Source organism: Oryza sativa, chromosome 8, assembly GCF_034140825.1.
Source record: "Oryza sativa Japonica Group chromosome 8, ASM3414082v1".
NCBI lineage: Eukaryota > Viridiplantae > Streptophyta > Magnoliopsida > Poales > Poaceae > Oryza > Oryza sativa.
In genome coordinates this window covers 26,366,946-26,503,689 of record NC_089042.1, presented here as the reverse complement: position 1 = coordinate 26,503,689, position 136,744 = coordinate 26,366,946, and the positions used below count along the sequence as shown (strand labels likewise).

At 42.9% G+C, this 136,744-nt stretch overlaps 20 protein-coding genes and 3 pseudogenes across 27 annotated transcripts in view; 19 read left to right on the top strand and 4 right to left on the bottom strand.

Moving 5' to 3' along the window:
• Positions 1-1,351, top strand: part of LOC9268337 (putative F-box/kelch-repeat protein At1g15680) — a 1,978-nt gene extending 627 nt beyond the window's left edge. Inside the window, exon 1 of the mRNA XM_015793865.3 lies at positions 1-1,351. This exon is cut by the window's left edge and continues 627 nt beyond it. Coding sequence (XP_015649351.2) covers positions 1-813 — 813 coding nt within the window. The 3' untranslated portion in view covers positions 814-1,351.
• A 3,193-nt stretch (positions 1,352-4,544) lies between these two features.
• On the bottom strand, positions 4,545-5,954 carry LOC4346119 (putative F-box/kelch-repeat protein At1g15680). Its single transcript, XM_015793949.3, has one exon. It carries the CDS (start codon positions 5,825-5,827, stop codon positions 4,712-4,714), a length of 1,116 nt encoding a protein of 371 aa, XP_015649435.1. The 5' UTR covers positions 5,828-5,954; the 3' UTR covers positions 4,545-4,711.
• Positions 5,955-9,719: 3,765 nt separating this feature from the next.
• LOC136351615 (CBS domain-containing protein CBSX6-like) lies at positions 9,720-12,412 on the top strand. Its single transcript, XM_066303802.1, has 2 exons — positions 9,720-10,128; positions 11,226-12,412. The coding sequence occupies exons 1-2, from the start codon at positions 9,785-9,787 to the stop codon at positions 12,136-12,138; spliced, it is 1,257 nt and encodes a 418-aa protein (XP_066159899.1). The 5' UTR covers positions 9,720-9,784; the 3' UTR covers positions 12,139-12,412.
• Positions 12,413-12,468: 56 nt separating this feature from the next.
• Positions 12,469-14,678, bottom strand: LOC4346117 (proteasome subunit beta type-1-like). Its single transcript, XM_015793453.3, has 6 exons — positions 14,318-14,678; positions 13,660-13,741; positions 13,315-13,444; positions 13,075-13,217; positions 12,853-12,939; positions 12,469-12,752 (listed from the first exon to the last, which is right to left on the bottom strand). The coding sequence occupies exons 1-6, from the start codon at positions 14,458-14,460 to the stop codon at positions 12,678-12,680; spliced, it is 660 nt and encodes a 219-aa protein (XP_015648939.1). The 5' UTR covers positions 14,461-14,678; the 3' UTR covers positions 12,469-12,677.
• Positions 14,679-21,282: 6,604 nt separating this feature from the next.
• LOC4346116 (probable auxin efflux carrier component 5c) lies at positions 21,283-25,071 on the top strand. Its single transcript, NM_001422651.1, has 5 exons — positions 21,283-22,131; positions 22,248-22,333; positions 22,810-22,967; positions 24,375-24,451; positions 24,616-25,071. Exons 1-5 carry the CDS (start codon positions 21,410-21,412, stop codon positions 24,683-24,685), a joined length of 1,113 nt encoding a protein of 370 aa, NP_001409580.1. The 5' UTR covers positions 21,283-21,409; the 3' UTR covers positions 24,686-25,071.
• A 3,347-nt stretch (positions 25,072-28,418) lies between these two features.
• Positions 28,419-32,008, bottom strand: LOC4346115 (FHA domain-containing protein FHA2). Of its 2 annotated transcripts, none has more exons than XM_015795477.3 (3): positions 31,101-32,008; positions 30,223-30,380; positions 28,419-28,923 (listed from the first exon to the last, which is right to left on the bottom strand). In XM_015795477.3, the coding sequence occupies exons 1-3, from the start codon at positions 31,765-31,767 to the stop codon at positions 28,714-28,716; spliced, it is 1,035 nt and encodes a 344-aa protein (XP_015650963.1). In that variant the 5' UTR covers positions 31,768-32,008; the 3' UTR covers positions 28,419-28,713. The 2 variants fall into 2 exon arrangements, with proteins under 2 accessions (XP_015650963.1, XP_015650965.1); XM_015795479.3 differs by having other exon boundaries at positions 31,104-32,008.
• A 2,471-nt stretch (positions 32,009-34,479) lies between these two features.
• Positions 34,480-37,669, top strand: LOC4346114 (uncharacterized). The gene is made up of 2 exons (XM_015793315.3): positions 34,480-34,933; positions 36,153-37,669. The coding sequence occupies exons 1-2, from the start codon at positions 34,656-34,658 to the stop codon at positions 37,489-37,491; spliced, it is 1,617 nt and encodes a 538-aa protein (XP_015648801.1). The 5' UTR covers positions 34,480-34,655; the 3' UTR covers positions 37,492-37,669.
• Positions 37,670-39,127: 1,458 nt separating this feature from the next.
• LOC9272064 (transcription termination factor MTERF8, chloroplastic-like) lies at positions 39,128-42,207 on the top strand (annotated as a pseudogene). The gene is made up of 2 exons (XR_001547976.3): positions 39,128-40,776; positions 41,266-42,207. The product of XR_001547976.3 is annotated as a transcription termination factor MTERF8, chloroplastic-like (transcript).
• Positions 42,208-43,124: 917 nt separating this feature from the next.
• Positions 43,125-44,478, top strand: LOC9269528 (uncharacterized). The gene is made up of 2 exons (XM_015793356.3): positions 43,125-43,546; positions 44,265-44,478. Exons 1-2 carry the CDS (start codon positions 43,394-43,396, stop codon positions 44,337-44,339), a joined length of 228 nt encoding a protein of 75 aa, XP_015648842.1. The 5' UTR covers positions 43,125-43,393; the 3' UTR covers positions 44,340-44,478.
• A 2,150-nt stretch (positions 44,479-46,628) lies between these two features.
• On the top strand, positions 46,629-49,582 carry LOC4346111 (GDT1-like protein 4). The gene is made up of 9 exons (NM_001403665.1): positions 46,629-46,858; positions 46,959-47,015; positions 47,127-47,240; positions 47,381-47,479; positions 47,582-47,654; positions 48,271-48,356; positions 48,833-48,916; positions 49,109-49,168; positions 49,283-49,582. Exons 1-9 carry the CDS (start codon positions 46,772-46,774, stop codon positions 49,469-49,471), a joined length of 849 nt encoding a protein of 282 aa, NP_001390594.1. The 5' UTR covers positions 46,629-46,771; the 3' UTR covers positions 49,472-49,582.
• Positions 49,583-55,126: 5,544 nt separating this feature from the next.
• On the bottom strand, positions 55,127-55,975 carry LOC4346110 (uncharacterized). Its single transcript, XM_015794060.3, has one exon. The coding sequence runs from the start codon at positions 55,917-55,919 to the stop codon at positions 55,254-55,256; it is 666 nt and encodes a 221-aa protein (XP_015649546.1). The 5' UTR covers positions 55,920-55,975; the 3' UTR covers positions 55,127-55,253.
• A 940-nt stretch (positions 55,976-56,915) lies between these two features.
• LOC4346109 (ubiquitin carboxyl-terminal hydrolase 2) lies at positions 56,916-60,948 on the top strand. Of its 4 annotated transcripts, XM_026027320.2 has the most exons (4): positions 57,192-57,671; positions 57,768-58,590; positions 59,003-59,122; positions 59,244-60,948. In XM_026027320.2, the coding sequence occupies exons 3-4, from the start codon at positions 59,008-59,010 to the stop codon at positions 60,944-60,946; spliced, it is 1,818 nt and encodes a 605-aa protein (XP_025883105.1). In that variant the 5' UTR covers positions 57,192-57,671; positions 57,768-58,590; positions 59,003-59,007; the 3' UTR covers positions 60,947-60,948. The 4 variants fall into 4 exon arrangements, with proteins under 4 accessions (XP_015648675.1, XP_025883105.1, XP_066159580.1 ...); XM_015793189.3 differs by having other exon boundaries at positions 56,916-58,590; XM_066303483.1 differs by lacking the exon at positions 57,768-58,590.
• Positions 60,949-61,366: 418 nt separating this feature from the next.
• On the top strand, positions 61,367-63,452 carry LOC107278001 (ubiquitin carboxyl-terminal hydrolase 2-like; annotated as a pseudogene).
• Positions 63,453-65,010: 1,558 nt separating this feature from the next.
• Positions 65,011-69,638, top strand: LOC4346108 (uncharacterized). The gene is made up of 3 exons (XM_015793508.3): positions 65,011-65,138; positions 65,536-68,207; positions 68,980-69,638. Exons 2-3 carry the CDS (start codon positions 67,531-67,533, stop codon positions 69,209-69,211), a joined length of 909 nt encoding a protein of 302 aa, XP_015648994.1. The 5' UTR covers positions 65,011-65,138; positions 65,536-67,530; the 3' UTR covers positions 69,212-69,638.
• Positions 69,639-70,334: 696 nt separating this feature from the next.
• Positions 70,335-75,460, top strand: LOC4346107 (ubiquitin carboxyl-terminal hydrolase 2). 3 transcript variants are annotated; one of them, XM_066303298.1, is made up of 5 exons: positions 70,335-70,544; positions 71,059-71,250; positions 71,398-72,665; positions 72,765-73,793; positions 74,746-75,460. In XM_066303298.1, exons 4-5 carry the CDS (start codon positions 73,138-73,140, stop codon positions 74,975-74,977), a joined length of 888 nt encoding a protein of 295 aa, XP_066159395.1. In that variant the 5' UTR covers positions 70,335-70,544; positions 71,059-71,250; positions 71,398-72,665; positions 72,765-73,137; the 3' UTR covers positions 74,978-75,460. The 3 variants fall into 2 exon arrangements, 2 of the variants coding, with proteins under 2 accessions (XP_066159395.1, XP_015649082.3); XM_015793596.3 differs by lacking the exon at positions 74,746-75,460 and having other exon boundaries at positions 71,398-73,017.
• A 1,031-nt stretch (positions 75,461-76,491) lies between these two features.
• Positions 76,492-81,723, top strand: LOC4346106 (ubiquitin carboxyl-terminal hydrolase 2). Its single transcript, XM_015793495.3, has 4 exons — positions 76,492-76,626; positions 76,833-78,085; positions 78,628-79,552; positions 80,982-81,723. Exons 2-4 carry the CDS (start codon positions 76,858-76,860, stop codon positions 81,211-81,213), a joined length of 2,385 nt encoding a protein of 794 aa, XP_015648981.1. The 5' UTR covers positions 76,492-76,626; positions 76,833-76,857; the 3' UTR covers positions 81,214-81,723.
• A 1,988-nt stretch (positions 81,724-83,711) lies between these two features.
• Positions 83,712-87,644, top strand: LOC4346105 (protein NRT1/ PTR FAMILY 5.10-like; annotated as a pseudogene).
• Positions 87,645-89,008: 1,364 nt separating this feature from the next.
• On the top strand, positions 89,009-93,628 carry LOC9270757 (ubiquitin carboxyl-terminal hydrolase 1). Its single transcript, XM_015793028.3, has 3 exons — positions 89,009-89,183; positions 89,308-91,758; positions 92,864-93,628. Exon 2 carries the CDS (start codon positions 89,321-89,323, stop codon positions 90,614-90,616), a length of 1,296 nt encoding a protein of 431 aa, XP_015648514.1. The 5' UTR covers positions 89,009-89,183; positions 89,308-89,320; the 3' UTR covers positions 90,617-91,758; positions 92,864-93,628.
• A 6,644-nt stretch (positions 93,629-100,272) lies between these two features.
• On the top strand, positions 100,273-105,200 carry LOC4346103 (ubiquitin carboxyl-terminal hydrolase 2). Its single transcript, XM_015793222.3, has 4 exons — positions 100,273-100,397; positions 100,671-101,942; positions 102,489-103,443; positions 104,704-105,200. Exons 1-4 carry the CDS (start codon positions 100,343-100,345, stop codon positions 104,933-104,935), a joined length of 2,514 nt encoding a protein of 837 aa, XP_015648708.1. The 5' UTR covers positions 100,273-100,342; the 3' UTR covers positions 104,936-105,200.
• A 967-nt stretch (positions 105,201-106,167) lies between these two features.
• LOC4346102 (ubiquitin carboxyl-terminal hydrolase 2) lies at positions 106,168-111,747 on the top strand. Its single transcript, XM_015793470.3, has 4 exons — positions 106,168-106,303; positions 107,021-108,597; positions 109,160-110,135; positions 111,126-111,747. Exons 2-4 carry the CDS (start codon positions 107,040-107,042, stop codon positions 111,355-111,357), a joined length of 2,766 nt encoding a protein of 921 aa, XP_015648956.1. The 5' UTR covers positions 106,168-106,303; positions 107,021-107,039; the 3' UTR covers positions 111,358-111,747.
• A 796-nt stretch (positions 111,748-112,543) lies between these two features.
• LOC107276527 (ubiquitin carboxyl-terminal hydrolase 2) lies at positions 112,544-117,068 on the top strand. Its single transcript, XM_015793586.3, has 4 exons — positions 112,544-112,666; positions 113,122-114,645; positions 115,191-116,049; positions 116,551-117,068. The coding sequence occupies exons 2-4, from the start codon at positions 113,127-113,129 to the stop codon at positions 116,780-116,782; spliced, it is 2,610 nt and encodes an 869-aa protein (XP_015649072.1). The 5' UTR covers positions 112,544-112,666; positions 113,122-113,126; the 3' UTR covers positions 116,783-117,068.
• Positions 117,069-118,603: 1,535 nt separating this feature from the next.
• Positions 118,604-123,478, top strand: LOC4346100 (ubiquitin carboxyl-terminal hydrolase 2). Its single transcript, XM_066303832.1, has 4 exons — positions 118,604-118,743; positions 119,172-120,842; positions 121,389-122,370; positions 122,848-123,478. The coding sequence occupies exons 2-4, from the start codon at positions 119,177-119,179 to the stop codon at positions 123,077-123,079; spliced, it is 2,880 nt and encodes a 959-aa protein (XP_066159929.1). The 5' UTR covers positions 118,604-118,743; positions 119,172-119,176; the 3' UTR covers positions 123,080-123,478.
• Positions 123,479-124,372: 894 nt separating this feature from the next.
• On the top strand, positions 124,373-125,742 carry LOC107281862 (uncharacterized). Its single transcript, XM_015793467.3, has one exon. The coding sequence runs from the start codon at positions 124,526-124,528 to the stop codon at positions 125,315-125,317; it is 792 nt and encodes a 263-aa protein (XP_015648953.1). The 5' UTR covers positions 124,373-124,525; the 3' UTR covers positions 125,318-125,742.
• The last annotated feature ends 11,002 nt before the right edge of the window (positions 125,743-136,744 follow it).

The window sequence follows — 136,744 nt, the reverse complement described above, 5'->3', positions numbered from 1 at the left end:
TCGCTCGCCGCGGCGTCGGCGATGTACGTCGCCTGCCCGGCGACGAGGAGGTGGGCGGCGCTGCCGGTGCCGCGGAGGGAGGCGCAGCTCCCGCTGCTGGCGTTCGACCCGGCCGACGGCGGCGGCGGCTCGCCGCGCTACCACGTCGTCTGCTTCGTGGCGTGGCAGGAGCGCGGCGCCACCGTGGACGTCTTCTCGTCGGAGACCGGCGCGTGGGCGGAGCGCGACGCGGCGTTCGGCGGCGTCGAGGCCTCGTCGCTGTCCCCCACCACGCACTACCGCGGCGGCGTCCTCCACGTGCTCGCGTACCCGGACCGCGTCGTGCTCATGGACCTCGCCGCCACGACCACGACGACGACGTCGGTGGCGCCGGGCAGGCTCGCGCCACGGCTGCCCGACGACGTCGACGCCGGCGCGCGCCTCGGCCACTCCCGCGGCCGGCTCCACTACGCCAAGTGCGACGGCGAGCGGCTGAGGGTCTGGGCCCTCGACGTCGACGCCGCCTCGCCGGGCTCATGCCAATGGATCTTGACGAACACCGTCTGTGTCAACGAGATGACCATCAATGGCGGGCTCTGGGCGGCAAGCGAGGTCAAGTTCTTGGCGTTCCACCCGGACATGGCCGACGTGGTGTACCTCTCGTCGCCGGAGGGGAAGGTGGCGAGCTGTGACATGAGGAGGAAGGAGATGGTGAGCTCGTGGAAGCTGGGAGCTGAGCACCATGTCGTCAGGTTTTGGTTGCTTGGTTTCTCCTCGGGTTTGATGAGCTGCCTGGGTGGCGAGCAAGCATGCCAGATTGCCGGTGCTAGCTAGCTATAGTATACTAGTATATTTTTTTTCTGCTATTTCTTTTCCATTTGACCTTCGATTTGATTGCTTCAGAACTCATATATCAAAACGCAGTTTTGAAGAAAAAGTTAAATGGATGGTGGCGGCGTGTGGCAACGATAACATAAGCCCTTTTGAATTGTGCTTTGGTTTGGGTCGGATAGGTGTTGTGTGACTTAGTGTTTCTTGGTGGAGTTGGAGTTGCCGATCACATGGGTGATGGTGTGATGATAATAACGTCGCGTTTTTGCCAGTGTGGGAGTTTTGTTTACTTCTTGCTTGTTGCTTGGCTTTATCGTTCTTGTGTTGAGCAGCATTGTTAAGTGTTGCGCTTGCCTAACCTTGCTTCATTGCGTTGGCAGGTTAAGTTTCTTGGAGTATTTGCTGCTGTAGTTTTCGCTCAATTTTTCTTAATTAATTATCTGTTTTTTTAAATGGGACATCTTCTTCTTCTTATATGTAAAACATCGGCAATGGTCTGTCCGTTCGTAAACAAATAGTCAATTATTTATCAAAGTTCATACATTTCAGCAGTGTTATACTCCCCCTTATAAAATATACTATCTCCATTCTCGTCCACAAGTGAATTGTCTTTGTTTTTAAAAAGGAAAAAGTACGAATTACCCCCCCTCCAAAAAAAACTAGCGCGGTCGTCCGAATTACCCCCTGAACCAAAAAAACCGGACATTCTTCACCCCTATCTATGCAAACCGGACGAATTACCCCCCTCGACCTAATCCACAATGGTTTTGGTCTACGTGGCGTACGCGTGGCAGTCCAGTCAGCATTTTATTTATTAAAAAAAATGTGAGACCCACCTGTCATACTCCTATTCCACTATTCCTATCTGTCACTCTTCCCCTCTCTCTCTCTTCTCTCTCTATGTCTCACTCAGGCGCACGGCAGTAGGCGGGGGATAGGGAGCGGCGGCGGCAGGGTGCGGCGGAGGAGGCGAGCGGCGGCGGGAGCTCACGCTGCTGTTGACAGAAAACACGAGGCCTGGGAGATCTGCTTAACTCCAGTGCAGGTCCAAAGCTCGCCTTCGAATGTATGAGCGTGCCAGTTGATTTGATCCTGTAACCAACAAGAAATAGAGACAAAGAATTCGTGGTTAAATCTATAAATGATAGCCGATCGGCTAGGTGCCGATGACAATCATTTATCTTTGAGCCGATGTCATTTATGAATCGATCGGCGGTTATAAATAGACAGTAAGGAACTAAATCTATTCGATCGGCTGTAGATATTAACGATATATAGTTCTTATATTAATATATACTTAAATCAAGTGATTGGAATAGATCGGTCACCATGCCGAGACAGTATAAATCACTTAGATCGAAATATATATTAATAACAGGATTATATATGTTTATAGCATAGCCGATCAGATAGATCTAGCATGTATCAGCTAATACTCCGATACTACTCTATATAAAGATATCAAAACAGGTATAATATACCAAACAAAAGCTTAATATACTTAAATGCAATAAGATCTTGACATAAAGGGCGGATTTAACATGTCACTGAAGCATATAGATCGAATATGGTTAAATTAGATAAGATCGGCTGAAACTCCGATACTACCCTAATCGGCAACCAGATGACAGGCTAGAGATTGATATTCTAAGCACGACTTAATAGATCAAACTCAACTGATGCAGCATTAAGTATGAAAAGAAGAACAATATCTAGACAATCAAGCCGTTGGGTGTTTCATAAAGTGGCAGATATCTTATATAATCTAGGACAACGTCGCTATTTAACCTAATCGGCTGTCTTCTATTAACAGATGTTAGCCGATTGTAGGTTAGATGACAATATTGCCAAAGATTATGTAAGACATATGATAACTCGACGAATTATATAGACAAGATTAGAGTGTCATAAAGATGGAAGTACTCATCTCGAGAACACAAGTCGTCATAACAAGTTTTACCTCTTGTTGAAGATCGAAACCGATGCAGCTCAACCCGAAAGCAAGAACTCGTCGAAACAAAACTAAAGCAAAAAGGTGGCGATGCGCCGAAATTGTATTGAACATGTGTGTCTTAAAAATTACATAGGGCTCGGGGTCTATTTATACCCGAGAATTACAAGATATGTCCATACCGGACACGACCACTATCTCTAACAAACTCTAAGATACCATAAGTCTTTGCGGCAGACTTTTGCCCAAATATATCTCTAAGGAAGTTACATAAAACATCCTAATTAATAGATACAATTGCCTTCTTAGGACTCTATCCATGTGCGGCAATCATCTTGAAGCACCTCAATTCAACCCGATGTCATACACCAAATTACACTGTCGGAATCGGCTGCATCGGCTTACCTAGTCCGACTCGGACCTAGCCAATCCTAACCGTAGTCGATCTGGACTTCAGCCGATTCTTGCTCTATTCTCGGATCAAGCTCCGCCTTCGACTCCACCTCGATCTAATCTCCTTTTCCGATGCTGATATTACCAAATTTGGTCGTTAACAGCTGCTCAAGGCAAGGCGAGGCGGCGGCGGCGGCGGAGGAGGCAAGGCGACAGCGGTGGCGAGGCGGTTGGCGGCGGGAGGACGACATCGCCGCCTTCTCGTCTCGCGTCGCCTCCTCGTCTCGTGCAGCTGCCTCGCCTCGCACCGCCAGTCGCCACCCAGCCGCACCTGCCCCTGCGCCGCCGCTCACCTCGCCGCCGTGCTTGCCTCTCCACCGCCCCGCCTCCTCCGCCGCCGCCTCGCCGCTGCCTCCTCCGCCGCGCTCGCAGCCTCCGTCGTCGCCTGGAGAAGAGAGAGAGCCCCGCCGCTCGCCTCTTCGCCGCCCCACCTCGTCCACCGCCACCTCGCCTCGCCGCGGCCTCCTCCGCCGCGCTCGCTGTCTCTGCAGTCGTCCGGAGAAGAGAGAGAGAGAGTGTGTGTGTGTGTGTGTGTGTGTGTGTGTGTGAGAGAGAGATAGAAGAGATAGAAGAGAGAGAGAATGATACGTGGGTTCCATATTTTTTTTATAAAATAGAATGCTGACTGGACTGCCACGTGTACGTCACGTAGACCAAAACCATCGCGGATTGGGTCGAGGGGGGTAATTCGTCCGGTTTACATAGTTGGAGTTGAAGAATGTCCGGTTTTGTAGTTCAGGGGAGTAATTCGAACGACCGCGATAGTTCGGGGAGGGTAATTCGTATTTTTTCCTTTTAAAAAAGTTTACTTTTGAGAGTTTCATAAAAATAAAGACGCGTATATTATGGAAGGATATATTATCAAATAATTAGAATGGGTGAGACTTCAAACACAAATCGTCTAACCTAGAAACGCTCAGGGCTCTTCCGGCTAGCTCACAAGCGTTTCTCTTCAGCAGAAATAAAGATTAACGAGAAAATATAAGTTGGGATTGAGATGAGAAAATGAGTGAGAAATTAAATAAGAACTATCCTAGTCAGATTTGTATATATGATTTATATAGAAAAGTGAACTCTCAGAAGGACGGAGGTAATACATATTTTTGAAAGTTTAGTAGAAAACCAAAGTTAACGGAAAAATAATTGTAATTGATTGAGATGAGCCAATGAGGAAGGAAGTAAACAGAAATGCTCGATAGGGTAATAGCAAGTTTATGAGTCTGATCTTAGAATTTGGATCAGATTAGAACATGTCCGTTCCTTCTATCAAGCAGTGATTTTTCTTCAGAAGATTTTAACAACTTGAGTTTGATCCAGTAAAGATATACTATTAACAAAATCTGCACCATTTATTGCATTTACAGTTACCAACAACATGAACACACGCACAATGCATCCAGCTACACGTCGGTGGCGTAAACGATCTCTCTCTTTACACTTCGCAAGCAACAAACTAAAATAAAATAATTGAAACAGATTTACAAATTAATTAAATCATCAACACTTCACGGGACAATGAGCTAAGCAATCCGATAGGTAGCACGACGACGGCACGAGCCACGCCTTGACGACACGATTCCTCTCCCCCTCACCAAACTCCCAAGCTTGGCAATGGCAGGTCGTCGTCTTCCTCCTCAGATCGTGCTCCACCACCTTCCATGGCGACCACGTGTACACCACGTCCTCCTCCTCCGGGTGCATCGCCAAGAACCTCACCTCGCCTCCTCCATGCGCGAGGTGTTCCACCTTGACGGCATGCTTCGGCCGCCATTGGTCGTCGTCGTCGAGCTCCCAGACCTTGAGAAGCTCGCCGTCGCGGAAGATGTAGTGCAGCCGGCCGCCGGAGTGCGCGACGTGGGCGTCGCCGCCGTCCACCGGCTCGGGGAGGTCGATCACCGCCGCCGTGGATGAGAAGTCGGCGAGGTTTAGGGAGACGAGGCAGTCGGGTTCGGAGGCGAGGATGTAGAGGATGCCGTCGTGGTAGTGCATCGAGCCGGAGAGCGAGCTCGCCGGGACGCCGCCGAACTCCGTGTCGCGCGCCGTCCACGCCCACGTCGCCGATGAGAACACCTCCACCGCCGCGCCGCGGTCGCGCCACCCGGTGAAGTTGACCACGCGGTAGTCCGGCGAGGTGGACGGGTCGAACGCCAGCACGGACAGCGTCGCCGCCTTCGCCGGCGCCGGGAGCGCCGCCCACCGCCTCGTCACCGGGTCGACGACGAAGAACTCCGGCGTGCCGGGCGATCGACAGAGCAGCAAGCCATTGCAGCCGTCGCATACCACAACGCCGCCGCGTTCCGGCAAGAACCCGAGGTGGCAGTCCTCGAGGCGGTGACCATCGTTGCCGTCGGACGCCGCGCACGCGAACCGCGGGCCACCTCCACCTCCGCCGCCGGCGGCGACAGCGTCGTCGTCGGGGAAGTACACGGTGGTCATGAGCAGCGGCAGCCTGCGGCGGAGGTAGTCGTCGGAGACGGCGGCGCGCCAATCCTTGGAGACGCAGGCGGAGCGCGCCACGGATTTGAACGGGAGCCTGACGATTATCTCCGACAGAAGATCGTCGCCGATGAGGGCGATCTCACTGTCAATTGAACAACTCTTCAGAATTGCCATCTCTTACTATCTCTCTGTTCGATCTGTGTGTGTTCTGTAACGAATTGAAAGGATTACTTGATCAGCAGCAAGTCTCTCCGAGTAAAATGCAACTGGGCGTGCCAATTTTATACTACTACTTCGTACTTGGTTTTCTAGATTGGGGTATACCGGTGACGTGTCCAGGTCGAAGCGCTGCGTGTCCTGCCAGCAAGCTGCCACGTGTCCCTCAGTAGTAGCCCAGCTAAAAATGAGACTTGCCGGGTGGAGGAGCATACCTGTAAGGCGGTAACCGTCAGATCTCACGTCGCGCCACGCGTATAGCACACATGCATGCCCAAATTTGGCCGGTTTCCACCAGTCAAAAGTTATAAAAAGAATTCCGAGAAAAGAGGGGATAGCGCCCGCAATCCAGTCCCTGCCGTCGGTTGTTATAGGTCGTAGCGGTTTATTAGTAATAAAAAAAGTTTATGATAAGTTAAAAAAAAAGTTTATGATTATTTTTATACCCCCTCCGTTTCTAAATATTTGACACCGTTGACTTTTTAACACATGTTTGACCGTTCGTCTTATTTAAAATCTTTTGTGAAAACTATATGTATATATATAAGTATATTTAATAATAAATCAAATAATATAAAAATAATTAATAATTACTTAATTTCTTTAATAATATGAACGGTCAAACATATTTAAAAAAGTCAACTACGTCAAATATTTAGAAACAGAGGGAGTATATTTTTAGCCGCTTAGAAATCTATATCCATATTTCTATCTCTACTATTATAAAAATTGAAGATGCTTTTACTAAAATTTGGTCCCTCAAGTTTATTAGCTAATAAACCGTTTTCAATTCCTACTCACCTCGTTGTTCGTTTCAAATTCATGTGCGTGTTCATCATCGCCTGCGTGGGAGTCCCGTTCAAATTTTCGGCGTCGTTCGTGTATGACGGGGTCCTCTAGGGAGTAGGGACGCGGCATGCAGGCACATGCAAGCCTTCAACTGCATGCCATCCAGAGATCAAGCCACTCACACGTTCAACTGATTTTGCATGTTCACAAGTTCGACTTGCATGCATGCGGCTTTGCACCTATTCAAAGGTAAAAAAAAAGTTCAAAATTGAAACAGGCCAAAAGCTAAAAATATATGGATATTTCATAGTGTGTGTGAATATTTCAGGATGGATCCAAAATTAAAAATAACTAAATTACTATAAAATCATAAAAAAACAACTATATGAAAAAGAAATATGCAACCTAACAAACACAAATAATTTTGATTACAAATTTAGTACTCGCAGTACGTACAAGATATTATAATTTTGTTTTAAATTCGTTCATTTTTGAAAATATAGTAGCAGTCGTATAAGAAATTTCTTTTAAAAAAGTTAACTTACATGCTAACTTTAGATGATCGGGCTCCTAATTATAGCTTATGATTTCATGGGAAAAAAATATATATCCAAGCGAATTCTTATAATGAATTTCACCTTAACTAAACCATATAACAATAATAAAATTAAAATAACCTTCACCTGTTACAGCGCACGGGTATTTTTTTTCTAAGTCAATGTAAAAGTTTCTTAAAAGCAAATTTAAAATTTGAGATTTTCTTTTCAGCAAACGATGGGGCCCGGAGAGGGTGTCGTGGATGAGCATGCACCGCCGTTGTGATCGGCAATCCAAAAGCTAGTATTGGAATTTGGGGAGAGAGAGACGGCGCCCCTCCAAAAATTCATTTTAGAAAAAAAAAAATTGTAAACGTGTTAAGGATTAAACACGAAACCTTAGAATTATGGGTGGCGGCCGGTGCAAACGTGGGTTTGGATGAAGGCAGCAAGGGATCGAAGCACGGGAATCGTGGGAAGCCATGTGCGTTCCGGTGCCGTGACATGACATGGGTAGTGCTTGCTACAGCGAGCAGAGCACGAGCTGCCGCTGACTTGGAACGCGAATGCGTCCCCAAATATTCAACGGGAAAACCCTGCAATTAAGGGAGAGGGTAATGATCATTACGTGCACCGATCCTAACCCACTTTAATTAATTAATTTCTTCCCGCTCCTGACACTGGATAATACTACTCCCTCCAGGCTGATAATACTTGTCGTTTTGGACAAGGGTGAAATCTGTCTTTTAAATATGGTGACTACATGTGTAGATTAGTCTTAAAAAGTATTTTAATAAGATCATATATTTGTTAACAATTTTATATATATTATAATAAAAAATAATGGTCAAAGTTTTTTTTTTGATACCGTGCCCTTGTCCAAAACACCGATGGTATGGATGGAGTAAGCATGACTCCTGTGATCCCTATCCGGTCAGCTATACTTAATTAGCGCGTTAATCGCATCGTGCAAGCGACATACTCCCCCCTCCCTCCGGTTTCATTTTAATTGACGCTTTGGACAATAACATACTCTACAAGATATTCCTTTGACCTTATTTTTCTATTATAATATATACAATAAATAAATACATGTTTATCTTTATTATAGTGTTTTGAAAGACAAATCTATATATGTTTTTTCTAGTTTTTTTAAACGAAATATTTTTAAAGTTATTGATGGTTAAAGTTATAAAAGTTTAACCTCAACCTTATCCAAAACGTCAATTAATATAGAACCAGAGGGAGTATATAGCTCTTGCCTACAGGTTGATTATATCATTAGGGCATCCACAATGTACTCCAAAAGTGGTCCATAAGCAATATAATATTTGATTCAGCCACCTAGCAACATTGTGGAACTAGTCCATAGGAAAGAAATAACAAAAACTACCCATAAGCATATGGGATGCCCATAGAGAATAAAATATATTATTTGTCTCTATCTCTTCTCTCCTGCTAATACTATTTGTTATCCATATACATTGTGAATGTTATAATAGTTAAAATTCATATATGTGGGTCTCATCTCTATGGACTACTTTTGCCATATACATTGTTGTTGCCCTTATAAGCGTAACAACTTATTAACGATGAAAAATGATTTATAAAGTAAGATTTTTTTTGGTATATTTTGCAGAATAAACTGAATACTGTCATGGGCTTAGATTCTTGGGCCGCTTGTCACCATAGAAATCTCGGGGAAATCTCGGTTTATGACTAGTGAGGGTGTTCGGAGAATAAAATTCCGAACCTCCAGGGATCGGTGCATTGCTTAAAATCTATAGCAAAGAGTAGTACTAGTCCTACTCAATGACGACGTGATTATACGCACCGAATGTCTGAATTCCATTTTGTGGAGCTCCCTTATGAATGTATTTGCTCTCATTGAATCTAGTCACATTCTGAATCTCTTTTCCTTTTTCCAGTGTCTGATCAGTCTTTAGTGCAAGGATCTGAAGCATTCTGCAACAAAGTTGAGAAAATGCATTTGTTCTGATCAATCGTAGAGAGATCTTTGTTCTTGTTTGCTTTCTTCATCTGACGAGTGTTTCTGAACATCTTATGCCGACCATATATTAGAGCTCTTTAATTTGTTTCATGTTCAGTACGTTCTTTGTTCTGAATTTTTTTTCCCCCGGTGTCTGATCAATAGCAGGAGACTAGATAGCTCTTTGTTCTTGTTTGTTTTCTTCTCCTGACCAGTGTTTTCTGCACATTATGGCACAGTATGGTGCTGTATGTTGATTATATACAGGTTGAGTGCAACCTGCATATAGCCGTATGCAGTTATGCCGATTGGGCGATATCCAAGAACGAGCTAATCACCAATATCTTCAGGAGTCAGGACTAGCAAATGGTAAAGCAGCAATTTTAGCCATTAGCCAAACGGAGCCTCAAGCCGTCACCAACCGTTGGATTAAAAACGTGCAGCTGTTGTACATACAGGCCGCGGCCCACCGATCAGCCCAGCTTACTAAAGCCCATCCAGGACTGACAGCCCAAAAAAGCCTCACGGCCTTTGCTTGGTCTGACTTCGTCAGACACGAGATTGGCAAAAACGAGAGGTCGCCATCGCGTCGAACGTAGAATGGCCCACATCGTCTTCCTCCGCGCCTCCGCCGCCGACCTCACCGCCGGCAAGCCGCCGCTGGCGGGCGTCCCGGCGTCCGCGCCGCTCTCCGCGGCGGCCGCGGCCATCCCGGCGTCGTCCGAGGCCGCCGTGGCCGTCTGGCGCGTCGACGGCGCCTCCCACCACCACCACCACCGGGCGCCCACCGCGGCGGCCACCGTCGTCGGCCTGCTCAGCTCCATCGACGTCGTCGCCTTCCTCGCCAACCACCCCGGCGGCGCCGCCGCCGCGTTCATGACCCCCGCCGGCGACGTCGTGCCCCACGAACACGCCCTCGTGCGCCAGGTCCAGCCCGACACGAGGTCACCATCAATTCATGATCTAGATATCCTGCATTGCAATGCATCCATGAGATAATTGCGACTATGGCCTTGTTTAGTTACACGGTTCAAAAGTTTTAGCGTGTCATATCAAATATACGGACATATATTTGGAGTATTAAATATAGACTAATAACAAAACAATAGATTTCGTCTGTAAACTACGAGACAAATTTATTGAGTCTAATTAATCCATCATTAGCAAATATTCCCTCTGTTTCTAAATATTTGACGCCGTTGACTTTTTAAAACATGTTTGACCGTTCGTCTTATTCAAAAATTTTAAGTAATTGTTAATACTTTTTCTATCATTTAATTCATTATTAAATATACTTTTATATATACATATAATTTTACATATTTCACAAAAGTTTTTGAATAAGATGAATGGTCAAACATATGCTAAAAAGTCAACATTGTCAAATATTTAGAAATGGAGGGAGGGGGATGGATTCTAATAGCTCGAGTGGACGTCCACCCATTTATTGCATGTCAACTAAATGGCTACGAAAAATTTTCAAAAAAATTGGCAAGATAGATCAATATGTAATATATCACTCCACAAACATGCAAGTTAAAATTCAACTTCTACAAGTTGTAACAAAAATAACAAATTTAACTGTAAATATACATATAGTAATTTGAGTTTTGTTTGTTATTTTTATTACAATCTGTAGAAGTTGAATTTTAACTTGCATGTTTGTGGATTGATACATTACATATTGATCTATCTTATTCATATTTTTTTAATTTTTTTCATAACCATTTAGATGACATGCAATAAACGGGTGGACATCCACTCGAGCTGTTAAAATAGTTTCCCATGGAGGCGACATCCACTCGAGCTGTTAAAATAGTTTCTCATGGAGGGAGTATTTACTGTAGCAACACACTGTCAAATCATAGAGTAATTGGGCTTAAAAGTTTCGTCTCACAATTTACACACAATCTGTATAATTAGTTTTATTGTCTATATTTAATACTCTATGCATGTGTCCAAACATTCGATATCACAGGGTAAAAAAATTTTACATGGGAACTAAACATGGCCTATATTTTTGTGATTTTTTGTGATGAAGATTGATAGAAATAGTGGAGTTGATGAAGCAGGGAGCGAGGCGAGTGCTGGTTGGCAAGAACATCAAGGAAGGATGCGCCATCAACAAGCAGCCATTCGCGCCCTTCTACAAGGCCGTGCTCAAGATCACCGGGACGCCGCGGCGGAATCCGTCGCCGTCGCCGTCGCCGGCCACCAGGTCGCCGTCGACGACGTTGGGCCGCGACAGATACTGCTGCCTCACGCGGGAGGACATCGTGCGCTTCCTCATCAACTGCCTCGGCGCGCTCGCCCCCATCCCGATGCAATCCATCGCCTCCCTCGGCGCGATCAGCCGCGCCTACTCCCACGTCGAGGACTCCTCCCCCGCCATTGGCGCCGCCTGGGAGCTCCCCTCCGACCCGCGCGCCGTCGCCGTCGTGCGGACTGGCCACGACGGCTCGCGGGTGATTCTTGGCGAGATCTCCGGCCACAAGCTGTGGAAGAAAGACTACGCGGCCGCCGCGGAGGCGATGGCGACCATGTCGGCGATGGACTTCGCCACCGGCGTCGACGAGAGCGGGCCGTCGCCTACCGCCACCGCCGCCGCCGCCGCTGGCAATGTCGGCGGCGGCGGCGCGCGTGCGCGGATGGGGAGCGTCGAGGAGGAGATCGCGCCTGTGCCGAGGCTGACGAGGTTCAGCAGCAGGAAGATCGGGTTCTCGGCGAGCTTGGCGAACATGATCATGGTGAGCCACCGGAAGAACCGGGTGCTGACCTGCAAGGCGACGAGCTCGCTCGCCGCCGTCATGGCGCAGATGCTGTCGCACAGGGCCACGCATCTCTGGGTCGTCGAGGATGGCGACGCCGACAAAGGCGCCGTCTTGGTTGGCATGATTGGGTACATGGAGATCCTCAGGGCGGTCACTAGAGGTGTTGTTGTCCCTCCGGCTTGACTGCTGGCTGCAAATCCAGTTTGGATTAAACAAATTTTGGTAGATTTTATTGTTTGTTGAGATGTTTTTGGAGATGGTATTGTTTTCTTGTTTGAGTTAGTAATTAGAATGTGTTAATTAGCTGTACAGTTATTATAATTGTTTTGCTTAGATGGGTGAGTGATGAACTGACTAAGTGATCTGAATTATAAAAGGGATTGCCCAATGGGCAATGGCAGCTGTTTTTGTAACTGTGAAGTTTCTCCATATTTGAGCAGATATTTCAGTTCTGTTATCTTCTGACTATTTCAGACAGCTTGTTACTCGAGCTTCATTCAGGGGTTCAGGCAATGCAAGAAAAATTCAGTGAGCAATTCAGATACGCATAGTTCAGATAGAAAGACTACAAAATGTCTTACGTAACCACTTCCGTAATAATGGTGAACACTGAATAATACAACGGTAATTTAAATACATCTGGCAAGGAAAAGGCACATTCTGCTAGTAACTGAATGGTATTGTTGTTGCACAGGTACGAGGTGGTTTGATAGTATCCCACGCTAATCCTTCCTTAGCTCAATGAACTCACGGTGAGAGCCGGCGCTGTTGATGACAACAATCTCCAGTTTATCTCCCTGCAAAATTCATGGAACAAAATTAGAATTTGAATCAATACTGTTTAGTTGGCCACTAGTGATTAACTTCGAGCAACCAAAGAGATTTAAATCATCATACAGTGTATATGTCTCGTTCTGTGGCTGATGCAAAAACGTCCTTAACCAGATCGACAGCATCTGATTGAGATAATGGTGTCACTGCATCCTGCATAATAACAGTGAATTATTAGAGCTCTCATTCGTCAGAAGAAACATACTTGTATCTCATAAACGAATTATATTGTTTTGTTTTCACAATTCTTCTAGAGAGTCAAGCACTAGCTGAAATTATATAACTCACCCGAGCTGGAAGTAGTAATGGGCTAGGAGATTTTAGCTGATTGTCCAGAACAGGCATCATCAAAGCTGCACCTGTCCCCTGAGCACTATAACCTGTCCTTTCATAAGACCCAACAGCATCATATGTGAAGACACATCCTTTACCTGCAAAAGAAGAAAAGATATTCTCACAGGTCGTGATCATACGTTCATACTGATGAGCGGCCACTGTAAGAGGTAAAGAAGTAACCCCAAATCATACCTTCGCTGTCAAGTCCACCCAACACATTGAAGGCATAGTATGGGAAGAACCTTTTGTAGTAGAGCGTGTTGGACAGTAATTGCGCCATCGCAGGGCAGCTCATTTTCTTGTTATGGTTGTGTTCATAAAGCTATAAAAGCAGAAATGATCATAAGCTTGTACTGAATAGAAACACTGTTCATGATCAAAACTTTGAATAAACAAAGAACCATGTAAAAGATCAGATAATCTTCAGGGTCAGGGCAGATAGTAGATCAGATTATTGCGATAAAGTTGTCGAAAATGTGGTTAATCATGAAAATTTCTTGCAGTTACAGATGGTTTTAGAGAATTGTTCAGACTTACCAATTCCTTGGCAGTAAGGTTCCTCTGCAAAGCTTTAACATCACCTTGAAATCCAGATGAGGCCAAAACACATTTATCCGCTCTAATTGAAGGTTTAGGGAAACGGCATTAGCACTTTATTCAGAAAAAAAAAGAGAGAGAGCTTTCCAACAAATATGTTATGCGCAGCTGCGTCGTGATTATTTGGTAGCAATATTTTAAGGGATAGTTTGCAGAAGTTACTATAGGAAAGTTTGTGCACTGAAACAGAGGATTTGGGCTGAACCTTCATCCAACGATACATTCAGATTCAATTTACTCCTCACGTATAATTTCGGGTGCAGAAAATCAACATCAGTAATACTACCCAATAAATTCATGCGCACTCCACAAAATTTCAGCTAGGCCTATTTTATTTTTTTCAAATTCACAACATATGCAGTCTCTTCCCTTCCCTTCTAAAAAGAAAACATGTGAAATCTCTGTCTCTCTGGTAATTAAAAACCACAAATTCATCCCTAGCAACGCATCCATGATTGACTAACTGACTAACTAACAAACTAACTATAAGCGGGGGATTAATCAGAATCGCCGAATCCAACCGAGTCCAATTCGCAAATCGGACCACACATCATCAAACGTGAGTAGGTAGGTAGGAAGGAGGGTTTGGAAAACATACAGGTGGGCGATCTTGGAGCTGTCGCGGCTGAGGATGCTGTATCCGACGGAGAGGCGCGTGTCGGCGGCGACCACGCAGTAGTCGGCGCCGGCGACGGCCACGCACGTGCCGCCGTTGTTCTCGTACACCTCGAACCTCGCCATCGATCTCTCTCCCTCGCTCTCGCTCCTCCTCCTTCTCCCGCCGCCTCAGCTCCCTCACCAACCTCAAACCTCGGCGTCTCTCTCTCTCCCTCAGGCTGGCGCGGCGCGGTGGCGCGGTGCGTTGCGGCGAGGCGGACGGGCGGCGAGTGCGGCGGCGATCGGGCGGGGCGGGGCGGCGCGGCGTCGCGGGGAGGCTAGTTTTATTTCGGCTCGGCTTCTTCTTCTTCTTCTTCTTGTGCTGCAAGAAGAGGGAGACCGGCTCGGAGGTTGCTTCGCCAGTGGGCCGAGTCCGAGTCGCGGAAGAAGCTAAGAGAGGCTCGGTCCGGCCCGGAACGGCCCGTCTTGGAGTTGGCTGGAAAACTGGGGGCCGTAAGAGATGTTTGGGCTTAAAAGCCCGGCCTACAATTGGGCCGGTTTATATGCTCTTCATCGGCCTAGGGGAAGCTAGCTTAGCCCATGGCCATAGATGAACGTTTTTGCTTGTTTGTTTTTACTCTTTTAACATTAACCGATTTTGCTATCGATCACTAGCGTGATTTTTTTTTGCTGACATTTCACGTTTTTTTTGCAGCCTCGTCAGCTGGCGTGTCGGACACCAGCACGTCAGCCTTCGTGTCTGTGTCTAGCTAGCCCAAGCGCACACGATAATGGAGATTGGAGAAGCACGGTAACACAGTGGCCTCTGACCGGCGAGCCAGCCGCCGGTAGCACGGCCAATACTGATCAGCGAGAGACACCGTTCCTCTCGTCATAGTCATGAAATATAAAATTACAGTCCTATATAACTAAAATTACATTTGTAAATTTAGTTGATTTGATAGGTAAGTGTACTGTAATTTTGATAAAAAATAATGTGTAAGTAAATATGTACTTATTATTTTCTTTAAAATATAAAATTACAGTCCTATATAACTAAAATTACATTTGTAAATTTAGTTGATTTAACATGTAAGTGCATTGTAATTTTGATAATAATAATATGTAAGTAAATATGTACTTATTATTTTCTTTAAAATATAAAATTACAGTCTTATATAACTAAAATTACATTTGTAAATTTAGTTGCACTGTAATTTTGATAATAATATTGTGTAAATAAATTTGCATTAGTTATTTTATTTCAAATATAAAATTACAGTCCTATATAACTAAAATTACATATGTAAATTTCGTTGATATGACATATAAGTGCACTGTAATTTTGAAAAAAATGTTGTGTAAGTAAATTTGTATTAGTTATTTTATTTTGTAATTCGTTGGATGCAAATCCAAGGAAAGAAAAAATCTGGGTGATTTTATCTCAAAAATCACCCGAGTGATGCATAGGCGGTCCCAACATTAACATTTTATTATCTCGGTTTTCATTAGCATACTCTTTAAACTGCTAAACGATGTATTTCATGCGAAAATTTTCTATACATAAGATACTTTAAAATATTAGATAATTCAATTTCATGTTTAAAATAATTAAAACTCAACTAACTATACGGTAATGACTTTCCCTTATGTGCCCATAGTTCATCTTTATCTGACATGAATTCGAATGGGGCTAAGTTACTAAAGTTTAATAGTAGTAGTAGCTTATTGATACCATTCGTGTAAGTTGCAAGATTAATATAGTCCCACTTTCCTAGGGCAAAGACAATATAAGGTCCCTTATTAGTTGTATCGTTTTGGGACAATTAAATTTTGCAAGAATTTCACATGAAAACCTTGATTTTTTTTTGGTATGTACGATATGAAGTTTAGATTGGATAACCCAGATTAATCTGAGAGCCTCATCGGTTGCCTGTATTACCTAATAAGCCAAAACAGTTTACTAGGAAATAAAAATTAATTTATAGGTAATTTTTTTAATATATTTGTTCATAACGATTTAAAAGTCAATGCTAAAAATAGTTTGCATTGAAAACATCTTAAAATCAACTTCAGAATTAAGTTTGAAAATTCAAATTTTAATTTTTGCTTTGGCTTATTATGCCAACCGATGAGGCTCTGAAATAGGGGCTTTTAACTATTTGCCACTTTTAGATTTGGCAAAAAACTACTTGTCACCCCTATCTCAATGACATGTGGGTCCACATGTGTCTATGACATGTGGGCACAGTGGCAAAAAGTTAATTGCTGCATCTAAATGTGGCAAAAAGTTAATTGCTGCATCTAAATGTGGCAAATGGTTAAATATCTCCTGAAATACGTGCAACTCAGTGAATTTTATGTAAACCAGCTGGGATGTTTTCATTTGATCAGCCAAGGCGTCCACCTTGGTACGCACACAGCGATCATTTTCTTTTCTAAAGTGTATATGACTCTATGAGCAACTGGGTTGAGGTCCGCGTCACATCGAGTGGGCAGAACGGTGGAACAGCTCAGCTCCCCTGCAGCCAAAAACAAATTCAGTTCACCAGCAAAAGAACACCTGGGTTTAAACAACTCCGTTCTTTAACGTCAAAGGAGATTTACTAGTCTATTTCTCGAGCCATGACGCCAACTGCTTTCTTTTGCTTTAGTTGCCAGGTTTTAATCTTGTCCGTGAATGGAAAGATCAAAGTTTGTGCTAAATTTGGTTTAGAGGAGCCACCACTGTTAAGTTAGTGCGCTGACCTACCTGCAGGCTAGCTCCTCTTTAAAATTCTCTCCCTTTTTCATTGCCATCCAACATGTTTTGATCAGACTTCTCTTGTTTCAGGATGAAAAGATTGTTTGCCAAAGCAGTAGCCGTCTATATATGTGCTAGCTTACTTGTTTCCGTTCATCTTTTCATTCTTTTCGCTTCACAGAATCTCTGAGTTGAGTCTCATTGTAAAGTCACCATGCTTCATACTAGTTTATAGCCCTCATTTTAAAAAAAATCTCTTGGTATGGTAAAAAACAGCTAGAGCCGTTGTTTGCATCTTGTCTTTCTCTCTCTGTTCTTTTTTTAAATCTCCCATGGCGGCCTAGTTGCAATTTCCTTTTTTCTTTCACTTTTCACAGCTTATGTCAAAACCATTAGCAACAGAGGTAGTAGGAGCTTGCAAATGGCAGATGAACTAAATGATCAGAATTCAGAGCATAAATTCTTGCGTGTGGGATCAAATTTTTCTTCAGGTGGATGCTCGGATATGTTGGGGTAGTAGTACTAGTTTCTTTGGAGTTTGTAGGACAAGTTGATCGAAGCCACTCATCAATGGTAAGCATGTGCTGATCTGCTCTCGGATAGTGGAGTTCTGACGCAGGAAAACATATTCGTAGGGCTATTTTGAAACGTAGGAAAAAAACATATAAGAATAGGAAAATTGTAGAAATAAAATAATTCACGGCTCATTTAATACTACTGGAGGTGAATTCACAAGTATTTGTAAAAAATGTTGTTACCTAGCACTACATGAAAACATAGGAATTTTAAGAGAAAACATGTGGTCATGTCTCTTTCTAATTTTTTTTTAAAGATAAGCCTCGAAAGAGCACAGAGAGCACATGTTTTTATTCAAGAATAAAATGTTTTGTCTAGTTTTTAGGGAAAATTGGGCCCAAAAATCTCACGTCTGACGTCTCTTTCTAATTTTCCTTTAAAATACTTATGAAATTAGCTATCCCATAGAAATTTCAAAATATTTTGTGGAGGTCATTTCTTCGTTTTAAAGGGGCATGTAGAAATTATTTCCAATGGATTTCAATCCTCCAAAATCCCTCCATTTTTTCCCATGTTCCCAAGCAGCCAACATTCTCTCAAATGCTACAATGAAATCAACATCGCAGTTCTGAACATCAATGCGTCCGTGCGTGCGTCTCTGTCGTTCACGTTTCCCAGGTTAACTATTACCAACCTCCCGACTTCGATTCGATCACTCCCTGTCTCTGTAGCACTAATGCGAAAATGCTAAGCTTAGCTTTGTCAGATCAGAATCAAATTCGCATGTAAATATGTGAGTTCAATCCGATCGCTCACCGTGTCTCTACCACAAGTGCGAAATGCTTTGCTAGCTTGTCAGATCAGAATCAAATTCGCACGTAATATATTCAGGTCTACGTCGAGCGTAATCAATCGAACTATCGGTCTAGCGCAGCGCTTGTTTGTCGTTCCCTGGGTTGAAGGTGTCGTTTCAAGCTTTTTGAATGAAAAATCTAGCTCTGGCTGCATTACATTCACCGGATCTTCATAAATGTGTTGTTTAAGAGTAGTCTTAGACTTGGTGTACTCGTCCTGGATGTACGAGAGTGAGCTGCCGCGAGTGATTTGCATCTTTGTGTTAGCTTCTTTTTCTCTCTCTTTTTGCGCATGATAGATGCAGAGCAGCAGAGGCACGGTGTAAATTTATCTTTTAATTGAAATATATCCTACGATTAAAAAATCTATTAATTGATTTGTACTTGCATCATCCCCTTCTTGCATCCATTCATTTCACCTAAATAATTATATATTTTTATAAAAAAATAACAAGATAAATTTATATGATATATATCACTTCACAGATACTCTTGAACAAATTCTTTAAGTTATAACAAATATAACTGTGGATATGTATACTAGTTTCAGTTTATTTTATTCCTTTTATTACAACTTACATATTTTAAACTTACATATTTATGGAGCGGTATGTATAATATTAATCTATTTTATCAATTTATTTTTTATGACCATGGCATAAAAAAATAAGTGGATGTCCTGTTGAGGATGAAATTCCATCTCCAACGCATTGCTTATATATATGAGATGTTTTACGGTGTTTGCGAGGTACATAGAGGTACTTGGAGGGGGAACAACGTGCACCGTTGATCAAGAGAGGGGCAAGGTACGGAACAAATTTTGTAACATGATGGCAGTTGAGTAATTAACTTGTAAAACATGGGCATTATACTTTAATTGAATACTAAAATCCATCGATCGGTATGCCATCAGAAAAAAGAGTAAATCTAACATCCATCGATCGGTATGCCATAAAAAAAGAGTAAATCACGGATATCCGATCGATCTATACCAGATCGCATCGTCTTCTTTCCCTGCTTTGTTCTTGTTCTAGGGTTTGAACGTTTCACCGAAAGGAGACAGGGTTCACCAAAAGGAGACAAGAGGGAAAAATGTAGGCATGGTTGAGGGTTGAATAGGAGACTAGATCGCCTGGTCGACGACTAGCTAGGCTCAAACTAGCGCAATATAACAATATAACACAATATAAATCTCTTGCTGGAAATAAAATATAATTTTCAACAGAATTAAGGTAGGAGTTTTTACGTATTCATTGGAATAAAATGTAAATGTAGAAAAAATCACATAATTAGGCCAATAATGTGTTATAAGAACACAATATAAATCTAGACTTCAATACAACGTAAATTTACAAAAAAACCATGCAAAATGGAAAATTAAATCCTAGTGCCGCGGTAAACGACTTAACTCCAATACAACGTAAATCTACAAGAAACCACGCAAAACAAAAAATTAAATCATGCAGATAGAGGTTTTACGGTGTTAACGCGTACCGTTATACCTATGCGGTACCTTTTATAATTTGAGAGACGATTCTACCCTTTTCTCTCTACTAGTAAAATTATGTTTTTATCCTTAGTACCTAAGTACCTATATCAATACTTAAATATCTTTAACATGGTACCTGTGATTGAGGAGCGTTGGATCTTTACCTCTTTTGGAATGCAAACACCATAAAACCTCTCTATATATATTCAGCTAGAAATCTGTACCAGTGTGCACCACCATTCATTCGAGTAGAGGTGGAAAAAAAAACTCGAAGCTTGTGACTTGGATCAATTCAAACTCATAGTCTTAATGAGTCGATCCGAGCTCCGTTTAGCTCGTGAGCTTAATGAGCTAGCTTGAACTACTCAAGCTTGAGTTTAGCTCGTTTGTAAATGATATCATCATATCTTTGTATACTTAGTGCTTGTTAACTAGTCCTTCATTTTTTTAATTACATCAAAACTATTTGTATTTAGTGAGTTTAATGTTTATTATGTTAATATATTACAAAATCATAATTTTGAAATTATTAACATGATATAAATGAGATAGAGCTCGTTAACCAGGCTAACGAGCTTAACGAGCCATCTCGCAAGTCAAGCCGAGCTAGCCTCTTAGCTCCGAGGAATTTTGCGATTCCTCGAGGTACTTAAATTTTACACTATTACTTTTAGTATCTTAAGGTACTTACTATCTATACTATCTAGAGGTATCGAATTTTACACGTATCTCTGTAAAAATTACCTTTCAGCTCATCAAAATTAACAAACTGAGACGAACTAGCTCATTAAAATAACTGAGTTCAAACGAGCCAAGCTGGCCTAAATTCCATGGTAAAAGCTATTAGCTAGCAATGTCTCCACCACGTCGATATCGATCGAGTGCACCCTCCATTTACTAATTACTTCCATATTAAAGCTATCATCAATCCATCCAATATCCATCGTGCACTGACGAAACCAGCTGCATTCTGCTCCCAGTAAGAATCAGAACTCAATTCCTCCACATATATGCTCTGCAAACTGCAACTCTGCAACTGCATCCATCGATTGATAGATACATGCACATAGCTGCATCTGCATTTGTTTGTTCCTGTCACCTTTGTACCATCCAATTCCAACCCCACATTTCATCCTCGATCTTTCTGGTTTGCCGAGCCAAACAGAGCAAGCACAGCTAGTAGCTAGCCAATATTCAGATAAGAGAGTGGAGTCAGGAACTCATTAGAAGAGACATCTTTAATTTGCTCATGGCCATTGGGACCCAATCACCCAACACATTTGATAATTGATACTCCATTTTGATTCCTCTTCTTCCCCAGCTCTAGCTATATATAAACCACTCCAATGGCAGCACACAAATTCATGAATTCCCAGTTCAGAGTTTCAGGTACTCTCAATCTGAAACATATAGAGGAGCTAGTAGCAAAGAGAAGTAATTAGAGTGAGCTTAAGTAGTAATTAATTAGAGGAGGTTAATTAATTAGGGAAGATGATAGGATGGGGAGATGTGTACAAGGTGGTGGGGGCAATGGCGCCGCTGTACTTCGCGCTGGGGCTAGGGTACGGGTCGGTGAGGTGGTGGAGGTTCTTCACGGCGGAGCAGTGCGCCGCCATCAACACCATGGTGGTCTACTTCTCCATGCCCTTCTTCACCTTCGACTTCGTCGTCCGCACCGACCCGTTCGCCATGAACTACCGCGTCATCGCCGCCGACGCGGTGTCCAAGGCGATCGCCATCGCCGCCATGGCGGCGTGGGCGCGCACGCGCTGCGGCTGCGCCGCCGCCAAGGCCGGGGCGCAGTCGTGGTCCATCACCGGGTTCTCCCTCGCCGCGCTCAACAACACGCTCGTCGTCGGCGTGCCGCTGCTCGACGCCATGTACGGGAGGTGGGCGCAGGACCTCGTGGTGCAGATCGCCGTCGTGCAGTCCATGGTGTGGTTCCCGCTCCTGCTCATGGCGTTCGAGCTCCGCAAGGCCTGGGTCGTCGGCGGCGGCGGCGGCGTCGGGCCGGCGGTGATGTCGTCGTCGTCGCCGCCGGAGAAGCAGAGCGACGTCGAGATGAACGGCGCCGTCGTCGCGGCGCCGGGCGGCGGCGGCGGCGTCCGGCTACCGTTCTGGGCGACGGCGAGGACGGTGGGGCTGAAGCTGGCGAGGAACCCGAACGTGTACGCCAGCGTTCTCGGCGTCGTGTGGGCGTGCATCGCGTACAGGTATATACGCGTCAGCCATGCATTGCATGCGCCATCGCCATCGCCATCGCCGTGAAGTGAAACTCAAGTTTCTACTAGCTTCTTGACGTCGCCGTCGCCGGTGAACATGCATGCAGGTGGCACCTGAGCTTGCCGGGGATCGTGACGGGGTCGCTGCAGGTGATGTCCAGGACTGGCACGGGGATGTCCATGTTCAGCATGGGTAAGCTAGCATCGGCATAAAGTTTTTCTTTTTCTGAATAGCCGAATAATTTTGCGTTATAAAGTTGGAAAATAGGTTTAAAGCTGTTGCAAAAATCGCACCATTTAGGAGGCCAGTTGCAGGGTTCAAAATCCCGATACCAGATCGAAGTCCACTCACGGGCGGTTTCTTTGGATTTCACATAATCCATAAAAAGGGATAAAAACTGATGAAATCCGAATAAATTTTACCAAAAGAATTAAAACTTAGTTTAATTTTTTTAAAACTTAGATCGAAAAACCGAGCGGTATGTGTTTTCGACCCAGTTCGAAAAGTTCAGATTTCACGTAATTCGAACTAGATTCTACTGGATTTATGTTTGATGATTCAAGTTGTTAGAGAAATGTTGTTGCAATAATGGTTGTTGTTGCATATGCTGAATAATTGCTGATGGATATCATATGTAGTGATTGGATATGATATATGATGAGATGCAGGGTTGTTCATGGGGCAGCAGGAGAGGGTGATAGCGTGCGGGGCGGGGCTGACGGCGCTGGGGATGGCGCTGCGGTTCGTCGCCGGTCCGCTCGCCACGCTCGTCGGCGCCGCCGCCCTCGGCCTCCGCGGCGACGTCCTGCACCTCGCCATCATACAGGTACACCTCCTTAATTTTGCCTTGTCGGGAACACAAACTGTTCACGTCACATCGCCGGCGCTTTTCGCCGTGTACTTAGATACATGCAGGGGAAAGTGATTTCGTGTACACAATTTAGCTTGATAGACTAATATAAAATATACCACTCCACAAATATACAAATTGAATTTTTTTTATTTACAAGTTGTAAAAAAACAAATATAGATGCGGATGTACGATAAATATTTTAAGTTTAATTTGTTTTTTTTCTAATTTGTAAAAGTCGAATTTAGTCTTGTTTGTCTTGAAATGATATATTTTATATTAATCTATATTATTAATTTTTTTATAACTATTTAGATGATATGAAAAAACAACGAGATATTTTCTCGACAGTGGTAATTTAGTTTCGCCTTTTGCTTTCACTAGTTTATCTCTTCTCCGATCTCAATTAAATAAACTATATATATCCGGCTTCCTAGAGAAAACAAATGAGCTCGAGAGGTCGGCAGCTAGTGCATGCTAACTGCAGATCACTTCGATTTGTCGCTTTTCTGAAACTCTTGTTTCGTGCTAACCAGTGAGCAACTAAGCAACTTGGTGAGTGGTATATACGTACCCAACTTTTCACATTGGGGATGTGTATGTGTAGTGCATCAGCAGCAGTAAACGAACTAGCTAGTGTGCCATGCATGCATGGATACACCAGATAAGTCACAAGTATATATCGTGGCTTGCATTTCAGGAGTTTGGAAATTTTCAAAAATCAGTCATCACTCTCTTCTTGTCCATATATTGGATGATATTTTCAATGGTTCTCATCTCCCCTGTATTACTAATTTAAACAAAGTTAATCCCTTCTTTAGATAAAATGATAAAAGGTTGAACAATAAATTATTCTAACTGATAAAAATAATACAAAATTACATTTTCTTTTACTGTAATGCAAAATTACATTTATAATTCAATATAACACCGAGATTCCAGATAAATTAAACTAAAATTGCACATCGCATAACAATGCAATTTTAGGCTTTAGCAATGTGTAATTGCAAGCGACAAATTTTAACGCCCCTGAAATCTAACAAATATGTAAGGTGCTTAAAGTTTTAAAATTTCAGCCACCTTTTTCATCTCTTAAATGATAATCCTCATCACTCCTAAGTCACTACTCCTTAAAAGAGGTTTAATACTCCTACTTCTTTGAACTTTTTTAAAATGATGTAAACTATTTTTTTCTTTTTCGAAATGGCTTGTGGGTTCATGACTTCATTCTACTCCATATATATGGTGAAATTTAACTGCTAGTGCTAAAAAGAGAGGTATTTAGAGGTTCTATGCATACACACGCATGTATAAGACATTAGCATGCATTCCGATCTTAATTAATACTGATCATGTAATCAATTTTCATGTACATATATGCAGGCCGCACTGCCTCAATCGATTGCTTCCTTCGTTTTCGCAAAGGAGTATGGGCTTCATGCCGATGTACTCAGCACGGCGTAAGTTAATTAATTTTCATTAATTTAGTATCAACCTGATGATTAATTATGCCGTACGAGTTTTCCTTAACTGCGTTGGATTATAGATTAATTACAGTATCAGTCTGCCGTTGAAGTACTAATAACTTGATTAATCACTAACGAAAATCTAATTTTGAATGCAGGGTTATATTCGGAACATTGATCTCTCTGCCGATTCTGATTGCATATTACGCGGTTCTGGGCTTTGTCTAACATGCATTTACAGCACGGCATGCTTACTTATATTAGATTTGCTTCGGTCCAACAAAAATTATCTCGAGATACCGATACCTCACGGTACCGATAACTCATCTGCTCAGCTAGATCCAACGATCGAAAATAATTTGGTACCGTGAGGTACCGGTATTTCGAGATACTTTTTGTTGGACGATAACAAACCTCTAATTACATTGGATGCTGAGATCTAAACCAATGTGGAGCGTCAATGACGCAACAGAAGGATGTTAATTAATCAGAGTACTTCAGCAATAGAGAGTTTCAGTGTTGCAAGCTCTGATTAATGATCTAATATTCCAATTAGTCGATATTGTATTTCGAGCAAAGTAAATAATAAAGTTTTCAACAGTTTTGCTACCTAATATTACTGTACGTTGGAGCACCAGGGAAATTACCATACACGTCGAGATCGCTTTGTGAGCATGTGTGCAAAATTCGTGTGTTTAAGGTCTCCCCAATTTAAAATGAAAGAATTTCATGGGATTTTCATTGGAAACGAACTAAAATCCTGTATTCAGAAAGCCTTATTTTTCTATTATAGGAAATTCGGTATTTGCTTCAAAAGAAGCTGTTTACAAAGTCACCAGCTCATCAAATGACTACAAATAACAGTACACGTGATGACAAAAGAAAAAAAAAGGTTAATTATGTCTCTAGCCTTTTTTTTATTTTTGAAGAAAAATTCTCTAGCTTTCATTAGGAAGAAGGACGATGGAAAAAGCTCAATTTATTGGTACAAAGTTCCCATTGCCTCCAAAGCAGAGGCGGATTACGTAGACAACTAGCCATGCACACTCTTTTTTTTTAGGGAAAGTCATTCAGCGAGCTTTATTCATTAGACAAAATGGTTACATTGTTCACTAACAAATTCAGGATAAAGCTAGGTGATTCATCAACCCAAATATCAGAATACTAGCTATGCACACTTGGTTTAACACTATCAAGCTACATTTGGTAAAACAGGTTTTTAGCTCTATCCAACAAACCGGTTTCATGGTTGCCTATCGACCACTCCATCAAAGATTACACAGTTACACTCCTTTTTTCCAAAATAAATAATTTTTTATATACAAATCTAGACATATACTCCATATTCAGATTCATATACAAAAGTTAACTTATTTTAAAACAGAGGAGTGAGTCATTCCACAACGCAAGTTCACCATTTCCCCGTCAAGAGGAAAAATAAATGCAGTCACATCAATCGCTCCACCAAAAATCAAGCTCAAAATTAGTCTGTACATAAAAGAAAAAAACAAATTCAGACGTGAATAATACCGGCCTCGTTTACATATACGCTAGGTTTGTTTTTCTTATCTTTATGTGTGAATTGAGTTTAAATGAAATAATTTTGTGGAGTGGTATATACATATTGTTAAATTTTTTAAAGATTTTTTATATATACTGGAAAAAAATGCCCGTGCGTTATATTGGATGAAGGCTATTTTAGTTTTATTATTAATGTTATCCAGTTTAACTAGGGTGAAAATTATTGTAGGAATTGGCTTGGATATTTTTTAAAAAAAAATCATGAGTTGTAATTAGGAGTTCAACTCTTTCAAGTTAGCATGTGAGTTTTTTTAAATGATTCCTTATACGACTATTTTTGTATTTCCAAAAGCGTCCCAAGTTGGCATGCGAGTTTTTTTTAAAGAGATTTCACGTCTTTTTTATTTCCTAAAGCAAACGAATCTGCAAACCGACTCAAACACATATATGTATTTTCAAAAGCGAATGAGCATTAAAAACCAAGTCAAACACGAATGACCTATCAAATTATCGGTAAAAATATCTTCAATTTTTATAATAGTAGAGATTTAGATGGTAAGGATGATCCACTCGAGCGATTAAAATAGTTTACCATACATTCTCAAATAAAAAAATCACATAAAGAAACTGAATTTGCTCAAAGTGATTCACATTTGTTCCGACCGATCTGCAGGAGGCACACAGCTCACCGATAGATATATGATCCTATTGGCTACTATCTGAAAATGCGGCAGATTAAAGTAGGCATGTTCTTCAGTGGTGCGATGCGTACAGCTTAGTACGTACCAACTCGATCGATCGATCAGCTTCAGACCGGCCATTGGTGCCACTCCCGTCGACGGTGACTCACTCATTATCCATCCATCCATATCTCGTCGATCGGTCGACCATCTTGATCCGTAGCGTACTTGTGTTTCTACTGGGAAATCATCACGGCGCGCACTACACGTACTTCCTCTATCTCACTTAAAACAAATCTAGAACTGAGCTTATCTCATGTTCGTTGTAATATATCATACCTAATCATAGATTTTTTTTTATGACGAAGGGGTACGTATCAGTAGTATCACACGACGGCAAACTGAAGAGGTGGATACGTTCTAAGAGTTTTGTGGTTGGTTACTTGCTCGATTTTCATCATCACGCTTTTCGAACGGTTAAACAGGCTGGGTGTTTCGGATGAAACCTTTTCTAGAAATTATTTTAGAAAATTAAATAAATCCATTTTTAGGTTTATAATAATCAATGCTTAATTAATAATATACTAATCTTTTTTTTTGTTTTGCGTGCATCTGCTAAACATCCGTTTTAGAACGCACTTTAGACACGCGGCCGTAGTGTAGTGCGTTCCTGGCGTGAAATGCACAACGTACGTACGCGAGCGCGTACGACGCTGGCTGATCATGGCCTTTGCACTTTGCAGGCACAAGTGCACCACCTCATCCATACACGAAACACGGTACAACATCTATACGGGCTGTTTTTTTTTTTCTAAAACTGTTTGGTGATCAACACCGTCGTGTCGTGGGCTCGTGGCCTGGTCCATCAACTTGGCTAGCTTGACGAGAACAGTAGACCGAACGAGAACAGTAGCTCCTGATGCTACAGACCGATCAGTCCAGACTCCAGAGCCGACCACAGCTGGTGCAGCGTGCTTCCGAATTCAGATGATCGGTATACCTTGCTTCCGAATGTTTGATTCCTCGAGAAATCCAAGTGGATTATCCACCCATCGATCGAGTACAGTACAGACAGATTCCAGAAGAATTTGGCGCCGACGGGCCAGCTTTCCCTCAACTCATCACTCGCCGGCTCCCATCGGTTGCCCATTTGACCTAAAATGGCTTATTAGAAAATTAAAATTAATTTATAAGTAAAACTTTTGTAGATTTGTTCGTAGCGACTTAAAAGTCAACATTAACCAAAAAAAAAGTTACGTTAAAAGCATTTCAAAATCAACCTCAAAATCAAGTTTAAAAATTGAAATTTTGACTCATTCTTTGGCTATTTAGCCCAAACGATGGGGCTAGCCGAGTCGCCGTGCCAGGTCAGCGAGCGAGCTAGCGAGAGATCAATCTCCACTAGGGTTCCCCAAACAGTTTTGGATGAGATTACCGTCACCCCACAATTTAGTGGTTATCGCGGTAACCGCTCGGTTACCACGAAAACTATGCGATTACCACAAGGTATACTGTAATTTCAAAAACTGAGAAAATTACCTCACGTGATAACTACACAGTTTTATAAACCCTGATCCCCACCCAGGCCGCGCGCCAGACCACCAGTGCATCGACGAGCATCAACTTGTCGGAGCTAGGGAGCATCCATGACCAAACATTTGCAGAGCACTCATTCAGTTTTCTTCTGTCCAAGGTTTCACCCTGCAGCATGTAGATTTCAGAACATATATATGAAGGATGAACAACTACACTTCTTCGAGTACGGCAAAGTTTCAAAATCTTCCAATCAGCAAAATGCTGTGAACTTTCGCGCTTCCAGTCTCAACAACACTAGACATACATTCTCACCCCACACAACAGTGAGACATGAACCCAGCTACTAACATAAGTTAAAATCCTGTTTCCCTATGTATTTCTCCGGATTACATAGCTAAGGGTAAACACAGGCCAGTAAAGTACAACAGGCTTCAATTCAGTTCAGCGATTGAAGATGCGAATCATTCTTCAGCAGGGCCAGAACGGTGAGAACAGATTATGCCACGGTCCAGGTTACCTCTAGGAGAGCAAAGAGACCAGCGAGACGAACTCCGATGTTACCCTGCCTTTCGATCTTGTGTTGATGACAAAATGTTCCGGATACTTCCTCAGCAATGCAAGGAGACCGTACCATGGCCTACCTTTTGTTTCAGTTGGCGACCAGTCCTCTGGTGAAAGGTACTTCCGGACCCTGCTGTGGTGCCACACATTGCCAAACTGTTCAAGAAGCTGCAAGTAACCAAACGAGTTAGTTACTTAGTTTGCATACCAAGAAAGAGGAAACATGCTTGAGTGTAAAGGTAGCAAGAAAAAAGAGATGGCTAGGTGAAACGAAGATCTCTCCACAAGTGCACATATGCTAATGAAAATACATACACCAACTGTGCCAGTTGAACAAATAAGATTGCCATCGTAGCATTACTGTACTCATGATTTATGCTAATTTTTTAGATCACTGGTTGAAGGCAAAGAGGAGAATCAGAAAAGATGACACTATATGAGAGTTCTGACATTTATAGGTACAACAACAAATGGTTAACGACAAGCACAAGAGCCAAACATTTCAATCTCTCCGGGTGCTGGTGCAATCCAAGAAATGCCCACTGTGGCAAATCGAAAAATCTGAGCTTTTCCAAGTAACAGAAAACTTTTATCTTTTATTTCTTTTCCATATATTTGGACTTTGGATGCAAGCTACTACTAATAATAACTTAGCAGAAGTAAACACATTTTAACACTAGTTTTCCTCATGCATCTGTCCTTGTTTGTTTTGTTAGAATAACAAAGCCTAACTACTGTGTTTACATTTAGGCATCCCATCACTAGCAGAAGCAACTCTCTGAGTATCAGTACAAGGTTAAGTGCAAAACATGTTCAAAGTGATAAGTTGTATGTAATCATACTATTGTCTAGAGTATGTCTCTGGTGCTTGTATTGGCAAACACATGCATTTGAAATCCTAACAGTCCTGTAGCTGAGAGGACCAAAGTTACATGTCTATATAATTGTTTTGTCTCCTGACTATCAACTTATACACACCGGCAGAACAAGATGCACTATAACCCGTGTTTTAGACAAGACACCAGATTTTACATGGATATTTGGGATGCTGTGTGTTGATGACCTGAATCATCTGGTTCAGATTGCAGGATCAGCTACTATGATGATTGACACGGCAGGGATGCTGTCATCCAATTTTTATCCCCAGACGACATCAGCCAACAAGTCCCCTTACTGATCAAGTTTTCTCATTGACTGTGACGGCTCCATTTAATCTTTCGAATATATGTTCATTTTATCATGCATTTCAATAAAATACCATTTTCTTCTTGTTTTAGCTTGTTTTAGTTCACAAGGCCCATTCCTCAATTTTCGAAATTATCTACCCCAAAACTTGCTTTTTCCAAGCCAAAAGGCAGTGAAGTTTCACAGAAGACAGGGACTAAAAAGACATGCCAGAGTATAATCTAGCCTCTACCTATACTGTATAGAAATTGGATGAAATATTTAAGTTCATCCGTGACAAACCTCTGTGTGGAGTTTTGCCATAGGCATCCATTCTCCAGGACCACAGAGGTCAGATAACACTGTTGCAACAGATGACACTACATCCTTTTCTTCTGCTTGCAGGATGTGCTGGTTATCCATATCCCTGTCACCCCTTGATCTTATTTCTGATCTGCTGTCTGCACAAACAATTAACAAAGGAAGGTGGTTAAGATCAGATCAAACTATAAGATGTTTCTTCAATGGCACAGCTATGAATAACCAGAACACACACTAACAGTCCCCAAAGTTGAATATTCGGAGTTGGAAACTGGAAAGGGATAGCAGGGGTGATCCAAACTTATTCCACACCATCTAGTAATTCTTAGAGTGAAATAGAATATCTCATTCTCTCCGGCTGATAGGAGTAGCACAGGTAATGCATTTAACTTATTGCTGAACATTCACATTCATTTACAAAAAATGAGAGATGTATTACATTTGCTAATTGAAAGACGCACACCATAAAATAGTCTTGTTATACTCAACTTAGACAACTTAGAGAAAATACTTATTGGCACAGGCTATGCAATTGCATCTAAAATTGGTATAGTCTTGTTATACTCTATCTTGCTTATAGTGTAAACTGTACAATCTTCATTCTGCCCAGTACAGAAGGTTGAAATAACCTTATCTTACATTGATGACCCTGAGTTTCATTTTCACAATGTAAATGAACTGAGCAAAAAGTACAGCTATATTTAGTGATCGTCTGATTGATCAAGCAAAATCGCATATAATTTATATCGAAACAGCAACGCCATCAATGCAGAATCAACATGTACTATCTTTTACAAGAAAACAATGACACCAGGATAAAATGGAAAGGATATCTAGTAAGAGTGGAGAGCAACGATTACCACCTTCACCGAGTGTCCCGATTGCTTCAACATTGATCCGGTGCCCGCCATACATCTCCGACTCCGCGGACAGCTTCTTGTTCCTCTTAATCAACTTCCCCCTCATCCCACCACTCTCACTGATACCATTCCCAATCTCATCACCCTCCCGGCCATAGTCACCCTCAAAGGACCTGTCATGAAATTCAGACAGACGAGGGCGGCCTGTCCGCACATAGGATGGTGGAGGCATCTGCTGCGGGATGATAGGCGGATGCCGAGCAGCGGCGGCGGACGCGAAGATGGACCGGGTGGGCAGCAAGAAGTAGAACTTCTTGTCCCCAATCTGGAGCAGATCCTGGGAATCCAGCTTCACGGGGTGGTTCCCGGGGAGGTGGAGGACGCCCTCGACGAGGCACCCGTTCTTGCCGATCACGTCGAGCGCGAAGCGGCGGCGCTGGAAGTCGTAGAAGATCCGGGCGTGGTGGCGCGAGATGTTCATCCCGCCGCCGAGGCTGGAGAGGTCCACGTCCACCGTCGACTTCTTGCTGTTGCGCCCCAGCATGATCGAGTAGGTCTGCATGTAGTACTCGAAATCCTCCCCCTGGAGCTTCGCGAACCCGGCCTCCACCTCGCCGTCGCCGCCCGAGGATCCCGCCGGCATCGCGCCACCGCCAAGGTTGGCCATCCAATCCACGAAATCGACGAAATGATCCTGAGCTTGGCGTGGCGTTCGGGCGCGGGCAAGGCGGCCGGCGGAGGAGGGGAGGCTCACCGGGGTCTGGAGTGTCCGGCGGAGGGGGCGCGGCTGCGTGGCGGCGGAGGGAGGCGGCCGGCCGCCGGCGGCGGCGGCGGAGGATCGCCTGGGTTGGGGAAGTGGGGAATTGGGGGACAGACAGGTAGATGGAGAAGGGGAACACTCACAGGACAATCGGATTATGTTTTACTACCTCTGTCTTAAAAAAAAATCTCCAACCCTAATTTTTCGAGGTGAATATAAAAGAACCAAAATACCCCTAATTAATAGCAAAGTTATATTATGAGTGGGTAGGTGAGGGTTACTGAAGATAATTTTCCAAGGTGAATATAAAAGAACCAAAATACCCCTAATTAATAGCAAAGTTATATTATGGGGTGGGTAGGTGAGGGGTATTAAAGATTATTTTCCAAGGTGAATATAAAAGGACCAAAATACCCCTAATTAATAGCAAAGTTATATTATAGGTGGGTAGGTGAGAGATATTGAAAAGATAAAATTCTCGATTTACAGATCGATGATAGGCAAAAAGGTAGAAATTGGTTTATTTGAAAATGTTATAAAATATTTATTTAAAACAGACGGCAATCTTGCTTAACAGACGACAATCTTGCTTAATCACTTAATCATTTAATCATTTTGTAATACAACGAATCTGAATAAAAAGTATCTCATACTTCATCCGTTTCATATTATAAGACTTTCTAGCATTGCCCACATTCATATAGATGTTAATGAACCTAGACATATACATCTATATGAATGTGAGTAATGCTAGAAAGTTTTATGATATGAAACCGAGGGAGTATATCTCTAAGGTTTTTTTTTCTGAGATTGAGGGAAGTGTCTCATCAATTTCTAAGTTGATTTTGTTAGACCAAGGGAATAATTAGCACGATATCCTATGCAATCTATTATATACTAGTATAATTTTTGCATGTCAAATATAATCTTGAATATCCTATGTAATCTATTAGGCTCTATTTGAGACTGCTGAAATTGAAATGATCTAATTTTTCTAGTTGTCTGAGGAGTCGAAATGTTGTTTTAGAATACCATATAGTTTCTTTTACATGAGGCATAAGCTTAGAAGCGTGTAAACGAAAATTCAAAGTCGAGAACACAAAAAACACGACCATAATTGAATACATTGTATATTTATCCCGCTGAAGTCAAAGCAACGAATTGTCCCCTATAAAATGAAACAAAAAATAATTATAAGTGGTAAAATTGCTTGCAACCGCACACCCTAACACCATATTCGCACACATGTGAGTGCGCTCTAATAAGAACATGTAGTTATAATGACGAAGACCAATGATAACTCTCTTATCTCAGTAAAATCTTATTAGCAAAAAGGCATATATTTTCTTAAAAAACATTGGACAAACACATGTATTCACAACACACACGTACTCATCCATACGAACGTATATATGCACACTTTACCTCCCAAGCACAACAACTATACTGATATATATTAAGATTTAAGATTGACGAACTCATTGCATATATCTCTGTATTGACGGGTACATCGTTTACCGCTAAAAATTAATTAGCCATAAATACAAACAACCGTGGGCAGGTTTCACCGCCATAACTACTCCCTTCGTCACATAATATGAGGGATTTTAGAGGGATGTGATACATCCAGTACATGTTTAGATTTTTAGTAATATGATGTGTTACATCTCTTCAAAATCTTTTATATTTTGGGACGGAGGAAGTAATAAGTATCTTCTGAATGGATTTATTTTAAGTGTATTTTTAAGGAAATGATGCGTTGAAAAATGCCAAGCATTTCATACAGAGTAACACCCCTATTGGGAAAAAAACGTTTTTCGCCAAACATCCCCTCTCTCTCTCTAATGTAATCCAAGAGAAAAATTGGATAAACAAAACGACGATAAAATACCATAATGGGATTGAGAGGGAACATGCAGCCCTATCATATCGAAGGAAAAAAGAGAAACAATATACTATTTGCAAATGAAAAAAAAAAATCTGTGTATAAAACTTATATACATGTTCTTGGCGATATAAAATTAAGGCCCCTTTGATTCAAAGGAAATTCATAGGAATTTTAGAGGATTTCATTCTTATAGGAATTTTTCCTACAAAGTCCTTTGAATCAAAGGAATGAACCCTATGAAATCCTATGAAATTCCTATGAAATGCCTCTTCCCATATAAGTTTTGGAGGAATTTTAACAAGAGGTAGAACCTCAGGGAAAAAATCCTTTGAGTCTTTATCTCTCCTAAAATTCCTGTGTTTTTTCTGTGGTACAATCAAACGGTCATTCCTACGTTTTTCCTGTGTTTTGCAATCCTCTGTTTTACAATTACATTCCTGTCAAAACCCTATGTTTTTCCTATTCCTCCGTTTTTTCATTCTTGTGATTTAAAGATGCCCTAAAGGTTAAAAAATAAACTACGATGAGAAAATTTCTTAAATTAACTTCAAATTTAACATTAATAATTTAAATTTTAACCGACAAGTATAAGTATAAATGAAAAAAAAGTGAGTCCGGTAAAATGTGGTTATCAAATCATAATTGGAAGCGCAACGCGAAGGAGAGACCCGTTGCCATCGGTGTGTATCCCACGAAGGAACAAGACGAACGCCAAGGCTCACATGCGACGCGACATTGCCTACACTGTGTCACGTTCGTTGCTACTCCTCCTTGCTAGTGCTTACCACCCCTCTCCCTCCTCCTCCTCCTCCTCCTCCTCTCCCCTTCTCTCCTCTCCTCCCTCTCCGCCGCGCGCCGGTCGCCGGAGTAGCAGGGTGACTGGGAGGGATTCAGCGAGGCAAAACCAATGGGGGTGCTGGGGGACGGGTCGGGGTGGTGCTTCTGCTCCGGCGGGGCGAAGCTGGAGCGGATCAAGAACTCCGTCCTCGCCGCCAAGGGCGCCGCCGTCGCCGCCGTCTCCTTCCCCGCCGGAGGTGGAGGAGGGGGCAGAGGTGGGAGTGGGTTCCTCATCCACCGCGCCCTCCTGCTCACCACGCACGGCACCATCCCCTCCGCCGCCGCCGCCGCCGCCGCCGAGGTCCGCCTCAGCCACGGCCGCCTCCCGGCTCGCCTCGTGCCGCAGAGGTATTGAACCCCCTCTCCGCCATTTCTTGGATTTCTTCCTCCGCTTCCTATAATAATCCTATTGGGTTGTTCAAATGCGGTGCCCAAATGATTTTACATTTTTTTTGTGGTGGGTTTGCGGGTTTCGAATGGAATCGATTGGTGCTGCATTGCGCCATGAGAGGATTCGGTTTTGAAACCTAATGCGACGCCTTTAGCATTTTTTCTTTTCCCTTTTGGGTTGCACGCCCGCAAGGATTGCTAGATGTTTGTTTGCACTATGGTGTAGAGAGATCTAATTTTCATCATTCGATGTAAAGCTGCTGCAATTTTGTTCAAAATCAAATGAATCTAGTCTTTAGGGGAGTTCATGAGATAGTCATTTTGGGCTTCTGAATTACAAGAAAAAGAAAACTTTTGCTTGCTCGAAAGTTCAGGACTTGGGGACATTGTGGTGGGGTGGGGTTGACTTCCATATGGTTCATGATACTATCATTTGGGGCTTGTTACCATGGGACCTAGACAATCTTGATGTTATTAATGCATTCTGTTATTGTAGCATCCGTACTTTTGTAGTGGGGATAATATATTTCCTTTGTTTGGTCGTTCAGGATCAAATGCAACTATGTACAAATAAATTTATTTATCTTCTTCATACGATTTTGGTGGATCACCGAACAGATTTATGAGCCAGCAGATGTATGTCAGGAAGCATTATTGCCATTGGCTGAGTAAAGTCAATTTTGTGCAATAGCTGCGAGAAGCAGATATAGCATCGAGGATTACTTCACATCTTTGTACAAGTAGACATAAACTCTATTGAATTCTGGATGCCTGACTAGAAAATTTAAAATGGGAGGCAATATTTGCTGAAAGTGGTCCATGGTTCAATTTATTCACTTGATTGCTGGGCATAGGACATGTTTTAAATGCATTCTTTGTTTCTTTACACAAAATCAATGTAGGGTCAATCTGGATTTCTTTTTGAACACTTTATTTATTGGGCAACCACCCAACATTCGAAACTTAATTGTAATAACAAGAAATGAAAAGGTGACCGTATAGAACTGGAATATAAATAAATGTGCTGTGCATCTCTATTGCTTTTAGAGCGGGAAACTTAGCAAGTTTTTACTCTGAAATTTTGGAGTACTGAAACATTTATTTGCCCAAGTGGGCCTTTTATTTCCATCTTTTACTATGAAAATTTACAGTTATTTGTTTTGTTTCATTATTCCAGATTCTTTATCACTAGCCCCATTTTGGACCTTACAATAGTGGGTCTTGATGTGGTGAACGATGAATTAAATTCACACGGGCAACAGCCTCATTTCCTAAAGACCTGCCTGAACCCCAGCTTGGACCTTGGCAGTACAGTTTTGCTCCTGGGCCACACAAAGAGAAAAGACCTGACAATAGGCGAGGGGAAGGTTATAATTACAACAGACAACCTTATAAAGTTCTCAACTGATGAAGTCGCATGGTATCCTGGATCTGCTGGTTTTGATATGCACGGAAATTTAGCTTTCATGGTTTGTGATCCAATGAAGCTTGCACCTTCTACACCTACTGGATACGCTTCTGCATCTTCAGCCGCACTCCTTTCAGCAAAGAAGGATGTGCCAACACAGTTTGGGATGCCCATTCCTGCAGTCTGTGGTTGGTTGAAGCAGCATTGGAATGGTAACTTAGAAGATGTTAGCAAGCCAATGATGCCTCCTGCACGATTAATATCCACTGGGCAACGAAGTGAGTGTTCTTCTGTTGGTCGTCTTAACTACATCAAGACCATGGAGCGAGAGGGTGGTGATGGGATGTCATCATCACAAATACCACCTAGGCTGACACAGCATCATGGATCATGCAGTTCAGCTTCTGCGAAGATTTCATGCGGTGAAAATGATTCTGTTGACTCGCACTCTATTCATGAACAACAAGATCTGACCTCACAAATGCATGAATCTAAGATTGAGCAATCTGCTTCACTTATGGATAATAACTTTCCTCCAGGGCATCCAAGATCAATTCGCCTGCCACTTCCTCTAAAGCACATGATGTCCCATGAGAATAAGATAAAACCGAACCCATCATTTTCACATGAAGCACAGCTAGCTAATGTGAGGATCAATTGTGGCACTCTTCACAATGTTGCTTACCAGGAAAATTGCTGGAGTGAGGCTCAGTCCAGTTCCTCTCCACCAGATATATCAGAGTTGGGGGATGAGAGGGGCGGTTTTAGCAGTGGAGAGGAGACAATGTACTCTGCTGAAACTAGGGAAAGCAGAAACATCCCTAGCCCAAAGGAAAAGAATCCCAAGATGGTTGGGAGATCACAGAGTTTTGTGAATCATAGCAAGTGGGATTCCCCAAAAAGTGTTGAATCTTCGAAAGGGGCCCCCTCAAAGTCACACACCTTCATTCCTTTGAGAAAACCACATTTGCAGGCTGCAGCCATTTCGCAGAAAAGCCAAGATTTTTTCAGTCCTACTGTCTCCTCAAGCATGAAAAAGAGGAATTTATCACAAATTCCCATGAAACCTCGGCAAAGTGCTCAAGTTACCTCCAAGTGGATCATCTGATCTCACCAACTTTCCTCAAACCATACAAAGATAGCAACATCTTTTGGTTCAACCGGTTCCACAAAATACTTCCTTTTTAGTTCTGTAACTGTATGGTGTAAATGTATTCTAGTCAAACTATATTCTCTAGTGATTCTTTTCAGTGTAACATAATCTAGCTTATATTCTTTTCTCTCTACCGTGCATTTGCCCAATGAAGGGTAAAACCAATCATCATACAAAATGTAGTTTTTTGTCCGACAGGTAGCCATGGAGGATGGACTGAGCATTCTTTATTTTTCCCAACAATGAACTGGGATTCATTGGCACAAGAAGCAGGACTGGGCTACTCATGAAGCTGCATAATTGGATAAGTAGTGTTCCATTTCTGTGAGGAGAATAATTGGATAAGCCAATGCCTCTGCAGCAGTGCAGCTTTCTCTTCATATACAGAAGCACAGAACTCCTTGAAAATTGACTTTTTTCTACATCTATTCAGAAAAATCAAATGCAAGGACATTCCAGTGCTATAGGAGTTCCTTTTTTTTTTGCCCTGTTTCTTCTGCACTCATTTTTTGTCCAGTTTTGGCAGGAACACCATTTGAAACTGTTTGGTATGGTTCACTTTTTGAAATGTCAAGTGCCAAAGCAATCAGCAGTTCTCTCGATGACAGTGAGTATTTGATGCACATGCAACAATATGCTCATCATGACATGGCAGATCATAATTGTATGCACATATTCAGGAAAAAAATACTACCAGGATGAGAACAAATGTCATATGATTTAAAATTTTCTTCAAGAGTTAAGGTACAACCGATCCCTAAACTTGTTCGATTGGTAACATATTCTCGAAACACACAAATTACCCACATTAGCGTCTGTGTGACATACCACGTAAAATTTTGGAAGATCGTGGTAATTCAGGATTTGAATGAAACATTTTAATGAGTTTATGAGATATAGATATGTGTTTTGAGAGTACGATGAGCGAACAAATTTAGGGATCAATCGTGCACTTTATTTATTTTTTTTATAAAATTTCATAATACGAGTAGACAACACTACTTTCTCCATCCCACTACTAAATGAGAGAATGAAAATAAGATGGAGAGAAAATCACCCAAACATCCCCTATTAAATGAGCGATGATATGAAGTGAGAGGGTAGTTGAGAGTAAGACGGAGAGAAATTTGAATGGGATCTGATTGATGTGATAGTAAATAGTATAGTAGGATTGTATTATTTTGGGAAAAAAATAAATCTAGAATTGTATTATAGTGGGATGAAGTGAGTATTGTTTTGGCACTTTACTCTTAACACATTGGCATTGCCAGAAATTTAAGGCCTATTTAGTTTAGTGTTTAAATAAACGCTTCCAAAAATTAGCAATGACCAAATTTTGATAAATTGATAACATTATCAAGTTTTATAGAATAGGTTAAATGTGCTATTGTTAAAATTCTCTAGGATTGGTAACAAATAGGCTGACTTCTTTCTGTAACTTTTCCAACTCACCTTCCTCGCTTCCCACGCGCACGTTTTTTAAATTGTTAAAGGACGTGTTTTTTTGGTAAGAAAATGTGTCGCGCGCCAACCATACCTCCCGACACAGCCTTAATCCATCTACATATTTATCAATTTTTTTTAAAAAAATAAGATAGTTTGAAATATGATATCAATCCGAACAGGGCTTAAAACCTAGCTCATAGCCTAGCCGACGGCGGCCTCGCACTCGCCGGCGCCGGCGCCGGCGCCGCCATGCTCCGCCTCCAGAACCACCTCCTCCCACTTCTCCGCGCTTCCTCCTCCTCCTCCCCTGTACACCTCCGCCGCCTAATCCCATCCACCGCCGCCGCATCCTCTTCCTCCTCTGTGCACCCCAACCGCCGCCTCCACTCCACCGCCGCCGCCAGGTCCACCACCACCGCGACACCCTTCTCCATGGAGGACTACCTCGTCGACACCTGCGGCCTCACCGCCGCCCAGGCGCTCAAAGCCTCCAAGAACGTCTCCCACCTCAAGTCCGCCACCAAGCCGGACGCGGTGCTCGCCATCCTCTCCGGGGTCGGCCTCTCCGGCGCGGACCTCGCCGCGGTCTTCGCCGCCGAGCCACGGCTCCTCTGCACCAAGGCGCCCAGCGTCGCCCTCCGCGTCGCCTCCCTCCGCCACCGCGTCGGCTTGTCCGACCCCCAGATCGCCAGCCTCCTCCTCCTGCCCGGCGGCGCCAAGGGCTTCCACACATGCGACATGGCCCCGAGGCTCGAGTTCTGGATCCCCTTCTTGGGATCCTTCGAGATGCTCGATCTTGAAGAGGAACAACGCGATCGTCAGCTCGAGCCTCGAGAAGGTTATCAAGCCCAACATCGCGCTGCTCCGGGAGTGCGGGCTAAAGTGTTTGTGATATTGTCCAGATGTCCCAGACGTCCGCGCGGGTCCTCACGTTCAGCCCAGAGAGATTGAAGGTTATCGTGCAGCAAGCTGAGAAACTCCGCATGCCGGGTTGCTCATGGGCATTCAAGAACGCTGTGGGCGCCGTTGCCCGTAGCAATGAAGGCATTGTCAATGCGAGGATGGAGTTCTTGAGCAGTTCTCTTGGTTGCTCCATGGAAAAGCTCCGCTCTGCGGTCTGCAAGTGTCCACAAATTCTGGGATTATCTGAGAGCAAACTTCACAGTAAAATAGAGTTCTTGGTTGGCAAAGTCGGATTGGAGCCTGACTACATTTTGCAGAGGCCTGTACTGCTTACGTACAGCCTGGAGAAGCGGTTGCTGCCGAGGCATTATGTTGTAGAAGTCCTTCTGGTGAAGGGATTGATAAAAAAAACTGTTGATTTTTACGGTTGTGTATGTGTGAGCAACGAAGATTTTGTAGCAAGGTACATTGATCACCATGAGAATGCTGTTCCAGGGCTCGCAGATGCCTATGCTGCAGTTTGTTCTGGGAAATTGCCTGCGTTGGTCTAACTCTACATCTTCAGACAGAGATATTGGAGGTTCATCAGTGGAAGTGCCTTCAAAGTATAACTATTAGCCTATTTTGATGGGCATATTGGAGATCAATTATCTTTCAAGCCTAGAGCTATTGCACCAATTTGTTCTCTGAGGCTCATTAGTTGATGTTAATTCCTGGTAATGTCTGTTTTGAAATTCTGGTTTCAACAGTACCACTACCAATAATTTGATCGCTCATAATGGTAGGCAAGTTTCAATCATCGATATTATGCAGCAACTGGACTGTTTTAATGTTGCGGCCCTTACTTCTCATTTCATGGATCGGTACTTCAACAGCTATTTCCCTGTTCAGGTACTTTGAGCAAACATGATTTTGGTCTCATTACCTGCATGTTGAGGTTTACATTGCTCGGTAGGATTATTGGAAAGTATAACGCAGACATCAAACTGCATATGCTATGATATAGTGTACAGTTGTTGTCCAAGTTCAGTCTAAACCATTCTTGAATGGTGAAATACCATGATGGATTGAACTGTAGTAATTATAGACGAGAAATATCATGACATGCTGGCAAAATGAAGGGTGTGGGGATATGATAATTGATAAGGGTGATTTTTCAAGTGTCTTTTTCAGTCTCTGGTTCATTTTTCATTGGCTATCACTGAAAAAGCATCTATGCATGTCATATTGTCTCTAATCGTACTGTCATTTATTTACCACTAATAAGCCTTCTAATTATCTACTTCAAAATTACAATATGTTAAATTTGATGCTTACAAGGTTCGCTGAACGCTAAAGCTAACTAAGTGTTCATTGGATGCCTACCACAATTACACCTAGACAATTGATCAGGAACAGGTGTGGAAGATGGAACAAGGTGATATTGCCTTGGTTGCTGCAACAGATGGCTGCCACTCCTTGTGTTGAAGCCTGAAGGCAAGCCAAAAAATAGGCCAGGCCTTCTGCGGAGATGCCTGAAGCATCGAACTGCAGTGTCTCACACTGGTTTTGCAGTACTAGCAGGTTAAAACAAATCTTCCATCCTGCAGCCGGTAGGATTGAAAAGGTCTCATAAGTAATGATGAGAAGTTTTGAAATAGCGTAAACATATTAAGGGGTGGCGATTATGTGATGTTGTCAGACTCTAGGAAATCAGTAGAACATCAAGGCTTTATGGTTGATTTGAAGTCGATGTGGTTCAACTTCTATCCAGATCAAGTGAAGGGCTTTCTGCAGCATTCTGAGAAACAACCACAGATTCTACTCTCTCTTTTTTTTTTCCTGATGAGAAACTCCACAGAAAGATAAAGAGTTCTTGGTTACCGAAGTTGGGCTGCATGGTGAGGCCTGCAATGCTCTTGTTCAGCCTGGAGATGATGCTCTTGTTCAGCCTAGAGAAGTGGTTGGTGCCAAGGCATAATGTTGTGGAGTTGTTGATGGAAAAGATGTTGACTTGAACTATAATCTCTTCTGGTGAGAACGATTTCTTAGCAAGATACATTGACCATCGCAAGGGTAGTACTGTTCATGGACTAGCAGATGGTCATGCTGCAGTTTGTGCTGGGAAAGTGCCTACAAAAGCCCTAGCTTAGCATATCTGGACCTAGATACTGGAGGTTCATTCCATCTTTCTGGCTCATAGGCTCATAGCTAAGACCTCGCTGTAAACCTGGTTGAGTTAATGTAATTCCTTGTAATGTCTTCCAAATCTTGATTTAGTATTATAGTAACAACTAACTATCTTATCCTTCTTAGTGCTATGCAAGTTCAATTCGTGGAGTATGCAGCAACTTTATTATCTTAATTTTGATGCTCTGCTGCTCCTGTGAATATGTGAGGTCTTATTGCTTCTGCCATTTTGTTCTTGTTCTGATAATTTTCCAAATGTCATTTTCGCTTCATTTCCCTGTTCTCTCTAGATTATTTACTGGATTGTTTGCTCTGTGCTTTGAAAAACTATGTTTTATCTAAAAAAATTCTACTATATTGCTTAGCTCATTTCTTTTAAGCTAGTACTTATTAAGTTTGTTTCTCAAAATATTTAATTTATCCTTACGATCGTTCACTGGAAAGGGATTATGTGTGTGTAAGATATTTGTGACTAGTTTATTGAATATATTTTGATAATATGTTTGTTTGATGAAAAAATATTACATATTTTTCTATAAACTTGGTCAAACTTAAAGAAGTTCGACTAGGAAAAAGTCAAATGAGTCCACGTATCCTAATTGAGCCAGGCCAACACAACATGACCAAACATCTCACTAGACCGTGTATGGGCTCTGGTATTAGCACGTGGGCCAACACGGCATAGTCCGTTCGGTGAGTCGTGCCTAATCGGGCAGCGCACAAACGTACCTATTATTTATCCCTATACTATATATAGAAAAAAAGATAAAAATTCACCGTCTCAAAATTCCAGCCACATGAGCTCTATTTGAAAAATGGGATTAGGACAAATATTAGAAACGCCCAGTAGTGTTCCGGTTAGCTCTATATGATGGTGGGCTAGCTAGCCTAGATTCGAAGCCTCACAACTTCAATTCATTTTATATTGGGCCATTCTATAGTATATTCGCGTTTTTTAAAGTTATTATTTTCATTTTTCAGATTTTCACCAAACATGTTTGGGACCTTTGGGTAGGGGTGGGGATGGGGCGAAATTACTAAAGTACCCTCGATTTTTTGACGCCTCTGTCGTCTCGTCAGTTTGCCCCTGCCCAGTTGCCCACCGCCTCCGGCTCCGGCGATCCCCATCCATCCGGCGAGCGAGCAGGGCGCCGTCGTTCATCCTGCTGCTTCCGCCGCATCCATCCTGGTGAGCACATCCTCCGCCACCGCCGCCTGCGCCGATCCCCATCCATCGCGCGAGCGATCGAGCAGGGTCGCCGTCGTTCGTCCTGCTGCTGCTGCTGGTGGTGGTGGTAGAGGAGGAGTTGACGGCGAGGGGATCGAGAGGGAGGGAGGGATGCGGCAGCAGCGGGGCAGGGGCGTGGGGCGTGGGGATCCCGGGCTGCTGACGAGGGCGGTGGAGAAGGTGTTCCGCCTCGTCCGCCTCGCCGAGTTCGAGATCCTCTTCGTCCTCTTCTTCCTCATCGCCTTCGTCCTCTTCAAGGATCTCGTAAGTGCGCACCCCCCCTCGTCTCTCTTCTCGCTTACACATTTCACCTCTAGTAACAACAGGTTATGTTTAGTTATAGAGATAGGTTGGTTCGTGACCGATTTGCATGGCTTTGATCAATTTGGTACAGCATGGCCTTGATGAACTGAAAATATTAGAAGATTTGGGTATTTTAGTTGAAGGTGAACTGAAAATATAGAAGATTGGGTATTTTAGTAGATGCAAAACACTACTGTTCGATACATAATTTTAAATCTTGTTTGATGTTGCCGACTACTGTTCGACACATAACTTTTGTTTTATGTTGCTGTATGACAAGTAGATTAATGGTGTTTTTGTCGTTGGTAGATGATTTCTCTATAAAAATGTAAAGATAACCTTTCATGTGTATCAGCGCAGGGGCGGAATCAGGCATGGGGCAGCTAGGGCTTGGGCCCCATGCCTAGCTCCATAATCCCTATTATAATCTTGAAAAATGCTATGTAATTTATGAAAATATTTGAGATCCCATTAGCTCAGCCCTAGGCGTGGAAATTTTCTGGCAACGCCACTGTATCAGCGTGATATTTTAGTTGTTGCCTTGATATGCCCGAATAGCAAATCATGTCCATTTTGTTAAACCTTGACATCAAGTGTACTTTGGATCATAGTCTTTTAGGTCTTTTTTGGGCTGGAGTTATGTCTTCTTTAACTATTGAATGAATGAATTTACCTGCAGATGTCACGACCAGAGTACAACTCGATCTTTGTCAAGAAGCCTGATCTAGATGGGAGATGGCCAGGACTCATGTAATGTTTGTGTAGTGTGATCAATGTTGTTCTTTTTCCTCTTGCCCAAAGTACACTTTTGAGGTGCTTCTTTGACTTCAGTTCTTATGACTACTAATGTTATCTTTCAAGATGATGAATATAGTTTTTGATGAATTGCCTTCTTTGGTTTTCTGAAAGAATCATTTGCTTAATGCTATTGGCATGGTTTCTTGGTATGGGTCTTGATTCTTCTTGTTTGCAAGCTTACCGCTGGAATTTTGTTAAGTGTCATGCTGAAGTTACTGCCAACAGCCCTTGTTTGCACCATGTTGCTGTCCAATTTTATGGGTGAATTGTGATAGCCATACCCATCAGTCCTGAGAGAAGCTTGGTGTTTGATGTTTTGATAACCTTGCTTCTTTTGTTAAGGCCCTGTTTAAATCCCACCCCAAAATTTTTCACCCTTTCACATCGAATGTTTGAAGACATGCATGGAGTATTAAATGTGGACAGAAAAAAAAACCAATTACACTGTTTGCGTGTAAATTGCGAGACGAATCTTTTAAGGCTAATTGCGCCATGATTTGACAATGTGTTGCTACAGTAAACATTTGCTAATGACGGATTAATTAGGCTTAATAAATTTGTCTCGCAGTTTACAGGCGGATTATGTAATTTGTTTTGTTATTAGACTATGTTTAATACTTCAAATGTGTCTCCGTATATCCGATGTGACACGCCAAAACTTTACACCCTGAATCTAAACACCCCCTAAGTCAGTCATTTTGGTTCTGAGACTAATTTTGTCATGAAACCTGTCCTGTTAGGCTTATAGTTGTTGGGTCAGCTATTCAATGTTGCCTATTTCAATCTTTGCACCTCCTCTCAAGTTATAACTGTACTGTAAGTTTATATGGTTCACTGTAAATCTTGCCTTCTCGACCACCTCTTAAGAATGGTAAATTTCTATATGTATGTAATTCCTGTGAAAAGAACAGAAATTTTCATCTTAGTCATAGGCTCATATTGTCATTGTAGTGTGGTACTGGATGGTTATTCAAGTCCCAATACTTGTATTGGAAGTTTGATATCCATTTCTATACATAATTAAATAGACATACAAGTGAAACTGGGTCATCTTAATATTATGCAGTTCCTTGACTGTCAAATTCTTCAGTTTTGCTCAAAACTCTGAAATGCATTGGCTAAATGAGATGGCTCATGCAGACCTGCACCATGTCAGGCTTCAAGTTCTATACCTGAATCAATTCCGTTTATGAGGGACAGCTATTTATAAATAAGGATGGCGAAATGGCAACTGATCCTCTAGTAAATGAACCATTCAAATTCGTATGAATTCATGTAAAATCCCTACATTGGTTTCAAACCCAGCTTTGCCTTCATGGATATATGGACAGCAGATGGATTAATTTGTTTAGGTGAAGTGGGATTCCATCACCTTGCAGTTGTTGTCTTCGAAATTCGTATGGTCTTTGCGTCAAACTGCGTGTATGTTAAAGAGGTCTTCTAATACAGATTCTAGTTGACGGTGCACTATCATTGAAGAAAACACATGATCAAACCATCGCATGTGCGGACGCGTTAATGTCGTTATTACGTGAGATCCAACCTAATGGAACTGGAAAGTGGCAAATAGAAACAAATAAATTACTATTAGAGTAGGATGTTCGGCAAAGTTGGGCTCAATCCAACTCACATGCAGCGAGTGCTCGACTTGCGACAGCTAAAGAAAACGAGCTAAGATTTTAGTCACTTTAATCCAGTCAACTCAATGGTGGGAGTATAAAACTATTCATATCAAAAGTATAAAAGAAGTTCTAAATTTTTCATATTAACGCAGAAATTCGCAAGGTTTTCCCTACAAACTGGAGAAATTCATTTTTGGTAGGAATTCCAAGAATTTCTCTTGTAGCCATGTTTTTTTTTCTAATTAAGATGCAGATGATTTTATCTCGATTTTTGTTAACACATTTTTCAAACTACTGTTTCTGGTAAAAACTTTATATTTAGAAGTGACTTTAAAATATCAAATAAATCTAACTTTTAAAATATATAATAGTAAAATTTAATAAATTATGCGATAATAAGGGGGTGTTCGGCACAACTCCAACTCGAATATTTTTTTCTAGTGCCGAGCATTTCTAGCTCCATAAATTCATAGAGCTGGATCTATAATTATATATATAACATTTGAATCAATCGTTTTGTTTTCATTTTAGGTGAAATATAAAATTTTGAATCACTATAATTTAACATAGGAATTTCAAATACAGTGTATAAACATGTGGCTGACTTTCTTTTTTAAAATTTTAATCCATCTCAAACACTGGCGCGTCGGCGGTCAGTGGCCCGTCCACTCGGCCCCTCCTCTTTTTAACTCTCTCTCTCTCTCTCTCCGGCCGCCACCCCCTCGCCGCGCCGACGTCTCGCCTCCGCCGCCTCGTTCTCGTTCCGATGGCTAGACGCGTCAGCACCACCCGCCTCCTCCTCCTCCTCCTCCTCGTCGCCGCCGCGGCGGCGGCGGCGGCGGCCGGAGACCAGGTCAGCATTCCACCCTCGCCTCTCCTCGCGCCCCGCGCACCACCTCTTGTCTCTCGCACTCTATCTAAACCCTGCGTCGTGGTTCATCTCCTTTCTCCAGGAGGACCCGCGTGGCGGCGGCGACAACGGCACCGCCCGCTTGGATCGCCGCACCAAGGTGAGGAGCTAGGACCCGCGCGTGTGCGTCTGTTTCGATGTCCGGATTCTGTTCTTGGAGCTGTGGGGGTTGGTGGTAATCTCATCGAGGCACTGGCGATCCCCGTCACAGATGTTCCTGCACGCGGCGCGGGCGAGCGACGGCGGCGCCACGGGGATGGAGAAGGCCGGGCTGGGTCTCTTCGACGCCTTCTTCGCTAGCTTGTCCATGATTCTGGTCAGCGAGGTAGTAGGTGACATTTCGGGATGGAAATTAATTAGTCTTACTACTCTAGCTGCTCTGAATTTGCTTTTTTCTTTTTGTATCTGTATCTGTGGAGTGATCACTTAACTTAGTGTTGCTTGTTTATGCATTGCTTGGTGAAGATTGGGGATGAGACCTTCATCATCGCCGCGCTGATGGCGATGCGCCACCCCAAATCCACCGTGCTCTCAGGCGCTCTGTCGGCGCTGGTCGTTATGACCGTAGGTGAAACTGCAGCTTGCAGATGCAGCGGTTGTCTGTCAAGGCAAGATTGGGCTGCAGTGTAGAGTCTAACTAATCCTTACTTGGCTCTACTGTTGTAGATCTTGTCCACCGGGCTTGGCAGAATCGTTCCAAATTTGATATCCAGGAAGCACACTAACAGCGCAGCAACTGGTATGACTGATCTGATTGCTACATTATTGCGCCGTGATAAAGCCTAGTATGAAGTGATGTGTTAGATTTTTCTATTGAATTATGTATCACGAGCCTGGAAGTCGGAGAAAAGTGATCGAATCATCATAATAAATTAAGTGGTATGGTTAATTGCTCCAAAAGCATCTACAGACATACAAACATTATTAAGACTGTAGTACTGGATTTATTGTTTCAAGTTTTCGTACTATACTGCTGTGCACTAGATAGTCAGCATTGCCATAGTTATCAAGGGACCATTGTCAGAAAATCAGATGTTACAGTTTCACAGTACATCACATGAAAGTTCAGACATTTAGGCATGCACCCGCATTGGCTACTAGTTGCTTCAAAAACAGTGTCCCTTAGATATAGAAACAAATAGAAGCTGTTTGAAATCTCATGCTACGGTAATTAAAGATATATGCTTTTCTACCGACTTAAAAGGAGTCCAAGGGCCTCCACATTGGTATAGAAAAGTTCCCTAAGAAACCAACTCCTCTTTGGCATCCCAACTGTTTGCATGCCATCCAGTTAATTTTAACAATTCACCGTGCTCACCTAATATTTTGTATCCTCTTTGGTATTTTGTACTCAGTCCTTTATGCGTTCTTTGGGCTACGGCTGCTGTACATTGCTTGGAGGTCAGATTCTAAGGCATCACAAAAGAAGGAAATTGAAGAAGTACGCACATTTTATTACATTTACTCTTTGCCTCTACAGATTTGCATTAGCATTTTTCTTTTGACAGAAAACTGCATTAGCTTAATATTGTTAGTTTATATTTTGTTGCGTTAATTTTATCCTTTTTTGTGCATATTCAGTATACTAGAATCTCTAATTTGCAGCATCTATTGTTGTTGTATCCAGTGTAACTGAATATCTCTTGGAGCTTTCTGACTTTGGATTACTCTCTGCTGGACCAATTTCAGCATTTCTTTGCCCTGTTGTGCTTAAAAAATAGAACTAGACTGCTGAAGATATTTAGTTATTTGGGAAGATACATGTTTACTGTATTGAACTATTGGTAGTCCTTTTAATTACTATTATTTGGTTGTTTATATTATGCATTATAATTGGCTCTGACCTTTGATATCGTCCAATTGTTTGGTATGCTACTTGAACCATCTTATATATTTTGAATCCCTTGACATACACAGGTAGAGGAAAAGCTGGAAGCAGGACAAGGGAAATCAACATTTAGACGCATCTTCTCAAGGTTCTGTACTCCTATTTTTTTGGAGGTACATTCCGCTCTTATCGTTATAAATTTTGGTGCTTCTTGGCAAAAGTGCATTTGCTGCCATCTGATTTCAGATGGATACTGAATTATCAAACACTCACTTTTTACCAACAAATGGTTGATAAACACGTGATCCAATTTGTGTCTTTTTAAATGAATTCATCCAATGTGTATGAACGACTTGAAAATGCAGTCGTTTGTGTTGACCTTCCTGGCGGAGTGGGGCGACCGAAGTCAGATTGCCACAATTGCGGTAAGGCCTACCCCCTTTTCAGCAATTTTCCAACACTTCTCTTCTTGCTCAATTCCCCAGCACTTCTTTTCTTGTTCACAAACCGTAAACTTGTTGCATTTCTTGCCAATGCAGTTGGCCACTCACAAAAATGCGGTAGGGGTCGCTGTGGGAGCAACCTTGGGGCACACCATCTGCACATCGTTCGCTGTGGTGGGTGGCAGCATGCTGGCATCCAAGATATCTCAGGGCACAGTGGCCACCATTGGAGGCCTCCTCTTCCTTGGCTTCTCTCTGTCATCATATTTCTACCCACCATTGTGAATTTTGTGATGAACTGATGACATCCTACCAAGGGGGTGTATATTCCGTTGCAGCCAAGCATGCTGGCTTGAAATATAAACGCAGGCGCTACATATGTGCAGCAGTGTGCAACCTTTGTATTGTTTGTTTGAAATCACAAATCTATTCTACGTAGGTTTCCGATTGAATTAGTTTGCGACAACCGGTGTACATTTACGATATACTCTCTCTCCGTTTTAAAATGTTTGACACCGTTGACTTTTTAACATATGTTTGACCATTTGTCTTATTTAAAAAATTTTATGAAATATGTAAAGCTATATGTATACATAGAAGTATATTTAACAATGAATCAAATGATATGAAAAGAATAAATAATTACTTAAATTTTTTGAATAAGACGAATGGTCAAACACGTACTAAAAAGTCAATGTCAATAGTGTCGTTTTGGAACGGAGGGAGTAAATTTTAGAGATGGGGTGGGGGTGCATCTTACCTCCCTCGACTATAGGTCAAATTCGATTCGTATCCGTGAACTGTAAAGCTATGTATAGAGGCTGCCACAACAATTAAAATCGGATCAAGTTACCTATTTCATGCTGGATGGTTTTGATGATATTTTCCTCCTACGTGGTAGTCCCGTTTCAATAGTCGTGAATCGAACTCGGTGAATAAGCTGAGGGATAAAATATGGACTTATTCCAATTTCGGGCCACCTACGTGGATGGGCCGGGTCTGTGGCCCATCCATCCAAACAAGGCCTAGTGAAGTTGGAGGCCTCCAAACAAGGCGCTCACATCGACCTGTTCGGTCCGGAGTCGGATACATCAAACAGGTCAGCCAATTTTGGACCGAATCCAATTATAATCGGACCTTTATATTTATTGAGAATCACAAATTCACGATCCAGACGAAAGGGCTCCTCCGTCTCCTTCATCAGGTGTGGGCCTTCTGCTCTCGTTTGTTGGCTTTTGGAGGCTTAGGTGTCGCTCATTTTTATTGTCGAATCTCGATCTGGATTTGTAGAATTTTTGTGCGAACGTAGAGTAGATCGATGTGTTGAGATGATCTTCCGTAGTTGATAGTTGACAGATGATAAAAAAAAATCGTCTCCTTTCTCGTTTCTGAATTCTGATCGATATTGTATTATACTGATGCTTCCACAGGAATTCCGGCGCTGGCGATGGAAATAATATTTTTTAATATTATTTTCATATAATATGTTATAAAGAATAGTAGCTATAGTAGTATGGTAATTGCCTACAGAGACATACAGGACCACCAATATAGGAGAATAAATGAGGAAACAATAGCCGTGTAAAAGATGAAAAAAATCGATGGATCCTATCTAACCTAAGCGTCCATCAATTCTTAAAAAAAAGGCCCAAACAAGATTGATCTTAGTTACAGATGTCAGAACATTGGACCAAAGCTTCGAAAAAAACCAAACGGACATGGGAGATGATGGACGATAGAAATGTTATGAATCTTTTTAATGGAATCGGATGTTTTTTCTTTCTAAATTCGGACAGTTTTTTTTCACATTGCACGGTGCCAAACCAGATTTTTTTTTTTTTTACAAACGGTGGCGTTTTTCTCGCGTTGAGTCGGACAGTTTTTTCAAAGCGGTTCTTTTATAAATGGCGATGTTTTTTCGCGTTGAATCGTACGGTTTCTCAATGGGTTTTTTTTCTCGCATTGAGTCGGACGTTTTTTCTAAACGGCGTATTATTCTAACAGTTAATTCGGAGCGTTTATTCTAACAGTTTCTTCGGAGTGTTTTTTATAAGGGATTTTTTTCTCGTGCGGTTTATATTAACGTTGACATTTTAGGCCGATTTTAATATATGACAATTTGAATGAATAAAAAAAGTAATTCGAAAGGGGATTTTTTTTTTCAGCCAACCTTTTTTTTCTTGAGGTAATTTTGGAAAATCAGCCGGTTTTTTTAGTGGAATCGGATTTATTTTTAACATTGCGTGGAACTTTTTTTTTTCCACTAACCTTTTTTTGGGAGGGCCGATTTATACAGACTCTTTTTTTAGAATCGGACCGAAACCTTTTTTCTTCGCACTATTTTTTTCCTTTTTTAGAAAAGCGTATTTTTTTCTTTTCCGGTACGGTAGGGATGACATAACTTTTTTTTCTCCAGTAACGTTTTTTTTGACCGGTTTATACGGACGTCTTTTTTTAATCGGACAGAAAAAAAATTTCACATTTTTTGTTTGCTTTTTTTTTAACGGAAGAGTGGAGACGGAACTTTTTTTTCGCGCGTTTTTTTTTACGTTTTTACAGACGATGGAAATTTCTTTTATTTTCAAGTAGTATATATAAGAGATAGAGATAGAGATGTGCTAATCTTTCCTATTAATAATTGAATAATACAAAAGCTTCAGTTTGCCTTTGTCCGGCGTGGAATCTTGCTGATGGGATTCGACTATTCCAGTCGTTGTCGAAGCCGCACCTGAGGCCTGCGCCCACAGCAACCTGTTCGGCTTGGAGTCGGATACTACACTATTTATTATCACAAATTCACGATCCAGACGAGAGGGGGGGGGGGGGGGCGTCTCCTTCATCAGGTGCGCGCCTTCTGCTCTCGTCTGTTGGCTTTTGGAGGTTTAAGAGGGGCTTAGGTGTCGCTCCTTTTCATTGTCTAATCTCGTTCTGGATTTGTAGAATTTCTGTGCGAACGTAGAGTAGATCGATGTGTTGAGATGATCTTCCGTAGTTGACAGTTGATTAAAAAAAATCATCTCCTTTCTCGTTTCTGAATTCTTTTTCATTAAGCATGGAAGAAAATAATGTTTAAACAAATAACAGGAATTCTGGCGCTGGCGATGGATCCATCTGAGGAAACAAGTGCAGGGAAAGATGATCTTCTGGCGATTGATGACTCTAACCAGGATAAGGCTAAACAGGCTACGGTTGTATCAGATGAAAGTAAGGCGCCAATCATAGAAAAGAAGAAGAAAAAAAAGATGGTTCGCTATACTCAAGAGCAGATCGAATACTGCATTGCTAACCCAGAGGAGTTGTGGGACATCAAAGTCATTAAGCTGACTGAGTTGTTGAGCAAGGAGTGCCTGGCCCGAATGGGGCAGGAGCAAGTAGACAAGTTGTACGCTATGGAACGTACTGAGGAGGAGCAGATTGTTAGACGGAAGAAGCTACAGGAAGTCCTCCGCAATGAACGGGAGAACATCTACAAAATCCCCGATAAACCGCAGGACGTCCTCAAGCAGTACTACGCCAAAGGCTATGCCGAGTACGAGGTTGTTGTTGACGATGGAGATGTCGATGTCGATGAAGACGATGAAGTTCCTGCACGAGTTGCTCACCCTGGCCGGAGAAGATTCCGCAACGGGATTGTCGTGAAGAAGAATCAGTCAGGAGGAGGAAGTATTAGGAAGATAAACTGAATAATCGTCGTTAGTATTTGGCATGGATCCATCTTAGTTGTAGGGGAAATTATATTTTTCCCCTCTATTTATCAGCATAATAATAATAGTACTAGTAGTAGTAATAACGCTGTGCGACTCTGTGGTTTGACTTAATTTTATATTCCTGCTATGGTTTGATTCTAATCGTGCTAATTGTATTATCGTTCAGCATTGATCCATCATCTTGTTCAGGGAATTTTAAACTACCCTAGACTGAAGTCAGAGAACAGAGTTTGTTTCGACTGGAGTAGTTTTTACTGCTCTGTGCTCTCCCAGAGGCATTTTCAGGAGTAGTTTTGTTGATTGCATTTTCAGGAGAAATTTGGAATCCCTTGAAAGCTCCTCGCCTGAAAAAGATGTACAATTTGGAACCTCTTGCAAAAACTAAGCTGGTCTCTATTGACATGTTTTCTCCTACATTATTCAGAGTTTCATGATAAGGATTACAATGGACAAAACTTTTTGACATGGTCATATGAGAATGGCACTCTGCTACCATCTGTTACTCCAAATGCCAATGCAAGTTGGATCAACACTTGAAATGAAAAACGAGTCAGTCAGGCAGTTGTGCTTGAGACAATCAGACATAATTTCGGTTTAGCTTGCAAAGTTAGTGTAGCTATCAGGTCTGTTTGATTTATAATCTGTGCTCACCTCTGCCATCTCTTCTTGATCGTGGCGGATTGTCCCCACCTTGTCAAACATTAATGCTTATCAAAGTATTTTACCAATTTAAAATCCCCAATTCCCCACCATTTTTATTCAGCACAGAATTGAAAAAAAAAAAGAGATTTGGAGGAAGAGAGGCCCCCTCTAAACATTTTTTAAGAAAAAAATGTGAGTGTGTTGAAAATTGAACACGGAATCTCGGGTGAAACTACACAGCCCTTACCACTTCACTATCAAGTGCATCTCTTCAGCACAATATAACGGGAAGCTTTGTGGCATGTTCTGTAACATACATCACACACATCTTTTGTTACTTTTTGTTATGCAAAGCAACAGGAATGCTCTTTGATCTTCAGTTTGGGCAGCGGTTGGCTGTTGTGGGAGAGGATCTGCACGACCTCGGCCCGCCGGCGCCGACTCCTCCTGCTGCGCCGCGGACGGTGGTGATGGCTGGCTGGATCCTCTCCTTCTCGTCATCCCCCTCGTCCCCATCCCTGCGCCACCGCCGCTTCCGTGGGCTCTGGGTGCAGTGACAGAGGACACCGCGGAAAAGGAGAAGAGGCAACGGCGACACGCGTCGCGGAGGACCAAGCGGGCCACTCCCTCCTCTCCCAAATCGCCAAGAAGGAGAGGAGTTGGCGGTGGTGGGGCCGAGGTTGTGCAGCTCCATTCCTGCCAGCCGCCGCGCGCCGCTGCCTCCTCGTTGCGCCTGGAGTGAGGAGAGGGGAGAGAGATGAAGAGAGGTGGAGCTCGTTGAGGCATTCAGGCCCTTTGACCGCGACGACAATGGCTTCATCTCCGCCGCCGAGCTCGCGCGCTCCATGGCCGACACCGACACCGACCTCCGCGCGATGGGTCTCACCGGCGACCTCTTCCTCTCCGCCAGCGCGATGTTCCTGCCGGCCACCCTTCTCTCTTCCGCCCGCGGCTGACCGCCAGATGCTAGCGACCTTTCCTTCTCGGTTGGCGTGGTGCTCCCGCTAGCCACCTTTTTCTCTGTCGCCCATGACCGACCGTCGGTGAAGTCGTGGAGAAGGGAGAAGGAGAAGGGGAGGAGATAGAGAAAAGATGGGATGAGGTGGAGGAAGTGGGTCCACTGACATGTGGGTCCCACTATTTTTAATTTTATTATTTTACTGACATGTATTTTATTTTTAAAAAAAAATTGTTAAATTTTGCTTCAGACGTTACGTCAGATGAAGACCGAATCAAATTAGCCACATAGGCGCCACGTCAGCTAAAACCTCCGTCCAAACCGCCATGAAATCTATATTGCATCAGTTTTGATAGTTGAGGGACCTACCTATTGCATCTGGTTTTCCGGTTGAAGGACGAAAATCGGATTTGTTGACAAGTTAAGGGACCTCAGATGAACTTATTCCTAATAGTGATGTTTGCAGGTGATGGATAAGTTGTCATGGGCTGACGTGCAGGGCACATATGTAATTGAGCCTGCGTTCTAGTTGGGCCGGAATCTGGCCCATGTCGAATCCAGCTAACTCATTGTTAATCCAGCTAGCCCATATGTATATACACACATTTTGTTTGAAGAGATCACATCGCCAAATGCCAGAAAATCAACAGTTAAATTAACCGGCTATAATAGGCTAGTAAAACAATAGCTAGTTAATCTAGTAGTAATTAATCATCTAATTAACAATGCTATCAATAATCATCATCATAATAACAGTTAATTAGTAGTTGAACCACCATCGCCAGCGTCCGATGATCTTGCCGACGTAGTTGTGTTCATGGGGCTTGTACCTGCACACGGTGGGGAACACGCCGAGCACGTGGGCGCACTCCCTGAGCACCACGTCGCCGACGAGCCTCTTCTCCCTCCGCCGCGCCGGCGCCGCCCTGGTGGCGCGCCGCCCGGTGACGAGGAACATCTTCCCGTCCTCGAACAGGTAGTGGCACCCGCCTTCCTCGACGCGGCACCGCAGCGCGTAGGCGGCGCTGCTGTTGAAGACGACGACGTCCTGGAGGAAGTTGCCCATGTACCCCCACTTGCAGAGGATGGCGTACGGCACGGCGGCGGCGGAGTTCGGCGGCGGCGGCGGTGGCTGGAAGAAGGCGCGCTGGGGCTTGTAGGGGTCGAGGATGAAGTAGTGGAAGTACTCCCAGTTGCCGGAGAAGGCGGTGCGGCAGCTGAGGATCATCTGGCCGCCGGTCATGGTGCTCAGCATGGACACCGAGTGGTTCCGCCCCGGCGCCGCCGGCGACGACTGGTCGCGGGGCTCCGCCGCGTGCGGCGACAGCATCCCGACGATGATCACGATCGACGGGATGGCGATGAACACGAACGGGATCGAGATGATGGTCAGCCGCCGGAGCAGGTCCTTCTTCTTCTCCTCCATATTTATTATGTACTTTTAATTTCTTGTAGAAAATGCTTCAGTTTTGCTCTTCTTCTTCCTCCTCTCTCTCCTCGAAGCCTCTAATTTATCGTGTGGTTGACGAGGTGGCGTGTCAAAATTAGGAAGTGACCACACCTGAATGCAGATGAGAAATATGAGATATTTTGACCAAATGTATCAACGATTTAAACTTGCTCGTAGCTACTCCCTCCATTCCATAATATAAGAGACAGCCACTTTTCTTAGATGTTCTATAATATAAGGTTTTAAACTATAACATATTTTTTATTAAATTACTACTTTTTTTAAAATCCTTCACTGTCACATTCTTTAACTTTATTGGATGCATGCATTATATTTATTAGGATGATCCAAACTACAAGATAATAATAACTATTTCTTGGTCTTTGGGTTAAGAGTGGTTGTGGCTTATATTTTGGAAGGGACCACCTATACATTTGTCGACAAATTTTCTCCTAAAAAAATAACAGATGTAATTATAGTATAATTGTAGTGTAATTACATTGTAACTTGTATGTAACTACAGCATAACTTGTATATAAGTTTCACGTAATTTTGAATCGTTAAATCTATTACAAGATTTGTTTAGGTGAGGAAGAAAAAAATCACAGCACACACATATGTATAAGGATTTGTTCTCACAACCTCCATTTTACCGAAATAACATATTACAGAGAGATTTTTGAAAGTTACATACAAGTTACACTTTATTTACAGTGTAATTACACTACGATTGTAGTGTAATTATATTTGTCAAATTTTTAGGAGAAAATTTGTCGTTAAATATATAGCAAAATCGTTTTCGAATGGAGGGAATAGTAATTTGGAATGAACCGATTGGTCGTTTCCTTGAATATCAGGCTCTCGATCAGGACGCCGCCTCTCGACAGATCAAATGAAGCCCATCCAGAAAATGGGCCCATCAGGCCTGATACCGACATTATCAGGTTAGAATAAGTTCACTTTACGTCCCTCTATTTTGTTGCTTAGTCCGATTTACGTCCCTGAACCGCAAACCGGGTATGACCCGTCCCCCAACCCCCAACTTACGAAAACCGGACAAGCGAGATCCCTCGGCAGTATGAAGGGCGGTTTTGGCCGACGTGGCGCCTATGTGGCTAATTTGACTCAGTCTTCATCTGACGTGGTATTGACATGGCGCTGACATGGCAATTCGATCTAGAAAAATATTAATCCATGTGGGACCCACATGTCACTTTAACGCACAAATTAATAAAATGATGGGCCCCATGTGGATCCCACATGTCATTATCACCCTTCTCTTCTTCCTCTCCTCCCTCCCTCTTCACGGCGTCACGAGGAGGTCCGGTGGTGGTGGCCGACGACGCGACAACGACGAAACGGGAGAAGGCTGGGTGTCGGCGGCGAGAGCGTTGGGGGGAGGGGCTCCGCGTGGGGGGCGCCGCCCGCCCCGAGAAGCTACTCCTCGTCTTCGTCCGCGGCGCCGGCGCAGAGCCCGCGCGGGGGCTCGAGGAGTTCAGGGCCGTGCACGTGGGCGGAGGGATGCAGCAGCAGTTCGGCGCCACGCGGTGGCGCCGGAGATGTCGCCACTCGCCGGCGGGAGGCAGCGGCGGGCGGATCTCCATGGCAGAAGCGGCATCGCCCATCAACAACCGGCTCGCCGCGGGCCGTCAGCGGCGGCGCCGCCATGGCTGAATTCTCGTCAGCGAAATGCTGCATGAAATCTCGGCGGACACCAGAAGCAACCTGGTGTGATTTTGGTTAGCTCTGTTAATTAATTACCGGCTAAATAAACACATCCTTTTCACTTTTTTCCTTAACCATCGTTCACGAGCACGGTGACAGCCGGGCCACCTCGGCCTACCACCAGCGGCCTCGGCGGAGGAGCGCACCTCGCCTCCGCACGCCGGCTGCCGGGCTCTTCGCACCGGCGCGGACTCCAGCGTCATCGGAGCAGCTCACTGAATGGCCGCGGAGCTGCGCGAAGGGGGAGCAGGCAGGCGGTGAGGTCGTGGCGGTGGTGGAGGGCCGCTCCGCCCCGCTCGTCGCCCGCTCCGCCGGCCGCCGCCCGCCACGGAGGAAGACGGAGAGGAGAGCAACAATGGCGATGGGGAGCAGTGGGGGATAGAGAGAAGGAGAGAGAGGATAGAGAGGGGATAGAGATAAGGGGTAGTGAAGATGACAGGTGGGTCCACGTGGGCCCCACCAATTATCTATTATTGTGTGTGTGAAACTGACATGTGGGTCCCATAGGATTTATTATTTTTTTATTGAATTGCCACGTAATCGCTAAGTCAATGCCACGGCAGATAAAGATCGAGTCAAATTAGCCACATATGCGCTACCTCAGCCAAAACCGGGATCCCGAGGGACCTTATTTAAACGGTTTCATAAGTTGGACGACCTGTCGTACCCGTTTTGCGATCAAGGACGAAAATCGGACTGGCCGGCAAATAAAGGTACCCAAAGTGAACTTATTCCCATCAGGTTCGACATTATCAGGTTGGGCCTTGGTTAATTAGCACAAATCGACCAAGCCCAAGACGGCAAAGCACCATCACCTTCCTTCCGCTCTCGCTCTCCTCAAACTTTCGAGCTCGTCGCGGATTCTCCAGCATACAGCTCGAGCGCGGGGTGGGTCGATCCGAGGCGCTCCTCGCGTACTCCGGTAGGTTCGTTCTCCTCCCACATTTTGCTTCCCTCGTCCCGCTGTTCGTCGCCGACGCGGGGGTTGGTTGATCGCGCGCTTGGTGGGTTTCTTGGTTCCTGAATCCGCGGCGGCGCAGTTCTTGGTCCTCGCCGACCTTTTTTTTTTTTCTTGTTGGAGCCTCTCCATATGGTTCTCTCCTCTTCGTTCGCTTTCTTGATCCATTCCTAGTCCGTAGGGTTCCTCTTGCGATTATTGACGGGTTCGAGTTGGCCCAAATGTTGATTTCTCTTGGCGATTTTTTCTTTCTTGTTCTCCTCCTCTTTTCCTCTCTCGATTCACTTTGTACGATTTCATCCCCTAGTCCGTACTGGTTCTTTGGATTTATGGATTTACGCGAGTTTTTTTTCTCTTGTGGTTGTTGCAATTCCAGGTGTGATGAACGAGGAGAAGAGGGCGAGGGTGGGGGATACTGCCGAGACCCCGCGGAAATCCCCTCGCCTGGATCGGCCAGCTGCGGCGGCGGCGGCGGCGGCGCCGTTAACCAGCAACGGTAGTATTCTGCGGTGCCAACACGTCTTTCGCTTTCTTCATCAGTTCTTGGTTCATCACGTTCATCAGTTATTTGGGGTTTATGGATTTACGCGAGATTTTTTGGGTTCCTGCAATTTCAGGCGTGATGGGCGAGAAGAAGAAGAAGAATGCGACGCGGGATGTGAGCGATTGGTGTTGGTGGGGGAAAGCGGCGGCATTACTATCCGGCGGCGACCGCCGTACTCGACGGTGCCGCCATGTCTTGTGTGAGCAGGCTGACATTGATGTGGCCATAACACTGATCAAGACCCGCGTTGACACCCCGGTGTGTTGTGTTAACAAGTGTGATGATACTGAGGGGAGGGAAATCTCGGTGTGTTTGGATTGCCAGTTGAGTTTCTGCACGGCACACGGGAAGCCGCACGTCTTTATGAACGACCATTGGATTGCTCTGGTGTACAAGAGGCCCAATGTGGCGCATTGCTTCGCGTGTGAAGAGTGCTATTTCATCAGAACCGACAGTCTCGGGGAGGGAATGGCGGTCGGTGAGAATGGCTTCTCCATCGGTACCCATAAGAAGGATGAGAAGGGAATGACGACGGTCAACAATGAGGCAGGTGTTCATGCATCTATGGTGTCTGATTATGAAAGCGCCCTCATGGTGGCTTTACTCAGTGATGTCGGTACTCCACGGTGCAGGCATGACATGTATAACAAGGATGAGGTTGATTTGGTCCAAAGACGGATCATGTTCTGCGATATCACCAGAATGTGTAGTGATTGTGACAACATCAGTGTGCTTATGATCTTTGTGTGCTTGGGATGTGAAAAGCCTTTCTGCACTGTACACTCCAGTTTACATGCTGAGAGCACCAAGCATTTGGTTGGTCTGGTGTACCATAACCCGTATGTGGCGTGCTGCTTCCTGTGTAGTGAAACCTTTGTCCTCATTGGTGAGGGGGATAAGAGGATGCCAGTTGACAAAGCGGCAGGTGGTTATGCATCTGAGTCAGTTATTGGGCATGCCCATGCTATCAAAGGGATACCGAATCTTGGAAACACTTGCTACTTGAATTCATTGATGCAGTGCCTCCTTGTGCTTGGAAAACTGCGGGCAAGGATGTTAGGACCGGACGCTCCATCAGGGACCCTTGGTACTGCATTGCATGACCTCTTTGAGCAAACATACAGTGTGAATAATGCAACAGGCCTGCTGGAGACGTCATTGCTCTTGGATTGTGTATGCAATTTGGACCCACAGTTCGTAGGAGGTTTTATGCATGATAACCATGAATTGCTTTGCTGTTTACGTAAAAATTTGGATGAGGAGGAGAGGATGAGGACGCCTCCTAACATGCAAGACAGTTCTGCTGGTGCAGTGCCTCCTACGGTTTTTAATTCCATTTTCGGTGGTCAGCTATTTGTTACCAGATCGTGCAAATGTTGCTCGTTTTGTTCAGTTTCCCACGCTGTATTCTATGATCTCTCAGTACCAGTACCACCGAAGAAGCCTCCAGCCAAAAGTGTTGAATCAACACCATGGATTGAAGGTCACAGATCTCAACCGAAGATTTGTATCAACCAGTTTGAAGCAATACATAAGAGGAACACAGAAAAGACTCATAGAATTGTTGAAGATGCCGATTCTGATCCTGCTTCAGAATTGAAAGATATGGTCATGGTGAAAACATCAGAGCCATTGGAAGTTGGTAAGTTCATGCGCTCCGCTCATGTACTGAGTAAAGGAATGGAAGGCAATATTAAACAGTCCTGCAAACGTGCATGGTGTATCAGAAGTCAGAACATAAAACTTTTCATGATTGAAAGCACCAAACTATGGTAGTACCACAAATATTTGTTACTAGCTTTTGTTCTAGAGAAGACAAATGTCACTTTGCAAAATGGTGCTCTTGTACTAGATAAATGAAGAAACTTGTTCAAGGACTTGATTATACATGGACTGCAGAAATACCAGAACCTTCAGGATGTCTACATTAGACAAGCAGGATGTTTCAGCAAATTTAACATGGCATGGCTTTTTGTTGCAGTGTAACAGTAACACTTATTATTCACCCGGGGAAGATAGCTATGGGTGTTGAATGCTCAATGCTTCAACTCTTCATATAATAAATTTTGCTCGAAGTTGTTGGTTGACAAGTACATGCAGAGATCTTGAAGAAAAGAAACTTCAAATAATCAAATGTAGAGGACAAAGATTCTCAAACCATGTAGAGAATGGAGGTTGCTCCTTTCATGAAGGCTGATGAGGACAAAACTAAAAACCTATTTTCTTGATTCTGCAGATTATACTGAAGTGGAACAGATCTCACAAAGCAAGGACTATGTACAAGATCCTCAAAATGTGTTGGCTGATGTCAAAACTGCAGGAATGGATGCGACAACAACAGATACCCGCATTCCAGAATATATAGGGCCACATCCACCTGTCTCTCAATTAAGGGAAGAGAATGCACAGTTAGAATCATGCAATGATGTGGGGAAAGATGGCAATGCTATTCTCGAAGTTAGTTCAGAACACAAGATAGACACTTTCTCAGCAGAAGTTACTACAGAAGACAAGGGGAAAACTTGCAGTAGTGACGTTGTTTGTGGAAAGGCACAGGATATCGACTCTCTTCCATCGATTACGAGTGCTTGGAACTGCACTTTAAAGCAGAGATGATAGAATGGACCTGTGAGAACTGCTCCAAAGGTGCTCGGAAGTCAGATGTCACTGAAGGTACATACAGTGAACAGATGCTGTCAAGTACTAATGAGGACACAGCAGTTGGTGGATACCAGAGGGAACAGTCAGAGAAGATAACATGCCAAAGTGAGCAATCCAACAAAAAACCTGAATGCCCTGAAGGTGTTCAAGACGCTGTACCTCATTGTGTCCCAGCTGAGAGACAGGACAACCTGTTGAGCAGTCAGGATCAAAATGCCACCACACTAGATGAAGGAAGGGGTAAGCAAAAGCTTCATCATAGTGCACACCAAGTCGAAGAATGCCAAAATGAGCAGAAAGATAGGAATAAAGGTGCTACTCAAACACGGATTAGCAAGTTGCCACTTGTGTTAACCATTCATCTGATGAGATCTTTGTTGGGGCCTGATAAGGTGATGGGACATGTGAGCTTTAAGGAAATCCTTGATATGGGACTGTTCATGGACCCCAGGTACTGACTACTGCATTTTTTTTAACAAAATTGTAACTGTTAGCATTTCTATACAGCAACTTCTAATGATTCTATTCCAGTTTAATCATTTTACTTATTTGCAGTAAGCTAATAGATATTATTTTTCCTAATTTGTTCCTTTGCTTTAAGAATGCATCTCTTCTACAATGAGTTGCTTTCAGATGACACAAGCATTGCTGGTCAATGAATAATCTGTATGCCCATTTTTCATGTTCTCTTGCTATGAGTATGTCGATGATTTTATTGTGCATGACAAGATGTTGTCCAGATGCCTCGTGTAATATTGACCATAACTAAATAAGACAAGATGTACTTATTGATGGCTATGTGGCTCCATCTGCTAGTAATTTTCACAGATTATGATGTTTTGTGACAATTTGATTGTTTCAACTTTATTTAGGAAATTAGGTGTGATTTGGATTTTATAATAATTTGAATTTGTGTGATTTTAAGAACTAGATTTGATTGTAGTATTGTACTCTACTCTTGTTTTTTCCTATCCTTTAAAGTCAGATTATACATCCTTAGACTAAATCTAGGTTTGTCGATAATATCCATCATGCTGACCAAAGTTAATTCACTGCAGCAGAACATCATTTACTTTTATTTGGATACCTACCTCCTTTTGTTTTGAAAAATCACAATCTCCTTAAGAAACCATCCATTACGATTTCTCGATAACAATATTCATTTACAATGATATTTAACCTAGAAAGATGTGCTGTTGTTTACATCGAGCTATATGAGTTAAAGCCACATCTGCTTTATTTTTATTTTTTTAGCTCTGAAGACAAAGATAATTCCATTTATCGTCTAGCTGGTGTTATTGAGCACCATGGCCGCGGCAAAGATTCAGGGCACTTTGTTGCTTATGTGAGACCAAGTCCTCGGCAGCAGACCAATGGTTCTTCCTCATGGTTTTGTGCAAGTGATACCGACATCAGAGAAGTCTCTTTAGAAGAAGTTCTCAAGTGCGAGGCTTACCTTCTTTTCTACGAGAGGATGGAAGGCTGAGATGTCTGGAATCTATATCCACAAGCTGCTAATCAGAATAGCAATCAAAAGGATTCTTTGGATGTCCAAATATCCAATTTTTGATTTGTTCGTACTCACGTTGGATCAAAATCAAGAAGAGTTTTGTTTCTTTCAGTTGTTCTTAAATAGCTGGTCTGATTTGTGCATATCCAATTCTCTCCTCTCTTTTTTTTTGGATAAGTGAGGAATGCAGTAGGGTTTCATTTGGAAAAATATCAGCATAGTAGGACATATAGGCCTTGGTACAGTTTTGTAGGACGGTACTGTTATTTACGATTGCTTTGCAGTACTGGGGAAATTTTGGAACACATTGGAGTATTTGATTTGATACGTTGTGCTTTTCCTCAATGTTTTTGTTATGGCAAGCTACATTGTATGCAAGATGATTCAAATACACCTTGAACTTGAAGTATCAGTAACAGGAGCAGCGTTACCAAACCCGTTTAGAGTGGGGTTACCGCTGCTCTACGGTTTGACGGTTACCGCGAAATATACCATGGTTTTAAAAATTGAAAATGTTATCACACATGATAACCGCACGGTTTTATAAACCCTGAACATGATGGCATTAATTTTGCCTTCTTTTTTCCTTTCTTCATTACTCCAAAAAAAAAATAGCCTGTTTGTTGTCGGCCTTGTGGGCTTATGGATAAACCCATACCTAGATTGGGCCCATAACTCCATGAGTCAGAACGATATTGGCCCATTAGCCCACGATTAAAATAAGCAGGCTTTTTACTCACGAGGTCACGCATCCCGGCTGATTAACAGAAAGAAATAAGTCCACTTGCCATCCTCAACTTACGTCGGGTTTAATTGACATCCTTTATCCTCAATACGAGAAATATTTTCCCCTAAACTATACATAACTGTACAACTTGAGTCCTATAGCAGTAGCAATACGCGCGTGGCCTGGCATCCCTGCTCATCGGGGCAGGAGCCAGCCGCGTCGGCAGCCACCATGAGTTAAGACCGTAGCTAGACGGTGAGAATGGCCATTGCTTTCATTTGAGGAGTGGTGTGGATATGGGCATGATAAATGGCATCGTCACGGAGATGCCTCTCCTCCTCCATGGTGGTCGCCCTCCAGGACGGAGCAGGGCTCACGGGGCCACCTCCGCCTTAGAGTTTATGTCCATCTTCTTCGGCACCGTAAGGAGCGGCGTGCCATAGTGGAGGAAGCTCGCTGGCCCCCTTGTCTCCCTCCTCTTCTCGAAAAAGCTCGTTGGCCACCTCCACCTCACTCGCATGAAGGCTAAGTGAGCTCAAGCTCGGACGAGCTTGCCGACCACCTCCCCCTCCCTATCCTGCCTCCGCCTTTCTCGCACGCAGGCCGCTTGAGCTCAAGCTTGGATAGGTTCGCTCGCTGCCTTCCTCACCGCCACCCCATAAACGCGCATGCGTGGTTTGGGGAAAAAAAAAGAGGGTGAAGAAAGAAGTTGTGGCTGACATGTGAGTCCAATGTTTTTTTTTACTTCTTTTGCTGATTAGGATGCCAGTGCTCATTCTACCTAAATTAGACGGTTTTGCGAAAATGAAGGGTGGTGATTGGTGAAGATTCCTAGTATTTATAGGGATTTCAATTAAACTTGATGTAAAGAAGAGGGATGACAAGTGGACTTATTTCTAACAGAAATCGTCCAAGCCCACCATCCTCATCACCACCACCACCACCGCCGCCGCCCTTCCGCTCTCGCCTCTCGCTTCCTCCTCCCTCCAACTCCAACTTCTCCTCGCCTCATCGCGACCTCTCCATCTCGCTCTCTGCTCGATTCCGAGCGGCTCCTCGCGTGCTCTGGGGTGAGTCTTCGCCCCCGCATTTCCTCCCCTGGTCCTGCTGCTCGTCGCCGAGTGGTGGTTGGTTGGTTGATCGCGCATGTTGGGTTTTCTTGGCTCCCGAATCCGCGGCGGCGCTGTTCTTGGTGCTCTCCGGGATGTCCGGTTTCGCCCTGTATTGTTGGCGGGGTTCTCTCTGCATCTCTTCTTCGTTCGATTTCTTGGTCCATTCCTTGTCCGTAGTGTTCTTCCCGAAGTTCTTGATTGATGCGAGCTTGATGGCCCAAATGCTGTTTTTTTTTCTTTTGTTTCTCCTCATTTGCTTTCTTGGTTTCATGAGTCCATCCCCTAATCCGTACTGGTTCTTTGGATTTATGGATTTAAGCGAAGTTTTTTTGTCCTGTGGTTCTTGCAATTGCAGGCCTGATGGACGAGAAAGCGAGGGCCGGCAAATCCCCACGCCTGAAGCGGCGCTCTTCTGGAAGCGATCCGTTGGAGGAAGCGGCGGGGTTAACCAGCGACAGTAGTAGTATTCGGCGGTGCCGGCACGTCTCGTGTGACCAGGCTACCATTGATCTGGGCATAGCACTGATCAAGGCCTCCATTGATGGCCCAGCGTGTGATTCTTTCAAGTGTGGCACCACTGAGGAGAGGGGAATCTTGGTTTGCTTGGATTGCGGTTCGAGTCTCTGCGCTCTACACGCGAGATGGCACGCCCGGATGAACCGGCATTGGGTTGCTTTGATGCACAAGAGACCCAATGTGGCGTATTGCTTCTCATGCGAAGACGCCTATTTCATCAGCCGTGTGAGGTTTGGGGGGACGGCCGATGAGGATTTCTTCCCAATCAGTACCCCTAAGAAGGATGAGAAGGGAAATAAGGTTGACAATGAGGCAGGTTGTCATGCATCTGCGGCGACAGGGGCTGGTTCTGGAGGCGGCACAATGGCGGTGTTAACCAGCAATGTCAGTCCCCAGCGGTGCTGTCATGTGTATAAGAAGGGTGATGTTGCTCGGGTCATAAAAAGGATCATGTTAAGCGATATCGCCGCGGCGTGTAGTGATTCCATGTGTGATACCACTGGGAGGAGCCTGATCTTGGTGTGCTTGGGATGTGAAAACCCGTTCTGCAGTGGACATGCCGATGTGCATGCCAAGAGCACCAAGCACTGGAATTATTTGATTTACCAAAGCCCATATATAGTGTGCTGCTTTGTGTGTAAAGGCATCGTTTTCCTCGGTGGTCAGGATAAGGAGGAGATGCCAGTTGACAATGCAACAGCTGGTGATGCATCTGGGTCAGTTATTGAGCATGCCCATGCTATCAGAGGGATAACAAATCTTGGAAACACTTGTTACTTGAATTCATTGGTACAGTGCCTCCTTGCACTTGGAAGGCTGCGGGCAAGGATGTTAAGACCTGAAGATACAACGGGGAGGCTTGGTACAGTACTGAGATATCTCTTTCAGGATACGGACAGTGTGAATAACTCAGGAGGCCTGCTGAATCCAAGTGGCCTCTTGCGTAGAGTACGGATGTTTGTCCCAGAGTCTCAAGTCACTTCTATGCATGACAGCCATGAAGCGCTTTGCCGTTTGCGCACTAATTTGGATGAAGAGGAAAGGTTGATGAAGTATGGTGCTCTCAGTGTAGAGGCTCCTACCGTCATTGATTCCATTTTTGGCGGTCAGCTGTCTGTTACCAAGACATGCAAATGCTGCTCACTTAGTTCAGTTTCACATGGTATAGTATTCCATGATCTCTCAATGCCAATAACACCGAAGAAACCTCTAGCCAAACGTGTTGAACCACTATGGATCACTAAAGGTCGCAGATCTCAACGGAAGAGGAACACAGAAAAGACTCATACAATTGCTGAAGACGGTGATTCTCAGAATGTCATGGTGAAAACATCAGAACCTTTGGGAGTTGGTAAGTTATGTGTTCATGTACCTAAATAAAGGAACAGAAGGGAATGTTGAACAGGCCTGCAAAAACGTGCATGGTGTCTCAGAAGTCAGAACGTAAAACTATGACCGAACACACCAAACTGTGATAGTACCACTATTATTTTTGATTTTTTGCTCCAGACAAGAAAAAGGGCATTTTGTAGAATGGCACTGTTTTACTAGATAAATGAAGAAACATGTTCAAGGACTTGATTATACATGGACTGCAGAAATACCAGAACTTTCAGGACGTCTACATTAGACAAGCAGGATGTTTCAGCAAATTTAGCATGGCAATGTTTTTCGTTACAGTGTAGCAGTTATTGGCACTGGGAAGATAGCTAAGGGAGTTGAGTCCTCCTTGTATAATAAATATTGCTCCAATTTGTTGGTTAACTTAAGTACGTGCGGAGATCGTTGAAAAAAAAAGAAGCTTCAAATAATCAAAAGGAAGTTTGCTGGTTTCATGAAGCAGCTGATGAGGACAAAACTAAAATTTTATTTGCTTCATTCTACAGATTCTACTAAAGTGGAACAGATCTCACAAAGCAAGGATGCTGTACAAGGCCCTTTGCAGATTCAGAAGGATAAGGTCCAAGGAAAGGCTGTTGATTTCCTTCCTCAAAACGTGTTGTCGGATGCCAAAGTTGAGGGAATGGATGCAACACGAGCAGATTCCCACATTCCAGAATATCTTGCTCCAGCTCCAACCTTTTCTCCACTAAGGGAAGATGATGCACAGGTAGCATTAGGTATTGATGTGGAGAAAAATGGCAGTGCTGTTCGGCCAGAAGTTAGTACTGAGGCCAAGGTGACCACTTCCTCAGCAAAAGTTACTGCAAAAGACAAGGGGAAAACTCGGAGTAGCAATATTATTTGTAACAAGGCACAGGATATAAACTCTCTTGCGTCGATTGAGGAGTGCTTGGAACTGCATTTTGAAGCAGAGACGGTAGAACTGACCTGTGAGAACTGCTCCAAGTTTGCTCAGAAGCTGAATAAAAGTGTAATTCAAACACGTCTTAGCCTGCTGCCACCTGTACTAGTCATTCATCTGAAAAGATCATTGTTGCAGTCTGATAAGGTGAAAGGACATGTGAGCTTTAAGGAAATCCTTGATGTGGGACTGTTCATGGACCCCAGGTACTGATTACTGCATTTATTTCTTTTTTCGACAAAAAATGTAACCGTTCTAATGATTCTCTGCCAGTTTAAATAAGTTTCTAATTTGTAGTAAGCTAATAAATATTATTTTTCCTAATTTGTTCGTTTTGCTTTAAGAATACATCTCTCCTGCAATAGGTTGCTTTTGGGTGACATATTTTTCATGCTTTCTTTCTATGAGTATGTGGAATTGTGGATTATTTGTACTGTGCATTTCAGTGTGTCATCTAGATGCCTCGTGTAACATTAACCATAACTAAATAAGACATGGATTGCTTGTTGACGGTTTTGTGGCCCCCCTTGCTAGTAATTTTCAACAGTACGCTGTTTTCCTGCGAAATGAAAACAAGGTGACAATGTAAATGTTTCAACTGTATTTGGGGAATTATGTGCGATTTGGATTTTAGAGTAATTTGAATTTATGTTATTTTAAGGACCCAATTTTGATTGCTCTCTACTCTCTTGTTCTTTCCTATCCTTTAGAGTCAGGTTATACATCCTCAGAGTAACTCTAGGCTTGTTGATAATATCCATCATGTTGGCCAAAGTAAATTCACTGTAGCAGAGTATCGTTCACTGTTCTTTAGATCCTTGTCTTTTAAAATAACAGCCTACATAAAAAAACCATCCACAATGGTTTCTCGCTAACACTATATTCATTTACAAAGATATTTTAGCCAAGAAAGACGTGCTGTTGTTTACATTAGAAAAGTCTTACGCCTGGTCTGATTTTCCCCCCTCTAATTTTCAGCTCAGTGGACAAAGATAATTCAATTTATCGTCTAGCTAGTGTTATTGAGCACCATGGCCACGGCAAAGATTCAGGGCACTTTGTTGCTTATGTGAGACAAAGTCGTCCGCAGCAGACCAATGGCTCTTCCTCATGGTTTTGGGCAAGTGACACCGACATCAGAGAAGTCCCTTTAGAAGAAGTTCTCAAGTGCGAGGCTTACCTTCTTTTCTATGAGAGGATGGAAGGCTGAGATGTGTGGAATTCTATATCTACCAGCTGCTAATTAGAATAGCAATCACACAGGATTCTTTGGATGGCCAAGAATCCAGTTCAAATTTGTACATACTGACTGTTGGCTTGCGATCAAGATGATTTCTGTTGCTTTGGCTGAGTCATTGCAGGACTTCAATTTGGCCGCAACATATACGTTCCAGATTTCGGTTGTTCTTTGACTAGCTGATCTAGTTACAGGCATTCTTATCTACCTTTTTGTCCGAGAAGAATGCATTAGGCCTTTGGTACAGTTTTGTCGGATTGTACTGTTGTTAGCAATTTCTGTACAGTACTATGGAAAATTTGTAACATATCATTTGATTTGTTGAGCTACACTGTATGCATGGTGATTCAGATACTCGTTGAAGTAGCAATAACAAGAGCATTCTTTCTTTCTTCCATTGCTTTCTGGAATCTGGATGAACATGACATAACATGCCAACATGGGAGGGTGAGAACATGCTGTTCCAATGGTCACCGTTGATTCTGAGATATCGTGCGTTCTGTTTAGCATCACCGTTCTCCCAAAGGAATAATGAGGGGAGGGATTATTTTTCTTTTCATTTTTAATTACATGGAGGCATGTGGAAAGTGCAAACACACCACCACAGACGCATACCACACCACACACTTTATTTTTCTTCAGATCAAAAAATCAGACTAGATATGAAAAACATATAAAAAAAAAGAACAAGTTTTACAGAATGAGACAACACTCGGCGTGAGTTTGTTTCTTCGTATTCCTGACCTCCACTTACTCCTTTTCCATGCACACGCTTCCTAAACTGCTAAACGGTATGTTTTTTGCAAAAAAAATTCTGTAAAAAAATTATTTAAAAAAATCATACTAATCTATTTCTAAAGTATTTTTAATAATAATAATTTTTAAAAATATTTTTAATAATATTAATTAATTAATCATAGAAGGTTTCCAATCCTAGCAATTAAACACAGCCTCAATATCGTTACGGCAGTAGAGCAAGACGAAAGCCCATCTCATCGTTGGGCCCGGCCCATCATGCCGCGAGGCCAGGACGACCTCGGCCCATTAGGCCCACGATCGATGAATAAAACGCAGGGCTCACGCGGTCACGAATCCCGGAGGTGATTAACACAAACCGGCCAAAAAGCCCAACGCGCCGCACGCCACCGCCACCCTCTTCTTCCTCCTCTCGCTCCCTCCCTCCTCCGTCTCCGCCTTCTCCTCCAAGCTTCCTCCTCGGCCTCGCCGCGCGCGAGCCCTCGTCGCCGGATTCCCCAGCTCGAGCGCGCGCTGGGTTCGAGATTCCGAGCACGCGCGCGGTGCTCCGGTGAGTTCTCGCACCCGCATTTCCTCCCCCCCTCTCTCTGTGATGCTTTGCTGCTCGTCGCCGACGCGGGGGGTTTGATTTGATCGCGCGCTTTTGGGTGGGGGTTTATTGGTTCGCGAATCCGCGGCGGGGCGCGGGTGGTTGCTGGTCGTCCTCGCCGGAATGGTTCGATTATTGGTGGAGTTCTCTCTCGGTTTCTCCGATTATTTCGGTTTCTAGTCCCTAGAATCTCCTCGCGTTGTTCTTCCCTTGCTTAATTAATGGCCCAAATGCTGCTCGCCCCTTGCTCTCCTATGGTGGAGTTCTCTCGGAATTTTTTTCCCGATTTCTTTCGGTTTTTTCTTGGTTTGGTTGCTCCTCGCGCTGTTATTGGTTGCTCCTCGCGGTCTCCTTTTTTGGTGAACTCATGCGGCGTGCTTTGAGGTTTATGGATTTTTCCCTAATTCGTTCTGGTTTTCTTCGGGGTTTATTGATTCACGCGAGATTTTTTGGCTTGTGGTTGTTGCAATTGCAGACGTGATGGACGACGAGAAGAGGCCGAGGGTGGGGGATACTGCCGAGAGCCCGCGGAAATCCCCGCGCCTGGTGCACCGAATTCCGACGACGACAGATCAGGCCGAATCTGGAGTCGGTCTCAAGTCCTTGCTTGGGTTGATCAAAAACAATCCGAGCAAGGAGCTCGATGACCCAAATGCTGCCTCTCTCGGTGAACTTCTATGATCTTGTTCTCCTCCTCCTCCTATTTTCGCTTTCTTCAGTTCTTGGTTCATGTTCTCATCCCTAGTCCTTACCGATAATTTGGGGTTTCTGGATTCACGCGAGTTTTTTTGGCTTTTGATTCTTGCAATTTCAGGCGTGATAGACGTGGAGAAGAAGGCAGCAAGGCCAGGGGATACTGCGGCAACGGCGCTGGATGTGAACGATTGGTGGGAGAAAGTCGTGGCGTTACAATGGATGGCATCGGTCGGCGGCGACTGCCGTGCTCGGCGGTGCCGGCACGTCTTGTATGGGGAGGATGACATTAATTTGGCCATAGCACTGATCAAGACCTGCGATGACACCCCAATGTGTAATGCTGACAATTGTGGCAATACTGAGGGGAGGGAAATCTCGGCGTGCTTGGATTGCGAATCGCGTTTCTGCACTACACACGGGAAATGGCACGCCTCGGTCAACAAGCATTGGGTTGCTTTGGTGTACAAAAAGCCACATGTGGCGTATTGCTTCGCGTGTGAAGAGTGCTATTTCATCAGAACTGAGCATTTTGGGGTGGTAATGGACAACGAGGATGACTATTTCATCAGTTTACGTGAGGAGGATGAGAAGGGAATGAGAGTTGACAATGTGGCAGGTGATCATGCATCTGGGTCAGTTATTGGGCATGCCTGTCCTATTAAAGGGATACCGAATCTTGGAAATACATGCTACTTGAATTCATTGCTGCAGTGCCTCCTTGTGCTTGGAAGACTGCGGGCAGGGATATTAGGACTAGATGCTCCATTGGGGCTCCTTGGTAGCTCACTGCGATCTCTCTTTGATGATGCAGACAGTGTAAATAATGCAGGAGGCCTGCTGGACCCAGAGAAGCTCTTGGCTTGTGTACGCATGCTGAACCCAGAGTTTAAAGGCAATGGTATGCATGATAGCCAGGAAGCACTTTGCATTTTGCGCACTGGTTTGGACAAGGAGGAGAGGGCAATGAAGCTGTCTAACATGCAAGCCGGTGCTCCCAGTGCAGTGGCTCCTACAGTTATTGATTCCATTTTTGGCGGTCAGCTGTCTGTTACCAGTTCATGCAAACATTGCTCAGTTAGATCACTTTCCCATGATGTATTCCATGATCTCTCAGTGCCACTACCACAGGAGTCTCCAGCCAAAAGTGATGAATTATCACCATGGACTAAAGGTCGCAGATCTCCACGGAAGATTCGTATCAACCTGCTTTCAGCAATAGACAAACACAAAAGTGACAATGAAAAGACTCAGAGTCCTGCTTCAGAATTGGAAGATGTGTTCTTGGTGAAAAGATCAAAGCCTTTAAAAGTTGGTAAGCTTATATGCTTGTGTGCTTAATTAAAGGAAGGGAAAACAATGCTGAACAATCCTACAAATGTGCATGCTGTCTCAGAAGTCAGAACATAGAACTTTTCATGAATGAGCACAGCAACCTTTGATAGTACCAGTATTGTTTGTTAGTTTTTGCTCAAGATAAGAAAAAAGGGCATTTTCTGGAACGGCGCTATCGTACTAGCTACATGAAGAAAAATGTTTAAAGACTTGATTCATACATGGACTGCACAACAGGATGTTTACATTAGCAGGATGTTTCGGCAGTTTTAACATGGCATAGATTTTTGTTACAAGTGTGGCAATAATTATCACCAAGGGGAGATAGCTCGGGGTTTTGAGTCCTTGTTTTCGTATAATAATTTTTTTTCTCCAAATTGTTGGTTAACTTAAGTACATGTGGAGATCTTTGAAGAAAAGAAGCTTCAAATAATCAAATGTAGAGGATAAAGGTTCTCAAACCATGTAGAGAATGAAGATTGCTGGTTTCAGGAAGTAGCTGTTGAGGACAAAACTAAAAACTTATATGCTTGATTCTGCAGATTCTACCAAAGTGGAACAGATATCTCATAGCATGGATGCAGGTGGTCCTTTGCAGACTAGAAAGGATAAGGTCCAAGGAAAGGTTGTTGATGTCCTTCCCCGCATTCCAGAAGATCCTGCTTCACCATCATTTGTTTCTCCACTAAGCGAAGAGAAAAATGACAGTGCTGTTCAACCAGAGGTTAGTACAGAAGCCAAGATGACCGCTTCCTCAGCAAAAGTTACTACAAAAGACAAGGGGAAAACTCAGATTAGCGATGTTGTTTATGACAAGGCACATGATATCAACTCTCTTGCATCGATTGAGAAATGCTTGGAATTGTATCTTGAAACAGAGATAGAATGGACCTGTGAGAACTGCTCCAAAGTTCTTAAGAAGCCAGGCATCATGTCAAGTACTAAGGAGGACACAACAGCTGGAGACCAGAGTGAACAGTTAGAGAAGAGTGCACACCAAGTGGAAGAAAACCAAAATGAGCAGAAAGATAAGAATGAATGTCCCATTCAAACACGTCTTATTCGCAAGTTGCCACCTGTATTGACCATTCATCTGATGAGATATTTGGAGGATTTAACGAAGGTGATAGGACATGTGAGCTTTAAGGAAATCCTTGATGTGGGGCAGTTCATGGATCCCAGGTAGTGACAAGTGACAACTGCATCTGTTTTTTTCCGAAAACATATGACTGATGATGTTTATTAGATTTCTGTTTGTTCTATGCCCGTGTAATTAAGTTTCTTATTTGTAGTAAGCTGATAAATGTTATTTTTCTCAATTTGTTCCCATTTGTTTTACACTTCTCCCCTAAAAGAATGCTTTCAGATGACACTAGCATTGCAGGTCAAAGTAATTTAGTCCATTTCTCATGTTTTCTTGCTATGAGTATGTGGATTATTGTATGGTGTGTCAAGTTGTAATCTAGATTCTAGATGTCTCCTGTAAAATTAACCATAGTTAAATAAGAAATGGTGTGCTTCTTGATGGCTGTCTAGCTCCCTTTGCAAGTAAATTTCAATTGTTACGCTGATATTATGAAATGATTACAACGAAACAAGGTGACAACGTGAATGATTCTGCTACATTTGGGGAATTTAATTGTGATTTGGGTAATCAAATAATTTGAATTTTGGGTGATTTTAACATCCCGATCTGATTGTACTCTCTTGCTCTTGCCTACCCTTTACAGTCAGATCAGATCATACATCCTTAGATTAACTCTAGGCTAGAAGCTTTTAGCTCTTTTTCTTTAGGGGTGTGCCTTCAAATGGCTAACCTGGAAACCTTTTTATTTTGTTAGAAGTCCGGGCTGTTCGATATAGTTCTGTTCTTGTTTCAGTATTTTAGTGTATGATGGATATAAACAAACCTAACATTTTCCATTGGATTGTTGAAATTATGACTGTTTATTTGTTGATTTTCATAACATCATGGTTATTTGCTTAAGATGATTTAGACCAGTCTTTTTAACTGACAGATATCTCGCTAACAATATTCAGTTACAAGGACAGGCGTTCTGTTATTTACATCGAGCTATAATGAGTTAAAAGCCTTAGATCTGCTCTGATCATCTTTATTTTCTCTAATCTTCAGCTCTGAGGACAGAGATAATTCCCGCTATCGTCTAGTTGGTTTTGTTGAGCACCTGGGCCCTAGCATGTATGCAGGGCATTATGTTGCTTATGTGAGACCAAGTCCTCCGCAGCAGACCAATGGCTCTTCCTCATGGTTTCGTGCAAGTGATACCGATATCACAGAAGTCTCTTTAGAAGAAGTTCTCAAGCGCGAGGCTTACCTTCTTTTCTATGAGAGGATTGAAGGCTAAGGTGTCTGGAATCCTGTATCCACCAGCTGCTAATCAGAATAGCAATCACAAAGGAAGCAGATGTTTTCAGATTATCAAGCATTATTTGGGCACGAAGGATTCAATTTTAATCAGTGTACATACTGTACTGACGTAGGCTCGTGATCAAGTTGAATTTCGTTGCTTTTGTCTGAGTCATTGCATGAGCGCAACACGTACATACCAGTTGAGAGATTTGGGTTGTTCTTGAACAACTGATTATTTCCACTTCTCTTTTGTCCATGAGGACGATATTAGGAATTCATTTGAAAAGAAAACATCAAAGTTGGACATTTTGCATTAGAGGATTGAGCAAGATGAATATATAGGCACTGGTACAATTTTGTCGGATGTTACTGTTACTTGTAGTTACTTTACAGTACTGTAAAATCAGGAACACATTTTCTTTTATACCTTGAGCTTTGCCTCAATAATTTTTGTGATGGCAAGATACATTGTATGCAAGATGATTCAGATACAATCATATATCTTGAGAAGTAGTAGAGATAACAAGAGCAATTCTTTGGACCTATCTTTTCTGAACGGATACAATGTTTTTTTTTTGAAAGGAAAGAATGGATACAATGTGACATGCAATTAGAGTATGAGACCCTACTGCTCCGCTGATGTCTTGATGATGAGATGGACATTTGCTTTGTTTGCATCACTGCTGTTCTTCTGAAGCAATCAAGAGGAGGATTTGTTTTTAACTAACTCTCTTGGAGGTGTCAATTTATAGCGTTGGTGTTGCCCAAGTGTTGTGCAATCGAGTTGGCCTGACATCACGAATGAAAAAACTGAACCTCATTTGGAAAAGAAAAGCATAAAAAGGAGAACATGGAATTCTGGAAAGAGGGTTCTTTTAAGTAAATTTAAGATAACTTAAAGTTGCATAATCCAACCTTAGTATAACTTGTGGCATGCAACCCTGAATTTCTGATATTATAGTCCCAGGATTCCAGAAAATCCACACCCATATAATCCAGATAATATATTTAATTAAATTTTCATGCCATAAGGTGTCTACAGAATTTTAAATTATTTGTTTTTTAAAATTCAGATGATTGGGTTAACTCTCTATTACTTTGAAATATTATTTCACATATCATAAACTCTGCGGTTATATGCCATGAGTATATACATGCTTTCTATTAAAAAGATACTAAATGCTATTTCTAGCATAGTAGTTTTTCCAAAAATGAAGCTATTTATCTACCCACCTGTCATCATCTTTACCAATCACACACATTATCCACTAATTTTCTCATCTACTTTCTCTACTTAACTAATCACAACTTTCCTTCATTATTTTCACCTACTTTTTTAATATCCGTGGTCAAACCATTTTAGGACGAAGGTAGTATACGTGACATTTCGAAATTTACTTTCATTTTTTACAGGAGGAAATATATACTTTCCATGGGCTCCGTTGAACTCACGACGGCCACCTAGGCCCATTTAGCCCAATATACACCCACCCGAGCGCCGCCGTCCCCGACCAGCGACGCCGCCTTCGCCGCTCTCCCCCCCTCCTCTCCTCCTCCAACTTCTCGCCGTCGTCGTCGCCGTCGCCGTCGCGGACGCCTCACCCCGCGGCGCTAGTCGACTCCGGGTCCTCCTCGCTTCTTCCGGTAAGTTTCCTCCCACATTTCCACACACCCCCTAAACCCCGCTGTTCGTCGCCGATGGGCGGTTTGATCGGTGGGTGTTGGTGTTTTTTTTTCTATTTTTTTTGGTGTGCGGATTCGCCGCGGCGCTGTTCATGTTCGATTTCCGATCCTGTTGGTGGATTCTCACTTTTTTTTTGGCTATGTTGATTGATCTCGCTAATCTGTAGGGTTTGAATTGGGGTTTAAGACGCGATGGAAGAGGGGAAGAGGGCAAGGGCGGCGGATACTGCCGGGAGCCCGTGGAAATCCCCGCGCCTGGAGCCGCCGGCTGCGTCGGCGTCGGCGGCGGCGGACGATTCTGAGTGGTTCCAGGCGATGTTGCTGGAGGCCAGCGGCACCGGCGTTGAGCGGTGCGAGCACTTCATGTCTGACCAGGATCACGTCGATTACATCGTGTCGGGGCTCAGGTTCTCCGAGGACGTCCCGGTGTGCGGTGATTACACCTGCGACGTCACCGCGGCGAACGATATCATGGTGTGCTTGGAATGCGAGTTGCGCCTCTGCGCCAACCACGCCTGTATCCACGCCATGCACGAAGAAGAGCATTCGATTGCTTTGTACTATGAGAGATTGAATCGGGTGTACTGCTTCAAGTGTGAAGAAGCCTATGACATCGGTGTTAAGGATGATGATGGGGGGATGACTGACAACAATGGGGTGCCGCGCGAAGAGAGCCCAGCGAAATCAGCGTTAAGGATGATGATGGGGGAAAGCCTACGACAGAGGTCACATGTGTCTGGGTTAGCTGATGGGCATGCCCATGCTATCAAAGGGATACTGAATCTTGGAAACACCTGCTACTTGAATTCATTGGTGCAGTGCCTCCTTGTGCTTGGAAAGCTGCGGGCAAGGATGTTAGGACCGGACACTCCACTGGGGACCCTTGGTACAATACTGTACGATCTTTTTGATCAGACATACGGTGTGAACAATACAGGAGGCCTGCTGGACATGACTTGGCTCTTGGCTTATGTACGCAAGTCGGACTCACGGTTCATAGGAGCTTTTATGCAAGATAACCATGAATTGCTTTGCTGTTTGCGAAAAAAATTGGATGAGGAGGACAGGGGGACAAATCCTCCTAACATGCAAGATGATGCAGTGACTCCTACAGTTACTGATTCCATTTTTGGTGGTCAGCTGTCTTCTCACATATCGTGTAAATGTTGCTCATTTAGTTCAGTTTCACATGTTGCATTCCATGATCTCTCGGTGCCCCTTCCACCAACTCAATCCAAAAGTATTGCATCTCCACCGAGGACTAAAGGATATAAATCTCAACAGAAGATCCATGCTGAACTAGAAGTTGACAAGCGTAACCCAGAAAAGATTCATACTATTGCTGAAGACAGTGATTCTCAAAGTCCTTCAGAATTGGAAGATGTGGTATTGGTGAAAACTTCTGAGCCTTTGAAAGTTGGTAAGTTTATGTGCTCCTGTGCCTAATGAAAGGAAAGGAAAACAATGTTCAACATTCCTGCAACATTTTTTTTAACAGTGCCTGCAACATGTTGGGTGTCTCAGAACATGGAATTTTTCTTGAGTGAATGCAGAAAACTCTGATATTACCACAATTATTTGTTAGTTTTTGCTCAATATAAGAAAAAGGGCATTTTTCGGAAAGAGTTAATGGCTTGACTGTTAAATATACTACAGAAATATTAGAACCTGCAGGATGTTTCTGCAATTATAGCATGTCATAGCTGTATGTTACAGTGCAGTAGTTATTCTTGCCACTGGAAGATAGCTCTAGGTTTTTGAGTTCTCCTTGTCTTCATATAATAAATTTTGCTCCAAATTGTTGGTTAACTTAAAGTACACAGAAATCCTTGAAGAAAAGAAGTTTCAAATAATCAAATATAGAGGATAAAGACTGTATTTCAGACCATGTAGAGAATGATGGTTGCTGATTTCATGAAGATACTGATGAGGACAAAAAAAATTATATGCTTGATTCTGCAGATTCTACTAAAGTTGAACAGATCTTTCATAGCAAGGATGCTGTATGTCGCCCTTTGCAGACTCAGAAGGATAAGGTCCAAGGGGAGACTGTTGATTTCCTTCCTCAAAACATGTTACCTGATGTCAAAGTTGAGGAAATGGATTTGACAAAAACAGATGCCCATGTTCCAGAAGATATAGGGCCTTCACTAAGGAAAGAGAATGCATGGATAGAATCAGGAAGTGATGTAGGGAAAAATGTCAGTGCTGTTCTTGATGATGTGTTCAGTGAGCCAGAAGTTAGTTCAGAAGCCAAGACTGACACTTTCTCAGTAGAAGTTAGGAAAAGTCGGAGTAGTGACATTTCTTGCGATAACGCGCAGGGTATCAACTCTCTTGCATCAATAGACAAGTATTTGGAATTGCATTTTGAAGCAGAGATGGTAGAATGGACTTGTGAGAGTTGCTCCAAGGTTGCTCAGAAGCCAGGCATCAATCTAGGTAAATACAGTAATCCTATGATGTCAAGTACCAATGAGGACATAACAGTTGATGGAGACCAGAGTGAACTGTCAGAGAAGATAACATGCCGAAGCGAGCAATCCAACGGAAGACCTGAATGCCATGAAGGTGTTCAAGAAGCTGAACCTAGTTGCATTCCAGCTGAGAAACAGGCCAACCTGTTGAGCGGCCAGGATCAAAATGCCAGCATACTAAGTGAGGAAAGGGGGGAGCAAGTAAAGCTTCATCATGGTGCACACCAAGTGGAAGAAAACCAAAATGAGCAGAAAGATTGGAATAAAGGTGGAATTAAAAAACATTTTATTAGCAAGCTGCCACCTGTATTAGTCATTCATCTGATGAGATCTTTGTTGGGACCTCATAAGGTGATAGGACATGTGAGATTTAAGGAGATCCTTGATATGGGTCTGTTTATGGACCCCAGGTACCGTCGTACCGATACCTCATCTCTGTTTTTTTTTTTTTGAAAATATATTGGCATTGGCGTTCAACGACTTCTAATTGTGTTAAGCCAATTTAAATATCTATCTTATTGGCAGTAAGCCAATTAATATTTTTTTTATTAATTTGTTCCTACTTTAAGAATACACCTCTAGCACAAAATGATGCTTTTAGATGACACCAGCATTTCATATCAATGAGTAATTTATGTTTCCTTGTTCTGCTGTTATGAGCATGTGGATTGTTGTACTGTGTGTGCAATGCTTTTTATTTGTCCAATTCAACCTGTAAAGCTCTAAATTGAGCAATCTCCTGTTCCACGCAAAAAATGAATTGACACCAGAGTACCAGACTGCTGTATTTTCCTGGTATAACCAGTTCGTTTTGTGTAGCATAAAGGTTGTTTAGGACATGGGATAGCACTGCTCTTGTTTCTTGCTGACAGACCAACATGGATTAATGATAAAACCAATGTTTTAATTGTCATGGGAGCATTTGGTATGGAATAGCTCATTAAGTAGGCAATGAGACAATTTGGACTATGACAAATTGGCAGTAAAGTGAATAGACATTCTTAAGCTGCAGCAGATCAATGAACCCCCTCCCACATGGGATTTACTGAACATTATTAACCCATTTAGGATTTTTCCCTAGGTGCACCTGTGAATGGCTGTCTGGCACCCTTGCTAGTAAAATTTTGAATGGCTGTCTGGCACCCTTGCTAGTAAAATTTCAATGGTTATGCTCTTATTATGTGAAATGTGAAAAAAGAAAACAAGGTGATAATGTGAATGATTCAACTGTAGTGGGGAGTCAAGTGCGATTTGATTTTAACAGCATGGTTTGACTGTACTCTGCTTTCTTGCTCATCCTACCTTTAGAGTTTAGAGTCATCTATTGTACACCCTCTCTAACTCTAGGTGTGTTTATATGATATCACACTCATTTTCCTACCTAAATCAACCCACTGTAACAGAGTATCATTGACTACACTGGATTTTTTCAATCACAATCTAATTAAAATCCAATTTATAATATCTAGGAACTTCTATTCTTTCCTTTTCTTTTGTCGGTGTGTGCCCTCAAATAACTAACCAGGCAGCACTTTTATTTGTTAAAAAACTGAATTGTTTGACATACTTTTTGTTTCAGTATTTTTAGTGTATGGTGGACTCGTAAACCTAATACCTGTTTAAATTATCACAGTGTGTCTTATTTGTTGATTATTTTTGTAACATTACATGGTTATTCACTTAAGATGATCTATACTAGTAGTATTTTGTATAATAGAATAATTATTAACAATATTCAATACAAGGATATTAACACAAGAAAGATGTTTGCTGTTTACATGTAGCTATAATGAGTTAAAATCTGCTTTTCATCGTTTTTTATTTTTTCTAATCTTTCAGTTCAGAAGACAAAGATAATCTCAGCTATCGTCTAGTTGGTGTTGTTGAGCACCGCGGCCTTGGCAACGATGCAGGGCACTTCCTTGCTTATGTGAGAGCAAGTCCTCGGCAGGAGACCAGTGGCTCCTCCTCATGGTTTCGTGCAAGTGATGACAGCATCAGAGAAGTCTCTTTAGAAGAAGTTCTCAAGTGCGAGGCTTATCTTCTTTTCTATGAGAGGATGGAAAACTGAGATGTCCAGAATTCAACTAATCAGAATAGCAATCACAAAGGAAGCAGGTGTGCCAGATTGTCAAGCGTTCTTTGGACGACCAAGAATCCAATTCTAATCAGGTTAATTTGGCTGAGTCATTTCAGGGCTTCAATTTGATCGCGACATGGGCATGCTAAGGGATTTCAGTTGTTCTTGACCATCTGATCTGCTTACATGCATGCATATCCATCCTTTTTATGTTATGAATGCGTTAGGATTCCATTTGAAAACAGAAATTAGTATAGTTGGACATATAGCGTTAGAGAATTGAACAAGGTTACTATATAGGCACAGGTAACAGTTACACCCCTGGTACAGTTTTTGTGGATGTTGCTGTTATTTGCAATTACTTTACAGTACTATAGAGAAATGGAACATTTACTTTGAAATTTGCCTCAATATTTTTGTGATGGCAAGATACATCATATGCAAGATGATACAAACTTGAACCTTGAAATAGCAATAACAAGTGCACTTTTTTTTTCTTTCTTCCCTTGTTTTCTAGATGGACATTATGTAACACCTAATGATCTCCAATTCTCCATTGATGATGAGAGACATGTGCTGTGTTAGCAAAAAATATTTTCTCCCTAACAGGCCCCATATGGGTAGAGGAAAGAACAAAAAAAAAAGGGGGTCCATTTTATATGTTCCATTCATATTTCTCAATCGCAAAATCAGATATCAATTGTCGTTAAACTGTTAAAACTAGTATAAGTCTAAACCAGTGTAAGTCAAGTTGCAAAATCACGATGTGGCCCGATTTAATTCTGCCTGGGATGCTAGAGATAGAGTAGAGGAAACGGATCATGATGCTAGGGGAAGGGGAGACAAGGAGCTCGAGCTAACGTGGCTGCTTAAGCCAATCGCTATTCATCTGCGTCCACCAAGGGTAGAGGAGGAGGAAGAGATGTTAATGACATATTGGTCCCACTATTTTCTTTCTAATTGTATTCATCCAATAGACGTCACGTAGGAGATGACAACCGGTTCAATACACCATGTGGGTGTCACGTTAATCATCAAAAAGCACCATCCGAAACTATCTATGGATTTTAAGGGTGTGTTTGGTTGTAGGCAAGTTATGGTAGTCACAAAAGTGTGGTGAATAAATTGCTAGCCACAGAGTATGGTAAAATTGGTAAGAAAATTAAGTCTATGACATATATGACATGCTGTTGAAAAAGTGTGGCGAGTCACAACTGTGACAGTGAACTAAACACATATCTAACAAACTGTGGCAATAAAAAATGTAGTGTGGCAAAATGTGGCCATGAACCTAACACCCCTGCATCAACTTTAAAAGTTAAAGATGCTGGTTCTGTGGTTGAATTATCGGTGGGGAGAAGGCCCAGTTAATGCTACTTGTCGTCTCATTTAATTTGCTATAGTCCACAACTAACGTTAGGCAAGTTATGGTAGTCACAAAAGTGTGGTGAATAAATTGCTAGCCACAGAGTGTGGTAAAATTGGTAAGAAAATTAAGTCTATGACATATAGGACATGCTGTTGAAAAAGTGTGGCGAGTCACAACTGTGACAGTTAACTAAACACATATCTAACAAACTGTGTCAATAAAAAATGTAGTTTGGCAAAATGTGGCAATGAACCTAACACCCCTGCATCAGCTTTAAAAGTTAAAGATGTTGGTTCTGTGGTTGAATTATCGGTGGGGAGAAGGCCCAGTTAATGCTACTTGTCGTCTCCTTTAATTTGCTATAGTCCACAACTAACGTTAGGCAAGTTATGGTAGTCACAAAAGTGTGGTGAATAAATTGCTAGCCACAGAGTGTGGTAAAATTGGTAAGAAAATTAAGTCTATGACATATAGGACATGCTGTTGAAAAAGTGTGGCGAGTCACAACTGTGACAGTGAACTAAACACATATCTAATAAACTGTGGCAATAAAAAATGTAGTGTGGCAAAATGTGGCCATGAACCTAACACCCCTGCATCAGCTTTAATTTGCTGTGGTTGAATTATCGGTGGGGAGAAGGCCCAGTTAATGCTACTTGTCGTCTCCTTTAATTTGCTATAGTCCAGTAGGACATCCTAGGTACTCACTACTCAGTCCTTCACTCCTTTGTCGTCGATTCGTTCGTGGTGCTCTTAAATATCTTCGAAATATAGGGCCTGTTCACTTTGGTGTCATTTTCAACCTTACTAAATTTTAGTAAAGTTGCCAAAAAAGTGGCTACATTTAGTTTGCTGCTAAATTTTGGTAACTATATAAGAAATCTTGCCAAAATTTTGGCAAGTTACCATGCCAAAATGCCAAAATTTGATAAGGTTTTTTTTTGGCAGCAAAGTGAACATGCCCATATATATCACGGGTTAAGGAGATGGACGGTTTGGATTTCGCTATCTTTTGCAAATCATGCAATAGTTTGTTTTTGTTTTTTGTTTTTTGTTTTTTTTTCGGGGATAATTGTGCCATAGTTAGTGGCCTCTCTGCCTCACTCGACATGAACAAGAACAGCAGCAGCAGGAGGAGACGAGGGCAATAACAGCAGCAGCATTTTCTGATTCTTCTCAATTGGAGAGAGTGCTCAGTGCTCTCCTATAAATCCTACTAGCACTAGCACACCCAAAGCGACCAACGAGTGATCCGATCCGATGGACAGTCGCCGTCCCTTGCTTATTCCGAATGAGGGTGACGAGCCGCCGCCGCAGCCGCCGGAGCCGCCGCTCGCCGGCGTGTCCGACTTCCGAGGGCGGCCGGTCTACCGCGCCACCTCAGGCGGCTGGCGCTCCGCACTGTTCGTCGCCAGTGAGCGTGTACTGCGTATACCGATGTTTGTTCGGTTTGGTTAATTTTGTTCCTTAATTTGCAAAGTTTGATTAGATTTCATGAGAGATTAATTGATTAATGAATTGTTGCAGTGTTGGAGATGGGCTGCAGCTTCTCCTACTACGGCGTGTCGGCGAACCTGATCAGCTACCTGACGGGGCCGCTGGGGCAATCGAACGCGTCGGCGGCGAACGCGTGGTCGGGGACGGCGCGCATGCTCCCTCTCCTCGGCGCCGTCCTCGCCGACTCCTTCTCGGCCGCTACCCATTCATCCTCCTCGCCTGCACCCTCTACGTCATGGTAATATTTTATTTATTATTTACTATATATTCCTCCATCCATTTGTTATTATTTATTGTTAAGATTGTAAATAAAACTGGTCACTCTTGTTTTTTCCAACTCCCACCCAAAGTCAATTTGCTGCAAAGGCTGACCCACCAAATCCATCCGTGCACGCAAATAAACAAAGGCTAGATCAGCCAGCTCGATACCTGTTGTACTCTCTGTCTTAAAAAAAATATAAATTCTAGCTATGATTCTGAATATTTAATTTTTTTAGACGGAGGGTGTAGTTTAAAGCAGAAAGATGAACTTGAATAACTTGAGGGTTGAAGGCAACGGCGATGAGCCGATGAGTAGTGACAATCAACTACGGTCATGCTCTTTCCTTCTTATTGAATAATGCATTATAAGAAGTGAAATTATTATTAAGGATAAAATTGAAAAGGTTTTGAATAAGACAACTAACACTCCGTAATGATAAGTATTTTGGAACAAAATTTAAATTCTAAAAAGAAGTAATTTAGGATAAAGGTAGTACTATTCTAAAGAGAAGTAATTTAGGATAAAGGTAGTACTATGGGTACACGTTGGCTGATTGGCTCCATAATGATAAGTATTTATCAAAAAAGGGTTTGGGTGATTGGCCTTTGTAACAAATCAGCTTTTGAGGGTAAATTCAAAACAGAAGTGATAATTTGGTGGTTTATTCAATTTTGTCAATGTTAATTTAGTACTTACCACTCCTCGATGAATAATAATGGAGTAGCACCCCGTATATGCCAGCATGTCTGCCATGAAATTCGTGTTACTTCTACTAATACTCCTCTGACCACTTGTTATATTGCCCATTAACGTACGAACACAATTAGTAATTGATAGTACAGTACTAGTAATCATCATCAGGACAAAAATATAATGGAAAAGATAGAAATGTGCATATCGATCTGCATCTGCAAGCAACAAAGACGTGGATGACGCGTATTAATTAGTACAAGCACTGTCAAAAGAAGAAAACTCTCTGCTCACACATTTGGTCCATCCAATTAATTAAGCCCTGTTTGATTCAGCTTATAATTATTATAATCTAGATTATTATGAGTAAGCTAAAACAAACAGATAGCTTATTATAATAGATTATTATAATATATAAGCCAGATTACTATAATTTGGTAAGCCACTCTAAAGATGCTTATTTTAGATTATTGGATGACTAACAACTAACAAACAGATAATAATCCAGAGAAACAAACAACTAGCAGCTTATTCTATATCGGCTTATTATAATCCAGCTTATAATAATCTAGTTCTATAATCTAGATTATAATAATTTTAAGCTGAAACAAACATGGACTAAGTACTTATATATCTGACCCTTTCGCAACTGAGCGATCAAATCAAACACTGTCACCATCTCCCTGCTCCACCTTATCTTAATCCTATCTTAAAAATGTTACTCCCACTGGTAGAGTATTAATCTTACTCACTAATATGCGTGCATTCTTAAAATAAACAACAAATGTGATTTAATTGAAATGAACGTGCGTACGTCCGTTCGAGAGTGATCAGTACCCTTCTCCGAAAAATTCAAATACAAATTTTAAAAATAAATTAATTTGATATTTCAAGCAACTTTATATAAATTTTTTTTACAAAGAATACACCATTTTAACAATTTAAAAAATGCTAAGAAAAATCTATATCTTAAGTAGAATTAAATGGACAAAGGTTTTGAGAAGAGGAGTTATTAGGTAGGGAAACTTGAACGGCGGAAGATTATTATTGGTTGAAAAAATGATATATATATATATATATATATATATATATATATATATATATATATATATATATATATATATATATATATATATATATATATATATATATATATATATATATATATATATATATATATATATATATAAACTACGTACAAAGGAGTTATATTTTATGATAAATTTTAAAGGTAAAAACTTATTACTACAAATATTTTAGAACGGATAAATACAAAATTGATTGGATTTCACGCGCATGGGCGCATGATTGCAGGGGCTTGGCATGCTGACTGTGGCGTCCTCGCTGCCGGCGTGCGCCGCCACCGCCGCCGCCGCCGCCGCCTGCCGTCCTTCCATGGCACAGGTGATCTTCGTCTACGTTTCGCTCTACCTCGTCGCCTTCGCTCAGGGATTCGACAAGCCATGCGGGTTGGCGTTCGGCGCCGAGCAATTCGACCCGGGCCACCCCAGGGAGAGCGCCGCCCGCAGCTCCCTCTTCAACTGGTGGTTCTTCTCCATGGCCGTCGGCGTCGCCGTCGCCATCGCCGCCGTCAGCTACGTCCAGGAGAACGTCGGCTGGGGCGTCCCCTTCGCCGTCGTGTCCTGCGCCTCCGCCGTCTTCCTCCTCGGCACCCCCACCTACCGCCTCTACGCGCCGCCCCGTCCCGACACCGCCATGGATGGCAAGCGATCGTCGTCGTCGGAGGAGGATGCGCGTGGCGCGCTGCGGCGCCTGCTTCCGATATGGGCGGCGTGCGTGGCGTACGGCGTGGCGGACGCGCAGATCATGACGCTGTTCAACAAGCAGGGGCGGATGCTGGACCGCCGCATCGGCGGCGTGGAGCTGCCGCCCGCCGCGCTCCAGACGATCGGGCCGGCGACCATCGTGCTGTTCGTGCCCATCTACGACCGCGCGGTGGTGCCGGCGCTGCGGCGCGCGACGGGCAACCCGAGCGGGCTGACGACGCTGCAGCGGACGGGGGCGGGGCTGGCGACGTCGCTGGCGGCGGTGGAGGGGCGCCGGCTGGGGGCGGCGCGGGCGGGGCGGCGGCCGGCGATGAGCTGGGCGTGGCTGGTGCCGCAGTACGCGTCGATGGGGGTGGCCGACGTGCTGGCGGCGGTGGGGATGCAGGAGTTCTTCCACGGCGAGATGCCGGAGGGGCGGCGCAGCGTCGGGCTGGCGCTCTACTGCGGCGCCGTGGGCATCGGCGGCTTCGTCAGCGCCGCGCTCATCGCGGCGCTGGATGGCGTCACCAGGAGGGACGGCGGCGAGGGGTGGTTCGCCGACGACCTCGACCGCGGCCACCTCGACTACTTCTACTGGCTGCTCGCCGGCGTCAGCGCCGTCGCACTCGCGATGTTCCTCTGCTTCGCCCGCTCGTACGCCTACAGGAACAAGACGCTGCTTGTACCATCAAACACCAGTAGTATTAATACTCATCATGCATGATACTAGTACGACGGATCGATGCATGTACGGACAGACAATCCAGATTGCAGACTGATTAATTGATTATGCATCATGTAAATAATTCACCCTCTAATTCATAGTAATTCCATTCCATACTGGCATGCTCAAAAGCAAAGCAGTCATTTGGGTAAAAACTTGCTAGTACTCCAGTTGTATCAAGAAGCAATTGCTTCTTCAAGATATATGCTAAAACAATATAAAATTATAATTATTTTAAAACATAAATAGTACTAGTTTCTTTCTACGCCACGTAGGACGATAGACCAGATCAATGCACCACGTAAGTAGTTTAACCAAAACCAGCGACCAAGGGGAACTTAATTTGCACTAGTTTTATACCTTAGTTGTACTCTATATTCGATTTTGCAGTTGAGTGAACTTTTCAAAAAAAAAACAAACAAAAAAACAAAACAAAACACAAAAGAACTGCCGCTATTCCTCAATTCCACCCCTCCATGTACTCCTTCCATTATATTGGCGTTCATCCAAAACAAAGCAGGGTTAGGTAGCAACCATGCGATCCACGCACATGACCACCTCTCTAACAGGAAACTATTTAAATTTTTTTTAATTTTTTTAACAAGATAAATTAATACGAACATTCTTAATTTAACTTTTACATATTGCCAAAAAAACTATTTTTACTGTTAATATACATTAACAATTTATAATTTAATTTGTTTTTTTTAATTTGTAGAAGTTAAATTTTAACAGTGATATATCACATATACTTCTTAATTTTTTATAATTATTTAGATAGCATGCAAACAATAGAGATATGCCTTCTCGAGAGTTTAAAATCCACTCCCTCTTTCTTTCGGGATTAGGCACCTCTACCTTCAAAGAAACGTGTGTTTGTCATTGTGAACCCGATGAACCATGGACCCACCTATTATCTCAAGAGAAAATCCAAGAAATACCATTGACAAACACCCAAATCTAAAACATGCTATTGACGAGTCCGAGTTTCCACAAAATATTCGTACAAATGATTTAGTATCAGAAATGCCATTGCCGTTAAGGTTTCGTCCATCCTACGCCGTTAAATGCATTGTTTATTCTATAGCACTTAATGGAAGGATGCTAACGGAACCCTAACAACGATGATATTTTAGAGACAAAATCTCTTGTATATTGATATTACATCAAACTTGTATTTATCCATGATATTTGTTGGAATATAAAGTGAATTGCCCGCCTTTTCTCATCAGCTTAAATTTTTGGGTTGAACTGGTCGGTGCATACAACTCAATATGGTATTAGAGCCAGATGTCTCGAGTTCAAATCTGGCTGTCGCGCAATTAAATAAAAGTTGCTGCCCATTTCTATTCCACACTTGCATGCAACTCAATACTAATATTTTTGAAATTGGATGCTTATTAATTACCAACCTCAACTCTCAGTCTCTCTTTCTGGGATTTTCTCAAATCTCAATCTCTCTTTCCAACCCCAACTCTGCCCGACTCCAGTGTCCTCCAAACCCAACACGAGCCGGAACGCCACCGCCTCCCTCCCTCCTCCAAAACCTCTCGGCATCGTTCTCGTCGATTCCGAGCCCTCGTCGCGCATTTCTCCCCCAAACCAAATCCCGCTGCACGTTGCGGCGTTGCCCGATGCGCGCTTGATCCATTGGTTGGTCCTCACCCGGATTGTCTCGATTTCCTCTCTTGTTCTCATCTTTCTTTCGCCTTTCTTGGTTCATGTTCATCCGGAATGTTTATTATCGGATTCTTGCGATTTTTTCTTCCTGTTCCAGAGTCCAGACGGCGATGTATTCGGAGAAGAAGAAGGCAAGGGCGAGGGATGGGGATGGAGATCGGGATGCTGCCGAGAGACGGCGGAAGGGGAAGGCCCCATGCCTGGAGCCGCCGCCGACACCGCCACGCGCGATGGCGGCGGCGGCGGCGGCGGAGGCCGGTCCTTCACGCGGCGGCTGCGTTCCGTCACGGAATCCCTTGAAGGATCCGGGGGATTGCGAGGCGGTGGCCATCAGGGACACCGACGGCGAGGACTGCGGCCACTTCAGCTGCGACATGGACGAGATCGCTGACATCGAGATGGGCATGGCCGCCCGCGGCGACCCGATGTGCGAGCACGAGACGTGCCTGGCCACCGGGAGCAACCTCATGATGGTGTGCCCCGAATGCGGCTGGTGCTTCTGCGTCGGAGGGCTAGCCCACAGGGCCAAGCCGCTGGGGCACATCAGGGAGCATGCCTACCGGAGGGCGCATTGGGTCGCGCTGCGCTGCGAGGATCCGTGTGAGGGTTACTGCTTCGAGTGTGAGGATTCATTGGCAATTGAGAGCCAGATGGTGGCCGATGATGGCGCCGGAGGCGGCGAGGAAGGGTATGGATGTGTTGTCACAGGGATGCCGAATCTTGGGAACACCTGCTACCTGAACGCGCTGCTGCAGTGCCTCCTTGTGCTCGGGAAGCTGCGGGCGAGGATCTTGGGGCCGGGCGCTCCGTCGGGTGTCCTTGGTGACTTGCTGCATGATCTCTTTGTTGGTACAAATGGTCCGAGCTACGCTCGACGCCTGCTGGACCCGGCGATGCTCTTGCGTTGTGTGCGCTTTCGTTACCCGCAGTTCCGAGGCATTGCTATGCAGGACTGTCATGAATTGCTTTGCTGTTTGCGCGATGGTTTGGATGAGGATGAAAGGAAATGGAGGGCTGGTAAGATGCAACAAGGTGCTCCTAGTGCTGTGGCTCCTACGGTTATTGATTCCATATTTGCTGGTCAGCTGTCTGTTACCTTGTCTTGCAAATGTTGCTCGTTTAAGTCAGATTCAGAGGAGGTATTCCATGATCTCTCAATGCCATTACCACCAAAGGGGACTCCAGCCAGAAGTGTTGCATCACCACCACGGAATGGAAGATGCATATCTCAACAGAAGACTCATATGGAACTGTTTCCAGCAATCAACAAGACTAACACCGAAAAGATTCATGCAATTTCTGAAGGCGGTGATGCTCAGGTTCCCGCTTCAGAATCGGAACATATGGTTATGGTGAAAACATCAGAGCCTTTGGAAGTTGGTAAGTTTATGTGTTCCTGTGCCTAACTAAATAATGGAAAACAACGTTGAACGGGCCTTCAAGCACGCAAGGTGAAACAGAAGATGAATTTTTCATTAATGAATGATTGAATGGAGCAGACCATGATAGTACAACTATTGTTTGTTATTTTGTTGCTTGACATGACAAGGACATTTTTCAGAGAAGAGCCCTTCTAGTAGCTAAATAGAGAATATTTCTTTGGTATGGTTCATACATGGACTGCACAAATGTCAGAACCTTCAGGATGACAGCATTATACAAACGGGATGTTCCAGCAGTTTTTGCTGAGTCCTTGTGCTCGTATAATAAATGTTACTCAGCTTTGTTGGTTAACTTAAGTACATGGTCCATGAAGAAAATAAGCTTCAAACAATCAAATGTAGAGGTTCAAGATTCTCAAACAATGTACAACGGTTCCTGGTTTCATGAAGTTACTTATGACGACAAAACCTAAAACTTATATGCTTGATTCTGCAGATTCTAATCACTTGGAACAGATTTCGCAAAGCAAGGGTGATGTACATGGTCCTTTGCAGGCTCCAACAAGGGAAGAGAACACGTTGATAGCATCAGGCCATGGTGTAGAGAGAACTGTCAGTGCTGTTCTTGATAGCATCAAGCCAGAAGATAGTATAGAAGCCAAGATGGACACTTTGTCAGCAGAAGTTGCTACAGAAGACAAGGGGAAAGATCGAAATCGTGATGCAGTTTATGATAAGGCAGATGATATCAACTCTCTTGCTTCAATCGAGGAAATATTGGAATTGCATTTAAAAGCAGAGATGATAGAAAAGAGGTGTGAAAACTGTTCCAATGCTGATCAGAAGGCAAGCCCTATAAGTGGTAAACATGGTGAACAGCCAGTGGCATGTACCAATGTGAATGGGACAGTTGATGGAGACCAGGATGAACAAGATCAGGGAAGGGGGAAGCAAGTAAATATGGGTCATAGTGCACATCAAGTGGAAGAAAACCAATATGATCGGCCAGATAGGAACAAAGGTGCAATTAAAACATGTCTTTTTAGCAAGTTGCCACCTGTGTTAGCCCTCCATCTCAAGAGAAATTTATGGCCTCTTAAACTTAAAGTGAGTGGACATGTGAGCTTTAAGGAGACCCTTGATGTGAAATTGTTCATGCACCCCAGGTACTGAGTAATTTAGTCTGTCCATTTTTTTGTGTGCTGTTGTTATGAGCATGTTGATAACCGTATACCTTGCACACATTTGTTTCTGTTTGTCCAATTGAAAACCAGAAAAAGCAAAATATGCATGTTTCCGTAGCTGTGGTAAAAACTAAAAATGAATTTCGCTTGCATGGTCAGCTAGTTTTCTTTGGCACAGAAATAGGTTACGACTTAGGATAGCACTGCTCTGTCCTATTTCTGGCAGGCTAACATGATTTAAGACAAAGAAATAGACGCAAACAAAACCGATCTTGTAGTTATCATTGCAACATTCGTTTGGAAGAGCTCCGTAGTTTGCGTTGAGGCAAGTGGACTGTAAAGTGAATAGGCATTCTAAGGCTATGGAACTGCGTCCCCTCCAACATGGGACTTGTGTATATTATTGCTTTTTCTAACCCTATAGAGTCAGGTTACACCCAGTAGAGTAACTCTATGGTCGTTAATATGATATCACCCATCTTGAAGGACAAACTCAATCACTGTAGTAGTTCATCATTGACCACTGGATATTTTTTGGAAAATGACATCCCATTAAAGAAAATCTGAAATGGTATATATAATTGCTTTTTGATTTTTTATTTGTAGGTGATGTGTACCATGAAATGCCTAACCTGTTGAACCTTTTTTATTTCTTAGAATTTGATTTGTTTGATATACTTATGTATTTTTTAATATTTTAATATATGATGGATATATATAAAGTGATATGTTGAAATAGTTTGTAGGGGATTTACTTGTTTATACTTTACATGTTTATTCTCTTAGGATGATTTATACCAGTCTTTTACTTAGATCTGACAGATTTTTTTTCATGAGATGAGATACTGATTTCTTGTTAATAATATTCTGTTCATAAGATATACTCCCTCCGTCCCCAAATATAAGGGTTTTTGTTTGGATGTTACACATTAGTAGGATGTGTCACATCCGGGCAAAAGCCCTTCTATTTTGAGATGGAGGGAGTAACTATATAAGATAAAATAAGACATGCTGTTGTTTACATTGAGCCATAATGAAGTACAGTCTTATATCTGTTTTGATCGTTTTTGTTTTCTCTAATCTTCAGTTCTGAAGACAAAGATAATTCCAGCTACCGTCTAGTTGGTGTTGTTGAGCACCTGGGCCTTTGCATGGATGCAGGGCATTTTGTTGCTTATGTGAGACCAAGTTGCCCGCAGCAGACCAATGGCTCTTCCTTATGGTTTTGTGCAAGTGATGCCGACATCAGAGAAGTCTCTTTAGAAGAAGTTCTCAAGTGCGAAGCTTACCTTCTTTTCTATGAGAGGATTGAAGGCTAAGATGTCTGGATCCTACAGAGTAGCAATCACAAAGGAAGCATATGTTATCAGATTAACAAGCATTCTTTGGACGACCAATGATTCAATTTTAATCAGTGTACATATACTGACGTAGGTTCGTGATCAAGTTGAATCTTGTTGCGTTGGCTTAGTCATTGCAGGACTCCAATTTGACCGCAACATGTACATACCAGTTGAGAGAATTCGGTTGTTCTTGACCAGCTGATATCCCTTTTTTGTCCATGAGTGTATTAATAATTTATTTGAAAACAAACGGCATAGTTGGACATTTTGCATTAGAGAATTTGAGCAAAATCATTATGTAGGCACATGGACAGGTTTTCTTCTTCTTTTTGAAGTAAGCAAAATCATTATGTAGGCACATGCACAGGTTTTTTTTCTTCTTTTTGAAGTAGAAGCACCGGTACAGTTTTGTCGATTGTTACTGTTACCTGTAATTAGTTTACACTAAAGTACTGTGGAAAATATCATTCGCCATGTTGAGTTTTGCCTCAATATTTTTTTATGGCAAAGAGACATTGTATGCAAGATGATTGAGATACACCTTGAGAATTTTGCATTCGTTGAAAAAAACAAACTAGAGACTTGAGCTGGTGATTGTTTAGCCATCGATATAGTTTTGTCGGATGATCTGTTATCTGCAATTGCTTTACAGTGCTGTGGAAAGTTCGAATAGTATATTATCCGCTTCACTTTGCCTCTATTTTTCTTGTGTCAAGGTGCAATTAAAACATGTCTTTTTAGCAAGTTGCCACCTGTGTTAGCCCTCCATCTCAAGAGAAATTTGGGGTCTCTTAATAAGTGAATGGGGCATTAATTTGCATAAAAGATCATATATTTTTGTTTGCAGCTGTACACGATGACGGTTGCATGTGTCCTTTTATCTACCATAGTAAAGAATAGTAGTACAAGATAAAAAGGACAATAAAGAAAACTGGAGGAGACAAGAGAGTGGATCTATCAAAAAAAAAAAAAAGTGCATTGCCACTCTCTTTCATCTCGAGGGGTGCTACCATGTTAGCTGCATGCATTTTCTATCTCATCCCTCTCTTCTCTCTAGTCTCTCCAAGTTCAGCATTGTCACTACAGCTGTGTCTTGCCACGCCTGACACGAGTCGACACACTGACACGCGTGTCTCGATAACACTGCTTCTGACCAGCACCTTCGTTGCTTGAAGCCTCATTAATTTTCTTCTTTGACTTCATCTCCAAGTACCATCGTTTTACCTGTCAGACAAGTATCAAATGACTTGTTCTTTATAAATTTTGCAAGTGTAAGAGAGCCTGGCATGAAATTGGTGAGTTAAGAGTACATTCTCAAGTCTACAACTTACTTTAGCGATGTGGGGTTGATTCTTAAGTGGAATGTAATTGCAATTCAAGTAAATTGGTTCCTCGTCCACCTGTTACATAGGAAAATAAGTTGATTGGAGAGTTTTATATCATTAGAGTTAAGGAAATCGTAGGGTATCCTAACCTCTTCCAGAATCCTCCACCTTGCTTTGGGGTAAGCATCTAATATATCTGTGTCTGTTTCCAGGATCAAAATGGATCCATCTTTCTGCGGTAGTGTCATCAACAATTTAAAGGGGGCAGCGTATTAAATAAAATATTGAAACAAAATATTTTCAAATAAAAAGATGGCCGGCATTATAGCTATAGGGTTAATACCTCGCGAATAAGATTGAATATGTCATCGCCCCGGTAAAGAATAGCATATTCATCCTTCCCTAATCCTTGGCATAAAGACTGATATCTGTGTAGTTGAGATGATAATGTATTAAATGAGTGAATTGCAGTGTTCATCAAATAAAATAAAAGTATAGTCCCTAGTGTCCAACATACCCATAACTTGTAAACTGATTCCTTGCAGCCAACAAATCTTGCAATAAGAAATCAAACATAACAAATAGTAAAATAAAAAAAAAATCAAATCATGGGATTTATTGAGTAAAATGTTTGATGATATTACAATCTTACTTTTGCTTGCATCCCTATCCCTCTGTGCAGCTTCAGAATTATCACTCCGAGCATCAAGGGATGAAATGTGTGATTCCAGGTCATCAGAAGAGAAGGACTTGACCGTCTCATAGATGTTATCCTCGGGATTAGCTACCCAACCATGCACCAATTCGATCCCCAGCACACAAATTAAGCTACGTCCAAAAGAATCCTTGAATGATGTGAAGCTGCAATGAAATATAGCACGGCATGAATCAAAACAATTAAAAAGAAATACAAAGATACAGAAGTAATGACAAGCAATCTACAGTAACTATTTGCACCTGTCAAGAACAGGATAGATCTGATGAGTATCTGCTGTAGAACGTATGAAACATTTCCAGATAAACTCACAGTTATACAGCTTTTCATGTTTTGATTTCTCGCTTTTTTCTATCTCACCAAGTACAAGTTTGAGATGTGCAATGATCGCGTCTTTCACCTCTCTCTCAGGCAGAAATTGGAGTTTTACTTCCGATGGTTTCACTGCGAGAGCTCTATTCAAAACTAAATGGTTATAGAGAGCAGTCCAAAGTGAATATCCCTTGTGGCAAATAATGCTAGTAAGCAAGTTCTCATGCTTGAACTGAACAACTCTATAGTGCAGTGTCTCATCAGAAGCCTGTTTCGTTTGCAATATTGCTTCCTGATTTGAGAGTTTTCCCTCACTTCCTGTTGGCTTCTGAATAGAAGCTTCATCCTTTGTTACATTTCTTGGAGCATATTCATTTCTTGAATTCAACTTCTCATAGTACCATAGTTTTGCCTGTCAGACAATAAGTATCAAATGACTTGTTATTTATAATTTTTTTAAGTGCAAGAGAGTTAGCATGAAATTGGTGAGTTGGGAGTACATTCTCAAGTCTACAACTTACTTTAGCGATGTGGGGTTGATTCTTAAGTGGAATGTATTTGCAATTCAAGTAAATTGGTTCCTCATCCGCCTGTTACATAGGAAAATTAGTAGATTGGAGAGTTTTGTATCATTAGAGTTAAGGAAGTTGTAGGATATCCTTATCTCTTCCAGAATCCTCCACCTTGCTTGGGGGTAAGCATCTAATATATTTGTCTGTTTCCAGGATCAAAATGGATCCATCTTTCTGCGGTAATATCATCAACAATTTAGAGGGACAGCTTATTAAAACAAAACGTCATCATATTTTCAAATAATAAGATGACCGACGTTATAGCTATCTATAGGGTTAATACCTCGCGAATAAGATTGAAGGTGTCACTCCCCCGATAAAGGATAGCATATTCATCCTTCAGTAATCCTTGGCACAAAGACTGATATCTGTGTAGTCCAGATGATAATGTATTAAATGAGTGAATTGCAGTGTTCATCAAATAAAAGTGTATAGTAGTCCCTAGTGAGACCAACATATATACCCATAACTTGTAATCTGATTCTTTGCACCCAATAAATCTTGCAATAAGAATAAACACAAAAATTAGTAGAACAAAAAAAAATCAAATCGTGGGATTTATTGAGTAACATGTTTGATGATACAATCTTACTTTTGCTTGCATCCCTATTCCTCTGTGCAGCTTCAGAATTATCATTCAGAGCATCAGAAATGTGTGACTCCAGATCATCGCAAGAGAAGGACCTGACCGTCTCATAGATGTTATCCTCGGGATTAGCTAACCAACCGTGCACCATTCGGATCTCCAGCAAACTAAATAAGTTGTGTCCACCATTTGTCTTGAACGATGTGATGCTAAAAAAAGAAAGAAAAAAATAGCACAACTTGAATCAAGACAATTAAAAGGAAATACAAAGACGACAAAATCTACAGAAACTGCATATATATCTGCACCTGTCAAGAGCTGGACAGATCTGAAGTCCACCTGGAAGAGCATGCACAAGACATTTGCATTCTTTCTCGGCCTCATACAGATAATCGAAATTTGAGCTCCAACCTTTTTCAAGATCTTTGATCTTATGTTCTACGAATGCGATGATGGAATATTTCACCTCTTGCTCAGTCACAAATCGGGGTGTTATCAGTGGTAAGGGAATCCACGTCAGTAGAGCGAAGTTATACAGAGCAATCGAACAAGAATACGCCTCGTGGCAAGCAAGGCCAACAGGCTTGCCCTCATTCTCGGATCGCACAAATCTATACCTTTCCATTTAGGCACTGAAAGCTTAGAATTATTATAATGTAGATTATTAGAAGTAAGCTGAAACAAACAGATAGTTTATTATAATAGATCATTACAATCTATAAGCCAAATTACTATAATCTGGTAATTAATCCACTCTAAAAATATTTTTTAGATTATTAGGTGGCTAAGAGCTATCTATCAGAGAAACAAGCAGCGAACATCTTATTCAATGTCGACTTATTATAATCCAGCTTACAGTAATATGTCTCAATAATCTATATTATTATAATCTTAAACCGAAATAAATGGGGCATTAGTTTTCTCGGATCCAAATCTACATATAAACATATATATAAACACACACACACATATATATATATAGGATACCCATATGGGACTCCATGGTGCCTAGGCTCCAAGGTATAAAACACACAAATTCTCTCAAATTTTTAAAAATGTTCAAATTGTGAGTATATACCTAGGTATATGAATTTGATTCATACAAATACCTAACAACAAAACAACTCAAACTCAACTTTATTTCACAATTCATTATTACATACCTAACTAATTATATGTTTGGATATTATATACTTAGAACCAAAATCTAACAAAAAGAAAGTTCAAACTTGAACTTGTTAGTAAAGAAGTTAATGTTTATATCTAAATATTTTAAAAAATTTCATACCCATTAAAATTGGGTATATACTCAATTTGAATCTTGGAGCATGCATATTCATGTAGCACCAGTTAATTTACCTCTTTCTCTCTCTCTCTCTCTCTATATATATATATATATATAGGATCTAGGATTCGAAATCACATCGAGAGAAAAGAGAGGGAGAGAGAGGAAAGAAAGAGAGAATCGGCATCAGCTAGGGTTTAGAAAGAATTGGAGACCATCATAACAGAGGCCGATCTAAAGGGGCGAGAAAGATGGATATATACATACCAGGATTTGGAGACGGGGGCGGAGCTTGGATGATGACCGGCCGCCGCTCAAATCTCCGACGCGGCAAGATGCTGAGCTGCTCGCGGCGGGGGGTTTAGGGTTTAAGAGTTTGAGTTTGCCGGCTTAGCGAAAGAATGCTAATTAACGACGGGTTTAATTAGGGTTTTGATCAGTGGCGGCGAGTGTGAGATATATATACGTATCGCTTTTCAGCGGGGCAGCCGCGCACTGGCCCCCCAAAATGGTGGGGCCCTCCACCTACCCCTCTGTGATTAGGGATGCGATCATGCAATTAGACTAGAGATTAGCGCTACGCTGTACGCAAAAGCCAAAGGCAACAGCACGTGTAGATAACTATATTATTCCTGATTCCAGCTGATCCCGATTTCTTATCTCTTCTCTGCAAGGGCTTCTAGCTAGCTGATTGGCAATTTTAGTGTTGTTGATTGCTTTCTTCTAGTAATATATTAACATTAACGTGCAATCCTCTTGGTGCTTGAGAAAAGAAAATATTTGTTTGGATTAATCGGTGCTAATAATTTAAGTTGTATAATCTATATGAGTTCGAACACTAATACATTATTTTTACAATTCTTAGTCCATTCTTCACATTATGTCGCCTCGAAAATAAATGATTAAATGAGAAGGAATCGTTAGATGTTTTTATGAAAAGCGAATTGCTAGATGAGATTACTATCACCAATGAATTCGCGTCTAAAAATATCTCAAGAAATTTGCAATGAAATATTTGTGAGGTTCTTCATATAAATATTGCTTTTGGATGAACTTTAAATATTTACAAGCAATATATTCATATATGTATATCTATATTATTTATTTTTTGTATGTGATATTAAGGGCCCCGTTTATAGTTTCGCCCTGGGCCACCAAAATCTCAGGGCCGGCCCTGGCTTTTCTACGGTGCCGGATTAAGATTGGGCCTATTTAATGGCCGTATTTATTCAAAACTAATGGACGTGCCAACGCGTGGGTTTTACTCCCTACTTCCCAAATTGATCATCATATAATAAAATTCAAAATTTCTCAAATTGATCATCATATAACCGCATGGACACGTATTTTATCATAATATAATTAATACAGCATGGGAGAATGTGTGCATGCTAAGATGTAATTGGCATGTTGTTTTAATCGATGCATGCATTGTGAGAGAATGTGTGCATGATGTCTTGATTGATGTGATTTAAATTATCCTTGGTCTTGGTGCATAAATATATATGATGATCAATTTGGAAAGGATGGAGTATTTGCTATTTAGTGCTTCCTAAATAGTGAATGAATGAAGACTATTATTACTACTAGTTCTAACAAAAAAAAGAGTAAAGACTATTTAATGGTTTTCTAAATTTAACGACTAGTAATAGTATGATCATATAGTGTCGATTAACTTTAATGAACAAATAATATAATCTAGTCGTAGAGAAATCTTTTGAGTATTGTTTATTATTTAATTTCGTATGAAAAGCTAGGAGAAAGACTGATTATGCATTTGTTTTATTTTTCTTATTATTCGTATTTAATTGACGGTGATGGCGGCGGTGGGTTCCGGCTGCCGACCTCTCCCTCGAGCTCGCCGTACCGACGCACGTCGCGAAGCTCTCGCCGTGTCCCCACATGTCTCGTTCTTCGACCAGACACATATAGAGTACGGAGAGATGGGAAAGAAAGGGGAGAGATGGGGAGAGGTAGAACCGTGGAAGCCCACTTACTTGTGAATCTTTTTATTTTATTGACTAGGATGCTATGTTAGCTAAAATAGACATCGATACTATTTTAGGACCTGACTCACTGTTTTGAAATGATCAATCGATTTCCGGTATTGTGGTTTAGCGACATCAATTAAACTCGATGTAAAGACGAGGGACATAAGTGGGCCTTATTCCAAACGAAAAGTATTGGAAAAGCACGGCCGCTAGGCCTCCAGTTCATGCACGGCCCAACTCTTGGCCCATCATCCATGCTTATGAGCCCATACCAGCCCACCCACGTTTGGCCCATCCGTATAAGCCCAGGCAAAGTAGCAACCGCCTCCTCTCTCCTTCACCTCAACTCGCTCCGGCCAGCGAAGCCGCTTCTTCTTCTTCCTCCAAAAACCTCTCGTGATCTCGTCGGCGTTGTCGTCGCGGGCGCCGCAGCGTCGATGACTCGTCGCCGATCGCGCCCTCGCCGATTCGGAGCCATCCCCGCGTATTCCGGTGAGTCCCCCCTCGCGCGTTTTCTCCCAGCAATCCCCCACCCGCTGATCGCTTCGGTTTTGGTTTGGTCGCTCCTCGCCGGAAATGCCCGATTTCTCGTTCTTGTCTCTCATCCCTAATCCGCGCGGTGGGCTAGGGTTTATTACCGGATTCTTGCAATTTTTTTTTATTTTCTGGTGGTTCTTCGCTTGTTCCGTAATCCCCGCGCACAGCATTTGGGGGGGATTTTATTGACGGATTCGTGCTGATTTCTTGTGGTTGTTTCGGTTCCAGGCGCGATGGAAGAGGAGAAGAGGGCAAGGGCGGCGGAAAGGGATAGGGCTATCGTCAGGAGCCCGCGGAAAGGGAAAGCCCCGCGGATCGAGCCGCTGGATGCGGATGATTCTGGATGGGGCGGCGATGCCTCGCTGGAGGTGTACAGGGAGGCCGCGGCGGTGGCAACCAGAGGCGGCGCCGGCGGCGGCGGCGAGCGGTGCGAGCACATGACCTGCAGCGAGCATGACGTTGCGGAAATCGTGTCCAAGATTGCGTCCTGGGGCGACCCGGTGTGCCAGGATGAAACCTGTATGTGCACCGAGAGGCACCTCATGATGGTGTGCGTGGAATGCGATATGCATTTCTGCATTGGAAGGTTTGCCAAGAAGTCTAAGCCGCGAGGACACATCGAGGAGCATGCGTTCGACGATGGGCATCCGGTTGCGCTGTGGTACGAAGATCCGTATACTGGTTACTGCTTTGAGTGTGAGGATCCCTTGACCATTGGTGGTGAGGAGGGTGATAAGGGAATGAAGGTCAAAGGCGAGGAAGGCTGTCGCGCATCTGGGTCTGATAGTGGGCATGGCTGTGTCATCGGCGCATCTGGGTCTGGTAGTGGGCATGGCTGTGCCATCAGAGGGATACCGAATTTTGGAAACACTTGCTACTTGAATGCGGTGTTGCAGTGCCTCCTTGTGCTTGGAAAGCTGCGGGCAAGGATGTCTGGACCGGACGCTCCGCCTCCATCGGGGATGCTTGGTATAATACTGCATGATCTCTTTGTTGCTACAGAAAGTGTGAGCTATACACGAGACCTGCTGGACCCAGTGATGCTCTTGGGTTGTGTGCGCCACTATAAATCAGAGTTCCAAGGCAATACTATGCAAGACAGCCATGAATTGCTTTGCTGTTTGCGTGATAGTTTGATTGAGGAGGAAAGTAAAACGAGGCCTGATAACATGCAACAGGATGCTCCTAGTGCTGTGGTTCCTACAGTTATTGATTCCATATTTCGTGGTCAGCTGTTTGTTACCACTCTGTGCAAATATTGCTCATTTGAGTCAGTTTCACAGGGTTCACAGGATGCATTCTATGATCTCTGTGTGGCATTACCACTACAGAATGAAAGATGCATATCTCAACAGAAGATTGCCATCGAACAATTTCCAACAATTGACAAGACTAACACCGAAAAGATTCATGCAATTTCTGGAGGCAGTGATCCTCAGGTTCCCGCTTCAGAATTGGGAGATATGGTCATGGTGAAAACATCAGAGCCTTTGGTAGTTGGTAAGTTTATGTGTTCCTGTACCTAACTAAATAAAGGAAAATGATGTTGAACAGGCCTGAAAACGTGCGTGTGAATTGGAAGACGGAACATTTTGTTGATGGTTGCGGCAAACTGTGATACTACCACTATTGTTTGTTATTTTGTTGCTCAACATGAGAAAAAGGATATTTTAGGAGCAGCACTCTTTTGGTAGCTAAATAGAGAAAATTGCTTAAGGTATGATTCATGCATGGACTGCAGAAATACCAGAACCTTCAGAATGTCAGCATTATACAAACAGGATGTTCCAGCAGTTTCAGCATGGCAAACAGTTTGCTACAGTGTTTCATCAATAGCTCAGGGTGTTGAATCCTTGTCATATAATTAATTTTACTCCGAATTGTTGGTTAGCTTAAGTACATGCAGAGATCCTTGAAGAAAATAGTCTTTCAAATAATCAAATGTAGGGGATAAAGATTCTCAAACCATGTAGAGAACAATGGTTGCTGGTTTCATGAAGTTATTGATGAGGAGAATACCTAAAACTTATATGCTTGATTCTGCAGATTCTAACCCATTGGACCAGATCGCACAAAGCAAGGATGATGTACATTGTCCTTTGCAGAGTCCAATAAGGAAGGAGAATGTGCTGATAACATCAGACCGTGAATTAGAGAGAACTAAGAGTGCTATTCTTGATAGCATCAAGCCAGAAGATAGTATAGAAGCCAAGATGGACACTTTGTCAGGAGAAGTTACTACAGAAGACAAGGGGAAAGATCGAAATTGTGATGTAGTTTATGATGAGGCAGATGATATCAACTCTCTTGCGTCAATTGAGGAGTTATTGGGATTGCATTTCAAAGAGATGGTAGAAAAGAGGTGTGAGAACTGTTCCAATGTCGCTCAGAAGGCAAGCCCTATAAGTGGTAAAGATGGTGAACAGACGGTGGCATGTACCAATGTGAATAGGACAGTTGATGGAGACCAGGCTGAACAGTCAGAGAGGAAAACATGCCAAAGTGAGCAATCTAGCGATTTGGTCAGATTGGATGGGGAATGCAGTTCTTCAAGTAGGCAGCCACATGTTGCTGATGCACAGCATCAAGTTATGCCAACAGAGGACACTATGACCAAAGGAGACATTTCAGGGATGAGTCACGGTGAAAAAGACTCATCCTCTTTCAGCATAGTCAATCAAAAACCTGAATGTCTTGAGTGTGCCCAAGAAGATGTACCTGACTGCCATCTAGGTGAGAAGCCAGTCAACCTGTCGAGTGGCCAGTGCCAAAATGCCAACACTGAAGATCAGGGAAGGAGGAAGCAAGTAAATCTACACCAAGTGGAAGAAAACCAATATGATCAGCAAGATAGGAACGAAGGTGCGATTAAGACATCTCTTATTAGCAAGCTGCCACCTGTGTTAGTCATCCAGCTCAAGAGAAATACGGGGCCTATTAAAGTGAGGCGACACGTGAGCTTCAAGGAGATCCTTGATGTGGGACTGTTCCTGCACCCCAGGTACTGAGTAATTTAGTCTGTCCTTTTTTGTTGCACTCTTGTTATGAGCATGTGGGCTACCGTATACTGTGTGCGCATTTGTTTTTGTTTATCGAATTGAACCAGAAAAGCAAAACAAGCATGCAGCCATCGATATGTAAAAATGAATTTACCTGGCATGGTGACTTGGTGAGCTAGTTTTGTTTAGTATAGAAACAGGTTACGACTTAGGATAGCATTGCTTTAGTTTCTTTCTGGCAGGCTAAAGGAACAAAAACAAAAGAAACCTTATCATTGAAACATTTTTTTGGAGGAGCTCCGTAATGTGTGTTGGCTGTTGAGGCAAGTTAACTGTAATAGTGTGTGAACAGACATTCTAAAGCTGCCGCAGATGAAACTGCATCCCCTCCAACATGGGCCTTGTGTATATTATGCTCTTTCTAACCCTTTAGAATCAGGCTACATCCATAGAGTAACTCTAGAGTAACCCTTGTGGTTATCCTCCTTTTTATTTTATTTTCTTTTTTTTTATGAAAATGACATCCCGTTAAAAATATCCGAGTTAGTATGTATGATTGCTTTTTGCTTTTCTATTTGTAGGTGATGTGTACCTTGAAATGCCTAACCTGCCAACCTTTTTTATTTCTTAAAATATGACTTGTTTGATATATTTGTGTTTTTTTAATATTTTTAGTACATGTTGGGTATGTATAAATAGTTTTCAGATGATTTTTTTTATTTTTTAAAACTTTACATTGTTATTCGCTTAGGATGATTTATACTACTCCCTCCATTCCAAATTGATCTACATATAGTTTTTTTTGAGGTTATTCCTAAATGATTTACATATTTGTGTTTATTTATTAAGTCTATTCGTTATTTGTGCATTGGAGTAAATAGACATTGATGCATGCATCCATGCACACAAGTATTTATAACCCACATGTAATATCTTGATTTGCTATTGGCTAGGAAATATTGGGAATGGTGCATGCATAGAGTTTGTTGCTAGAATAAATATAGTATGAGAGAGTTATTAGCTTTTCTTGGTCTTGGTGTACCTATGAAATATGTAGATCAATTTGGAATTGAGGGAGTAGTATTTTACTTAAACTGATATATTTTTTGTGAGATGAGATAGATATTTCTTGTTAACAATATCCTGTTCATAAGATATGTATTAAATAATATCAAGAAATTCATGATGTTGTTTACATAGAGCTATAATGAGTTACAGCCTTACATCTGCTTTGGTCCTTTTTTGTTTCCTCTAATCTTCAGTTCTGAGGACAAAGATAATTCCAGCTATCGTCTAGTTGGTGTTGTTGAGCACCTGGGCCATAGCATGTATTCAGGGCATTATGTTGCTTATGTGAGACCAAGTCCTCCGCAGCAGACTAATGGCTCTTCCTCATGGTTTTGGGCAAGTGACACCGACATCAGAGAAGTCTCTTTAGAAGAAGTACTAAAGTGCGAGGCTTACATTCTTTTCTATGAGCGGATGGAAGGCTAAGATGCCTGGAATTCAGCTAATCCGAATAGCAATCACAAAGGAAGCAGATATGTCAGATTGTCAAGCATTCTTTAGACGGCCAACGATCCAATTTAATCAGTGTAGTATGTAGATACCAACGTAGGCTCGTGATCTAGTTGAATTTTGTTGCTTTGGCCTTTGGCTGAGTCAGTGCAGGACTTCAATTCGACCGCAACATGTACATACCAATTGAGAAATTTCGGTTATTCTTGACCAACTGATCGTATCCATTTTTTTTGGTCCATGAGGAATGGATAATTAGGAATTCATTTAGAAAAAAAAAACAGCATAGTAGGACATGTGCCATTAGAGAATTGACCGAGGTGATTGTATAGGCATTGGTACAGTTCAGTTACTGTACATCTGTTGGATGGTACTCCCTCCTCTAAATGTTTGACGCCGTTGACTTTTTTAAACATGTTTGACCGTTCGTCTTATTCAAAAACTTTTGTGAAATGTATAAAACTATATGTATAATTAAAAGTATATTTAACAATAAATCAAATGATAGGAAAAGAATTAATAATTACTTAAATTTTTTGAATAAGACGAACGGTCAAACATTTTTAAAAAAGTCAACGGCGTTAAACATTTTGGGATGGAGGGAGTACTATTTTGAAATTGCTTTACAGTACCATGGAAATTTTTCGAACATAATGTTTGAAACTTTCAGCTTTGCCTGTATATTTTTCTGGTGGCAAGATGATTGAGATATACACCTTGAAGTATCAATCTAAAGAGCTTTTTTTCTGTCAAAAAATTCTAAAGAGCTTTTTTCTTTCTTTCTTCCATTGCTTTCCTGTATGGACCGTGTTATAACATGCAATGAGATCCTACTTCTTTGAGCCTCTTGCTTTCAATGTTCTGCATGGATGATGATAAGTGTATAAATTGCTTGCAATTATCCACATGTGTTTTTGTTGGCAACATTTTTCTCCGGGACCTGCCAATTTCCAGCGAGCAAGTTTGCCTACATATGATGGGTAAAGAAATAAAAATCATCAAAAAAGCGAAAAACTAGAACAAGTTGATCTAGGAAGAACACAAGAACGAAAATAGCTTTCTGAGAAGAACGGCCACTGCCCGGTAGGACTCTTGTTTATTTACGGCCCATTTACCAGTCGGCCACCCTCATGGGCCCATTACGGCCCATCCAAACAGGGCCGGGTTAAGTAGCAAAGCACGCGCACCATCTCCGCCTCTCTCTCTTCGCACGCGCGCTTCTTCCCCAACCTCTCTCTCTCTCTCTCTCTCTCTCCTCCCACCCACCTCGGCGGCTCGGCCTCGGCGTCGCGGGACGCCGCGGCTCGCGGGGCGATCGATTCGGGGTCCTCCTCGCGTTTCCCGGTGAGTTCTCCCCTCCATTTCTTCCCCAAATCCCGCTGTTCTTCGCCGCCGCGGGGTTGATCGCTCGGTTTGGTGGTGGGTGGTGGTGGTGTGGGAGGGTGGGGGTGGGGGGTTTTGCTTGGTGCCGGAATCCGCGGCGGCGCCGCCGCGTTCGTGGTTCGTCGCCGGGAATGTTGTGATCTCTCTGGGTTTGCCTGGCCCCGCTTGTTGAGCCTGGCTAACTAGAGTTCGTGGCGTGGTTTTGTGGTTGGGTTGGATTGGTCGTCGCGCCTAACGGCCAACCTGTTTGATGATTTGCTTGCCTTGTTTAGCCCTTCTCGGTTCATCCCTTGTTCGTACTGTTCTTCGTCTAGCTTGTTTGATTTGATGGGAATTTATGGATTCACTCGATCGGTTGGTGGTTTTGCGGTACCCGTATCCGCGGCGGCCGCTGTTCGTGGTCCTCGCCGGAATTTGGTCGGTTTCGCCTTGTCCTATTAGTAGAGATCTCTTGGTTTTCCGCTTCGTTTAGCTTTCATGGTTCACCGCCATAGTCCGTACAATTCATGGAACCCTCGCCTTTCGGTCAATTTCACCGCCATAGTCCGCTGTCTTCTTAAGGCTCCTTGGATGGTTCATCCCTGGTAGCAGCAGCAGCAGCAGCAGTAGTAGCAGTTCGTATTCTTCTTCGTATATCTTGTTTGATTCTTTGGGGATTTATGGATTCGCATGTTTCAGGTCTTGCGCCCCAGGCGTGATGGAAGAGGAGAAGAGCGCGATGGAGACAGGAAAGGGGATGAGCCCGCAGTATGCGGTGGCGCCCGAATCTGGATGCGGCGACACTGCGCCGCCGGATGAGGTGAGCAGCCCGGAACAGAAGGCGGCGGCGGCGTCGACCAGCAACACCGAGGGGAGGGTATGCCCCCACTTCGACCCTTTCCAGGACGGCGTGCTCAAGTTCATCTCGGAGCTCAGGTCCTACTCCTACGATTGCGCCCCGAGGTGTGACCATTACCTGTGCGAGAACAAGGTGGAAAAGAGCAGTATCCTGGTTTGCATCGACTGCGACTTGCATTTCTGCATTGGGGACGGGACCATGAACAAGCCGCAGGGACATGCCCGGTGGCATGCCGATCTGGAGGAGCATTGTGTTGGTGCTTTGCTCGGTGAGCCGGAAACTCTGTACTTCTTCATCTGTGAACGTCTTCTGGACTTGGATGTCAGCAACATGCAGCGTGGAGACTTCTCATGTGGCAAGGAAGAAATTGATAGGATCGAGTCAGATGTCAGCTCCTCCAAGAATGCTGTCGTGTGCCATCATCATTCGTTTGACACGGAGAACATTGTTATCATCAAGGATTTCGTTGAATCTGAAAAGGGTGACCCAATGTGTGATAATGAAACGTGCCTAACCACCGGGGAGCACCACATGATGGTGTGCTCAGAATGCAAAGGGTATTTCTGCATTGAGCCAGCCACCAAGGCTAAGCCGCAAGGGCACATCCGGGAGCATGCATTGCTTCAGGAGCATTGGGTTGCAGTGTGGCACAATGATCTGTATGTTGGTTACTGCTTTGAATGTGAAGATTCCTTGGTCATAGGTGGTGAGGAGGGCAAGGAGGGATTGGCAGTCAACGCAGAGGCAGGTTCTCATGCATCTGGGTCTTCTGACGGGCATGGCTGTGTTATCAGAGGGATATCGAATCAAGGAAACACTTGCTTGAATGCATTGTTGCGGTGCCTCCTTGTTCTTGGAAAGCTGCGGGCAAGGATGTTTGGACCGAATGCTCCATTGGGGATCCTTGGTACAATACTGCGTGGTCTCTTTGTTGATGCAAACAGCGTGAGGCATGCACCAGGCCCGCTGAACCGGGCGTTGCTCTTGGCTTGTGTACGAAGGTTCGACTCATGGTTGATAGGCACTTCAATTCATGACAGCCATGAATTACTTTGCTGTTTGCGCAATAGATTGAATGAGGAGGATAAGATAATAAGGCCTCCAAACAAGCAACAGGGTGCTCCTAGTTCTGTGGCTCCTACCGTCATTGATTCCATATTTGGTAGTGAGCTGTCTGTTACCACCTCTTGCAAACGTTGCTCGTTTAAGTCTTATTCCTGTGATGTATTCTATGATCTCTCAGTGCCATTGCCACCAAAGGGTGCTCCATCCAATAGTGTTGCATCACCACCACAGAATGAAAGACCTATATCTCAATGTAAGATTTGTGTACTTTCTGAAGGCGGTGATTCTCAGATTCCTGCTTCAGAATTGGAAGATACAGTCATGGTGAAAACATCAGATCCTTTGGAAGTTGGTAAGTTTATGTGCTTGTGTGCCTAACTAAAGGAAATGAAAGTGATTTAAGCAGGGCTCCAAACTTGCATGGTGTATCAGAAAATGGAACTTTTCGTGAATGAATCAAACTGTGATAGCAGCACTATTATCTGTTATTGTTTTGCTCAGCATTGGAAAATGGTAACTATCAGAGCAGGGTCTTGTACTAGCTAAATAGAGAAAATGTCTAAGGATTTGATTCATATATTAATTGCAGAAACAACAAAACCTTCAGGATATCTACACAAACGTATTAAACAAACATGATAGTTCAGCAGATTTAACTTGGCAAAGCTCTGTAGCAGTTACTATTGCCACTGGAAGATATCTCAGAGTGTTGAGTCCTCCTTGTCCTCATCTAATAAAATTTTCTCCATATTGTTGGTTAACTTAAGTACATGCTGAGGTCCTTGAAGAAAAGAAGCTCCTAATTATCAAATGTAGCGGATACATATTCTGAAACCATGTAGAGAATGATGAGTACTGGTTTCGTGAAGTTGCTGATGAGGACATAACTAAAAATTATATGCTTTATTTTGCAGATTCTAATAAATTGGAACAGATCGTGCAAAGCAAGGACGCTGTACATTGTCCTTTGCAGTCCCCAACAATGAAAGAGAATACATGGATAGCATCAGTCAGTGATGTAGAGAAAACTGACACTGCTGTTCTTGATAATGCGTTCAGTGGGCTAAAAGTTAGTACAGAAGCCAAGATGGTCATTTCCTCAGCAGAAATTAATTCAGAAAACAAGGGGAAAGCTCGAAGTCTTGATATTATTTATGATGAGGCAGAGGATATCAACTCTCTTGTGTCAATTGAGGAGTGCTTGAAGTTGCATATTGAATCAGAGATGATAGAGTGGACCTGTGAGAACTGTTCCAAGGTTGCCCAGAAGGCAAGCACTATAAGTGGTAAAGACGGTGAACAGATGATGGCAAGTACCAATGTGAATAGGACGGTTTATGGAGACCAGGCTGAACAGTCAGACAGGAAAACATGCCAAAGGGAGCTATCTAGCGATTTGATCAGACTTTCTGTAGAATGCAGTTCTTCAAGTAGCCAGCCACATGGTTCTGGTGTACAAAATCATGATATGCCTGCAGTGGACATAAAAACTTGTGGAGAGACTTCAGGGATGAGCTCTGTTGAAAAAGACTCGTCCTCTTGCAGCATAGCCAATAAAAAACCTGAATGCCTTGGAGGTGCTCAAGAAGATGCATCTAGCTGCCGTCTGACTGAGAAGCAGGCCAACCTGTTGAGTGTCCAGTGTCAAAATATCAGCATAGAAGATCAGGAAAGGGGGAATCAAGTAAATCTGGGTCATAATGCACACCAACTGGAAGAAAACCAATATGATCAGCAAGATAGGAATGAAGGTGCGATTCTAACATGTCTTATTAGCAAGCTGCCACCCGTATTAGTCATTCAACTCAACAGATCTTTGGGGCCTCTTAAAGTGAGTGGACATGTGAGCTTTAAGGAGATCCTTGATGTGGAGCCATTCATGGACCCCAGGTACTGAGTAATTTTGTCTGTTTATTTTTTTTTCTGTGACCTTTTTAAGAGTTTGTGGATCACTGTATACTGTATGTACTTTTATTTATTGTTTTTCCAATTGAACCGGTAAGGCAAAATAAGCATGCTTCCTGTAGCCATGTTAAAATGATTTTTCCTGGCACTGTGAGCTAGTTTTCTTAGGTGTAGAAACAGGTTGCGACTTAGGATAGCACTGGCCTTGTTTCTTTCTTGCAGACTAGCATGATTTAGGTTACAGAATTAGAAACTAACAGAACTCATTTTCCAGTCATCATGGAGCCATTTGTTTTAGAGAGCTTTGTAATTAGTTTTGATGCAAGTGGACTGAATTGCTTGGCTTTATAGTGAGTGAATAGGCATTCTAAAGATGCTACAGATGAAACTGCATCCCCTCGGGCCTTGTGTGTTATGCTTTTTCTAACCCTTTAGAGTCAGGTTACATCTTTAGAGTAACTCTTGGTTTGTTTATATGAAATCACCCATCATGGCTGCCAAACTCAATTCGTTGTAGCAGTTTATAATTGACCACTGTGGCATACCATTAGAAATAATCTGAACTAGTATATGATTGCTTTCTGCTTTTCTATTTTAGGTGATGCGTACCTTGAATCCAACTTGTTTGATATATTTTCATGGTTTTTAAGTGCAAGTGCTATGATGGATATTTTTTTAGATAAAGGAAGCTTTTAACTACCATGGATATATGTGAATCTATATCCAATGTTCTGTTTAAATAGCTGGTCGATGTTTAAACACATTACATGGTTATTCATTCAACATGATCTATACCAGTCTTTCACTCATATCTAATAGAGGTGTATTTTTTAGATAAGGTATAGATTTCTTTTTAACAATATTCAGTTCCTAAGATATAAGATCAACAAAGACAAGTTGTTGACATCAACCTATGATGAGTTAGTTCCTTGTATCTGGTTTGATAGTATTTTTTTAACTTTCTCTAATCTTCAGTTCTGAGGACAAATTCAGTTCCCGCTATCGTTTAGTTGGTGTCATTGAGAACCGTGGCCTCAGCATTCATATTGGGCAGTGCGTTGCTTATGTGAGAGCAAACAATCAGCAGCAGGGCAGTGGCTCTTCCTCATGGTATTGTGCAACCGATGACGACATCAAAGAAATCTCTTTAGAAGAAGTTCTCAAGTGCGAGGCTTACCTTCTTTTCTATGAGAGAATGGGCTGCTAAGACTGTAAGACATGTCTTGAATTCTATACACACCAAAGAATCCGAAGAGCAATCACAAATGAAGCAGATATTTGAGAGTATCAAGGTTTATTTGGATGGACAGTGACCCAATCATTGTATATACTGACGTGGGTTCGTGATCAGGTCCAGTTTTGTCGTTGTGGCTGAATGATATTTAGTCCTTGCAGGGCTTTGCCAACATGTACGTACCTAGTTGGGGATATTAGCTGGTGTTCTTGATCATTTGATCTGGTTACAGTCATTCACATTCTTTTTTTTCCTTTGTCCATGAGGAATATATTAGGGTTTTTTTGAACGAAAAAGAAAAACTTAAAAACAAAGCAGGAGTAATGAAGTGAGAAAGTTGTGTATATCATATCAGCATTGGTACGGTTCTGTGAGATTGTACTTCTAAGTGCGCACACTCTGTGAGATCGTACTTGATTCGATGAGCTTTACTCCAGATTTTTTTCTTCTGTGATGGACAATCTATACCACTGTTATATGCTGCAACATGATTCAGAATTTCAGATACTGCATTGCCAACCTACTGCCTTTTGACTCTCTGGGTAAAGATCATGGCTTGCTAAAGTGGTGTCGGATGATGGATGAAACTGAGTTCTTGATAATAATTGAGGACATGGACGGTTAAATTAACCGTTAAAACTTAAAAGTTGAAAAAGTCGATTTAAATAATATTCTAAAAAATGTTGATAGAGAAAGTTATTACAAAAAAATGCACCATCGTTGATTGAAAAGAACAATACCTTGTGCATTATTTTTTCCAGTGCTCAACAGCTCTGTATCTTGATCTGTGTGGTCGATGTTGAACGGTTGATGGATTTGCTCCTGTAAACAAGAAAGGGCAGGAGGCTTGCCTCAGCTCTCATATAATTATAAAATTATAAGGAGCAGTATAGTAGTAATAAAAGCAGGAGCAAACTTTATTGGCAAAAAGTATAGAAAGAAGAGGAGAAGGTAGATTTATTCAGAGAGCACATTGGAGGGTTGACGCCTACTGGGCCGGGCCTTGATTTCCTTTCCCCTGGGCCCTGGCTATTCACGCCCCATCAAGGCAGAAAGATGCATTCACACGACACGCCCGCTTACGCGCTACGCCTCCCAACTCCAAAGCCCATCACCACGCCAAGTAACCGCCCAACGCCACCCTCTCCACCAAACCAGCTCTCCCTCCCTCCCTCCCTCGGTCCCTCCCCTTCTCCTCTCCAACTCCTCCTCGACCTCGTCGTCGCGAGACGCCCGCGGCTCGCGCGCCCGATCGATTCGGCGCCCTCCTCGCGTCTTCCCGGTGAGATTTCCCCTCCATTTCTCCCCCCAAATCCCCCTGTTCGTCGCCGACGCGGGGTTGATCGCTCTGTTTTTTGTTGTTGTTGGTTGTGGTTGGGGTGGTGGTGGTGGTGGTGGTGGTAGTGGGGGTAGGGGTTGGGGTTGGGGTTTTGCTTGGTGCTGGAATCCGCCGCGTTCGTGGTTCCTCGCCGGAATTTCCGTGGTTTCCCCGCTTGTGGAGCTCTCGTGGTTTGCCCTAGCCTGAGTACGGGTTCGTGCGTGGCGTGGTTTGTTGTTGGAGTTGGATTTTGGTCGTCCCTCGCCTAACGGCGGCCAACCTGTTTGATGATTTGCTTGTTCCGTTTAGCCTTGTTGTTTCATGCTTGGTTTGTGCTGTTTTTTTCGTATGGCTTTGTTTGATTCGATGGGGATTTTATGGATTAACTCGATTCTTTCTTGTTGTTCTTGCGTCCCCAGGCGTGATGGACGACGACAAGGCGAGCAAGGGGAGGCCGCTCAAATCCCCCCGCAAGGACCTGGACCCGCTGGCTGCGGCCACGCCCGATCCCGGATGCGGCGAGACGGCTCCGCCGGAGGTGAGCAAGCCTAAGGAGAAGGCGGCGGCGCCGACCAGCAACACCGAGGAAGGGTTATGCCCCCACTTAGAACGTTTCGAGGAAGACATGGCAATGTTCGTATCAAGGCTCATGGCCTCCAAGTTCACCCCGAGTTGTCAGCGTCTCATGTGCGATAGCAAGGTGGACAAGAGCAGTATCATGGTGTGCATCGACTGCAGCTTGCCTTTCTGCATTGGGGACGGGACCATGAACAAGCCGCAGGGACACGCCCAGGAACACGCCCAATTCTACGCTCATCTGGAGAAGCATTGTGTTGCTGCGTTGTTCAGTAAACCGGATACTCTGTACTGCTTCATTTGTGAACGTTGTCTGAACTTGGAGATGAGTGACATGGAGGCAGAAAGTGACAGCAGCAGCGACCAAGTGGGATGCGAACACTTTGTATTGGATGAGGAAGAAATCACTCTGATCGTGTCAGAGATCTTCGCCTCCAAGAACGTTCCGGCGTGCCAACATCCCGGGTGTACGATCACTGGGAATACCCATATCATGGTTTGCACAGGATGCAACAAGCATTTCTGCACTAGAGCTGAGGCCATGAAAAAACCGTATGGACATGCCCGTCTGCATGCCCAGAAGTGTGAACACCATTGGGTTGGTTTGTGGTACAGTAATCCATATATGGGGTACTGCTTCAAATGTGAATTCGAATGGATCCTAGGTGCACCGAATGCTGAGAGGGGGATGGTGTTTGGCAAGGAGGCATTTGATCAAGAATCTGGATTAGCAAAGAGGCATGGCTGTGTTATCAGAGGGATTCCGAATCTTGGGAACACTTGCTACGTGAATGCGTTATTGCAGTGCCTCTTTGTGCTTGAAAAACTGCGGGCAAGGATGTTAGCATCAGATGCTCCTTCTGGGTTCGTGGGTAGCGCACTAAAAGAGCTCTTTCAGGAGGTAAACAGTGTGAATAATGCACAACGCCCACTGAACCCGACGAAGTTCTTGGATCGTGTTCGTATGTTGAATGCACAATTTGCAGGCAGTGATATGGAAGATAGCTATGAATTGCTTTGCTTTGTACAGAATCAATTGGAAAAGGAGGAGAAGTCAATGATTCCTGCAGTGTCTACTACAGTTGTTGATTCCATTTTTCGTGTTCAGCTATCTGCTACCATATCCTGCAGGCGTTGCTCATATAATTCAGTTTCTCATGAAGTAATGTATGATCTATCAGTTCCACTGCCATCAAGGAACATAAGTTGCATGTCTCGAGAGAAGATTGGTATCAAACTATTCCCAAAGGTTGACATGAGTAACACCGAAATTGTTCATGCAATTGCTGAAGGACGTGATTCTCATATCACTGGTTTAGATCTGGGAGATGTGGACAAAGAAAAACCATCTGAGCCTTTGGAAGTTGGTAAGTTCATGCATCCTGTTTCTAAATAAAAGAAGAGAGAACATTTTTAAACAGATATGCAGGTATAGAGGATTGTGCAGACCATATACATCTTTTGAGGATTGAATGCAAGAAACTAAGGAATATTGTAATCACACCACCATTATTTTTCTCATCATAAAGAGAAAACATACATTTTTTTTGGAATGGATCCCCAATTCTAGTTAGACAGAAAAAGTTGTGAGGGCTTGCTAAACACATGGAGTGAAGAAATATATGGAAAACCTTCAGGATGGCTACATAAAAGAAGCATGACGTTTGAGCAGTGTTAGCATGGAAGAGTTGTTTGTCGTAGTGTAGCAATTAAGAGCTTGGAGTGGAAGATTGTTTATTTGTTGAGTCCTTGTCTTCATACACAAAATTTTGCTCTAGAAGGTTGGTTTACTTAATCAAGTACGGAGATTCTCGAAGAAATGCAGCTTCAGATCGTAGAGAATGAAGGTTGATGGTTGTATGTTGTTGCTGATGCAGATAAATTATAGCCTTATATATGCTTGATTCTGCAGATTCTGTTGAAGTGGAACAGCACTCGCAAAGCAAGGATGGTGTACATGTTCCTTCCCAAATTCAGAAGGATGAGGTCCCAGGGGAGATTATTCAGGCGCCAACTAAGGCTGATGATTTAGGGAAAAATTACAATGCTGGTCTTGAGTATACGCCCAGTGAGCCAGAAGTTAGTATAGAAGCCAAGAAAAACGTTTGCTCTGTAGAAGGTTCTGCAGAAGACAAGGGGAAAGCTCAGTTTAGCAATATGGCTTATGGCAAGGCGAAGGATAACAACTCTCTTGCATCGATTGAGGAGTGCCTAGAACTGCATTTTGAAGCTGAGATGGTGGAATGGAAATGTGAGAACTGTTCTGAAATTGCTCGCCGTAGGAGCACCACTAGTGGTAAAGATAGTGAACAGATGATGGCAAGCACCAGTGAGAATAAAATAGTTGATGGAGATCAAACTGAGCAGTCGGACAAGATAGCATGCCAAAGCGAGCAATCTAGCAATTTGGACAGTGGTGAACAAGACTTGGCCTCTGATAACACAGCCAACAAAAAAAATGAATGCCATGAAGGTGTTCAAGAAGTTGTACCTAGCTGCCTTGCAGCTGAGGAACTGGCCAACCAGTTGAGTGGCCAGGGTCAAAATGCCAGCTCTCTAGATCAAGTAAAGCTAGATCATAGTGCAGACCAAGTGGGTCCAAACCAAAAGGAGCGGGAGGATAGGTATCAAGGTGGGATTCAAACTCGTTTTATTAACAAGCTGCCACCTGTGTTTGCCATTCATCTGAAAAGATCCCAGCTGACTGGTAAAGTTAGAGGACACGTGAGCTTTGAGGAGATCCTTGATGTAGGACAGTTCATGGACCCCAGGTATTGACTATTGGCATTTATGCATGACAATATCTATATAAGCATGTGCCAGTTCCAATAAATTTATGATTCACAGTAAGCAAGTAGTTTTTTTCTTGTTTGTATATTTTGACTAGCTTTACTAATACATTTTGTTAGAAAATCAGAATTTTATTATGCTTTAGATATCACTGCCATTATGTTTGTAGGTGGTTAAGTGCCTCCAAATGAATTTGTTGAAATATATTGGTTTGGCTTTTTCTGATTTTAGTACTTTTGTTATTATAAGGGTTATAATCATATAAAGCTTTTAGATACTGAATAAATATCCCAGCCTTTGCACTGGCAAATGCATATAATCGTATAGATAATCCTTACATCTTTCAGTGGTATGTTGAAATTCATTGAAGGGCCTTCATTCGTTAAATGTTTTATCCTTGCACTATTATGCAGTTTTGATTAATCGTATTTGTTTATATCTGAGAGTATTGTTTGATTGCTTTTGTTTTCTGTAACCTTCAGTTCTGAGGACAAAGACAATTCCAGCTATCACCTTGTAGGTGTCATTGAACACATTGGCCCCAGCACCAGATCAGGGCACATGGTTGCTTACGTGAGACCGAATCAAGAGCAACCTCACGGTGGCCCTTCTCCATGGTATTGTGCAAGTGATACAAACATCAGACAAGTATCTCTAGAAGAAGTTCTCAAGTGCGAGGCCTCCCTTTTCTTCTACGAGAGGATTGGAGGCTAACGTCCAAGGAAGTAAATTGGTTAGATTAGCAAACATTCTTTGGATGGACAAAGATCCATTCAGTAGACGTCATGATCAAGTCCAATTTTGTTGCTTTGGCTGAGTCATTGTAGGACTGCAAATAGATCGCATTCATAATCTCCTTTTTGTTCATGAGGAACGTACTTCTTTTCCTGGAATAAGAATGAAGGAATAGGACATGTGCCATTTGTAAATGAGCAGGACTGTACTAATGATTGATAATGCTTTACAATAGGTCTAAAATACAGAACGATATTACTTGATATATCTTGAGCTTTAGTCCCCCAATTTTTTTGGATGTGCAAGCTAAGCGACATGGTTTCAGGCATATAATTTCCTAGATGGACCATGTGCAGCATGCTTTGAGTACTTGCTTGCTTGCTGCTTTGGAAGTCCCCTACAGTTTCTGGTGTTCTGATGGATCAAACAAGAAAGGATGACTGGAATCTCTGGTGAACAAATCCTCTCCAGTCTGGACGGTGTTCTGGACGGTGGATACTTGTAATGTGTTTATTTGCATCTCCACTTTGGGACCTCCAGCCTCTGGCCTCTCCGATTTGGGCTAGATTCCGCAGAAACCGGGCCAGATCCCACAATGTGAGCTATCCAGCGATTTTGAACAGAAACCCGCAGTGGACACAGATACCAAAGGATACACTTTAGGGATGAGTTGTGGTAGGAGTACCTTGCAGCATAGCCAATATAAAACCTGAATGCATTGAGCATGTGAATTATTGCATACTGTGTGCACATTTGTTTTTGTTTGTCGAAATAAACCAGTAAATCAAAGTAACCATGCTTCCACAGTGGTGCACAAATGAATTTTCCTGGCATGGTTTGCTTGTTTTCTTTAGCATAGAAACATGTTTTCGACTTATGATAGCGCTGTCCTGCCCTTTGCTCTCCTTTTCTTTTCTTCTTTTTTCTTTTTTTGCCGGGTCGGTCAAAGTTGTCAGCAGTGAGGCACCGATCTTTCAGCGCAATCCACATGAAGAAGCGGACGCACGAGGGGGCCCTGGAGCGCCATAGCAGCTCGCCGTAGGGACAATTCTCTGTTGCCATGAAGAACTGCCCTTTGCTTCTTTCTGGCAGAATAGCATGGTTTAGGTTAATGAAATAGAAACAAAAAAAAACCCCATGTTCTATCTATGATCAAAACATTTGTTTGGAGGAGCTGCATAATTAGCCTTGAGGCAAGTGTGACTGTAATATCATGGGCAGTAAAGTGAATAGGCATTCTAAAGCTGCAGTAGATAAACTGCATCCCTCCAACTTGGGCCTTGTGTATGTTATGCTCTTCTTAACCCGTTATAGCTTAGAGTCAGTCTACATCAGTAGAGCAACTCTTGGTTCGTTTTTATATGATATCACCCATCACGATTCACGGTTGCCAGACTCAATTCATTGAAGTTTATATATAACTGACCACAGTGGATATTGAGCTCTCCGTTGCTTGTGTGAGAGCAAACCATCAGCAGCAGGATAGTGGCTATTTCTCTTTTTTTTTTTTTTGTGGAGAAGAGTATTTTTTATCCGGCCTCTATATCCATTTAAATATATAGTCTTAAATCGGGAACTTAGCCCATCAAACAACCTAATGAATCTTTTAAATTAGGAACTTAGCCTCTTATAAATAATCTAATTTGAAATTCACTTCTAAACTTAGAACTTAAGGTCGTGTTACTCAGGACCTTGGTTTGGATCAGCCCAGCCTGTTAGAGGGTTGACACCTACTGGGCCGGGCCTTGATTTCCCCTCCTGGCTATTTAAGCCAAATGGATCAGAAGCATTCACACGCCCAAAAGCCCACCACCACCCAACCCGCCCAACGCCACGTCACCGTCTCCCTCCCAACTCCTCGGCCTCGTCGTCGTCGTCGTCGTCGCAGGACGCCGCGGCTCGCGCGCCGGCCGATTCCGTGCCCCTCCTCGCATCCTCCGGTGAGTTTTCCCCTCCATTTCTTCCCCCCCAAATCCCTCTGTTCGTCGCCGACGCGGGGCCGATCGCTCGGTTGTTGTTGTTGGTGATGGTGGTAGTTGTGGCGGTGGCGGTGGGGGTTGGGGTGGGGGTTTTACTTGGTGCCGGAATCCGCGGCGGCGCGGCGTTCGTGGTTCCTCGCCGGAATGTTCTTCGTGGTTTTCCCGCTTGTTGAGCTCTCGTAGTTCACCCTAGTATGACTACGGTTCGTGGCGTCGAGGTTGTTGGAATTGGATTGGTCGTCCTCGCCTAACGGCCAACCTGTTTGATGATTTGCCTGTATCGTTTAGCCTTCTTGTTTCATGCTAATCTTCGTATGGCTTGTGTTGATTCGTTGTGGATTTTATGGATGGATTAACTCGATTCTTTCTTGTGGTTCTTGCTCCCCTAGGCGGGATGGACGAGGAGAAGGCGAGCAAGGGGAGGCCGCTCAATGCCCCCTGCCTGGATTTGGACCTGAACCTGGATCTGTTTGCTGCGGCCGTGCCCGATCCCGGATGCGGCGACACGGCTTCGCCGGAGGCGAGCAAGCCGGAAGAGAAGGCGAGCAAGGGGAGGCCGCTCAAAGCCCCCCGCCTGGACCTGGACCTGAACCTGCTTGCTCCGGCCGTACCCGATCCCGGATGCGGCGACCTGGCTTTGCCGGGGGCGAGCAAGCCGGGAGAGAAGGCGGCGGCGACGACCAGCAACACCGATGAGGAGTTATGTGCCCACTTCGTACGTTTTGAGGAAGACATGGTACAGTTCATATCAAAGCTCAGGTCCTCCAAGTTCGCCGCGAGGTGTGAGCATTACCTGTGTGAGAACAAGGTGGAAAAGAGCAGTATCTTGGTGTGCATCGATTGCAGCTTGCCTTTCTGCATTGGGGACGGGACCATGGACAAGCCGCAGGGACACGCCCGGTGGCACGCCGATCTGGAGCAGCATTGTGTCGCTGCATTGTTCAGTAAACCGGACACTCTGTACTGCTTCATTTGTGAACGTTGTCTGAATATGGAGGTCGATGACACGGAATCAGAAAGCGACAGAACGGAATGCAGACACTTATTGGACGAGGAAGACGTTACTCTGATTGTGTCAGAGGTCACCACCTCCAAGAACATTCCGGCGTGCCAACATCCCGGGTGTAAGATCAATGGGAGGACCCGTATCATGGTGTGCACGGGATGCAACAAGCATTTCTGCACTAGAGCTGAGGCCAAGAAAAAACCGCATGGACATGCCCGGCTGCATGCGCGGAAGTTTGAACACCATTGGGTTGGTTTGTGGTACAGTGATCCATATAAGGGGTACTGCTTCAAATGTGAATTTGACTTGACCCTCAGTGCACCGACTGTTGAGCAGGGGATGGTGTTTGGCAAGGAATTATTTGGTCAAGAATCTGGATTAGTGAAGGGGCATGGCTGTGTTATCAGAGGGATGCCGAATCTTGGAAACACTTGCTACATCAATGCGTTGTTGCAGTGCCTATTTGTGCTTGGCAAGCTGCGGGCAAGGATGTTAGCACCAGATGCTCCTTCGTATATCCTTGGTTATGAACTGAAAGAGCTCTTTCAGGAGGTAAACAACGTTGATAACGCACAACTCCAACTGAACCCCACGAAGTTCTTTGCTTGTATTCGTGTTTTGGATGCACGGTTCATAAGCAGTGATATGCAAGATAGCCATGAATTGCTTTGCTTTTTACTCAATGAATTGGATAAGGAGGAGAAGTCAATGGTGCCTCCAGTATCTCCTACAGTTGTTGATTCCATTTTTCGTGTTCAACTGTCTGCTACCATTTCCTGCAGCCATTGCTCATATAATTCAGTTTCCCATGAAGTAATGTATGAGCTCTCAGTTCCACTGCCATCAGAGAGGCCTCCGCCAAAAAGTATTGCATCGCCACCAAGGGACATAAGTTGCATGTCTCGAGAGAAGACTGGTATCAAACTATTCCCAGAGGTTGACACGAGTAACACCGAAATTGTCAAAGCAATTGCTGAAGGCAGTGTTTCTCATATCGCTAGTTTAGAACTGGGAGATGTGGACAAAGAGAAAACATCTGAGCCTTTGGATGGTGGTAAGTTTATGCATTGTGTTTCTAAATAAAAGGAGAGAGAACATTTTTGAACAGATATGCAGGTATAGAGGGTTTCCCAGACCATGTACATCTTTTGAGGAATAAATGAAAGAAACAGAGGAGTATTGTAGTCACACCACCATTGTTTTTCTCATCATAACGAGAAAACGGGCACTTTTTTCGGAATGGAGCTCCAATTCTAGTCAAACAGAGAAAAATTTGTAAGGACTTACTAACACATGGACTGAAGAAATATCTAGTAAACCTTCAGGATGGCTACATAAAAGAAGTATGATATTTGAGCACTGTTAGCATGGCAGAGTTGTTTGTCGTAGTCTAGCAGTTAAGACCTTAGAGTGGAAGACTGTTTATTTGTTAAGTCCTTGTCTTCATACATAAAATTTTGCTCTAGAAGGTTGGTTTACTTAATCAAGTATGGTGATTCTCGAAGAAAGGCAGCTTCAGATCGTAGAGAATGGAGGTTGATGGTTGTGTGTTGTTGCTGATGCAGATAAATTATAGCCTTATATATGCTTGATTCTGCAGATTCTGTTGAAGTGGAACAGCGCTCGCCAAGTAAGGCTGATGATTTAGGGCAAAATGACAATGCTGGTTTTGAGAATACGTCCGGTGAGCCCCAAGTTAGTATAGAAGCCAAGAAAAATGCTTGCTCTGTAGAAGGTGCTTCAGAAGACAAGGGGAAAGCTCAGTTTAGCAATATGGCTTATGGCAAGGCAAAGGATAACGACTCTCTTGCATCGATTGAAGAGTGCCTAGCACTATTTTTTAAAGAAGAGCTGCTGGAATGGAGATGTGATAACTGTTCTGGAGTTTCTCACCATCTGAGCACCACTGGTAGTAAAGATGGTGAACAGATAATGGCAAGCACCAACGAAAACACAATAATTGACAGAGATCAGACTGTGCAGTTGGACAAGGTAGCACGCCAGAGCGAGCAATCTAAAAATTTGGAAAGTTTGGCACTAGAATGCACTTCAAGTAAGCAACCACATGGTTCTGATTCAGAACGTAAAGCTATGCTCGCAATGGACAGCATTACTGAAGGAATCAACACACTACCTCCTGTCAAGCACACATACTCATTGCGCAGCCGAGGTCGACCACCAAGCCATAACAAAATCACTTCTGGGATGATCCATGGTGAACAAGACTTGGCCTCTGATAACATAGCCAACAAAAAAACTGATTGCCATGAACGTGTTCAAGAAGCTGTATCTAGTTGCCTTCCAGCTGAGGAACCGGACGACCTGTTGAGTGGCCAGGAAAATACCAGCAGTCTAGATCAGGGTAAGTGGAAACAAGTAAAGGTGGATCATAGTGCAGACCAAGTGGATGCAAAACAAAAAGAGCGGGAAAATAGGAATCAAGGTGGGATTCAAACTCGTGTTATTAACAAGCTGCCACCTGTATTGGCCATTCATCTGAAGAGATCCAAGGAGACTGGTAAAGTTAGAGGACACGTGAACTTTGAGGAGATCCTTGATGTAGGACAGTTCATGGACCCCAGGTATTGCATATTAGCATTTCTGCATGGCAATATCTATATAAGCATGTGGCAGTTCCAATAAATTTATGATTCACAGTAAGCAATTTTTCTTGTTTGTATATTTTGACTAGCTTTACTGATACATCTCATTAGAAAATCAGAATTATTATGTTTTAGAGATGACTGCCTTTTTGTTTGTAGGTGATTAGGTGCCTCCAAATGCATTTTTTCAAAAATATTAGTTTGGCCTTATTCTGGTTTTAGTATTTGGCATTAGAAGGGTATAATTATATAGATTTTTTAGGTACTGAAATAAATATCCCAGCCTTCGCACCAACATGTTTTAATGGCATGTTGAAATTCATTAAAGGGCCTTTATTCGTTAAATGTTTGAGGATATGAGATTCTTGTTAGCAATATGCAGCATTGAGGATATGAGATCAAAATAACCATGCCTAACATCTAGTTTGATTGCTTTTGTTTTTCTGTAACCTTCAGTTCTGAGGACAAAGACAATTCCAGCTATCACCTAGTCGGTGTCATTGAACACATTGGCCCCAGCACCAGTTCAGGGCACATGGTTGCTTACGTGAGACCAAATCAAGAGCAGCCTGACGGTGGCACTTCCCCTTGGTATCGTGCAAGTGATACCGACATCAGACAAGTATCTCTAGAAGAAGTTCTCAAGTGCGAGGCCTCTCTTTTCTTCTATGAGAGAATTGGAGGCTAACGTCGAAGGAAGTAAATTTGTTAGATTAGCAAGCATTCTTTGGATGGACAAGGATCCATTCAGTAGACGTCGTGATCAAGTCCAATTTTGTTTGCTTTGGCTGAGTCATTGTAGGACCTGCAAATTGACTGTAATACGTTCCTGCCCAGCTGAATAGATGGTGGCCGGTGTTCTTAATCAGCTAGTCTGATCACATTCGTAATCTCCTTTTTTTTTCTCATGAGGAACGTGTTCTTCTTCCCTGGAAAAGAATGAAGAAGAACACAGGACTGTACTAATGCTTGGTAATGCTTTACACTAGGTAGAAAATACAACGATATTACTACTTGATATGTCTTGAGCTTTGGTCCCCCAAGTATTTTTGGATGTGCAAGCTAAGCAACATTGTTTCAGGCCTCTTGTTTCCTTGATGGAGAATGTGCAGCATGCTTTGAGTAGTACTTGCTCGTTTGCTGCTTTGGAACTCTCCTAGAATTTCGGTGTTCTGATGCATCAATCAATACAGGATAGCAACTTCGATTCTGTCCTCGCGGATTCGGCGGCAGATTCTAATCGTTTTCTTTCATTTTTTCAATCAATTCTGATGTCTACTGGATACTGCAGCTCGCATTGAAACTCTCACTGATGAGAGTCAGGAGAAGGGTTTACCTTTCCGTTTTTAAATGAAAACCACTCCTCATTGTATTACCGAAAACCAACCAGAAACCAATAAAAAGTGGTGACTTTTGTTTAACGTAGTAGAATACAGTTAATTTCGATTAGTTTTTATAAACCGGGACTTGGCGATATTTTTTTTAAAAAAAACTTTTAAATGAAAACTGCCCCTCATCAGTTTACCGTAAACCAACCAAAAACCAATAAAAACTTATAAATTTTGTTTAATGTATTAAAAAAGGTTAATATTGATCGGTTTTTATAAACCGGGACCTAGCGATTTTTTTTTTGAACACTGGGCAGACAATGCAGCAGTATCATCATCGCCGTCATGTTCCACGACCAACAAAGTGGGCTACGGGCATACAGCCCAGTACACCGCCAAATTGGCACGCTGGTTTCGTGCCATTTGGGCCAAATTGGCACGCAGAAACCGTCTCCGGCCGACGCCTCCGACCGCACGCACGCACGCACGGCCGCACCCCATCCGTCCCTCCATTACCACCACCCCCACCACCTGCCAAACCAAACCAAAACCGGTTACGCCAAACGCAACCGTGCCGTGCACCGGCGCACACATTGACAAACAAAAACCCCCGCAAAATGAAGAAAAATCCCCCACCTCGCCGAGATCCAAGCGACCACTCCTCCCTCCCTTTCCTCCTTTGCTTTTATTAACCCAAAGCAGCAGCAGCAGCAGCTGCTTCTCTCTCTCCCCCTCGCCTTGTCCGGACACACGCGGCGAGGCAGGCTTGGCCGCAGCAAGAACGAGAGAGTGAGCTCGATCCATCCATGGAAGGGAGGGTGCTGCGGCGGAGTGTCACGCTGGCGGACCAGCTGGCCGCCGTGGGGCCCGCGGGGACGGCCGCCGCCACCGCCGCCGCGGGGTCCTGCAACCTCCGCGACCTCCTCAAGCTCCGCGACGAGGACGACCTCGCCGCGGGCCGCCGCGCCGCGGTCACCCTCGCGTCGGCCATGGCGGCCGAGAGGTTGACGGTGGCGCCTGCGTCCTCGGCTGCCGCGGCGGCGGCGGCGGCGCGCACCTTGCTGGATATCATCCGGGATGACCAGCTCCCGTCGTCTTCCGGTGGTGGTGGGGAAGGTGGTGACCCCCTCGTCCGCCGCGCGGTCTCCCTGCCTGCTCCGGTTACGGCGACTCCTCCTCCTCCGCCGCCGCCGCCGGAGACGCCGCCGCGACAGCTGCCGTCTGTGTCGCCGCCGACGGTGGGGGAGGAGGAGGAGGAGGAGCAGGGGGAGAGGGTGTCCCTGATGGCGCTGCTGGAGCAGACGGAGCGGCAGTGGAGCGCCGGCTCGGGCGCGACCGTGCAGCAGCATCTCGCGTCTCCCTCCGCCGCCGCATCGGCATCGGTATCGGCGGCGGCGGAGGACGAGGCGGAGGCGGAGGCGGGGAAGGGGGCGGCGGGCGGCGGCTGCTGCTGCGTGTGCATGGCGCGGGCCAAGGGCGCCGCCTTCATCCCGTGCGGCCACACCTTCTGCCGCACCTGCGCCCGCGAGCTCCTCGCCGGCCGCGGCCGCTGCCCGCTCTGCAACGCCGCCATCCTCGACGTCCTCGACATCTTCTGACCTCGCCGCCGGCGACCAAGGTTGCCTCCCTCAGCTCGAGCCAAGAACCCCACTGATCCAGACATAGATAGATCTCTCCTCTCCTCTCCCCTCTGTTCTTGATTCAGTTCTTCGCAAATGCAAATGCAAAAAAAAAACTGCAAAGATTAGAACCTGTTCATCAGCTTGTTGCAACTTGCAAGAGATCAAACATTCTCTTCATGTTTCAATTCCCCCCAAAATTCAAAAACCTAGTACCCTGGATCGATCAAAAGGTTTGTTCTTGCGTCCTGTAGGAACGCATTTGATTCAACCATCAAGATCAGCAGATGGTGGGTGGGTGCCTGCTTGCCTGGGTGGTGGTAGGTTAAAAATTAGTAAAACTTTTGACTACTGGAGTACAGATTAGTAGTAATTGTAAATCTGGCAGAGTTTTTTTTTTTTCAGTTCTTGTCCAGGCTCCAGCTACGCAATGTTTGAAGATCTATAGTAAGAGCAGGTTTACAAAACCTCACGGTTATCTCGGGCGGTAACTTTTCGCATGGTTAAACCACGATGTGACTCGCGGTAATACGTGTTTTTCGTGATATCCGATAACCGTTAAACTGTGAGGTGACGAGAACCACATCCAAAACGGTTTGGTAAATAATACAGTTTTTGAAACCATGATATGCCTCGCGATAACATCGTGTTTGGTATCCGATAACCAGTCAAACTGAGGTGACGGGAACCATATCCAAAACGGTTTGGTAAATCCTTGAGTAATAGTAGAAATAAATCAATATACTGGCTGCAGTGCTAGTGCGTTAAATAACTCCAAATTTATTGCTCCAAAGCTTCCAATTATCAACCTCACTTCATTGTGCATTCCTATGGTATGAACTCATTTACTTCCACGGAGGGAGCGCCATTTCAAATGCTGATTACCCTCTGATGTCACATGATTTGGCGAAATTTATGACCAGAAGTCGAAATCTCATAAATTTGCGCGACACCGACGCAGGAGTACAATTAGTAGCAGTATAGCACTAATACTCTAATAGCATACTAGTATAATCTCATTCTAGGGGTCCTACTCATCGGCCTAATGATGTTGACCTGATAAAAAGAATTCCTTTGCACTAATCCTCCCTTTCTTTTTCTTCATAATAATGGACTAATGTGGCAAAGCAGACGCCAAAAGGTTTGGTCGAGAGCATCCAAATGTCAATGCTGGGGCCGTGACAGCCTGACAGGTGGTCATATGTATGTGACAGAGTTAAGCCTGATAGAGCACTGTCGCGATGTGCCTATATCCATCCATCTCAATGTAGCATAATTGGATAATTAGGTTCGATTTTGGGGGTATTATCTTTTGAAAAAGGGTGTGAGCAGATTGCCACCTCCATCCATTTTGGTACGAGGTTGCGTAAGAAATGTTTATTTAGATGCACCAAATGACCAAATTTTGCTCGCAAATGTCAACCAATCGTGATCGGTTTTTGGCCAACAACAAGAGCAACCAGTCCTACAATCCCACAATTTTCTAAAGGCTGATTTGGTACAAGAATTTGCTCTCTCGAAAATAAATTATTTTTCATATACGAATCTGAATACCCCTCCCCCCTCCCCTCATAATATAAGAAATTTTGACTTTTTAATTGCACTGTTTGATCATTCGTCTTATTAAAAATTTTTGAAATTATTATTTATTTTATTTGTGATTTACTTTATTATCCAAAATACTTTAAGCACAACTTTTTATTTTTTATATTTGCATAAATTTTTTGAATAAGACGGGTGGTCAAACAGTGCAAGTAAAAAGTCAAAAATTCTTATATTATAGAACGAAGGGAGTATAATTTATGTTCAGATTTCTTCTATAAAAATTGATTTATTATGCAACGAAGTGTATGCTATATATTGCTCATGAGGATCTTCCTTTTTTTGGCTGAGAAGTACTCCCTACGTCCTAGAGAAGGTAATCCAATACTAGATGTGATATACTATAGCACAACGAATCTAAATACAAGATTATGTCTAATGTATTATTATGTTCTAGTGCAAGGTTGGGTATTTTTGGGACGGAAGAAGTAGGGTTGTTCTGATCTGGTTAGTTAAGTAAAGTTCCAGCATCAGGAACAAAGTACGTAATATTCCGTGGATTTGGACGCTTGCCCGTTTACTGGTCAAGATGCAATCATACGCTCCGGCATTTTTATGCATGTGTGTGTGCATCCGCCAATGATTCTGTCGTCGCGGCGCGGGCGGGCGGCAACACAACCCCAACACCGCGTCGCGCACGCCGAGCGGAGGAAACCGTGGAGCGCGACAGCAAAAAACGGTGGCCGCGGCCGGCACGCCACGCCTCCCCGCGCGCGCGCGCGTGGCCGCCGCGCGGGGTTTTGCGAGGGTGAGATCCCGGTGCCAAAAAAAAAAAATTGGGATGGATCGCGTCGCGGGGTGCGTGTGCCGGTGGAAGACGGTGAATTGGTGGTGGATCGAGACCGCGGGATTCCTGGCGTGCGGTCGCAAGCCGGACGCCACGCCACGCGCGGCTGCGCGCATGTGGATTGTGGAGAGGAGATGGGTTTGATCCGCGCAATTTTTCTTTTTTTTCTTTCTTTAACGAAAATAAAAGAACACCGCACTTGCTGACTGACTCAGGATGTGTTCTTTCCTACGTGTTCTCAACTTTATCTCACTCATTTTTCACACGTTTTTTCATACTGTTAAACGGTACTACCTCTATCCCCAAATATAAGAATCTAGGACAAGTTAAAACGTTTCTTAGTATAACGTATCTAGACGGACTCCCTGTCCAAATACTATGTACTTGAAAACGTCTCATCCAATACTAGATTCTTATATTTTGGGATGGAGGAAGTATGGGTCTGTTCAATATAGCTAAACTGCAGCTGTACAGCAGCAACCGCTACAGTGCATGGTAAAGAAAATATATACACCGGCTATACAACGCACCTGGTTACAGCTGCAGAGTATTGTTGCCGAACAGAGCTTATGTTCTTTGCAAAAATTTCTATAGAAAAGTTGATTTTAAAATTACATTAATTTATTTCTAAAAAAGTTAATTAATTATGTACTAATAAGTCGTTCCGTTTTACGTATGTGGAAGATGCAGGAATGGCAACGGGTCGGGTCGGGCACGGGTAGAGCAAAACCATGCCTGACCCCATGCTCGTCGTCGCTCACCCAAACCCTACCCACTAGGGTTAGCGGGCAAAACTCTATACCCGTACCCATGCCCGACGGGCACGGGTATACCCGGTGGGTACCCAATGGATCACACATGAATAATAACTCGAAAGATATATAATTTAACAAAGAGAAATAAAATCAACAATTTACTAAATTATCAGTTATCGACAATAATTTGAATTACATCACAACTTATTACTAATTAGTATCACAAATGAACCATGAGAAAGGAGTATAAGAATTAAGAGATAAGTCAAAATTAGCTAATACATATGTATCGGGTCGGGCATGGGTTACCCACAGGTAAAAAATGAAACCCAGTTGTTGCCCACGATATCTACGGGTCTCGGGCGGGCGTGCCCACGGGTAAAATATCACACCTACGCCCGTGCCCATTGGGTCGGGTATCGCGGATACCCGGACCCATGGGCAAAATTGCAATCCCTAGGAAGATGAGCTCCTAGCTCTTTAAGAAGAACAAAGGCACAAAGCCACTGTGCTGGAAGTTTTCCTTTTTTCCCTCTGGTCCATTTTTTACTTTGCAAGGTGTGTGATCTTTCTCGAGTGCAATCTGACGTAACCAAGGTTTTTATTTTATGGATGAGAGTATGAGGCTGTGTATAGTGCAGATGGCGAGAGTAGCCGTCGTGCTGCTAGACGGTCCGTGTTGGATCGTTCCCGATGTGTTCAACTTGTTTCTTGATATTGATACGCGATGCTACGTTTCTCTTTAGTATTCTATGTTTAGGGTTCACAGTCCCGATACTGAATCAAAATTTGCTTGCAAGCTGTATCATTGGATTTCGCATAATCCATTAATAAATCGACAAAAACCAATAAATTCTGAATAAATTTTGTTAAAAATTAAAATTTCAGTTTGATTTTTTTAAAAAAATGACGAAAAATTAAGTGGTTTGTGTTTTTTGATCCGGTCCAAAAATTCGAACCGGATTACACTTTATTTGTGAGCCCTCAGTTTGTTTAACCTTGGTATGTGTATAATTAGGCGATTTTGACAATTGGAGAGTTCATGTTCAGGGTAATATTGATCTTTTTCTGCTTAAGTAATCAAGGTGGTAGGTAAGCTTAAGTATATACTGACAATAATGACATAACATCAACATCACAGAAACCCCATCTAAGGCCAAAATCTGTATAACATGGTCCAACCTTGTTAGCATTATTGCATCCTGTTTAAGGATCAAACAAAGAAGGAGTATAAAAATGTTTAATTAGATGGTCCAAAACCAAAAGCATACTACTACTTCAGCTGACACCCTGCTACCAACCCTATCAACCTAGTAGGAGTAGAACTGTACAAGTAGATAAAAAATCATCAATCTCGCAGGAAGAAAGCTGCCCAAAATCCGGCTGTTTGACGCTTTCCCTTGGAATTCTGCGAACAACCAAACAACAGATGACACAAACACAATGGTAAAAACAACCCTGGCAGCGACAAGTACTACTAGCTGCATTATTCTTCTCCCCATGCATGCTTCATCAGAGCAATCGGACCCATCGAGTGCAGAATTTGCAGGCCAAGTGTTGTAGTACTGTTTCCTTTTCGGGCGAATAAGGTTGTGGCTAGGTGGTGTTTGGATCCAGGGACTTAACTTTAATCTCTATATTTAGACACTAATTTAGAATATTAAATATAGACTAATTATAAAACTAATTACATAAATAAAAGCTAATTTGCGAGATAAATTTTTTAAGCCTAATTAATTTATAATTAGAGAATGTTTACTGTAGCATCACATAGGCTAATCATGGATTAATTAGACTCAATAGATTCGTCTCGCGAATTAGTCTAAGATTATGGATGGGTTTTATTAATAGTCTACGTTTAATATTTATAATTAGTGTCCAAACATCCGATGTGATAGGTACTTAAAAGTTTTAGTCCTATCTAAACAAGGTCTTTGGATCTAAACTAGTCCTTTTCCATCATATCAACCTGTCATACACACACAACTTTTTAGTCACATCATCTCCAATTTCAACCAAAATCCAAACTTTAGATCCAACTAAACACAGCTTAAAGATTTGGTTAAAGTCCAATTTACAGTACGCAACTTTTACAAAAGCCTAATTTACCCTGTACTTCCATAACCTTCACCCTTAATTTCTTTTACACTGGACAAATTACCCCCAAAGTACTGTGCAGTATGGTTTTGGTCCCATCTATTCGCAATCCAGCTAGCAACTGTGGTTTACCCCACGTGTCAATCTCTTATCCATCTTCTTATTATCAACTCCCTCTTCTTTCTCAGGACTGGATGTGACGCATTCTAGTACAACGAATATAGACATGCCTCTGTCCAGATTCGTAGTAATAGGATGTGTCACATTCAGTATTAGATTGGTTTTTTATGGGACGGAAGAAGTATATGTTGTATATAGATGCTCTCGGATGGCTTGGAAAATGACTATAGTAACTTACAAGTGTACCACTAGAAGTGGCTCTAGAGCTTAAATGAGACCCATAGCTGAAGATAGCTTTAGAGCTTGAAGGAAGTCGACAATAAAATGAATCTTGGTTTGGATCCCTGTGATGGTGGCGGCCTCAGATCTTACGCTTAGAGCCATGACTAGGCAGCGGCTAGCGCAAATCTGATGACAAATTGACAACAAGCTCATAATAGCTAGATCAAGATCAAGTTGCCACCTCCACCACATACTCCCTCCGATGATGGGCTTGTTCACTTTGCTATCATTTTTAGCCTTACCAAGTTTTGGCATTGCCAAATTTTAGTAAGGTTACTAAAATTTTGACAAGGTTATCAAATTTTGACAACATTTTATATGTACATACTAAAATTTGGCAACAAACTAAATATAGCCACTTTTTTTTAACTTTACCAAAAAAAAAGTAAGGTTAAAAATGGTAGCAAAGTGAACAAGCCCGATGACACATTTTCACATAAAAAAATGATGACTCAATCTTAGCCTCCATATCCATTTGATACGAGGACCTCCATCCAATCAACAACTTAAGTACTCTCTCCGTTTTATAGTGGACTTACATTGTGAAACGGAAGAAGTAAGGCTGAACAAATAGTGATGGCTTAAGAAACAGGACTATGTGCAAGCTGTAGATGGCAACCTACAAAGACAACTAGAGCTTGAGCTAGCCTGTACAATAGGAGAAAAAGGATGGGCAATGGTGTGGATTTAAGCAGAGAGATGATATAATGTCTATTTCTACCAAGCTGATTATGACGACACATGTCAAATGTGTCCTGTGCATCACATAGGATTAGAATCGCTTCGAATTTGGATGGGAGGAGAGGATAATTCGTATGGTATTAAAGAGTTGAGAGGTAAATTATTTTTTTCCCGCAAAGTTAACGGTGTAAATTGGACTTTATTCATAAAAAAAATACTATATCTCGTTTATACCTCCGGCCAAAACTATACTGTTAACCATTGAGGGCTTATTTGGAATGGAGGAGAAACACAAGAAAAATGAAGGTTTTTGGTTCCTATGGATTACTTTACTGTGGCGTCATTCGGATCACAGGAAAACATCCGTAGGAAATACATAGGGAAAATTCCTGCGCTAGCCATATCACTGGAAGATCACATGAAAAAAACATCCACGCTGACCTCTTTTTTCTCTCCCTCTGCGTGGGAACGAGGCAAATCATGCCATCAACCAACTAAAGCATATTATTAGGTTGATTAATGTTGTTTAATTCACTAGTAGCATGTGATAATTTTGTAATAGTGCACCTATTTTCTTAAAGATTCCTATGTTTTTCCTTTACTCCATCCAAACACCTACTCACATGAAATTCCTATGTTTTCAAATTCTCTGTTTTACACTTACATTTCTATCATATTTCTATGTTTTTCTTATTCCTATATTTTTTCAATCCTACATCCCGAATGAGTCCTGAAATTGTAATGGATCTCTCTACCTATGTTACTCCGTCTAGACGGTGGTGACGTTTCACATGGATCGAGATGCATCGCACCAACATCTCGACACACATTTGCTTTACCCTTGTTGTCCACATACTTATGCATGTTTGCTTGATGCATGTATCTCCTATATATGAATGTGCAGCATGTGCTAATAATAATGCCTTTGAACGTTCAATGCAACCCCATTCCCATTGAAGAGCAACCACAACCATGTGTTCCAACAACAATAAGCAGCTGACACGTAACCAGAACACACATCGGGTGTGTTTAGTTCACGTTAAAATTGGAAGTTCGGTTGAAATTGAAACGATGTGATGGAAAAGTTAGAAGTTTGTGTGTAGGAAAGTTTTGATGTGATGGAAAAGTTGAAAGTTTGAAGAAAAAGTTTATAACTGTACAACTCGATAACTTTTTAAATATAAATATTTTTCCTTTAAAAAAACTCCCTCTATCTCAAATATAAGCATTTCTAGCTATAAATCTAGATAAACAATTGTTTAACTTTATAGCTAGAAATGTTTATATTTTAGGACGAATATAGTAACATTTTAAATATGAATATATTTAGCTATGCATTAGTACATTCAGATGAATAGCTAGAATTGATTTTATTTTGGATTAGGAAGGAGTATGAAGTTGAGCGGTTGGCTTGACCGATGAGTCGGCGTGTGCACCGACTGGCCGGGCCATCTTATTCGTGGCTGCATTTTTGCCGTGTTGCTGCACAAGAAAGATCGAAAGAAAGAGGGCTAGCTAGCTGGCTGGGTGGCTGGATGGCTGTCTGTCCGTTCGGCCGGTTGGATCGGACAGGTCGAGTGAGTGACAGACGTACTTAAAAAAAAAAAAGACAAACCTTTATTTCCGTGTCCAATGTTTGACTCTCCGTCTTATTTAAAAAAATTATAAAAAAAATTAAAAAGATAAGTCACGTATAAAGTATTCATCATGTTTTATCATCTAACAACAATAAAAATACTAATTATAAAAAAAAATTATATAAGACGGACAATCAAACATTGGTACGTAAACCTGCGGTTTATCTTTTTTTGAACGGAGGGAGTAACTAGCTACCGGTGGTTGTTGAGGTGCGCTAATCAGTCACTTGATCAACAGCTTAGCTAGAGAAATGAATCGTCTAGCGGATAAAGGATGTGAGAATGCGGCAGTATTGTTTAAGATAATGGATGAAAGTTCGGTCATTATTTATAACCACAAATGAATACACACAATCAAAAGTTACATTAATAATTATATTCTAGTTTTAAGAGAAAACGGAAATACTAGGCTTCAATCTTATGCTGCATGATGAGACCTACTACATCAAAAATCGCAAGGAATCGATCATTACAGTCTCATTCATTTCTCCAACGAGAGTTAGATAAAGATAAAAATTTCCGTGACATGTTTTTTAAACTACTAAACGATGTGTGTTTTGTGCGAAAACTTTTAATATGAAATTTACTCTAAAATATCAGATTAATCTATTTTTCAAGTTTGTAATAACTAAAACTTAACCAACCATATGTTAATACCACCTTGTTTTACGTAAAACACTTAATCTCCATCTTCATTTTTATTTACAGGAGAAAAGAACACCACATATATGTCTAAGCTCCTGCACCTCTCCACATTTCATCCACCTTTGGCTGGCTCCTTTTCCTTTGCCATCATGTCTCTACCTTCTAGTGCCTTTGCTTGGCGATGCTATCCAATGAATGCAGAGAAGAAGAAGCCACTCCAATGCAGCTTGCCGAGGCACGATAGATTCGGACACCAATGGCCGCCTTCCATCTACCCCGAATGCCATTGGAATCATTGTACCACCTACAATATCATTGCTGTTGACGTTAGTCGATCGGCCACCGCCACCATTGTTGAATACTGACACATCCATCACGGCCTCGCCCTATCACCATAGCCAAGACACTCCTGGGTCGCTCTGTGGGAGCTACACAAGAGCCCATGCGTCGATTTGAGTCCTTATAAAAATGCAGGAGTTGAATCCTTTAGCTTATGATCGTCAAAACATCTTGCAGCTTTGTCAATCCTATTATGAATGTCAAAACATCTCGCATCTTGTCAATCCTAGCAACCCTTTTTATGCTACTAGCAACCTCATCGTTTCCCCTATATAAAATCAACAGCTAGCAAAATTTAAAATTTAAAACGTAACTTTGGAGTTTATTTTAGTTTTCAACATAGTTTTCGTTCTCAATATTGGATTTTAAGTCTCAAAGGAAACGTATAAAAAATTTTAGTCATAAATTACTTTTTTTATCGTTGATAAGCTATTTTGGCTGAAAATTAACTCATGGCCAACTAATTAGAGCTAGATCTTTGAGAAGTCATTTCAGTGCAATGAATTGCATTTCAAATCATGTACTACTATATTTCTAAAATGGAAATAAAATTGATGAGTTAAAAAAACTAGCATGCATATTACATACTGTACTATACTCCTACTAGTATCATCCTAGCACATTAGGGATCGATCCGTGGCAGGGTTCACCAAATCGTAAAAAAAGGGGGTCAACGGTTTTCACCAAAAAGGGGTTCATGAAAACCGTTTGAAAAGCATTGAAAAAAATCAGGTCGGATTTTGTCAAAAAATATTAAAATTAAGTTTGAAATTTTTTACTTGATAAACAAACTGAGCGGTTGTAATCTCCAACTAGTCCGGGAAATAGAGGAGGAGCTACATTAGGTTAGGACAGTGCCCAATATATAACCTGACTTAATTTCTTTTCTATAGTTTGTCTATTTTTACCATATATGCATCCTTTCAGTTCAAATTCAGACACTCGCATCAGTGTGAACTCGATATAAATAGAGTAGAGTAAAGCAAGCGAGTTGTACCTCCCGCCATTCCGTTCTAGCACCCCAATCCCCGCGGCGGGAAATCTGGTTTTGTGAAATCTAACTGGTTTTCATCGGTCTGGTAAACCCTAATAAGTGGATCAATGGAAGGAGAAGGAACGGATCCAGCCAAGTCCAGTCCAGGGGTTCTGGAACGGATCAATCATGCATCAACGGAGGCATTCAAGAAGCTGCAGGATAGCCATGGCCATGTCCCCTCCTGCTTCACGTACGCTCGCATTCACTACTGCCCGGCCCTAATTCTTCTTCGATCTCGATCGCTGGCGAGGAACAGCAAGCAATGCAGCCGACGACGACATTGGATTCTATGCATCTGCACGCGTGCGCCCATCCCCAGTTTATAGTATCAATCATCCATCGATCGCCATGGCTAGCTAGCTTAGCTAGCTATATGTGTCAAATCGCTGCCTGCTTGCCTTTGTCGGAGCCTAATCTGATTTCCGTGTATTATTGCTGCCTGCAGGCTTTTTTTTTTTTTTAAGGAAGGGCGAAAGCTTTACCACTTTTATATTGATAGAGAAGGAAAAAAACACTAACAAAGTATTTACATGGTCCGTAAAATAAAAACCGAAAGGCGCTACTCTCCTAAAGGGATTAATTCTGTGATTTTTGCCTGTGATCCAGGTCCGTGCCTTCGATGATGGATGGATCTATCGATTCAAGCAGCATTTGTAATTAGTTCGTGGAGTACAGTATCAGCAGGTGTAGTATGGTACTGAAATTTATCTCGATGATATGATATGATCATACATTATGATGATATAGGGTCCGTTTAGTTTCTCAAAATTTTTTCCCAAAAACATCACATCGAATTTTTGGAGACATGCATGAAGCATTAAATATAGATAAAAAGAAAAACTAATTGCACAGTTATGGAGGAAATCGCGAGACGAATCTTTTAAGCCTAATTAGTCCGTGATTAGCCATAAGTGCTACAGTAACCCACATGTGCTAATGACGACTTAATTAGTCTCAAAAGATTCGTCTCGCGGCTTCCAGACGAGTTCTGAAATTAGTTTTTTCATTCGTGTCCGAAAACTCCTTCCGACATCCGGTCAAACGTTCGATGTGACACCCAAAAATTTCCTGTTCCCCAACTAAACACACCCATAGTATTCAAGTCGAGAAGATCGGATGGGTTGTGCAGGCTGCAGACAGATCAAGGGCTTTTAACAAGTCACAGTACTATACACTGCTGGTGCTTGCAGTACTGCTCCATGCCTCCATGGACCATAGATCCAAGAACAGAACCTCCCAAATTAATACTCCCTCCGTTTTAAAATAAACCATTTCTAGATTATTTAGCAATGATTAAGATTGATGGGAAATTTCTCTTTCAATCGTATTATTGGTTGAATTTTGAATTGCTTAGATTTCCTTTTTAAGCTTCTGACGAGTTGAAAATGTTTGGATTTTTATACATAGGAATCAGTGTCCTGGAAT

What these genes read in the sequence shown, in the direction of transcription:
- LOC4346102 (XM_015793470.3), top strand. Translation starts at nt 107,040, where the DNA reads ATGGAAGAGGAGAAGAGCGCGATGGAGACAGGAAAGGGGATGAGCCCG. An exon ending in ATCAGATCCTTTGGAAGTTG is followed by an intron (nt 108,598 to 109,159) that starts GTAAGTTTATGT and finishes TTTATTTTGCAG; the next exon opens with ATTCTAATAAATTGGAACAG. An exon ending in GAGCCATTCATGGACCCCAG is followed by an intron (nt 110,136 to 111,125) that starts GTACTGAGTAAT and finishes TCTAATCTTCAG; the next exon opens with TTCTGAGGACAAATTCAGTT.
- LOC4346117 (XM_015793453.3), bottom strand. Translation starts at nt 14,460, where the DNA reads ATGGCGAGGTTCGAGGTGTACGAGAACAACGGCGGCACGTGCGTGGCC. An exon ending in AGCTCCAAGATCGCCCACCT is followed by an intron (nt 13,742 to 14,317) that starts GTATGTTTTCCA and finishes ACCTTCAATTAG; the next exon opens with AGCGGATAAATGTGTTTTGG. An exon ending in CATTACTACTTCCAGCTCGG is followed by an intron (nt 12,940 to 13,074) that starts GTGAGTTATATA and finishes GTTATTATGCAG; the next exon opens with GATGCAGTGACACCATTATC.
- LOC136351615 (XM_066303802.1), top strand. Translation starts at nt 9,785, where the DNA reads ATGGCCCACATCGTCTTCCTCCGCGCCTCCGCCGCCGACCTCACCGCC. An exon ending in CAGGTCCAGCCCGACACGAG is followed by an intron (nt 10,129 to 11,225) that starts GTCACCATCAAT and finishes TTTGTGATGAAG; the next exon opens with ATTGATAGAAATAGTGGAGT.
- LOC4346108 (XM_015793508.3), top strand. Translation starts at nt 67,531, where the DNA reads ATGAAGCAGCTGATGAGGACAAAACTAAAATTTTATTTGCTTCATTCT. An exon ending in GGACTGTTCATGGACCCCAG is followed by an intron (nt 68,208 to 68,979) that starts GTACTGATTACT and finishes TCTAATTTTCAG; the next exon opens with CTCAGTGGACAAAGATAATT.
- LOC4346109 (XM_015793188.3), top strand. Translation starts at nt 57,610, where the DNA reads ATGGCTGAATTCTCGTCAGCGAAATGCTGCATGAAATCTCGGCGGACA. An exon ending in AGCAACCTGGTGTGATTTTG is followed by an intron (nt 57,683 to 59,002) that starts GTTAGCTCTGTT and finishes TTGCAATTCCAG; the next exon opens with GTGTGATGAACGAGGAGAAG. An exon ending in GGCGCCGTTAACCAGCAACG is followed by an intron (nt 59,123 to 59,243) that starts GTAGTATTCTGC and finishes CTGCAATTTCAG; the next exon opens with GCGTGATGGGCGAGAAGAAG.
- LOC4346116 (NM_001422651.1), top strand. Translation starts at nt 21,410, where the DNA reads ATGATAGGATGGGGAGATGTGTACAAGGTGGTGGGGGCAATGGCGCCG. An exon ending in GATGTCCATGTTCAGCATGG is followed by an intron (nt 22,334 to 22,809) that starts GTAAGCTAGCAT and finishes GATGAGATGCAG; the next exon opens with GGTTGTTCATGGGGCAGCAG. An exon ending in GCCGATGTACTCAGCACGGC is followed by an intron (nt 24,452 to 24,615) that starts GTAAGTTAATTA and finishes TTTTGAATGCAG; the next exon opens with GGTTATATTCGGAACATTGA.
- LOC107276527 (XM_015793586.3), top strand. Translation starts at nt 113,127, where the DNA reads ATGGACGACGACAAGGCGAGCAAGGGGAGGCCGCTCAAATCCCCCCGC. An exon ending in ATCTGAGCCTTTGGAAGTTG is followed by an intron (nt 114,646 to 115,190) that starts GTAAGTTCATGC and finishes TTGATTCTGCAG; the next exon opens with ATTCTGTTGAAGTGGAACAG. An exon ending in GGACAGTTCATGGACCCCAG is followed by an intron (nt 116,050 to 116,550) that starts GTATTGACTATT and finishes TGTAACCTTCAG; the next exon opens with TTCTGAGGACAAAGACAATT.
- LOC4346107 (XM_015793596.3), top strand. Translation starts at nt 71,064, where the DNA reads ATGGACGACGAGAAGAGGCCGAGGGTGGGGGATACTGCCGAGAGCCCG. An exon ending in CCCAAATGCTGCCTCTCTCG is followed by an intron (nt 71,251 to 71,397) that starts GTGAACTTCTAT and finishes TTGCAATTTCAG; the next exon opens with GCGTGATAGACGTGGAGAAG.
- LOC4346106 (XM_015793495.3), top strand. Translation starts at nt 76,858, where the DNA reads ATGGAAGAGGGGAAGAGGGCAAGGGCGGCGGATACTGCCGGGAGCCCG. An exon ending in TTCTGAGCCTTTGAAAGTTG is followed by an intron (nt 78,086 to 78,627) that starts GTAAGTTTATGT and finishes TTGATTCTGCAG; the next exon opens with ATTCTACTAAAGTTGAACAG. An exon ending in GGTCTGTTTATGGACCCCAG is followed by an intron (nt 79,553 to 80,981) that starts GTACCGTCGTAC and finishes CTAATCTTTCAG; the next exon opens with TTCAGAAGACAAAGATAATC.
- LOC9270757 (XM_015793028.3), top strand. Translation starts at nt 89,321, where the DNA reads ATGTATTCGGAGAAGAAGAAGGCAAGGGCGAGGGATGGGGATGGAGAT.
- LOC9269528 (XM_015793356.3), top strand. Translation starts at nt 43,394, where the DNA reads ATGCGGCAGCAGCGGGGCAGGGGCGTGGGGCGTGGGGATCCCGGGCTG. An exon ending in TCGTCCTCTTCAAGGATCTC is followed by an intron (nt 43,547 to 44,264) that starts GTAAGTGCGCAC and finishes ATTTACCTGCAG; the next exon opens with ATGTCACGACCAGAGTACAA.
- LOC4346119 (XM_015793949.3), bottom strand. Translation starts at nt 5,827, where the DNA reads ATGGCAATTCTGAAGAGTTGTTCAATTGACAGTGAGATCGCCCTCATC.
- LOC4346115 (XM_015795477.3), bottom strand. Translation starts at nt 31,767, where the DNA reads ATGGCCAACCTTGGCGGTGGCGCGATGCCGGCGGGATCCTCGGGCGGC. An exon ending in CGGGACACTCGGTGAAGGTG is followed by an intron (nt 30,381 to 31,100) that starts GTAATCGTTGCT and finishes TTGTTTGTGCAG; the next exon opens with ACAGCAGATCAGAAATAAGA. An exon ending in TGGCAAAACTCCACACAGAG is followed by an intron (nt 28,924 to 30,222) that starts GTTTGTCACGGA and finishes GGTTACTTGCAG; the next exon opens with CTTCTTGAACAGTTTGGCAA.
- LOC4346111 (NM_001403665.1), top strand. Translation starts at nt 46,772, where the DNA reads ATGGCTAGACGCGTCAGCACCACCCGCCTCCTCCTCCTCCTCCTCCTC. An exon ending in CGGCGGCGGCCGGAGACCAG is followed by an intron (nt 46,859 to 46,958) that starts GTCAGCATTCCA and finishes TCCTTTCTCCAG; the next exon opens with GAGGACCCGCGTGGCGGCGG. An exon ending in CACTAACAGCGCAGCAACTG is followed by an intron (nt 47,655 to 48,270) that starts GTATGACTGATC and finishes TTTTGTACTCAG; the next exon opens with TCCTTTATGCGTTCTTTGGG.
- LOC4346110 (XM_015794060.3), bottom strand. Translation starts at nt 55,919, where the DNA reads ATGGAGGAGAAGAAGAAGGACCTGCTCCGGCGGCTGACCATCATCTCG.
- LOC4346103 (XM_015793222.3), top strand. Translation starts at nt 100,343, where the DNA reads ATGACTCGTCGCCGATCGCGCCCTCGCCGATTCGGAGCCATCCCCGCG. An exon ending in ATCAGAGCCTTTGGTAGTTG is followed by an intron (nt 101,943 to 102,488) that starts GTAAGTTTATGT and finishes TTGATTCTGCAG; the next exon opens with ATTCTAACCCATTGGACCAG. An exon ending in GGACTGTTCCTGCACCCCAG is followed by an intron (nt 103,444 to 104,703) that starts GTACTGAGTAAT and finishes TCTAATCTTCAG; the next exon opens with TTCTGAGGACAAAGATAATT.
- LOC4346100 (XM_066303832.1), top strand. Translation starts at nt 119,177, where the DNA reads ATGGACGAGGAGAAGGCGAGCAAGGGGAGGCCGCTCAATGCCCCCTGC. An exon ending in ATCTGAGCCTTTGGATGGTG is followed by an intron (nt 120,843 to 121,388) that starts GTAAGTTTATGC and finishes TTGATTCTGCAG; the next exon opens with ATTCTGTTGAAGTGGAACAG. An exon ending in GGACAGTTCATGGACCCCAG is followed by an intron (nt 122,371 to 122,847) that starts GTATTGCATATT and finishes TGTAACCTTCAG; the next exon opens with TTCTGAGGACAAAGACAATT.
- LOC107281862 (XM_015793467.3), top strand. Translation starts at nt 124,526, where the DNA reads ATGGAAGGGAGGGTGCTGCGGCGGAGTGTCACGCTGGCGGACCAGCTG.
- LOC4346114 (XM_015793315.3), top strand. Translation starts at nt 34,656, where the DNA reads ATGGGGGTGCTGGGGGACGGGTCGGGGTGGTGCTTCTGCTCCGGCGGG. An exon ending in GCTCGCCTCGTGCCGCAGAG is followed by an intron (nt 34,934 to 36,152) that starts GTATTGAACCCC and finishes TCATTATTCCAG; the next exon opens with ATTCTTTATCACTAGCCCCA.